General features: G+C 43.3%; 1 protein-coding gene across 1 annotated transcript; it reads left to right on the forward strand.

The window, feature by feature from the left end:
* Positions 1-10,606: 10,606 nt before the first annotated feature.
* FAM171A1 (family with sequence similarity 171 member A1) lies at positions 10,607-103,385 on the forward strand. Its single transcript, XM_077268246.1, has 8 exons — positions 10,607-10,880; positions 54,468-54,695; positions 57,829-57,921; positions 76,315-76,473; positions 79,414-79,590; positions 96,594-96,710; positions 98,232-98,346; positions 100,669-103,385. The coding sequence occupies exons 1-8, from the start codon at positions 10,781-10,783 to the stop codon at positions 102,233-102,235; spliced, it is 2,556 nt and encodes an 851-aa protein (XP_077124361.1). The 5' UTR covers positions 10,607-10,780; the 3' UTR covers positions 102,236-103,385.
* Positions 103,386-144,179: the final 40,794 nt, after the last annotated feature.

Here is a 144,179-nt window from a genome sequence, read left to right on the forward strand (position 1 = left end):
CTAGCGCATGCGCACTCGGCCTCCATCCGTGCCGCGGCGCCATCTTAGATGTGGCACACTATTATTTAGATGGTCTATAGGTGCAGCGATACCCATAATTATAATAAAGTTCACTGATATTTTATATCCCGCTGTGTTCTCTTCTGATAGACAACCCAGGAGGCCAGGCACCCACCGGTGAGCATTGTGCTGTTCCAATTCTACTTTCTATTTTTGTCTGGAAATGTTTGCACAATATGAACAATTACTTGAATAATTTTTGCATAATCTACAATATATTATTTTGCTTCACAAGCCATCTTTTGTGTTCCGTGGATAGTAGTACCATGGAACTAGGAGTCTTTAATTATACATCTGAGGAGGAGGAACGTATACTTGGGGGCATTAATGGAGAAGCTATTTTTTTGAAAACACCTTCCACATTGGAATTAAAACGCAAGTATGAAAGTGATGTTAAACGATTGACGAACCTGCAGCTACATACGATGACCTTGGGGCAGTATTATAAGGAAGGTAAAATCCCTAGGGCGCATCACCGCGAATCAAGGTAACTACAGGTCATTCCCCTGCAATCCATTCATTCCTGGGGGTTTTACAGCCACGAGCACTGCTTTAGCACAGCTCCTGGCTGTAAAATGATTTAACCCCTTCAGATGGATTTACTTCGTGGGACTTGACCTGAGCGTCGGAAGGTATGAGATATTGTTGAGTTTTTATTTTTCCTTTGTTACAGAACGAGGGTCTTCAGGTGGATTACCAGTATAATAAAATATTACAACACCCTGTGTCTTTATTTCATTAAAATACTTGTAAATAATGTGTGTATGTTTTATTAACCATTTCGTACTATTGGATTAATAATGGATAGGTGTCATAATTGACACCTCTCCATTATTAATCTGGCTTATGTCACCTTACAATAGCAAGGTGACATTAACCCTTCATTACCCCATATCCCACCGCTACACGGGAGTGGGAAGAGAGGGGCCAAGTGCCAGAATAGGCGCATCTTCCATATGTGCCTTTTCTGGGGTGGCTGGGGGCAGATGTTTGTAGCCAGGGGGGGCCAATAACCATGGACCCTCTCTAGGCTATTAATATCTGCCCTCAGTCACTGGCTTTACCGCTCTGGCGGAGAAAATTGCGCGGGAGCCCACGCCAATTTTTTCCGCGATTTAACCCTTTATTTTACAAGCTACAGCGCCCAAATTTTGCACATACACACTACTAATATTAGTAGTGTGGAATATGCAAAAAAAAGGGGATATGAGATGGTTTACTGTATGTAAACCATGTCTCATATCCTGTCGGGTTTGTGAAGGAGAAAGGAAAAGCCGGCAATTGAATTACCGGCTTTTCTACAGAACACCGCTGCGTATTACTCGCAAGTCACACTGCTGGTCCGTGTGTAATCCGTATTTTTCTCGCCCCCATAGACTTTCATTGGCGGATTATTTGTGCAATACGCTGACAAACGCAGCATGCTGCGATTTTGTACGGCCGTAGAAGACCGTATAATACGGATCCGTAAAACCCCCTGACGAAGGCTGACGCCGAAACGCGCGTCGGAGACTGGCACATCCAGGAGACGGCAGCAGTTCAGGTAACCTTCGCTCTGGGCACCTTTTATCACCCCTATTGTTTGGATTAGATTTATTACTCTCAACATATACAACCTATTAAGGGGTGTATGTGTGATTGGTGCCTGTTATTCTCTGAGCTGGGACCTGTTTATATGAAAGTATATGCTGGCTACACATATATATAAATTTCCTTTTGTATTATACGTGGAATTTTTTGCCAGATATATTCAACTATTTATTTATATACATATATACATGCCACTCACTGCATTTGCAGCAGTATATGTATTACAAGTCACAAAATATTTCAGTGCGCATGTGTATATGTATGTATGTACATTTTAGTTCTGTGGCAGATGACAAACAATCATTCAATGTTTAGTTACATCTTGTCACCATTCTAAATATCTCAGGACTGTATTTTTATCATACTGCTCTGTCTCCATGGTGTTGTGCCATTTTGTTGGTTTCTGTTTCCCCCCCCCCCCCTACCAATTGGTGTAATTTTTTCATTAATAAAATAATTGTACTATTATTTGGGCATTAGTTCGGTTTTTTTGTTCTTTGTATTTCTGTAATTATTCCGAGTTGTCCATGAAATTATGTCCATTTCAGAGTACATGTGATATTTGATATACATATGCTTTTCCATCTTTACACGTATGTATTCTTTGCCTAGAGTGTTATATTTAATTTGGATCCGTAAAATACGGCTGATAGGAGCTGGGCCATAGAGAATCATTGGGCCGTGTGTTATGCGTATTTTACGGGTGTATTTTCTGCGCTCATACGTCCGTAAAACTCGCCAGTGTGACGCCGGCCTTAGGCAATCCCTGCACATGTTGCGAGTGTCGAACAACCATGAGAAATGCAGCCGCAGGGACTCCTCATCCGAGCACATTCGCTCATCATTAGTGACAACTTGTTTTCTCCTGACAACTTCTTAATAACTTCTTATTTGATCTATCAGCACTCGATCAGGCAGGAAATCTGTCTGAAAGTCCATGTGATTGCAGTTTTACATATTTTCTAACCAATGGATCTGCCCGGAGATGGCAGGCACTGGCATTGGTTGGAAGACTTGTGGCATAGGACTGGTACAGTTGTGCTCAAAAGTTTACATACCCTGGCAGAATTTTTGCTTTCTTGAGTGGAGAAAAAGTTTTGGTGTTATCATTCATATCCTCTGAAAAAAGGAGAAAGAAAGCAAAAATTCTGCCGGGTATGTAAACTTTTGAGCACAACTGTAAGTTTTGCAATCACCTTAATGTTTAGAAAGTCAGATCCTACAGTTTCTATATGTAGCTAGCAGTGTCTGTGTATTCCGATGGTTCAAACTGGAGATTTTGCCATAATTTCTGCAAAACTGCAACAAAGATTACACAGGGAGAACAAGCCCTAATATCTACTTTTTGCCACTAACCCCTTTCCCAAGCTTGGTATTTTATTTTTTAGTTTGCTCCTAAGAGCAGATGTAAATTTAATGATTCAATTAAGGTAAATGATGGGCATCGCACGAGCGACTTTTATCCGGATTTACGAGAGACGCAGCAGAGGTGAATCTTTAATCTGTGCAAAACACAGCGGGGCTCCATTCATCGCAGACCTGTTATTCTCCTGCCTCCTTTTCTTTTCTTCTTTTACACTCAAAATAACTATATTCAAAGAGTCGACCTTGTCATTATCCCGGGGAACCCTGCAACATAAATTATAGGCATCAGTAACAATCTCCTAACAATTTGGGGACATTGTTTAAGAGAAGGTCGGAAATTACACTTTCCAAGCTGAGGATCATCATTTTATTCTTAGAGGTAGAGAAAAGAAAAGAAAGAAAGATATGAGATAGCTGAATTGTCAGAAATGCATGAAAACAGAAAAAAAAAAATAGAGCTTTAACAAAATTACATTAAAAAAAGTGTAAAATTTTCCCCATGAAAAATCCAAGTCAGGAGCTTCTGTAAGAACCTACTCGTAGGGCTTAGGAATACATCCACTATATGGTTCTAATTCACAGGACAGATTTCAAATAGCTTTCAAACAACGGGCTGCATTTAGAAAGAACACCAGAAGGTGGCGCTCCAGCATACCTCAGTGCCAATATAACTAAATTGCCAATGGAATGGTAAACCTTTCAGTTGTAATTTAAAGGGAACCCGTCACCAGGATTGTTCACAGTAACCTACAGACAGTGTCAGGTCGGCGCCGTTATACTGATTACAATGATACCTGGTGATGAAATCCATCTTGTGGTTGTTGTTTAGTCATTATTTTCAGTTTTGAGTTAATGATATGCCCGTGCCCCGCGGCGGCCTGTGGGGGGTCTCCATGTGGTGCTCTGATTAGGTATTCACCAGTATGGCTTCTAACAGGTCACTGATCCCTCACTGATCTGCCCCTTAGTTTACATAATGGATATTATATATACATACTAAAAAAACAAAACCCTTCTGTATGCAGGCGCCAGCTGTGCCACCTGTGCTGCAGCCTGATCGCATGTGTAATGTGCATGCAATCCTCACTGTCGGTCACTGACGCTGCACTCGCAGCACCTCATTCACCAGTGGTTCTCAGCCTGGAAGGTCACATCTTGGCATCGTCCAGGTTGAAAATGATTTATCCCCCAGACATGGATTACGGCGTAGGACAGAACGACGGAGAGGTGAGAGACATGATGGTTGTTTTTTATTTTTGTTTTGTTACAAGAGACGAGGGATTCAGTGGAATTAGGTGTTAGGTGAATATAACTGTGTTTGTTATTTTTAAATAAAAAAGGAAAAGTGTGTTTTGTTTTATTTCTAATAAAGGACTTTATTCTGGCCAGGGCCGAACTGGCCATCGGGCACTTCTGGCAAATGCCAGAAGGGCCGATGCCAGTAGTGGGCCGTTCAATCTCTGCACGCTGTGCCGCTGTCAGCAGCGCCAGTGCCGACTCACTCCCCCGGCTCCCCCCGGTGCTGCCGCATTCAACTATACCGGCGTCTATGACGCCAGTACAGTTCAACGCAATGATGGAGGAGAGAGCGCGTCCGCTGACGCTCCCTCTCCCATCATTCCCCGCTCTGCCTCTGACACTGCACGTGCGCGATGACGTCATCATCGCGAACCTGCTGTGTGCCGGGCAGACTGTCACTGCAGCTGCTGAGACCGGAGCCAGGAGCAGTGCAGGGCACAAGGAGAGGTGAGGATTGTGTGTGTGGTTTTTTTTAATATATCAATGAGTGATAACTGGATTGTGGGGCTATTGGGGGGGCGCTACATTATATTCTATGGGGGACTGTATTACATTCTATGGGGGACTGTATTAAATTCTATGGGGGCTGTATTACATTCTTTGGGGGGCTGTATTATATTCTATGGGAGGCTGTATTACATTCTATGGGGGGCTTTATTACATTCTATTTGGGCTGTATTACATTCTATGGGGGGGTTGTATTATATTCTATTGTGCTCTATGAGGGGGCTACCATATATTATATATGCAGGGGCTGCATTATGCTATATGAGGGGGCTGCATTATATTCTCTGGGGGGGTTACATTATACTCGGGGCTACAATATATTCTGTGGGGTGGCTGCATTATACTCTGGGGTGGCATCATTATACTATATGTGGGCTGCATTATACTGTATCCAGGACTATGGGGAATACATTATACTATATGAAGAACTATGGGGTGCATTATACTATGGGAAGTGAATTGCACTACATGGATGACTATGGCGGTGCATTATGCTATATGGAGCACTATGAGGAGTGTATTATACTATATGGAGGACTGAGCAGTGTATGATAATATATGGAGGACTATGGGGAGTGTATTATACTATATGGAGGACTGAGGAGTGTATTATACTATATGGAGGACTGAGGAGTGTATTATACTATATGGAGGACTGAGGAGTGTATTATACTATATGAAGGAGTGTATTATACTATATGCAGGACTGAGGAGTGTATTATACTATATGGAGGAGTGTATTATACTATATGGAGGACTGAGGAGTGTATTATACTATATGCAGGACTGAGGAGTGTATTATACTATATGGAGGAGTGTATTATACTATATGGAGGACTGAGGAGTGTATTATACTATATGGAGGACTGAGGAGTGTATTATACTATATGCAGGACTGAGGAGTGTATTATACTATATGGACGACTGAGGTGCACATTATAATATATGGAGGACTATGGGGTGTATTATACTAAACAAGCAAAATGCTGCCTATTCATGGAGTGATTGGATTGTTTATGTGGGAACAGAAATCCTTGTTCTCAGCAGCACATCGCCAGTGTAAACTGTAGATGTGCTGCTGATAACATGATACTGTATGGGGACAGATTGATCTAATTGTGATTGTTCTGCTCCCTTCATTCTTTCTCAGTTGGTGTAAAGAGGCCGGGAAACAAGCGAACGACTTCAGTATTGTCGATCACACTCGTTTAGTGGCCTGAGATCAGCGCATGTAAATACAGCAGAAATGCTTCGCAGGGAGACCAGGCAAGGATGAAGACCGTTGTAGATAGCACCCGGCGCCTGGGAATAGCGCTAACTCTACTGCTTTTCCCAGCCGCCAGAGCATTTAACTCTGGTATGTGTAATGATTTTTAGGGTTGATGTCAGCTGCGTAATGTCAGCTGCTATCAATCCCTGGTGTAAGTAATGGAGAGGTGTCTATCAGACACCCCCAGTACTAGCCCAGACCTGGCGAGACCCAGCGACTCTGAAGAGCGGTGACGGTAGTAACAATACTGCTCTTCACAGTCGCCGAGCTCAGCGCAAGACCCGGAATATCTGAAGAGTGGTGACGTTACTGAGATACTGATGTCACCGCTCTTCAGAATAATCAGGTCTCGTGCTGCACAGCAGAACCAAAAGTGGCTGTAGGCAAAGTTTATGGATCATCAGAATGAGGTTTCATAGCCTTTGGTCATCTCATCCCTTCATTATCTACGAGATCCAGTTATGTAGGTAAAGTAGCGGCTTTTCTTGGTACTGCGACTAAAAGCCATAACTAGGACTGAGCTGTAATGCTGGATACAGCTGTGATTATATGTTATATAGTCGTGTTACACTCCCCTCACTTCTTGTAACCTACAAGTGTACAAAGATATTATACAGTCACCATGTGACAAGTGGGCCTGTGTAACTGCAAATGCCAGGGATGAATTTTAGTCCCAGTCCAGCCCTGATTCTGTCTGTGTCTTTATTTACAATACAACTATAAGATTAGTGATGGATAGGTGTCTTATTGTGTGTCAGGCTCCCAGTCCTTTGGGGACAAAATTCATGGACACATTAGGCAGAGTCCAGAAAAGCGTTTGGGACCCTTTAACCCTTCACAGTCCCTTACTCCAGCAGGGGAATGCGCAAACATGCCAAATCAAAACTGTGCTGGGGACACAAACTCCCAGTCACTACTAGGTCTTCCGCCCACCAGATTAAGAAACAGTTCCTTTTGTGCAACAAGCACAGTGGAGCCTACAGGGTAGACCCTCCCACCCTGACCGCCATATCAAATTTGCAAGCTGTCTTCAGATCCTCGTTTCCTTATTGTCCTTCTTCCCCACGTATGGTCGAATAAGGACCCTAGGACACGTCAACTGCGGCTGGAGTCCCTGTTACTTCTGCTAAGCCCAAGGCTTTGTGTTCATAGTGGAGGATGCAGTTCTGGAGTCTGTCTCCCCACTACTCTTGCAAGTACGTTTGCCTGGGCCCAGAAGTATAAGGATCATGAGGGTGGGAGCCCTGGCCTGGCTGCGGGCACCTCTTGCTGTAGCTGGGCAGCCGCCTGAGGTTTTACCTCTTCTGGCAGCACCACCTGAGGATCCTCCTCTTCTGGCTGAAGCAAAGTTATCGCCACCACGTACCATTCCCATGGCCCCTCTATTTTAACAAAGCGAACGTGGCCCCATGTTTGCAGGGTGGGGCCGAGACGCAGGAACCCGGTGTTAACATGTGGTTGCCAGTTACTGCCTCCTGGATGAAACCGTACCTCTTTTGGGGATTAAAATACTGTATAAAATCGCATGTCATCTGGCCACCAACCTCTCCACCTCCAGGGGGCTCCAGCTGGGCATTCACTTCTCCTGCCTCTTTTTTCCCTCGAACACTTTTGCCACCCACTTGACCAAGCGGGCCTGGAGTCTCCTCCACATATGCTTGTGACCAGAGTATGGGGGCTGTCACTTGGACCAGCAGCTCTCTAGGGGGCTGGGGGACTCATCGTCCAGGCCGCCAATCGGACCTTTAGCTGTTTTGCCTGCTGCAGGGCCTTGGCCACACCGACACAGCCACCTCCATTTTGGGATCGGGTTCCGGACCTCCATCTTACTCAGTCCATCAGGCTGCATCTTCTGCTCCAGCTGCGCCATGCTCCACTTCCACTCGGACGGTCCGGATCCACTGCTGAGTGCGATGCCATAAAACTGACCATTTCTTTCTATTTGGAAACCGTAGTGCTCCATCTTTTATTTTTTGCTCTTCCTCTTTCTCACCAACAATGGCGCAGGTCTGCTCTCGCAAGGGTGTACTCCTCCGTTGTTCCACCTATTTCAGGGTGGAGCCACTAACAACTCATCCGCCTGTTTCTTGGGAGTTTACACCCATTCTTCCTTGGCTCGCTGCAGCGGTTGTGGTTTCTTTTTCTCCGCCACACCCATTGGCGGGCACAGCTCCCTACAGGATGACCTCCCCAGACAGGCCTCTTCCTAAGCCGGATGAATTTTTACACCTTTTTGATCCGCCAACACCCTCGCCATCTTTATTTTCACGTTAACTTTCCCCGCATCCATCAAGTCTTCTTAATGCGTGATCTGATCCTGTTGACTACGCCAAATGTAAGGTGCCGGACGGTGGAAGCTGTGGACAGGCTAATGTTCCATAACACCTTGGCACTGTACATGAAAATTGTGTCCCAATGTGCTGTCATGTGTGGAGGGTATCACACTCACTTGTAGGCCTTGGCTTTTGCTTTCTCCAGGTCTCCATCTTCAGAAGTGACAAAAAACTGACTGGCACATCCAGACTAGTGTGAATAGGCACATACCAGGAGGATCTACCTCCATGTACAATATGCCAAAAAATCTTCAGGAGGCGCCGCGCATTGCTCAGGGGATACAGTTCATTTCAACAAATTAAAGATTACAAGACAGTTCACGTCCATCAGATTGTAATATGCTGGATTATTGCTTGTTTCCTTGATACAGAATGTTTTCAGCATTACTATACGTTCCACCTGGACTATCCCTATTTTTACTGTCTCCTTCATTCGCAGGGATTTCCCATCCAGTTCCACAGTGCACCCGGGATCCGTTACCTTCCTTTCACGCAATTCCATGTGTATCGTCCCCTGTACAACAGTGGATAAGGCACTCTTCGTAGTACCTGTATCGAGCTTTCAGCTCTTGACATTGCAGGAATGTCCCCAAGGGATTATTTAGTAAAGACTCCAACTGCCCAAAACCATAGATTCTTGCTGACTCTGGCAGCCCAGTGCACTTGAACTTGACCTGGTTACTGTACTCTTCTATCTAATCATCTATCAGGAAGCAGTCCCATTTTACTGGGGTAGGGGAGTTCCCTCCCACTATGGGCTAGTCCCAAACTTTAACTATGTCTGTCCCTACAATATGTAGCTGGCAGATCACCCTACACTATGCATCATATTACTATAATACCTGCTGCACACTATGTATACTTTATTTACTTACTGTCAAACCACATTATACTTATAACGCTTACCACAGTCTGTCCTACTCTTATGTGTCTTTGGCGTGCTTGAAAACTATGTTAGACAGCCGCAACAAATGCAGGGATGTGTGAACGGAGCCCAATGGCCCCAACAGAGTCCTAACTCTGCAGCTCTGCGCTCCCATCTGTTATGTCAGACACAATGGAGCAGTGGATGTCACCATTGTCTCCACATAAAAGATGAAGAACACGGGAAACAAGGTCAAAGGGAGTCCAAAGTGGAAGACTGTGAGCTCAGTTTTCCATGGGCTTACACTGTTCCTCTGATTGTTCCTCTCCTGGTTTTGGGTTAGAAATACTGATGTAAAATGCTGAAGTTCGGAGACTTACTGCCATCGTTGGTATTTTTTTGCCCCGCTATACTCCATGTTTTCTTCTAGGTTTCCACATGACTGAGGTTTCTGAGTCTCCTGCACACGCTGCTTCTTTTTCCTTACAGATTTGAACCATCAAAATATTTTTTTTCCTTTTCCATATCTGCAGTATATCAATTCTTTCAGTGTTTTATTTTCATCCATTCAAGTGAATGGGAGAAAAAAAAAACCTGCACATAAAAGCACGTATCATTTATTATGTTTGTCTGCCAGCACTTTTTTTTTTTTTGCAGCTAAAACCTGCTATATTTACTCTATGATTTAGCTTCATTTTCATAGAGTTCTTTGCAATTTTTTTTCGCTGTTTTTTTTTTTTTTTTTTTTTCTTGGGTGCGGATTACCGTACAGGTGATTTGTCTACAGTACTCGTTTAAGAAAGCTTAGTTTTATTCACTAAAAACGCTGCAGAAAAAACTTTTGCATGTTTGCACTGTCTCATTTCTTTCTGTGCAAAAATGCTGAAAGGATTGCTAAGATGCAGATTACAAAAAAAAAATCTCAATCAGGAAGAAAAACAAAGTGTGCGCATGACCTTAAAAAACGCTGCATGTGAACATAGCCTCAGCCAGGGTATGGACACGTTAGTGGACACATACCCTTAGTGCTGATGGAGATAAAAAGTAGGAAAAAACCCCACAGCATTTGCGCTGTATGTGAACATAGTCTTATGGAGTATAAGTTACCCTCCCCCAAGCTTTGGTGCCTCTCTGTGCAGGAATAGGTTACAGGTTAGGTTTATTCTGCGCAGACATGACAGTGAGTGGTGGCTGCAGTTAGCGGCAGCGCCAGCAGGTGGCGCCGGAGCTCAGGCCACGGTCGGGCCGCGCCGCCGGGAGCGGAAGAGTTACAGCTCAGGCTGGGGGAACATTAGTGATTGTCGGGGAGGAGGATGCGAGCAGCGCACACAATACAGAGCGGCGCAGGCGGGGAGCAACATGGAGGCTCGTGCCTGATGCGGCATTGTGATCACCCCTCCCGGGTGCAGGCGGCGGTCGCTGCTGCATGCTCTTCTGCGCTCCTCTCCCCCCGGGATCCTTCCAGGAACATCTAGGGCCAGAGGAGAGGACATGACCGGCTCTGTGGCGGCGCTTCTCCTCGGGCTGCTGGGCTGCAACGTGTGGAGAGGGGCCACCAAGACCCTGCAGGAGCAGAATGCAGCAGCTCAAGGTCGGTGGACGACAACCCCCCCCCATCATCATCATCATCATCATCATCCTCCTGGTACAGGGGATGCTGCTCCGCACTCACACACCCCGCGGGCTGCAGGGAGAGGGGCTTAACCTCAGAGCTGCAGGGGTTAACTATAACCCCCACCAATGACACAGGAGCTCCCCTCTATGCTTTTAACCCCTGCCATGTCAGATTGTATGGCTTCATGCATTTCTTTATATATATATATATATATATATATATATATATATATATATATATATATATGTTTAACCCTTCCCATACCTGCTTTCAAAAACAAAAAGGTTCAAGGATCCTGCATTCCTACCACTTAGCAGTCAGAGTTCATTGTCAGCCTTGGGATTGACACTTGCAGTGCCAGGCTGCTGGGATCTACCGTTGACATGTTGTGTGTTTTTTTTTTTTTTTAACCTTTCTCTTGCCGGATTGCAAGAGAATTTGGGAGGTGGAGGGGGGGATTAATCTTGAGATGATGGGGAAACATTGTTGCTTGGGTTTGATACAATGTGATCCTTGCGGTTAACCCTTTGTGCGAGTTTTCTTGTTTAACCCCTTTTCATTAGCAGGTTCAAATTTTTTTTTTTAATTCTCATCTCTTATTTCTGTCTATGGGAATTCAAATTTCAGCTAAATTGATCCTGTCTGAATTTTTTAAAATTTTTTTTCTTTTTTTTCCAAGATTAATTTTGGAATGTGGTGTTGAGCAAAACAATATGTAATCGTATGCTTTCTTGGTCATCACCACATACCAAAATTGATCCTTTTTTTTTATTTATTTATTTTTTTTATTAATCTTTATATTTATATAGCGCTAACAATTAAAATGTTTTTAAACAAGATCCATTTTGCTGAAAGCTGAATTAAAGTGCTAAACTGTGTGTGTGTATATGTATATATATATATATATATATATATATATATATATATATATATATATATAATATTTTTTTCATGCCATTATAAAATTTTGGAGCTGCTAATGAAAGGGTTAAACAAGAAATAATACGTTATTTTCGACAGCACATAAGAACAGGATCAATTTTGCGGAGACCTGATGAGTGCTGAGCTGTAACCTTGCTTTTCACCCTTTCTCTGCCAGTTTATCATTCAGCAGAACATGGAGAAAGAAAAACAAAGTCCTCGCTACAATGTTAAACCTCCTTGTAAATATTGTGAAACACTATCCATCTGGGTTTATTATTTCTGTATTTGGAGGAAGAGGGGGCTTTCTCTCCTGGATGCGGTTTCCTTCTATTGTTCTAATGTCATTTTGCTCAGGAAACTTTGGCGCTTTTCATTTGTTTGTGCTGCTTCTTGGACAGATGGAAATTTTGAGCCTTTGCTGCTGCAGCCCCCTTTTATAAGTCGTAAAATGAAAACAGTTTTTCAAAATGCCCCCTGATCCCTCCACCCCCACATCCCCACTCCTCTCCACGTTTTCTCTATCAACAAAGGGGAGGGGGGAGAAACTTATTTTTTTTTTTTTCTTTTTGTGCCATTTTTTTCTTTTGTTTTCAGAAAGTGGGGATGTTTTTGGTATATGTTGTGTGCATGTCTTCTCAGTTCCATAGTGTTCAGCTTCTAGCCCAATGGTATTACAGTAAATATTGATTGGAATTGTAGATTAGAGTTACAATATTGTAAACAAAAATATATTCTGTTGTAAAATATTAGCAAAAAAATCATGATTTTTTTTTTTTTTTCCCTATTCAAAATTGTACTGGATGTAGCAAAAATATCACAGTATAGGCTGCAATTTATGACAACCTGTATTTAGATTATCAAGTGATTTTAAGGGTATGTCCATATAGAGTTTTTGGGATGATTTGGAGGGGGTGTTTGCTAGAAGAAATACCCCAAATCTCAGTTCTTGGCACATGTTGTTTTTTTTTTTTTTTTTTAAATAAACATAGATCTCAGCAGATTCTGCTTCAAAATCCACATCAAAAGCTCAATTATCCTCAATAAGCCGCCTATTTATTGCAATGGTAAGAGTCATTAAGTGCACAAGGTGCCGGGGTGTTGTTTTTGTTGGGGGGGGGGGGGGGGGAAGTAATATGTAAATTATGGCGTTATTGCTGCTTGAATTGATTCAGAAGTCAAATTGGGAAGATTTTTCTTTTCCAAGACAAAAAGTCACAAGTCACACTTAAAATTTGCCAAAAATGTAGGACCCAATTCACATGGGCACTCTTCTTGATGAATTTATCCCATCTTACGCCAGTGCTGCTTTCATTAAAGGGAGTCTGTCGCCTCCAAAATGCCAATTAAGCTGCCCAAACATTTATATAGGGCACCTAATAGGTGATTATGTATTTAATAAAAAAATAAAACAACTTTTATTTGATATGCAAAGGAGGGCGCTTCAGTGCACCTCCAGCATGGCCTATGACTTAATGCACCAGGCTTTGCCTGCAGAAAAATTGCCCCAAAAAGTGTGAACATAGCCTTAAGGAAGCTTAATTGCTATTTTGGGGGTAAGAGACTTACTTCAATAGTGGTGTGCAAAAAGCAAATCTTATTTGTGACCTTTGTTTTTAGAAGTGCAATATATATATATATATATATATATATATATATATATAATTTTTTTTTTTGTACCTGTAGTTTTCAGCCACTAAAATCCACGCCAAAATACTGTACATACCCATGCTGATCTTCCACCTGGGAGGGAGAAAAATGTGAATAAAAACACACTATGTGCTAACTAGGCTTCATCTGTCATTGCAATCAATAGGAAGCTTTTTCAAAGAGGCTTTTTTTTTCTTTTTTTCTGTGTGGATTCAGTAGCAAAATCAGCTCTGAAATCCATGGGGAAAAAAGTCCTTGAGAGCATTCCCTAAGTTTCCTGCAATATGCAGATTGTTTTCCCTTTCAAAAATGAGCAATTGTGCAAGTAAACTGTGAGTATGGGGAACCTTTTCTTTATTGTTCTACTTCTTGGGGTAAAAACAGAGGGGGGATAACTGAGAATTGTAGTGTTTGGCACCAGTTGTGATACATCTCCCACAATGGCGCTCCCCCCCCCCCCCCCCCCCCCCCCTCTAGAGTAGGTATCGTTATGCACCAAGGTGGCCATAAAGCTTTTTTTTTTTCCCTTTTTTTTTTTTTCTTTCTCTCCCATTTTATGTCCACTTGTTATCCTTTTCCTGTCACCCCTTTTGTCTTGATCCCTTTTTTTTATTTCCTCCTCAGCTCTCCATGAGCCTGGCCTTGCTCCAACCCTCTCGAGTATTCACGTAACTTTGTGATCTCATTTTGTAGAATGTTCTAGAACCTGAATGATTTTATTCGATATTATTTTAATGATTTCGAAGTCGGGTTGACTCGTTCGTCAGGTATCGAAATGCGTTGTGTGAATGGATGAGGATCCAGAGAACATGCACCCTTGCCTTCTCTCTGTGGCAGCGCCTGGGAATCGCTGCCCTTTTCCTGTTTGGTTTGAATACACTGAATACGTAGATGGCGGTTATCATAATATCCATTATGGTTTGATTAAAGCTGAGAGGTTCATGGGTTACGAGAGGTTAATGCCATCCCCTCAGACAGGAGAGGGGCTTTTAGGGTGATGGAGAGGGCGATTGTCCATATAGTGCAGATGGGATGAGCATTTTGCGGCAGAACCTTCCATTCCTGTTGGTAACGTTCACTTTCTCGCTGTATTTCCTTTTTCTAGTTGGATTTTTTTTTTTTCTTTCCCTCTCATCATTACATTGCTTATTGGATTAAAGGGATTTTCCAGTTTTGGAAACCCCTGTCCGCCAGCTCCAGTTCATAACAAAACCAAAAAAAAAAAATCTGATCTTTACTCACCAACCCCCCCTTGTTCAGCGCCGATCTTTTGCAGCTGCTCCCAGTGTTGTTTACTGGCCGCAGCGCTGCAGCTAGTCGGTGAGCTCGGCAAGTCTGATTGGCTCATGCCATCAACTCGGGCACAGGTTGTAATGGGTATGAGTTGCATCCATGAGAAAAAAAAATAAATAAATAACACCGACGTGCAATACGGAGGTCTGAATGAGGCCTACAGCACAGTTTACGTGTTTTTTTTTTTTTTTTTTTAATATACTTATTTTTATACTTATTAGGTACCAACTATCTTAATTGCTACAGACAGGTGAAATCTAAAAAATATAAAATAAATTCTGTACAGGATTAAAAAAGAAAAAAAGTTATTCCTTATTTTTCCCATGAGACGGTTCCACTTTTTGCTCCATTGAAAGTGTCTGGTGTTGCAGCAGCATGAAGGTGAAAGAGCTGCAATACCAGACATGTGGTGTGGGAAAGGGAGGCGCTGTGTCCTGATAAGAAGCCAAGCCTGTTCTCTAAATTCCAAAGAACCTCTTCAATGAGCGCAGATGTAAGTTGTCAGAACCAAACCTGCGTCCTGGTGGAGTCGGGTGAGACAGTGGAGGCAGTGGTTCTGCTGAAGGTGGTCTGATCTCCTCCTTGGATGGAGGGTTACCCTTGTACGTGACTCTTGATAAGTGACCACTCTCCGAGGCTGCATTCCTCTGTTCTGTATGGAGATGATGGGTGTGATTATGGATGGCCGCCGTCATTAGCCGCAGAGGGGAACAGATCTGTGTGTTGCGCGGAGATTCTTGGTGATTGGTTCTGTAAATCTAAGAGATCACTGAGTCGATGTGTGCGGTGATTATACATGGAGACAACGCTGATCAATTTATCAGGAGTTGACCGGTGTCCAGATCAGGTTTACCATTAATTCAGCATTTACTCGGACTCTTAATTAAGGTCCTTTTTACACGGACTGATAAATTGGTGGCAATGATTGCCGACCAGCGCTTGTTTACTTTCCTTCACACGTTGCAATGATGGTGAGAAGGTTCGTACTCACCCTTGACCATTTGTTCCCCACTCACTTTTGTTCTTGTCGGCAGCAGAATGATTCCACCTTATGTGCCCACCTAAAATATGCCGCCATCAATAGCTAAGGAATATTTTGTAGCTCGTTCACTGGGCAGGATTAGGGTGAGGCCACATACGGCTGTGGTAGTCGGTTGTATCACAGCGAGTGGGTGAAGTATTGGGCACATCGTCGGCCACAGCGCGTGGACGCAACCCTTCCATTGGGCAATGATTGGGAGTGTAAAGGGTCATGGCTACCAACTGATTTGTGTTTTGGATGGTGACACCATTGGTTCTGACGTTTTGCTCAGAATTATTTATTTTTACACCTACAGCACCTGAAAATGATGAAAACTAAAAAATCCACCATGATGGATCAAGTTTGTGATAGATATGTGCTGTCAGTTAGCATCTGTCATGCTTGTTCATCTCCCAAGAGGAGAACCAATGGTCCACGTTTCCAGTCGGAGACCCCATTAGAGACTTTAGTCTAATGCCTATGGGGCCTCCTGACTTTCCTCCAGCAGATGATGGTAGACGGAAGGATGGCTTTGTTGTATTTCCAAAGAGTGATCTTTTTGTTTGGTGGGGAGATAAGCTGATGGCAGAAGAGTGAGCAATGGCTGTATCCTAGAAAACACAGGAGCACTTGGGTGAGCAGAGGGTCCCCGCATATAGGGAAATGGGGGAAGATGGCGGTCGGCTGAAGGTTCGTTCTTCTAGCTCATTCTTTAAGATGGGATCAGAAAAGTTTTCAGGATGAGGACTGAAATAATGCCAAACTCCTGTAAACCTCAGGAGCCAGTTTTTTTGGTTTTTGTTTTTTCACAATGCCAACCTCCATCCACCCAAACATTGAGTGCCAGGTTCCTGACGTCTGCTTCTCCTCCAAGTTTACGATTACCGCTATACAATGCTCTTACATTCGCTGAGCAGCTGATCTGTTGCTTCGCTCCATGCTTTTTCAATGGTTCTTTTAGTAGCCTGTGTTCTACAGTTCCGGATGACTCCGGTGGATGTTGTGGTTACTATGGCGAGCGTGCTATAAAACATCCTTCAGAAAGGAACCTTTTCTGGAAAGTGCTCAAGTGTCCTCTTTTTACGCCGATGCTTCCGCATTCAAGGCGTTCTTTGCCAGTGATGACGAATTCTCCGAGAGATACGTGGCCATCGGGATACCTCTGATCATCATGATTATGTAGCTGTATGACCACACTTGCTGTATGTGACTGCACACAGTGGTGATGAGCGCCCATTCCCAGAGATACAGGGGCTTCTCACAAAATTAGTGTTGAGTGCATTTACTGAACATGCATTCAGTAGGCCAACATTTTTGGTTTTTTTAAATCATTTTTCAAGCTGGTGTTATAAAGTATTCTAATTTACTGAGATAATGACTTTTGGGTTTTCATTGGCTGTAAGCCATAATCATCAACATTAATAGAAATAAACACGTGAAATAGATCACTCTGTAATGACTCTATATAATGCATGAGTTTCACTTTTTGTATTGAAGAACTGAAATAAATTACCTTTTTGATGATCTTCTAATTTTGTGCCCTTGTATGAGGCTTGGTTAGTCCTGTCCTGGAGAAGGTCCATCCGTGTGTACGTAATATAATGACTCAATCTGATGTTGTGCCGGTAGCTATTAATGTGGTGGCAGAACCTCCTGTAAAATACTGTGAATCATCGCTCGTTCCTGTTGCTGCATTGGTGTGGAAAATTGTGCAGGTCAGCATGGATTTCAAGGAAATATGGCCTAGATTCCAGTATGAGACTGTAATGAAGTTCCATATTACCGTTTCATTACCGTCGATTAGTCAACTTTTAGAGCTGATAAAGTTGTGATTTCCTGTATCTCTTAATCTGATTGCATAGTGCTAAAACAGGGAAACCAGCACAAAAATCTGTAATTTGCATGCTCTAGTTACATCAGTTGATGATCCTCACCCATTGGACAAAATCTTAATTTATGGCTTCTATAAGGATCTTTTTATTTATTTATTTTTTGTTAGAAGAGTCCTGGGAACATTAGACCCCCAGGGTGTCGATCTACTACAATCCTTACCAATTCATTGAAAGTGTCCAGCTTTCCTGCAGTGCCTCCGCAGGAGAGATGAGGCATTACACCGTTTCATCATTAGGGAGGCTACTATTTTAAATGATTAAGGTCCTGAACGGTTAACCCGGAGGGATTTATATTTCTGTAGTTTACTGCTCATTGGTTAGGTTACCGGCCACTTCTGCAGTCTACCAGAAGTGGCCGGTTTCCTAGGCAAGCAGTGCAGCACTTACAGGCTTTTTGCTTATGTTAGACCCTGCTCTCCTCCGATTCTGTAGCTGCAAAGCTGCAGCATTAAGGAGCGCCAGTTCACACAGCAGTTCGCAGCCCCGGTTGCAACTGGTCAGTCAGGAGCTACTGCCCCTGTGCAAGCAGGAGGCAGGGGAGTGCTGCGCTGTGGAAGAGAGCAGTAAATAACTGTATATAAAATGTTGGGGGTTTTGTTTTACTGCCTAGTGGAGAAAAACTTTTTAATGTGTCTTATCCCCTCCCAAAAAATATTTTTAAAAGGGTATCAATACTCTCCCTCAACGACACTTACCGGTAATTGGTCCCATCTTGACACCTGTAAATGACCGAGAATACCAGCACAGACAATCTCTGCCTTAAGTGCTGACCCATGTCATTAGCAGGATAGATGTTTGAGGGTGGGTCAAAATAAAATCAGGACGCAACATCCTGGTAAGCAGTAGATTGGGAGCTGGGGAAGAGTAAAGGCGGGCGAGTATACATTTTTTGAATTTTTTTGTATTCCTATTTTATATCCATTTGAAACTGCTTTATTGGCTGGACAACCCCTTCTAACCTTGAGTTAGGTCATCTAAAAAAAAAAAATACTGTTGAGGGTCTAATATTAAGAAGTTTCAGTTTTCGGTGACGTGGCTCTTTCTACACCAAGGTCTGCTTGTTTGGTGGTAATCCATTCTCTCAGCCAGAAGCTTGACCTTGATGTTGGTGTTTGTCAGCAAAATTTAGTAAATGTGCATTTCCCATTTAGCTTCTTCCCCCTAGAATCTGTGTCTCGCCCGTAGATCTTAACAGTTCATTTACATACTAGGAAAATAGGAAAAATATGGAATTTTTGGGAATAAGGCATCGGATCACCGATATCAAGATATTTTATTCAGCTTCCCATGACCTGTATGTATGCACAGTTATATGAAAAAGTTTGGGCACCCCTATTAATCTTAAGCTTAATGTTTTATAAAAATTGGTTTTTTTGCAACAACTATTTCAGTTTCATATATCTAATAACTGTTGGACACAGTAATGTTTCTGCCTTGAAATGAGGTTTATTGTACTAACAGAAAATGTGCAATCTGACCTTTCCGGCGCCTGCGCACTGCAGTACTTTGCTCTTTGCGCCTAAGCCGCGGCGTAAAGACCCGAAGAGGACGTCATGGAACGAAGATGGGAGGCGCCGGAGCGGACCGGAGACACCCATCCGACCGGACCGCAGCGGGACCGCCCCTGGGTGAGTATAATCTAACGTCTTTTTCTCCTCTTTCAGGTAACATCGGCGGCTTATCTACAGCATTAGAATGCTGTAGATAAGCCCCTGATGCCGGTGAGCTTACCTCACCAGCGATTTTGGGGGTGACAGGTTCCCTTTAAAAAAACAAACTATAAAAAAAAACAAGCAAACTTTAAAATGGCATAAAACGTGTAGAGAATAAAGTGTAAATAATGACACTAAAAGCAAAATTCTTCAAGACTGTAATGAAAAATCTATGGCCGTTTACTGGTGCTTTCCTGAGAACTACAGTATTTAGCCCTTTTTTTTTCTGATTTTGCGTGATCTAACATTTCCAAATTTGATGCTAGTACTCATGCACCAGTCTCTAAACAGCAAAAGCACAAAAAGAGGATTTGGAGATCCTCCATAAATTAGAAAAAAAACGCAACAAAAGGCAGAGATTCTTACCTGCCTAGGCCTCCAAACAAATGCACTAACAGGATGCAGTGGACCCATGTGGTTAAAATGGAAACAACACAGGTGCAGCATAACCGATAAGGCAGCCACTCACCAGCTACCAAACTAATGGAGGGGGTGGCTGCTTGGCACATTGCTGCACATAAAAACTTGTATTATGTAGTACTCATGCACCAGCTAAGGCCAGTCTCACACACGTCCAGATAATTCCAGTACCGGAAAAATCGGTACTGGAGTTATCCGTGTGTCCATGTGCTCACGTGACACATCAGTGTGGCACACGTGCGGCAGCTGTGTGCGTACTGGGTACCACACGGACCGTGCAGGATACAGCGCTACAGTAAGCGCTGTCCCCTGCTTTGGGTGCTGAAGCCGCCATTCATCCCTTCTCTCCAGCAGCGTTCGCTGGAGAGAAGGAATGAAAAATCATTATTTTTTTTTATTTTTTTTGTGGTTGAAATAAAGTTCCCGGTAACCAACATGGACCCTATGGGAGGTGGAGCCGCATATTCATCACTGTAATGAGCGGTACCACGTGACCGCTCATAAAGGACAAGCTGCGGCGCTGAGAGGAAGCATCGAGGGAGCTGGGTGAGTATTTTATTTCCAGCGGGCGGGCGCACAGGGGGTGGGAGGGGGTTGGTTACCAGGAACTTTATTTCAACCGCAAAAAAAAAATAAACAATGATTTTTCATTCCTTCTCTCCAGCGAACGCTGCTGGAGAGAAGGGATGAATGGCGGCTTCAGCACCACAAGCTGGGGGGACAGCGCTTACTGTAGCGCTGTCTCCTGCACGGCACACGGACTGCACACGGACAGCATCCGTGTGCGGTACGTTTTACACGGACCCATTGACTTTAATGGGTCCGTGCGGTACGTCTTACACGGACCCATTGACTTTAATGGGTCCGTGTGATACTTGGCTCCCACGAACACTGACATGTCTCCGTGTTTTTCAAACGGACACACGGTCCGTGAAAATACGCTGACATGTGCAGAGACACATTGATTTTAATGTGTCTACGTGAGTCAGTGTCTCCGGTACGTGAGACCACATGACCACATGTACCGGAGCCACTGACGTGTGAAACAGGCCTAAGAGGAAGATGTCAAATATATAAAGGTGCAAAATTCATCTACAGGGCCCTAATACAAAACCTATAATGGGGCCCCATTTCCATGGCTCCTATACTACAGACGCTGATACATATAGAGACGTATCGGTGTGTGTGCACAGTATGGAGATACAATCCGGCTCTTGTCAAGACCTTTAGTAGAATAGATGGGTCCTCTGGCTTCTGCTGATTCTGTCCCAGTCTACACAGCAAAGCTGACAAATGAACTGTGCAAAACATAAAATGGCAGGTGTTTTTTTTTTTTTTTTTTTTGTGTGCGCAATGTGAAATCTAAAATTATTTGATTTGCTCATGGTTTTTTTTTTTTTTTTTTTATCTGGCCAGCACTGGACATAGAAACCTACTGGTCCCTGCAGCAATCTGCAGAACTGGGAATTTGTATCCCCATTACAAAATGCAGCTCGTCCGATGCCTGACCGCTAGCTCCATTCATTTTCAGTGGGCCTGCCCTAAAGTGCAGCGCCGGCCTGCCACATCGAGAATGAATAGAGCGGCGGTCGCACATACGTACTACCACTGCATTCTAATGGGGAAGGGGGGGGGAAAGTTCAGCCAATCTGTGCAGGTGCCAGCACCCGGGCCCCCACTAATCAAGAACTTATCACCATTTTTGTGGATGGGTAATAATTCACTGTACAAAATCTTTGATAAAATCTCCCAGTAAAGTCAGGTGGGAGGAGCTTAGTACTATAATTATATTTCCACCTCTGTGAATAAACCTGTGTAAAACATACTAAGAACCTTTGCACCTTTTTCTTCCAGTCGGGCAATATTGTTGTTTTTGCCCACTTTTGGGAACAAAAACCTAAAATGTCATGGGATATTTGTGTCTAGCTAATTCTATTCTAAGCCTTATGTTCCAGTTATCAGCTGTCTGACTGATTAGTCTGCATGCCGCGGAGTATGTGATAACCTTGGATGAAGTTCTATTTTTGACATTTTTTTTTCCACTTATTTTCTTTTCCAGTTGTGGGAAAAATGTTTGTAATTGTATGACCAAGGTGCAGAAGTACAGACTCGTCCTGTGACACCTGGCCAAAATTAGTCTCCGGCTTTTCTAGTGACGAGTCACCGCGCTCCAATGTCATATTCCTTTCATTTTCCAAACTCTTCTTTACTTACAGGTGGGGGGGGAAAATGTCCATTTTTTTTGTTGTTTTTTTTGTTTTAATTTCTTTTGTGTCCCTCCTTAACCTTTCATTTTGTAGCAATATACCCCAGATGAGTGCTACAAAATGCACAACTTTTTAAATCCTGATTCCATGATACTCTGTCTGGAGACGTTTCTGCTCTCTCGTTATATGGCCACCTAGTGGTTGTGATGTGAATTGCAGCCTGTCCAAGTTTCTCTAACATGTACTGAATTTGTACAGTGAAATATTGGCGCCCCCCCCAATTTAAGAAAAGGTTAAGATGAATGCAAGTCAATATGAGGTGCCTTTGTATCACCGCTAATAAAAGACGACTTACCTCACCTGTTGGCAAATTCCTTTTTGGCGTTTTTCTGTCCAGAGACAATGTGGACTGGTTGACTTTTTCCTTGGGCTCATGGCAGTTGTTCAGGACATTGCTTGGGTGATGGGAGCGCCGCCATGGCACCTACTGGCACCTTCGTTTTGACTTTTTCTGACCTAACCTTAGATCAGGCAAATAACCATTGTTGGATCTTATGCTTATAGCCTAAGATCCAGTAGTTTGGGAACGGGGAGGTAACTTTTTGGACCGATTTATTTTATGGGTTTTGGTAATCCTTTTTTTGCCAAGGGTCGGTGATTGGATTTTTTTTTTTTTTTTTGTCCCATTTGCCATTCTTTGCTTTGTAATGGCATTAAGGCCTCGGTAGCATTGGGATGAAGCTAATTAAGATAATGAGCCAAAGCATTATTTGTCAATGATTTACTCCGCCGTCGGCATATTTTACATTGTCCAGATGCCATCGCACTCACCTTCTCTATTGATCTTGACTCGAAGACGCTGAACCATCTGGCTAATGAAACTGTCTGGACAATCCTCGCACTCCCAAAGCCATTTATGCCGGATTACATCTAATTATATTACATCTATTTATCAAAGTTGCTGGTAGAATGCCTGTCATGTCCTCTAAGCGCCTCTTTATACACATGTGAAGGCGAACGATTAGATCGTCATTAGCCTTCAAGAGTCATCAGACAATAGCCTATTTTTTGTTACATGTATCTTTTTATTTATTTTTTTACAAAATTTATAATTTTGCTATTACCACTGGGGCAATTTTAGGCTTACTGTATGTTTTCTGTATTTTCAGGATGAGTTTTCAGCAGGCTCTGTATCATCACAGGCAGGATTACAATGAGTAACCACTTTATACACCGCTGATAACACAGGTGATGTCACAGCTCACCTCCTCCTCCTGTACAATGACTGATAACACCTCTATATACAGGAGATAACACTGGATCCACCATTCACAATAGGTGATGTCACAGCTCACCTCCACCTCCTCCTGTACAATGACTGATAACAACACCTCTATATACAGGAGATAACACAGGATCCACCATTCGCAATAGGTGATGCCACAGCTCACCTCCTCCTCCTGTACAATGACTGATAACACCTCTATATACAGTAGATAACACAGGATCCACCATTCACAATAGGTAATGTCACAGCTCACCACCTCCTCCTGTACAATGACTGATAACACCTCTATATACAGTAGATAACACAGGATCCACCATTCACCTCCTCCTCTTGTATAATTACATTTGCACATGCTCATTAGATGCTTCAATATAAAAGATAGGGTTGGAGTCCGTTCGTTGCGGCTAATGTGCATGTGAATCTGCTGAAACAGGAAGTTAGTCTGAAAAAGCCCCAATGACCAGTGTGAAAAGTTTGGAAGATTTCTCATTTTTTATTTTTAATAAAAGTATTGATGTAGAAGAAAAATTGCCTAAAATGTTAAATACACTTAAAACAAATCCGATTTAAACATTTGTGGTGATAAATTCACTTTCAGGGCGTGCTGATTTTGTGGTCTGGTTTTTTTTTGTTTGTTTTGTTTTCTATTTTTGGCATATTGGTCAAAAACACTGCAGTTTTGCAGAAGAATGGCAAAATGTGTATGGTAATGCATGGTTACTGCAGTGCGTTTTTCTTTTTTTCTGTTGGATTTACACATATGACTTTATAAAATTGGGAGCATGAAGGGGGTACTCTAGGCCAAACTAGAAGCATGTAGACGTAGGTCCTAGAAGTAGGTTGTTTGGAGCCATAATATAGTCCACATTGGGACTCTTGATGATCCAGAATGTTTGATAAATTGGCATATATTCAGAATTGGTTTTTTTTTTTTTCTTTTTTTTCCTTTGTCTGTTTATTCCGATCCTTATGAAGCATACGCCGGAGTGTAAGAAACGTCCAATGCATTGCGGAATGGGCGTCTTAATGAATTTGTCGTGTGTTTCAGCTCTTTTGTCACTGCAAGTAGTAAACTGGAGTATACATTTCTGTTGCGATTTACGCCCCTTTTTTTGTTATAAATTATGATGAATTTGTCGGCCATAACCTTCCATGGCCGCTGTCATCTATGCTCTCACCCACTCTGCATAAACTCATGTATAGACGCCAGTTTGCTAAATTTTTGAGTTGCGTAAAAGTTTGTTTAAAAATGTCAACGTTTCAAGCAAAACTGCTTGTTTCTCTGGGGGACGGTTTGATACCAATTTTAGGCAGTGTATTCTTGGGGAGCTAAAAGGTCCGGGATATTCTGAGGGAGGAGGCTTTGCAGTCTCGGGTCACTTTTGACTAATGGTTTATTATTTGGAGAGTGGACAGGAACGATCTGTCATCTTTTCAGTGGCTGGAAGTTAATTTATTTTCGTTTCTAATTGAGAACAAAGCCTCTTTTCTTTGTGTGCGACACCAACGTAGCGGCGGTGGACAATGAACGTTTGCCCTCCACCACCCCACGGCAAGCCTCGGCCTTTATCTCCTCTCTAATTAAATCTGTTTCCCTGCTTTTTTGGATATTGGCCAAATGGCTGTCGCACTTCATAGTGACGCGCCTGAGAATAAAAGGCCGCTCTGATCTCCGTGAGGTTTCCCTATAACTTGGCCGCATGCGGTGTAGAATAGATCCCTGTAAACGGAAAAATGTATCCTTAGATTACAAACAAGACAAAGTGCACATGATAGAACCTGTCTTCTTGACATTGGCTCGAGCTATCGATGTTGCTAGACTTTTTTGCAAGCTGGATTAAGGAGTAATTGTCGTTTTATTTGTTTCCATCAATCAATGTGAAAATAAGAAACTTTGTAAAATATCTTAATACAGACTTTCCTATTGCTGAGAGAGATGACAATTGGTGCTCATAAAGTTCTATGGAGAAGTGTAACTGTCTTTTCAGGAGAACTTGCAGCAGAATGTCTGTCCCCCTCCATTGAACTTTAGAAGCACCAACTGTCTAGTGGGAGAATCTGTCTTCACTGAACAGAGTTTACAGATTTCATCAGTGAGCTGAGAGTGAAGGATCAATGCAGGATGAAGAACAATCCGACTTCTCTGATCAGATATGACAGAGTTGCTTATTGTAGTATGTACTATTGATTTATACAATACAATTTAAAATGATGGTTACTCTATGAATGCATTTTTTAATTTTTATTTTTTCAGGTGTCGTTTTTTTTTTCCCCCTGAATAAGCTGCTGGTGTGTGTACGTAATGAGGAATAACACTATCTCTGACCATGATATGTATCCATCATTTTTCACTAATTTCCATCTATTGGAGTGGCTTGATCTTTGATTTTTAGTTTTCTCTGAGCTAGTGGGTGGAAACTCGCTACTATGGTGTTCCCATAAACTATATACACACAGATATGAGGGATTACCTCTATGTAACACATATTCAGAAACCGCAACAGCATGTAGGAGATATAGCAGTACTGAGCAGTGTGTCTGTGAATCCAACTCTAAGGTGAGAGAAAACCCTTGAAATGATCTGTACCTTCCCTCTCACTAGACTTCATTAGACATCTGTAATCTGACATCTCAGATGGATATTAGTTTTAGAAGTACATGATAAGTTCATGTGCTGGAGAGGGGAGTTAGTGGCTCATAAATGGAGATATACCGTAAGTTTATATCTTTTTATATGCTAGTTAGAATGGAGTGGTAGTGGCACATATGTGACAGCCACTCCATTTATTCCCTATAGGGCGGCCAGGTACTGCGTTCAGCTTTTTCCGACAGTCCCGCAGAGAATGAATGGAGCGGTGGTCGAACACGCCCTTCTTCTGCTCCATTCTTACTGGGATAAACGTGCCCAATTCTGCTGATCGGAGCAGATCCCAGCAGTCAAACACCAACCGATCTATAGGTTATCGTCACTGGATAACCGGTTTTTTTTTGTTTGTTTTTTTTAGGTTTTTTTTTTTTTTTGCTGCTATAAGCTATGTGTATTATCCAAAAATGTCATATCATCTGGCTCTGAGTAATGGAAACCGTAGTCCGGATAGTTGGAGAGGAGCGGCTTGGACTTGGTGATTGCAGCTGACACGTACGTTCTACAGTTATCTGGATGGGATTGTTGTTTTCCGAATATCTATAGCAGCTGGATTCAGTCAGATACAGTAACTTTAACTACTTTGAAAACCAAACTTTTCTCCTCCTGTTGATGATCTCTACTTTTATGAGGTTTCATCTGACTGGTCTCATTCTCACAGGGCCCTGGGGTGGGGGTGGGGTCATGGCCAGATTGCCCTCATGTATAATGTTTTTTTCTGACCCCATCAGGGGCGCCTCCTCTCCGGCAGAGAGGGTTCCTGTTGCTCACCTCTCAGTAATAGTAGCGGCTGCCTTTCAGGCTCTCTTACTCCATACGGTACGATGACGTGCACGTCTATATTTAGCGGCGCAGTGTGGGAGATTTTATTATTTTATTTTTTTTCAGGGGATCAAATGTGTATATTACACTGGTGATCATTACATAGCGTACCCTCTTGTTATGTATAGCACCTTCCCTTATTAGATAGTATCCTGCATTGTTATGTATAGCCCCGTCCCTTATTACATAGTATCCTCTAGTGTTATTTTTAGTGCTGTACGTAACGGAAAACATTTGGCGTCTACAGATGTGCACCATAGCACCTGTGTTTATCACGTCACCTGTCACATGACCTCCCAAAAGATCATGTGACCTGTCACGTGATACATCGGGTGCTGAGGCGGGGCCCATGCCCCTAAACTGCCCGGGTCCCTGACTACTCTGTCTGCCCCGAGTCTGAGACCTCTAACCAGAGCGTAAAACTTCATTCCTTTTAAAGAATATGAAGGGCTCTTAGATTAAAGGTAGTCAGAATGGGAGGTAGTGCGATTTCCCATTCATTTATGGACTGTAAAGTAACGACTGACCTATGTGGGCTACCGTAGCTGCCATAATGACACCATGACTATTTTTCTTCTAGGTTTCCAAATTTTATTAATGTAAAATTAAAAATATAATGTAAGTAAAGATAAAGGGAAAAATTCCCCCCCCCCCCTTCTAGTTTTCTTGCTTTCAGACTTCAGGAGATTGCATGTTTTCGGGAGGAAGTCTACCTTCCTCCCGAAAACATGCAATCTCCTGAATTCTACGCACCCTATTGACCTGCTTACCGATGTGTTCATAAGCTATAGGAAGGCACGGAGCGGCGGCATATAATGAATCCCCAGTGGCATCATTCATTCATGGCTCTTGTCTGATTCCTCCTAGTGAGGCCGACATAACGCGCCTCCCGGCTTTGCCCTTTTTAGCAGACCTAGATGGGATCTTGACATCTGAAATCCTATTATACAAATAAAAATCCCATTTCTTTGTAAGGGTAAGTTCACACTGGGCGTTTTTGCTGCTTTTTTTATGCTAATTTTCAGCTGCTTTTTACAGTACCAGCAAAGCCTATGAGATTTAAAAAATCTCATGCACACACATTGGTTTTTTGTGTGATCAGTATTTTGTGCTTTGCTGCGTTTTTTGGACATAGGGCACGTCCCTTCTTGCAGCATTTTTGCTGCGTTTTTCACCCATTGACTTAAGTGAGTGTTGAAAACAACGCAGGTATCATTTCTTTCCCGCCAAGATGATCAGGTTTTGCTGCAGGAAAAAAAGCAGCAAAAACGCCCTGTGTGAACTTACCCTAAGACTGGTTGTGTGTTTTGTTTTTGTTTTTGTTTTTTTTCCCAAGGGTCATTCTACGTTGTTTGTTTTTCTACATTTATATTTGGAACAAATTTGAGAAATCTGCTAGGGCCCAAGTGGCTTGGCTGCTGGCTGCCCCTGTGCCAAGGTGGAGGAAGAGGGCCCTTTAGCGGGCTGTCTCTGAAATGGAAGGGGGACCCTCTAGCTAGCTGACCCTGTACCATGGTGGAAGGGAGGTGGCCCTCTAGCCGGCTGCCAATGTCATGGAAAATGAAGAGGGGCCCTTTAACGGGCTGCCTCTGTGCCATGGCGGAGGGAGGTGGCCCCTCTAGTTGGTTGCCCCAGTGCTGAGATGGAAGGAGGTGGTCCCTCTTGCCGGCTTCCCCTGTGCTTCCGTGTCAACCAGTCTGTCTTTTTTTTTTGTTTGTTTGTTTTTTTCTTTATGCATTTATAGTAAAACAATATTATATAATTTTCTGTTTGGCGAGGTTGCTGAATCTTTCATTGAAGAATTCTGTCCAGCTCTGTTAAAGGACACCCGACCCGTGCCACACTATTGTCCCTTTGCTTGCACATACTCGTAGGCTATAGCACTGACTTTAGTGTATGACCTGACAAAGTCTCACACAATTGTACAACAATCTTGTGTGCGTTTATTTTCTGCCCTGTGTTTGGCGCAGAGGTAATTCGAAGCCCCAGCTCCGCTCCGCCGCTGCCTCCTCACTGCATTCACCAAGATATGCTTGGAACTGGCCAGTCAAAACGCAGCTTTCTTATCTACATGTTGTACGTAATGGTTTTTTTGTTTCTTTGTTTGTTTTTTTATTTAATCCCAGAGAGATGTTGTTCAGGTGTCTTCTTTTTTTTTTTTCTATGCAAATCTGAAGATAAAACAAATGAAAATGATCCTTGTAACTACTTTGCGTATTGGTTGCCAGATACAATTCTCCTTTGTTAGGGCTAATGTTCCGTTTTTCTTTTTTTTTTTCATCCCCCTTGTAAATCTCATTGGCAAATGGCAGTCTGGGACCATAAAGCTCGCAATACAAATTGTGTAAGAAGTTATGTTTTGTGATAAGTTTTAGGCTATGTGCACACGTCAGGAATCTTAGCAGAAATTTCCTGACCCAAACCGGACTTTTTCCGCAGGAAATCCGCATGCATTTTATTGCAGATTTTTCGAGGTTTTTTTTTTCCGGAACTTCCCCAATGCAATATATTGCAGCAAAAACACGAAAAATCCACAAAATTAATGAACATGCTGCGTTTTTTACTGCGATACGTTTTTTTTCGCCGGGAAAAAAAAGCAACATGTGCACAAAAATTGCAGATTGCATTCAATTAATAGGATGCTTAATGGATGCTTTTTTTTTTTTGCGGTTTTATTGCGTTTTTATAGCAAAAAAAATGGGAAAATTCCGGAACGTGTGCACACAGCCTCAGTGATTTTCTGTTAAAGAAAAAAAAAAAAAAATAATAATAAAAAAAAGTATAACCAGTAAGGGCGTATCTGTTTTGTGCGTGATTTTTATTTATTTATTTTTTTGGTAAAAGCCATATATAGCTGTGTACCCACAGGTCTCCAAGAACGCAATTGAGGTTTGCAATACTGCTGCCCGTGTGGCTTCTTGTGCCCAAGCATTGTCTGTGCAAAGCATTGCTGAAACTGTGCACATGTTGAGGTTTTTTTTTCCACTTTTTTCGCTATAAAAACACATAAACGCATACATTATGCATCCCATCATTTAGAATGCATTCCGCAATTTTTGTGCACATGATGCGAAACGCATCGTGGTAAAAAAAACGCAGCATGTTCATTAATTTTGCGGATTTTTCACGTTATTTAATGCATTGGGAAGCTCCAGGAAAAAACGTGTCAAACGCGCAAAAAAGCATCAAAAATGTGAAAAAAACGCATGCGGATTTCTTGCAGAAAATGTCCGGTTTTGCTCAGGAAATTGCACTTACTGACAGTGGGTCCTATGAAGACACTTCAGGCTTCTACTGTTTGTTTTTTTTTCTCCCCAAAAATGTTGTCTGATGAGAAACTTTCATGGACAGTCATACATGTGTCCCATAGTCTTTGATCTGATGGTCAAATCTTCCCATCTGTATCAATATAGAAACTCTTTTCCACCTCTCCTAATGTAGCAGCCCACACTTTACCCCATTCTTCTTTCATTTTAGAGAATAAACCAGGTTTTTTTTTTCAACATCACTGGTAACTTTTTTAATTCTAGGTTCAAGGCAGCAGACTGTGCCCGATGCAGCAGCACGGAAGTCACCGGCATTGTGCAAACCTAAGCTCACTGCATGGAGGGGCAGAAATGGGCTCAATTCACACACATGGGGAGCATTCCCCAAAATAGAAGCTCAAACATATTTATCAGTTTATTTGATGGGTAACCGCCTGGTGGAATATCAGTGATGACGGCCTTTATCTTTATAGGTTCAGCATTCCTATAGGACAAATTTTAAATTAAATAAGAAATGTAGTTGCCTTCAGTGTCTTGTTTTCAGATCCTGCATAAAATTCTGCCGGCTAAAGACGCGCTTAGACAAGCCGATTTCTGCCCATGAATGAGTGCCAGTCAACTATATTACAAGTTTATAGGAGCTGACTGTCTGCAGGCTGACTGTCTGCAGCTCATTCCCTGTTGATATGGTGCAATTTGCTGCTGAAAACAATGACTTGTATGCCTGTGTCGAATATGGAATCCGCCAACGAGTAAGCATTTCTCGACAGATCTGTGATAATGAATACACTTCCCGATTAACCTGAAATGATCGTATGATTTTATCAGAGTTTATTGAGCAGTGGAAAGGGATTTTTAGATTTTGTTTTTTTTGCAGGAAGCGCAAAGGTTGACCCATTCCATCTTTGGTGAGGGGCAGCCCTCTAAGGCAAGAGGGTGGTCGGCTTTAAAATATTGTCTCCTGCTGCAGACAAGACAGTGGGGACAATCTTCTGCTGCAGCCAGTTGTCTTACCGCCAGACTCAGGACAGAGTCAGAGGAGGCAGAACATGACTGATCTCCTGAGTCTGGCTGTAAGACGACTGGCTGCAGCAGAAGCTTTTCCCAACTGTTTTGTCTGCAGTAGGAGAAAAGATGATAAAGGGAGAAGTTCCTGCAATATAGTTTTGTTCTTTTTAATGAAGGTACTAATTGCACGCTGGTTTACATTACTGGAGTTTGCACAGTATTTGGACTGGAGAATGTCTTGCGCCGGAATGATTGTAATCCCACAGTATAGAATAAACGGATTCATTTTTTTTCTACATAAACTCAGATTTCCCTTAACCAATAACCAGTTGTTTCCGAGGAATAGTACATCAAAAGCCGCAAGTCTGAAGAATATTCAGCCTGTCACTTAGAGGAAGTGTGATCGGATATAGATAACCACATTTTGTGCATTATGTTGGTTTTACCCTCCCGGAGGAATCTCCTTGGTAAAAAAAAAAATCTTGGCACGCCTCGCTATGTGTTCAAAGGGAGCTGGGATATTATTAGCAGAGCGCTTACCTCCGGTGTTTATTTTAGGTAAGTTAATGCTCTCCTTTTTAGAAGGAAAAAAAATCCCAAACTTTTGTTTCCGAAGTATTGTGGTTTACATATCGAGGATTACTCACCCCCAGGCTTAATGGAACAATGCGTTATGAGCGGCACATGTTATTTATGGCTCTGCATCATTCCGGTCTCCCCTGGGGCTTCTTTACCGTGACTGTAAAATTTGTAATGGGACATAATGACGTTGGCGCACGGGGTTCAGTGATGAGGTGTCGGGATGAAGGCTCAACTGCGGGAGACCTCTTCCATCGTATCGCCATCTTCTTTGTGGCTATGGAGTTAGAAATCGAGTCGTGGATGTATCCGGAGCACAAACACTATTTGGATGGCTTCAATGCAAAGCCGTGGGCGCTATCTTGGTTTTTTTGTTTTGGAAGTTTTTAATAAACCATATATATTTTATTTTTTATTTTTATTGCATAGTTATTTCTCCCAATAACCGTCTGAAAGGGGCTATTTCAGCAGGGCTTCCCCAGCATGGTATGTGGATGTCAGGGGAGCGGTTTCCCTTGCCTAAACCCACTCTCTAGAAGACCAGCCACAAATTTTGGTACAGCTGCCCTTCTAAGGGCCATGTCCTACTGTAACCTGTGTAGCCAGCCCAAATTTTCACCAGCAAAATGATTTTCCTACCTTCCCGAACGCATTGCAGAAAAAGCACATTAAAGCTATGCTATCGGATGCTGTACTACGGAGGTATCCTTAAGTCATACGATTCCTAGAGGAGACCACCTTTTGTAATTGATTCTGTTGCTTTCCAATTGTTCTCTTTTTTTTGTTTTCTGCACCTTTTGGTATCCTGCGTTGACATTCTGACTCACTGAATCCTTTATTTTTATCTTTTTTTTTCTTTTTTTTTTTTCACGCAGTCAAAATGCAACTTGTGAGCTTGGTACTTGGCTGAAGTGCAGTCACTCATGGTGAAATGTCACTTGGCCTCTTGAATGGAGGACACCACTCACAGCGGAGAGCAGGTGTCTGTCATAATCCACAAAGAATGGAGGCCAGCGGCTTCCTGTCGCGGGGAAAGCTCTGCTGGGGCTTCCACTCAGTGAGAAAGTGCTCTCTCCTGTCCCTGGAGATGTCTGATAAACAGCTGTGTCCTGCACAATGTCACACAATGGACGGGCTGTGGACCAAATAAAAAGCTTTATTTGTACAGCAGCAAATTGTGTAGTGGTCATTTTCAGTATGGAAGTCAAAACTTTTTTTTTTTGTTTTTTTTATTTATTTATTTTTTATAAATGCCTTTTTTGTTGTTGTTTTTGAGCGTAATCTTGTTTTGTGAGCTCTGACCAGATGTGACTATTGTCTCGGGTGAACAATGGAGAGCCTGTAGATTTGTTATTTATGATATATATATATATATTAGTTTTTTGGTGTTTTTTTTTTTTTTTCTTAAAGGGATTCTGACAGCTAATGCATGCTGCCCAATCCATGTTTCAAAGGGAAAAATACGGTACTTTAAAAGCTGCCATGGTCTGAGCTACACTGTAGATTAGTTGGACAGGTGGCTTTCCTTCACTGATCTCTCTCTGCCTACTTAGCATATAGGTAGAGACTGGTGAGAAGCCGCCTAGGACCTGACTGTCCAACTAGACTACAGCGCAGCTCTGCCCTGTCTGTCGAACATACCTGGCTGAGGTCATACCGCCACTGTATGATGCATACTGCTCGTGGTTATGACCACCTCACCATCCACAATACAGGTACCGTAAGGCCCCCGAACACATAAGACTTGTCTGCCGACAGTAGTGTGTATGGGGGCACCTCTCCCCTGACAGATGCGGTACTGCAATGGATCCCAATATAGGGGCTCATGCACACAGCCGTATTCTGGAGCGCTCACAGGTGGGCTGAGAATTGTCTAGGCCCCTCACAACACTTACAACCCACAGTTTAGGTTCCTTGAGCTCTGTTCACATCTGCGTTGTGGCTTCTTTGTGTAATAGAAAGGACAATACTGTACCGGATTCAAGGTATAGTGTATTCGACTGGCGCGTAACATCGATTGCGTTATAATGGGATCTGTTGGAGGTCCTAAAGAGTATCACCACTTTAATAGCAAACTTAGCGTTACTCGATCTGTCATTTGACTAATAGCACCTATCCCTAGTTCACTGTTTAGTGGTGACATCTGCATTTGGCTTAGTGCCCCACTGATCCAGCCACGGGCCCATCCATCTGGTCCATCAAAAGTCACCCTGAACTCATCACTCCATGTCTCTGAGCACTTAACACCTTGTACTTCTGTGTCTTTCTTAGTGGTGGTCGTGCTCAGCCTCCTCACCTCGGCCTGGTCTCTGAGCACCTTGTACTTCTGTGTCTTGTTTGGTGGTGGTCGTGCTCAGCCTCCTCACCTCGGCCTGGTCTCTGAGCACCTTGTACTTCTGTGTCTTGCTTAGTGGTGGTCGTGCTCAGCCTCGTCACCTCAGTTGGCTCTCTGAGCACCTTGTACTTCTGTGTCTTGCTTAGTGGTGGTCGTGCTCAGCCTCCTCACCTCGGCCTGGTCTCTGAGCACCTTGTACTTCTGTGTCTTGTTCGGTGGTGGTCGTGCTCAGCCTCCTCACCTCGGCCTGGTCTCTGAACACCTTGTACTTCTGTGTCTTGCTTAGTGGTGGTCGTGCTCAGCCTCGTCACCTCAGTTGGCCCTCTGAGCACCTTGTACTTCTGTGTCTTGCTTAGTGGTGGTCGTGCTCAGCCTCCTCACCTCGGCCTGGTCTCTGAGCACCTTGTACTTCTGTGTCTTGTTTGGTGGTGGTCGTGCTCAGCCTCCTCACCTCGGCCGGGTCTGTGAGCACCTTGTACTTCTGGGTCTTGCTTAGTGGTGGTCGTGCTCAGCCTCGTCACCTCGGATGGATCTCTGAGCACTTTGTACTTCTGTGTCTTGCTCAGTGGTGGTCGTGCTCAGCCTCCTCACCTCAGCCCGGGTCTGTAAGCACTGAACATCTTGAACTTCTGGGCCTTCCTGGTCTCTTCACATTTTGGTTCTTCTTCATCTTTGGCAGTTCATGTGTCTTTTTTTTTTTTTTTCCCTCATCTTATTTCATCCTAAGTTTCCTAGTGTTCTGTGTTTTCTAGTAAGATGCACCACGTTTGGCACAGCTTGTGCCTCTACGTTTGACAAATTTTCTGCTGCACTTATCTAGTGGTCTTCTCTAGTTTCATATTGACCCAACGTAGGTCCTGCCAACACATCTTACTCTTCTCTCTAAAGCAATCAGATCCTTTTATATCGCAACATCCTGCACTGTTTTTTTTTTTTTATTTACTATTAGTCCTATCTGCTGGTTTTCACCAGCGGAGCACAATGGTGGCCTTTACCACATGGATGGTCGTGCAGAATACCAGACAGCAGACCCCAGTATGGACGTCATCATCGGGGGATTGACCTCGTGGCAGTAGGGCGCACCTGTTCTCTAGATGAGCTCTATTTGACTGCATTGAAGTTGGTGGCCTATTTTTTAATTTATAATCTCCCAACTTTTTTTTTTTTTTTAATAAAACAAAAAAACTTTTGAAACATTTTAAGTGGTAACACATGCGAAGCAGCTGGCTGCAGGGAGGCCGCGGATTGCAAATCTAAACCAGCTGACTGTGACATGGCGGCTGACTGCTATCCAGCCAGAACTGTCTGCGTTGGATTTATTGTGAGCCTTTCCACAAGAATGACACGCTGTGTACTGGAGTAATGGAGTTTCCTGTGCTGCTGTCTAATAACTGGGATATCGAGACTGCGGGAAGAAAATACCAGGTCTATGGCGTTATGTTATCGCAATCATGGGGGGGGGAGGGGGCTTGGTATTATAAATGTACAAGGATAACGCTTGTATAAGGTGGCGGTCACACAGCCATTACAGCCTATTGGTCATGTCCATATCTCATAGCGCTGGGCCGCCCGCCTGATGGAAATGCTCCCCACCAGGAGAGACATCCTAATTCCCCCTACCAACAATAAAGATGAAAAAGTCCTTGAAGTATTAGTTGATATTTTGGCAAAAATAAACACGCATCTCAACGTGCTTCAAGGGTCCTCATTTTCTTGCGAATTCCAACACTAAAAGATCTTTTTGATCTATTACTGGAGATACCAGGTATTCAGAGGGAAGGAGAGGCTGCTCACACTGCTGTCCACCCTGTCTATCTGATCTAATAACGAAGATACAAGAGGTGCTGAGAGAAGAGGCTGCACACATTGCTGTCCACCCTGTATATCTGATCTACTACTGAAGATACAAGGGGTGCTGAGAGAAGAGGCTGCTCACACTGTTGTCCACACTGTTGTCCACCCTGTCTCTCTGATCTACTACTGAAGATACCAGGTGCTGAGGGAAGAAGAGGCTGCACACACTGCTGTCCACCCTGTCTATCTGATCTAATACTGAAGATACCAGGCGCTGAGGGAAGAAGAGGCTGCTCACATTGCTGTCCACCCTGTCTATCTGATCTACTACTGAAGATACAAGGGGTGCTGAGAGAAGAGGCTGCACACACTGCTGTCCACCCTGTCTATCTGATCTAATACTGAAGATACCAGGCGCTGAGGGAAGAAGAGGCTGCTCACATTGCTGTCCACATTGTCTATCTGATCTAATACTGGAGATACCATGGGTGCTGAGGTAAGAGGCTGCTCACACTGCTGTCCACCCTGTCTGATCTAATATTGAAGATGTCCGGGGTGTTGAGTGAAGGGGCTGCATGAGCTCCGTCTCTCTCCAGGTTACAGCAGCAGAACTTTCGACTGCATATTCTCACAGGCACCTGTCCTATTCACGCTGTTGGGCTGGTGTCTGTCAGTGTAACAAGATGTCATTGATTTTAATGTACTATATAGGTTATCCATTAGACAAAATGTGTGTGCAATTTGCTAATTAGTTATTTTGGAATTTATTAGCAATGATTTACCATATCTATTTTTTCCTCATTCATGGGAAAACCCCTTAGGGTGCGTGTCCACGCTCAGGATGGCCGGCGGTATCGCTGCAGCGGAGAAGCCGCTCGGCGCTAAGCCCCGCCCCCTTTCTGGGACGCGATCATGCCGGATGTGTACTGTACACATCCGGGATCATCGCACCCCTCGCCATAGGGCCCTGTGATATTACCTGCGGCGACGCAGCGTCGCCGCAGGTAGCACGGACATGCTGCGATCTGAAAAGACGCGCAGCATGTCCGGAGTCGCAGGGCCGCCGCGTGCGGGTTTCCACGCACAGTGGACACGGGATTTCAAAAAATCCCCTCCACTATGCAGGAACATCTGGACGCAGCGTCAATCACGCAGCGTTTACTTACCGTGGACACTCACCCTTAGTGACCACCAATACATCTTTTTACTGACCTCACGAATCAGACAATGGCTTCCACTGACTGGTGAAATTGCAGCAGTTGCCTACTGTACAGTATAGCTGACACCTTCCTATATCAGCCTTGATTGGTATTGGTACCAACCCTGGCTTTTTAACCCCCTTAGATGCTGCTTTTAAAAAAAAAATGATTAGGGGGGGCTACATTTCCACTGTCAGTAATTGGCAGCGTGTATTTGCATGTGTTCATTGAACTGTGCGGAATCACCGTGCCCAATACATTGGATGGGTGATATTCAGGGCCGGACTGGCCATAGGGCACTTCTGGCAAATGCCAGAAGGGCCGGTGCCAGTGGTGGGCCGCTCAATCCGCCGCCCCCGCCGTCGCATTCAACTATACCGGCGTATAGATGCCGGTACAGTTGAATGCAATGATGGAGGAGAGAGCGTCTACAGACGCTCCTCTCCCATCATTCCCCGCTCTGCCTCTGACACTGCGGGTGCGCGATGACGTCATATCATCGCGCACCTGCTGTGTCCCGGGCAGACTGCAGCTGCTGAGACAGGAGCAGGAACCAGGAAGCAACGCTGGGCACGAGGAGAGGTGAGGAGAGTTTTTTTTTTTTTCTGGACTGTGGGGCCATTCTCGGAGGAGGTGAGGGGAGGAAGAGAAGAGATGTGGGCTGTATATAGTTCTCTGTGGGCTGTGCTCTGTGCTGTATACTGCTGTGGGCTGTATATAGTTCTCTGTGGGCTGTGCTCTGTGCTGTATACTGCTGTGGGCTGTATATAGTTCTCTGTGGGCTGTGCTCTGTGCTGTATACTACTGTGGGCTGTATATAGTTCTCTGTGGGCTGTGCTCTGTGCTGTATACTGCTGTGGGCTGTATATAGTTCTCTGTGGGCTGTGCTCTGTGCTGTATACTGCTGTGGGCTGTATATAGTTCTCTGTGGGCTGTGCTCTGTGCTGTATACTGCTGTGGGCTGTATATAGTTCTCTGTGGGCTGTGCTCTGTGCTGTATACTGCTGTGGGCTGTATATAGTTCTCTGTGGGCTGTGCTCTGTGCTGTATACTACTGTGGGCTGTATATAGTTCTCTGTGGGCTGTGCTCTGTGCTGTATACTGCTGTGGGCTGTATATAGCTCTCTGTGGGCTGTACTCTGTGCTGTATACTACTGTGTGCTCTGTGCTATATATAGTTCTCTGTGGGCTGTGCTCTGTGCTGTATACTGCTGTGGGCTGTATATAGTTCTCTGTGGGCTGTGCTCTGTGCTGTATACTGCTGTGGGCTGTATATAGTTCTCTGTGGGCTGTGCTCTGTGCTGTATACTACTGTGGGCTGTATATAGTTCTCTGTGGGCTGTGCTCTGTGCTGTATACTGCTGTGGGCTGTATATAGCTCTCTGTGGGCTGTACTCTGTGCTGTATACTACTGTGTGCTCTGTGCTATATATAGTTCTCTGTGGGCTGTGCTCTGTGCTGTATACTGCTGTGGGCTGTATATAGTTCTCTGTGGGCTGTGCTCTGTGCTGTATACTGCTGTGGGCTGTATATAGTTCTCTGTGGGCTGTGCTCTGTGCTGTATACTACTGTGGGCTGTATATAGCTCTCTGTGGGCTGTGCTCTGTGCTGTATGCTACTGTGGGCTGTATATAGTTCTCTGTGGGCTGTGCTCTGTGCTGTATATAGTTCTCTGTGGGCTGTGCTCTGTGCTGTATACTACTGTGGGCTGTATATAGTTATCTGTGGGCTGTGCTCTGTGCTGTATGCTACTGTGGGCTGTATATAGTTATCTGTGGGCTGTGCTCTGTGCTGTATGCTACTGTGGGCTGTATATAGTTCTCTGTGGGCTGTGCTCTGTGCTGTATATAGTTCTGTGGGCTGTGCTCTGTGCTGTATGCTACTGTGGGCTGTATATAGTTCTCTGTGGGCTGTGCTCTGTGCTGTATATAGTTCTCTGTGGGCTGTGCTCTGTGCTGTATACTACTGTGTGCTGTATATAGTTCTCTGTGGGCTGTGCTGTATATAGTACTCTGTGGGCTGTGCTGTATATAGTACTCTGTGGGCTGTGCTGTATATAGTACTCTGTGGGCTGTGCTGTATATAGTACTCTGTGGGCTGTGCTGTGTATAGTACTCTGTGGGCTGTGCTGTGTATAGTACTCTGTGGGCTGTGCTGTATATAGTACTCTGTGGGCTGTGCTGTATATAGTACTCTGTGGGCTGTGCTGTATATAGTACTCTCTGGGCTGTGCTGTATATAGTACTCTCTGGGCTGTGCTGTATATAGTACTCTGGGCTGTGCTGTATATAGTACTCTGGGCTGTGCTTTATATAGTTCTCTGTGGGCTGTGCTGTATATAGTTCTCTGTGGGCTGTGCTGTATATAGTTCTCTGTGGGCTGTGCTGTATATATTACTTTGTGGGCTGTGCTGTATATATTACTTTGTGGGCTGTGCTGTATATATTACTCTGTGGGCTGTGCTGTATACTACTGTGTGGACTGTGCTGTATACTTCTACGTGGTCTGTGCTGTATACTACTGTGTGGTCTGTGCTGTATACTACTGTGTGGTCTGTGCTGAATACTGCTGTGTGGGCTGTGTTATCTACTACGCGAGCTGTGCTATAGTATGCAGGCTGTGCTGTATACTATGCGGTTTGTGCTATATAATATGCGGGCTTTGCTATATACTATGGGGAGTATATTATATTCTATGGGGGAGGCCATGTTATGTACTATGTGGCTGTGTTATATACTATTGTGGGGGTATATTATATTCTATGGGGGAGGCTGCGTTATATACTATGGGGGGCTGCATTATATTCTATGGGGGGCTACATTATATATTATGGGGAGGTGGGCTGTATTATATTCTATGGGGGTTACATACTCTGGGGTGGCTGCATTATACTCTGTGGGGTGGCTGCATTATACTCTGGGGTGGCTGCATTATACTCTGGGGTGGCTGCATTATACTCTGGGGTGGCTGCATTATACTCTGGGGTGGCTGCATTATACTCTGGGGTGGCTGCATTATACTATATGTGGGCTGCATTATACTGTATCGAGGACTATGGGGAATACGTTATACTATATGAAGAACTATGGGGTGCATTATACTATGGGAAGTGAATTGTACTACATGGATGACTGTGGCGGTGCATTATACTATATGGAGCACTGAGGATTGTATTATGCTATATGGAGGACTATGAGGATTGTATTATGCTATATGGAGGACTATGAGGAGTGTATTATACTATGTGGAGGACTGAGCAGTGTATTTTAATATATGGAGGACTATAGGGAGTGTATTATACTATATGGAGGACTATGGAGCACATTATAATATATGGAGGACTATGGGGTGTATTTTACTAAACAAGTAAAATGCTGCATATTCGGATTGTTTTTGCTGGAACAAAAAGCCTTGTTGTCAGCAGCACATTGCCAGTGTAAACTGTAGATGTGCTGCTGAAAACATGATACTGTATGGTGATCTATTAGTGATCGTTCTGTCTCATCATTATTCCTCAGCTGGTGGAAAGAGGCCGGGAAACAAGCGTTGAACAACTTCAGTATTGTCGATCAAACTCGTTTAGCGGCCTGAACTCAGCGCACGTAAATACAACAGAAAGGCTTCTGTGTGATGTGCAATATGTTAGCATTTGGGGACCCATTTTAAACTTTGCCTAGGGCCCCACTTTGCCTAAAACCGGCCCTGCCTACAAGTGTACAAAGATATTATACAGTCACCATGTGACAAGTGGGCCTGTGTAACTTCAAATGCCAGGGCTGAATTTTAGTCCCAGTCCGGCCCTGGTGATATTTATCTTGTGGAGACTACTCCTCTCCGCAAGATAAACATGCTGCGGTCTGGAAAGACGCACCGCATGTCTGTCTCCGCGGGTGAGCCACGGGCATCTGTGCACACATAGTGGACATGGGATTTCTTGAAATCCCATCCACCATGCGGTAACATCTGTACACAGCGTCCAACCCGCAGTGTTTACAGACCTTCACAGCTCAGCCAAAGTCGCTTCAAAACTGAATATGTCCCTAAAAAAGTAAGTTTTGTAAATTTCCTTGAAAAATTGCTGCTACAATATTGAACCTTTTAACATCCTAACAAAATAACAGGATATTTTAAAAATGGTGCTGATGTAAAGCCGACATGAGGAAAATGTTTAATTACTATTTTATGTAGTATAATTGTTCAAAGTTTGAATATTTGACATTTAAAAAAAAAAAAAAAAAAAAAAAATTCACAAATTTCTGATATTTTTATAGATAAACGGAGAAAATATTGGCAAAGTTACCATGAACATAAAGCACAATGTGTCATGAAAAAAGTTTCAAAATCAGATCTGTTGAAGCATTCTAGAGTTATTACCACTTAAAGTGACACTGGTCAGATTTGAAAAAGTTGGCCCGGTCACTAAGGGGTTAAAACAATTCCGGAGACTATCACCCGAATGTCACTTTTACATTACATGGCGCTCACCTATATAGTGAAATATCATTGTCACAATCCCTTTTTGGATTCGTGGCAGCTCTGGTTCCACTTTCCTTTCAGAACCAGCGGGGGGGTAATGCCAGTTTTTCCCATGCTGGCAATCTTCTGCAGGTGCAGAGTTGCTGGGTCAGCTGATGTGGGTGGTGACAACTCCCACCATCCTTTAAATGGTCAACTGATGCATCAGCTGACTGTTGGTGATAGTTTCTCTGCGTAGACCAGCCTTGCAGTTGCAGCTCTCTGGTGTCAGCTACTTCTGGAGTTTGGAGTCCTGCTTCTGTGTTATCTCTGGTGTGGAGCTTAGCAGCGGAGTCTGGAAGCTAAGTGTAGTGTTTATTCCTTGTCCATCTTGTTTTTGTCACTGTCCCCTGTGTGGTACCATTTGCGTTGAGGCTAGCGCCCTTGCCAGCCAGGGCAGTGCTAGGTGGCAGTGAGGGACAAGGTTCCTGATGGCGGTTGGGGGGGGGGGGGAAGGACCCACTTAGGGCGTTAGTTGAGTGCAGGGACAGGCTCAGGTTTGAGCAGGAGATGACCATCCCTCATTCCTTATTGGTAGGGCCTTCCTCTCCCTATACCTTCCCGGTGTGTGTGTGTGTGTGTGTGTGTCCCGTCTGCTGACCGACCCCTTGGTGGGTTCGTGACATACATGGTAAGGTAAATGGTGGCTCTACTAGGGGAGCTGTAATTTGTCATCCACTCTTTTTGGAATTGTGTAAAAGGGCACAACTCTACGTACAAATATCCGGCAATGATCCCCGATGGCAGTTTGCACATTGGAACCCTGTTAAGGAATGGTCCATAGTAAAACACACTGGCAGCAATCAGTGGAGAGGATGAAGAAAACCAAGCCCAGGCACTACCACCTAAGATAGCAAAGATCCAAAAAAAATGCTTAAAAAAACTTCTAATCTGTCATTGTTAGAATATGAAACCTACAGAAGGTTAAAACGCAACGCGTTTCAGCTCTCCAGCCTTCATCAGGTATTCTCTAAAAATTCCATGTTAGAAGGTTTTTTTATTAAGTTTTTTTGGATGTTTGCTTTCTTGGTTGGTAACACCTGGGCTTGGCTTTCTCTATCCTCTCTATAGACTGTAGAGGTAATGCTATGAGGTCTCTGTCGGCACCACATATTTTACTAGTCGGTGACCAGGGGGCCAGATGACGTCACTCTCATCTAACAGTTGGAGGGGGAAATTCTTGAGCCTGATAACATTGTACAATTAGTAAATGAGAATAGGACGGGGATTGTTTTCTGCTGCAAAACCTGCTCCAGATTGTGACAGCTGCAAGATTCATATTCATTTCATGATGATGTAACCTCCCTTCATCAAGTTCTCGGTGAACTTGGCGCAAAGGTTAATATTCTGTGGTTTAATGGGTTGTGCACAGTAGCGTAGCTTCCTTGGGGTGGCAGAATGAGCTCCTATGTACCGGATAGTCAGGTGAGATATCTGCCGGCGAAACACTAATTCGGCCGACCGCTAGCCATAGTGCATGGGAGAGTATATTTCTATAAGCAATGCCATATTTATCAGAATATCCATTCAGATTGCGAAAATACCATTACTGCTTACATGGGCATTTTTTTTTTTTTATTTTTTTTTATTCCAGCGTTTCATGAACTAGTATGGGTTACCAACACGCAGAGCTAGAACCTATTTGTTCCCTATGGTTTTTCAGGAAACGAACAGTATTGAAACGTGATAGTGGCGAAGTCCGTGATTAAATATTCCGCACAATCGTGCTAATGAAATCCAGCATCTGGCATCACAAGAGGTGGCGTTGATACATAACGTGATCCTATAAGGCGTCCTTCATTGTGAACATTAAGCCTCGTCACTACCGGTCTACAACTGCCAGTTCATGTTCCTAATCGCATTGCAAAGAAATGGATGACATTCTGCAAACACTTTTTTTCTGTCTATTGATTATTTCACGTGTTGTGGACTCAAACAATAAAATATGGCAAGCGGTGAGGTCACTGTAGGGAAACCAGTGTCCGGATTGTGTTACGAGTGTTTTGAGGCTGAGATATAAGCTTGTTTCCCTTCACCACTTGGCTCCGTCTAGGAGTACAGAAATTATCATTATTAGACTAAATCCCCGCGGGATCCGTTAATGACTTTCTTCTTTCAAAAGAAATGAAAGATCTTAGTTTATGTTGCACTTTGCCCATTTGGCAGGTTAACCTTCTTTTCCCACGAGAACATCGTGGAGGGATTTACATTTAGTCTATCTTGTAAGCAGAACTTCCAGTGACCTCTTCTTGCTCATCGTTTTTGTTTTGTATCATGGTTTTGAAAAGTTGGGATAAGATTTTCCAAAGTTCTTACACTTCATCTAAAAGTAAAAAGTTTGTTACTCCCCCAACTCCTTAAAGGGTTGGTGTGCTAGAAACGTTTGTGCCAGAAATCGTAATTGGGATAGGTTTAAATTTTTATTTTTTTTTGCTTTTTAATTCCACAGCGCTTTACAGACATGATTGTGAGCCCCAATGGGGACAGTGATAATCTAAATTCCCTAATAATGTCTTTGGAGTGTGGGAGGAACCGGAGAAAACCCACGCAAACATGGGGAGAACATACAAACTCCTTGCAGATGTTTTCCTTCGCGGAATATTAAGAACACTGCTAACCACTGAGCTGCTACAGAGTGACTTTTTCTCTTTCTTCTCTATCTTCTGTCTTCCTTCAGTGTTTTTTTTTTTTTTTCTTCCTTCAGTCTTTCTTTCGCTCGCCGTCTTTCTTTTGCTCGCCGTCTTTCTTTCGCTCGCTGTCTTTCTCCCACACCAATCAGGGAGCTTGTGGGTGAGTATGTATAGCAAGGAGGATGGACATATAGACTTGACACCAATGCCATTCTGCTGCATGTAAAGAATCATTAGTGCTTTACAACATGCTGGTGAAATGTGTGCACTAAGGCCTCTTTCACACTTGCGTCGTTTGGCATCCGTCGCAATCCGTCGTTTTTGGAAAAAAACGGATCCTGCAAATGTGCTCGCAGGATGCATTTTTTTCCCATAGACTTGTATTAGCGACGGATGGCCACACGTTGCGTACGTCGTGCAACGGATCCGTCGTGTTTTGGCGGACCGTCGGCACGAAAAAACGTTCAAGTGAACGTTTTTTGTCCGTCGCGTCCGCCATTTTCTACCGCGCATGCGTGGCCGAAACTCCTCCCCGGACTTCAGAATGGGCAGCGGATGCGTTGAAAAACTGCATCCGCTGCCCACGTCGTGCACAAATTTCACAACGTACGTCGGCCCGACGCATAGCGACGGACTCGTACCGACGCAAGTGTGAAAGTAGCCTTACTGTGATTATAAATTATTCCTTATGATTTCTTGAATGCTATGTTATAAAGGTTTCCAGCCCCCCTTCCCCCCCCAAAAAAAAATAAATAAAAATAAACCAAAAAAACATTAATGAGCTTTAAAAAGTGTCACATAGCTGAACTATATTCATAACTTATCCAGGTGCTCCCATCAATGTAGTTGCTTCATCCTGGGTCCCAGCAGCTTGCCTTCGACTCCAGTCCTCGACATGACTGGATAGGCGCATGTTACCTGCCGATCGTGCACGCGTCCCACCTGGCATCTGAAGGTGCTGAAGTGAGAGCCCCTGAGAACCCCTTTCCTCAGTGCCTGCACAGGGCATGCAAACAAGACCCTTCCACAGTGTGAGAGGAAGGGGTTAACTGAGAATTCTGTAACTTAGTTTTACAAAATGTGCTTCATTTTTTGGACTTGAACTTGCCCAAATGTGGAGCCTCCTTCAAGCTGTGGCTATGGAGTCCGTACTTCTAATTTGCTCATGTTAAACTTATCTTTTCTCCTTTTTCTTCTCTTCTCACTGTAAACATTTGTGACATCAATGGAAAGTTCATGACCTGAAGACTAAAATAGAAGCTTCCCCCACTCCTGAGAGATTTAGATGTCAAAAACTCCCAGAAGGCAAAAATTGGAAGAAGAATCTATTAAGCATGAAAGAATTAACAGACACGGTCACTAAGTTTGTTTGTTTGTTTTTTAATCTACAGAAGATGGCGAGTGTTGAGCTGGAGTATGAGACGGTTCGGAGATTTAGTACTGCCTGGGTCTCTATTGCAAAAAGAGAACTTGGGAGGTTTCTGTATCGGCAAGCTGCCTCCTAGTTGGGGTCCATCAGCCCAAACCCCATCTGGTCAAAACTAATATGATCTTTGGATCACTTGGTTGTGTAAAGGGGGACCTGGGTGTGGCTGCTGTGACCCCTATAGCTATGGCTCCACTATACAGTGGACACTTTGATCAACTTATCGGACCCTCCTACAGATCTTCCGTTTGATGCTACAATACAGTACATAGTCGCGGCGGCTATTTTCGATGTTGGTTCTGACTTTCTTTTATGTGCAGACCCCATCAATGTGTAAAAATTCAGCGGGTAGGCATAACAGGTGACCTCTCCAACATCTTCTGACCATTGTGAAGCTGATGGGTGAAGGGAAATTGAGGAGAGGTGAATATTTTACTGTAGGGTTACTGCCATCGAAAAAAAAACACTACCACCTGGTCCAAAACCTTTTGTGTGGTTGTGCAGCTCAGATCTATTGAAGTGATTGGTGAGAACCATATGGACATGTTTTTTTTTGGGGAAATAATCAACCAATATTTTCTTATCATTGCCAGCTGCTTCAAAATATCCCATAGGTGCCCAAAAAGATTGTTTGGATAGTTTCTTTAAGATGACAGTCTACCCTGGGACTGAAAAGTGACTGTACATTTCTCATGAATAGTCTTGATATCGGTTGGCCTCCCACTACCTCCTATGCTTAGATCCACGTTTCATTCCCCCTGATGTCACCTGTGCCATGGGAAGCATGGTGGTATGTCTAAACCAAGCCTCAAGCCTTCCCTGTCGGTTTTTTGGTATTCTGAAATAGGAAAGGCCAAGGGATGTGTAATTTAGACTTGCCACTCTGCTCCCAATGCAACTGAGATGGCCATCTGGAAGCCGGTGGGAGACAAATGGAGGGCACCAGGTTGGGTGTATAGTGCAGTGGAAGAAACTGGATTATCTTCAACGGCGTTCCTCCAGTGTGGAAAAACGTTCTATACCAGGGTGCAAAAGCAACCACTTTATTAAGCAACGTGTTTCAGCTCTGTAAAAGGAGCTTTCATTTGGTACCGAAATGTGTTGTATGTTCCATAAAATGGTTGCTTTAGCACCCTGGTATATCTGCTTTTTCTACATCGCAGTTTTTTTCACTTTGCTCTGAAATGGTCCTTCTCGACCACCGATCGGACTTGATGTCTCAGCGCTCACTAAGGAGGTGTTCCCATCTATTGCACAATGACTTATTGGTTTATTATCCATTCGTGTTGACTCCCGTAGAAATGCTCAGTTCTAAAAATTGTTTTTGTGTGTCATGGCTAAGTTGCCAATTTTCCATCCTATAATGAGCAATGATCTTCTCTCCGTATGCCTACATTTCTGAGATGACCACAATGCTTGGAAGTAAATGGTAGAATCTTTAAGGAGTGGAAAGTATGTAGAAACTTCAGCTATTACTCCAGGGAGTTCAGTCGGATACACCCTTACGGCCGATGGTGAATTCATCTCTGAGCTATTCCGTCACAATCGTGGTCGCTGCAGCCCAACCCGATCCCCAGCAAGGAACGTATCTTTCAGCAACCTTCATTAAGCCTGCTGAGATAAAGACGCTGTGGTGGATATTGCTTTTTTGTTAATGGCTGTAATGGATGCTTTCATTGCTCCGCAGCATTGTGATTTTCCGTTGGTGCATCAATCATTTTATTTCATATCTTCACATCTAATTATATTATACCGGGGGTGAAAATTGCTTGACAACTGCACTAAAGTGTAGGCTTGCTTGCCACCTGTCTTGCAAAAAAATGTAGTAATTTCTTTAAGAGAATGGGTTATCTGAAGGTAACTAAATCAGATTTTTATACTAAATGAGATCATTAAATTTAAAAAAAAAAAAAAAATCAGAAATCTTGAAAATTTATAATGAGCTCATACTTTGTTTTCTGTTCAGAAGACTTTTCAGCTGACTCATTATCCTCACTGACAGGAATTACATAACTTAACAATGGATGGAGCGCACATGGATCAACCAGTCCTCCATTCACACAGGCCTCGGAGCCCCAGTTTTCAAGATCAGTGGGGGCCTCCGTGGTCAGACCTTCAGCGATTGGGACATTATCCCCCTTTCCATTGGATAGAGGATAACTTTCCAATGACAGTACCCTAAAGACTTAAAATGGAAAGCATGTGAACCCGGATCATATATGCATAATATATAAATGTAATATACACACACTGGTTTATTTAATTTTTCTGGGGGGGATAATCCGTTTTCTTGGAAGACTCATAAAGGGCCCTAGATTAATTATACACATGGGGAAACATTTGTTAAAAAAAAAAATTACACAAGAAATAAGAACAATATTTCAAAAACTAACAGTGGAAATTTCGATCTGTTCTGTTGAAGTTTTTGGACTCGGCCAGTGCGGCTCTTTCCTGCTTTGTGCACAGACCAAGACATCTGTACTAAATTGAAGACATCTGTTTGCCGAGTGTTTGGCAGGATGACTCTTCCTCCTTTCCCATCTCTGGTGCAAGTGTTTTTTTTTTGTTTTTTTTTTGACATTTAGAAGTTCGGCCATCGTTTCTGGAAAACTGATAATCTGTATTTATGATCACATGGTCTTTAATTTTTAGTGCAAGAGCGGTGCAATTCCAATCTAAAATGGTGCAGCTGCAGGGAGTGGGAGCTTGCCAATAAACATTGGTGCATCATCTATTCATGCACAAATGGGCATTGGGTTTTCACCAAATCACATTCATTTTCACTTCAACTGTTAAATGCGGCATATTTTTTGCACAAAACAGTGGGGGATTAAAAAAAAAAAAAAAAAAAAAAAAAAAAAAAAGTTTATTCCCTAAAGAATTTTGTCTCTAGGCTGCAATTAAACTTTTTATTTATTTAACTCTGGAGTCAAAAGGAATACACTAAATTGTGTGCAATCTTGTGGCTGCAGTCGGTAAGCCTGTAGAAAGTCTTGGTGTAGCATTAGCCTAAGGCGGCATTTAGAATGATGTAGGTATATGTTGTATGAGGCAGTTATTTCGGGTTGGTAGACCCGCGATCAGTCCGGGTGGTGCAGTCCGTACATGAATCATCAACTAAGGCTGTCTGGTCCATAGCTTCAATCGCTCAGGAACACTAGGTAGGAGTTGGACCTGCCATAGAATTATCTATAGGAGTCTGACACCCGGTACCCCCATTGATCAGCTGATAATTGCGTCCATTAATCAATGTACAGAGCTGCGGAGATCCACTCTGTACAATGCTTACACTCAGATATCAGCTAATTGGTGCGGGTGCCGAGTGTCGAAATCTCAATGATCTCTTATTGGTGAGTATTATGGGTGCAGCCATGGCACAGTGACAGCTGAAGCTATGACAGGCAGCCTGACCCCAAAGTACTGCTCCATTGATGGGTGAGGTACATAATACAAGGGGTTTGGGAATACCCTATAGGACTGCTCCATTGATAGGTGAGGTGCGTAATATATGGAGTTCGGCCATACCCTAAAGGACCGTTCCATTGATGGGTAGGGTGCATGATACAAGGGGTTCGGCCATACCCTAAAGGACCGTTCCATTGATGGGTAGGGTGCATGATACAAGGGGTTCGGCCATACCCTAAAGGACCGTTCCATTGATGGGTAGGGTGCATGATACAAGGGGTTCGGCCATACCCTAAAGGATCACTCCATTGATTGGTAGGGTGCATGATACAAGGGATTCAGCCACTGGTGATCTTTAAATCCCGGTGTTTATAGGCTGTTTCTTAAGGTCATGCACTTGGCTCAACAAGCCAGTATATAACGTTAGTTTCGCGCAACTGTAGTATAGTCCTGTTTTAGCTTCGGCATTGGTGCTACAAAGCCTTATAAATTGCGAAACCTTCCCATGAAACTCTACCAGCTCCTTGTGTGAAGTCGTTTCCGCTCTTGTTAGTCGCTTTTACTACATACTGGCATCACTCTATTCCTCGGGGAGAGTTCAGGCCCTTCAGTGAGCACTTGGCAATATGTGCTGCTGGTTCATGGATTTCTGATGCTCATACCATCCTTACTCCTCTTTGTGGAAAATTCAATGCATGCTTGGCTTTAATAGACTGTACGGATCGGGATATCGCTTACAGATGCTAAGCTGCTGTGGGGGCTTAAGTTCAATCCTAGCAAGACGCGCCCCCCCCCCATCATCACTGGAGGCAAAAATTTGAATTCTGCTCTAGTTCTGTATCAACATACCTTAGAGTAGGGTGGATTGTCGGTGCTCCTCTTGGTAGCCATCACTTGGAGCACATACACTGATGGATCCCCCCACTGCTATGTGTGTTGTCTTGCATTTTAAAGAGGTTAGCTTGGCTCTATAAATGGTTAAAACAAACATTGCAGTTTACTTGTTAAAATTTTTCTGTTTTCAAGAACAGAGGGATTTTTAATTCAATAGTTTATACAGTTGGGTGCCTACTTTACCGGCCACCTCTGCAACCTATGACATGAGTGGCTGATCTTCAAGACAAGGAATGCAGTTCTTACAAGCTTTGTTTATCATAGATCTTGCCAAAGTGATACTGGATGGATCAGGCCAGCTTCATTGTCGCTGTGCTTCTCGGATGTTGCAGAAGTAAAGCTACATCTGTTAATGGCAATGGAGAGTGGGCAGTTTAGGTCGGCGGCATGGATAAGACTCTGGCCTGAGCTGTCAATCTTCAGGAGCATACCGCCCCCCCAGAAAACAGGAACATGAGACAAAGCAACAGGCGCACTGGAAAAATGAGCTTGTGAAAACTGGGTACGGTACTTTAGGTCTATGGATCTCTTCGCATTGATTTGGAGATGTCCTACCTAACTGAAGATCAGTGATATCATTCCCGCACCACTGACATCTCTCTTCCAACTGTACCACTAATCTTTTTAAAGGCTAAATTATGTGGACCCCCGGCCATCCAGACATTTCTTATGGTGCTCGTACACATTAGATAAATCGGCCAAAATGGTTGTTTCACTTTTTTTAATGAACGATTATTCGTTATTACCAACGAAGGTTCGTTATCGTTCAAAACGCCGGTTGTAAGTGTCGAATTTTTTCTTTGTGCCCTTTATCAAGCCTAGCCGTATCATTGGCTTAAAAAGTCCAATATTGCAGTCTTAGATGTATTTTGGGCCATAGATGAATGACCATTCGTCCAAATGATGAATGATCGTCGGTCCATTTTCATTCAGTGTGTTTGGTGGTCTTAAACCAAAACAATGAGTGTGTAGAAAAAACCCCTTGAACTGAATAGTCTCATCTGATCCCCCACTGCAAAATTTTTCTGAAATGTTAATACTGGGTTGTCATAATGTACCCAAATTTCTGATGCCAGGAACTGTTCCATAATAGATAGTTGATCCAGTAGCAACCAAACCACCATCACTATACCCTAACCCTTCTTGTATAGAAGACGGCACAAAACCATGTATATAAAATGTTTAAAACTGAACATATTAGGAGGAACTTTAAATATTAATTCTCGTGGGTGCTTAACGATAAAAATTGGGAGTACCCAGAGAGGGCTTGACTGCGATCATTCTGTAAGTGATACAATGATGTGGGGTATTGTGATTGCGCTCTGCTATTTAAGCAGTTGACTCAACACAGGATTTCCCTCGTTGCTGCCTGTCACTCAACATCAATGACAATCGCACCGTGCCATCTGTGAGCCCCTCCTTTTAGGAGTAATTTCAGGCTTTAGTGCCCCAGCTGACATTCCTGTGCCAAGCCCTTCCACATAACATTGTGCTGGAGGTTCTCTGGCTCGGACGTCTGCTTTTTGGTGAGTGCAAGTTTTTAAAAAACTTTTTAAACTTGTTTTGCAAACTTTTCACATGGCTTCAACAATGGCCGTCTTCATGTTTTTCTTTTTGTCTGCTGATACTTTTGTGTAGTGATATTACTATAGGGGGGCTCAGTCTGACTCCAGCATTATTGTAAAGGGAGACCCTGATTTTGCAGGAGAGTTGTGTACCAGCGATGATTCTCCAATATGGTTTCTCCTTCCAATATATAACGTTGTATTGGCATTCTGCTTCGAAGGAGCATTCATGAAGGCAAACCTGGTTGGGATTTTGATTTCTGGAGTGGCCATTTATGTGATGTGTATGGTGAGTGTTGGGGACATCGCATAGGCTCCAATGTATGTGCATGAAAAAGAATTCCTCCTTCCCAGTGTTGTGTGACTACCGCGCTCACAGGCTGAATCGTCTTCTTTATAGCTGTTGATTTGACGTATTCTCACATTAGCATTTGGCATTTAGATCTGAATACATTACGACGTTAATTTGCAATTCTAAACCTGCAGTTTTCATATTTTCTATTAGCAACTTGAAATTTTATGCATTTCAATGGGATCAGTATTTTGGTGCATTTGCCCCTTTTTATACATAAATTAGCAATAGTTCAGCATCAATTTATGCTTTTTTTTGCAAAATATATTGCTAGGCTTTATGAAATGTATTACATTTTACTACCAGCTTTATACCCCTTTTGTATAGTCTAAAACTACAGAGAGGGAGAGGACAGTAGTGGGTTGAGATTCGTTGCTTCAGCTTGTCTATTTGTTCTTTATTGACTCTATATAATATATATATATATATATATATATATATATATATATATATATATATATATATATATATATATATCTATCTATATATATCTCTATATCTCAGTGATGTGTAAGTTCTGCTGGGTCATTATAACCACCTTTTTGGGATAGTATAATGGTCCCCGTTCACATTAGGAGCTGAACCTGCCGATTTTTAGTGGGACTGGCTAAGAATCTGTGTATGAGGGTCTCGGGTCTCTCCTGGCTGTCCCCGAGACAGTCCTAAGTGTTAGTTTTCTCCAAACTAACCCCGGCCGAACATGCTGATATCGACAGGTTTGATTGACAGTCTGTTTATGGAGCCCCGACAATTGTAGGAGGAGGTAAGGTTTCGGCAGGTTGGATTTCGTTCTGACTATCCTTAGTTTTCAGAGAGAGAAGCCGCCAAAGACAAGTCTGGCAGTGGCTCTCTTGAGCACACAAAAGCACTAAGCCGTGTGAGCTCCACTGTAAGGGAGCGATGGCCAAGATGGAGGATCGACACACTATCAAGCAAGTAGTCTCTGAGACAAGAGTTACTTTCATTGTAACGGATAAATCAGTGTCTTGCAGACTTGAAAAATGTGATCATTCACGGACTGGTCCTATACAATCGTTGTCGGCAGCATAATCCTCATGTAAACATTGGATGTGCTTCCAAAAATATGAAAAATAAAAAATATGGAGCGTCGACAATCAATTTAATGATCGCTCGTCCCAGTACTGTTTGTGCTGGCTTGCATGAAAGGGCGTTCAAACAACCACCGATCAACTGATCGTCAATCAACACTCGCTGTTTGTGGAAATGTAGCCAAGGCTTATGGACCCGGAGCTGTTGTGGTGATTTCTCTGCTGTTGTGTGATGGACAGGAAGTGGCCATGTTCTAGTAATTACCTGTTTAAAGGGTCCATCGCTGAATGCTGTCAGATAGTGGGTGACTGATTTCCATAGTGAAGTGTGAAACAGCTGCTGATGAAGGCTTTCTTTCTAGAATTGTTTCCATGGTAGTCAATTCCTCCAGGTTTAGTTTAGCTTGTGTGTGTCCATGTCGGGTAATGATGCCGATCGGTCAAGATTCCACCACTAAATTCTTGATTTGCAACCACAAATGTCCTCTCCTTACAGCGATAAATAACAAGATGACCCCCTTTTTGAAATACTGTTTATTTTTTAAGTACCCTGTAAAGGCTTTTGGTGTCGGCCCTAAATTTGGCAAGACAAAGGTTCAACCAACGGTTCAGTCTTTGCCGACTCCACCATACACGTGATGGCTTGGCTTGCGGCCGCACATTCGTGTGGTTTCATTGATGAGAGAGAAGAAAGCCATCACCGGACACCTTCAGCGGTGTCTTATCTTCCCTGAAAAATGTTGACTGCCTTATCCTTGTCTCCCTCGGCATCGTCTTTCGGGGTAGCTCCTACAAAAATCTGATGGTCCGCCAGTCTCGCTGAAATTGGCAGATTCAGCCAACTTTGAACTGATCTGTATGGGGGCCTTAAAAGGTTATTCAGGATTATAAAAGTCTGTTTTTCAGAAATGGCACCACCCCTGATTACGGTTTGTGCATGGTATTGCAGTTCAGCCCCGTTCACTACATTGGAGTCAAGTTGCAAAATCAAATGCAGGCCATGGTCAAGGGCTTCTTTCTCTGGTAGGCTCGACATGTCCATGCATTACACAGACAGCCTGTTCATTTGTGGACACTGTGCAGTACTGTCTTTGCCCTGTGGTGGCGCTGCGAAAGAATAAAGCACTTTATTAGCAGCTCCTCGCAAAGATTAGCGTTGAGCTGACCTCAGGGGCAGCAGGATAATTCTAGAGGTCATCATCAGGGAACCCTTCTTGCCAAAAGTAAGCACTCCATTAAAGAAAAGACTTTGTATGGGGATAGAAACTGGTGATATATATATATATATATATATATATATATATATATATATATATATATATATATATATATATATATATATATATATATATATATATATATATATATATATATATATATATATATATATATATATAATTTTTTTTTCCGTCTTTATTTTGGCCCCTGAAACAGCACCACTCTGGGCCATGGTCTGTGTCCGGTATTGCAGCTCAAACCAATACAATAACCATTCATGTCATTCCATTGAATCACCTTTGGTTAGATGGAAAATAAAATGCGTTGACCTCTAGAGCTTTGGTTTCTTTGTGGGAATTGGCAAAAAACGAATAAAAACTAATTTATTAACTGATTATGAGGCCGGTAATTTTAGGCACCAGCTCAATTGTTCAACTTTTTTTTTTTTTTCTTTACAGAGGTGACGTTAAAAGTCCAGGTGAGTGACGTGAGTACCCACCAGCCGCTCAGTAACGCCGTGGTAGAGATATTTGCCAACCAAGTCTCTGCAGCCACTGGGACCACCGGATCAGATGGGACAGCTCTTGTCAAACTCCAGTACAAACTGGGAAGTCAACTGATAGTCACAGCCACCAAACACGCCTACGTGCCAAACTCCGCGCCCTGGAGACCAGTCCGGTTACCAGGTGGGATATGACATTTTTTTAACTGAAAATGTATAATCAAAAGCTATCCCTATTCCTAGATCTCTAGCCTGTGGCAATGACCACGATGGAAAAATCTCTGATCCCGAACATAAGTGAGGGGTAAATTAAAAAAAAAAAAAAAGGCTTGTAGTTCTGGCTCCCTTGTAGCTGCGTCCATTCTGAATTTGTTGGTAATATTGAACGTTTTCAAATATATTAAATTTTGGGCAACCGTAGAGCGAGAGGAGTGGGTGTTCCCCAGCTGCTCAGGCATTCCTATGCTACCAACCATAATGTTCGTAAGAAAGCTTTTGGAATGTGGAAATGGAAAATGACAAGTTCTTGAGGTAAAAATTAGTTCTTGAACAGGATTTAATTCCCTAAAACATTTATATACGCATGTAGCTCTTTGAAAGACAAGTCTAGCAATACCTTTACATTGCCAGCCCGTTCCTCCATTACTGAGAAATCGGCATTTGAATGGTGGCTTAAGAGTTAGGATTAGTGATGAGCGAGTGTACTCCTTGCTCGGGTTTTCCCGAGTACGCTCGGGTGATCTCTGAGTATTTGACTGCTCGGAGATTTAGTTTTCATCGCGGCAGCTGAATGATTTACAGCTACTAGCCAGCCTGAGTACATGTGGGGGTTGCCTGGTTGCTAGGGAATTCCCACATGTAGTCAAGCTGGCTATCGGCCGTAAATCATTAAAGTTCGGCAATGAAAACTAAATCTCCGAGCAGTTATAAATACTCGGAGGGCACCCGAGTGTGCTCAGGAAAACCCGAGCAGCGAGTACACTCGCTCATCACTAGTTAGGATAGATCTGAAGCCTCTGTCACTCCATCTCTATTCCTGCCTCCTGCTTGACTGACGGCTCCTTTGCTTGAAGTCACACAGCATAGAGGCTGTCAGTCAAGCAGGAGACAGGAATAGAGATGGAGTGACAGAGGCTTCAGATTTATCATAGCTCTTCAGCCTCAATTCACATACTGATCCCTCAGTAACATAGGAACGGACTGGCCATGTAAGGCCTCTTTCACACTTCCGTTTTTTTGCAATCCGTCGTTTTGGTAAAAAAACGGATACTGCAAATGTGCCCGCAGGATGTGTTTTTTTTTTGCCATGGACTTTTATTGATGACTGATTGCGACGGATGGGCACACGTCGCATCCGTCGTGCAATGGATGTGTCGTGTTTTTGAAGACCGTTGTGACGAAAAAAAAAACGTTCAAGGGAACGTTTTTTTTTTTCGTCCGTTGGTTCCGTCATTTCCGACTTGGCATGCGCGGCCGGAACTCCGCCCCCTCCTTCCCGGACTTCAGAATGGGTAGCGGATGCGTCGTAAGACTCCATCCGCTGCCCACGTTGTGCACAATTTTGCACAACGTCTGTCGGGCCAACGGTTTGCGACAGCCCCGTAACAACGGAAATGTGAAAGAGGCCTAAAGGTATTGCTGGACTGGTCTTTGAAAGAGCTTCATACGCATAGAAATAGTTTGGGGGTGAAATTCTAGTAACAGATTCCCTTTTAAAGGGGTTGTCCACTACTTTTTAACATTAACAACCTATTTGTTGGGTATGTTCTCAATAGCTGATCTATGGGGTCCGACAGCCTACACCGCCACAATTGGTCAGTTGTTATGAGCTCTAAAAATTTCACATAGCAGGATAGGTTTCTAGTGTGTACAAGGTGGTTGAAATATTAAGTAAAGGGGGGGGGGGGGGCACTCATGGAATCTGTGATCTGTGCTCCAGAACCACCATTTTGATGAAGCACATATAAAACATACGCGCGTGCCGTGTTCTGTGTGTTGCCGGCGTTAATTGTTTTTCAAGGTGTTTGTACTCTAATGTTCTCACACTGTGTAGAGGTTATTTTATTATATTATTATTATTAATTTTTATAGCGCCATTTATTCCATGGCGCATCGCCCTCATTATTGATAGATTGAGTCTCCTTCTGTAATTTTGCATAAGTCAGATTTTCTTGCTATGTCTTTCAACGCTTTTCTTTTAATTCTGGAGAATTAGAAGCAAAATAGACCCAGCTGATTAGAGTCAATAATATGACTGTTTTTTATTTATTTTTTATTTATTTTTTTTAAGTTAAATACATATATTTTGCACTATAAATTAAAGTCTTTGTCCAATACTTGCACAACCCCCTTCTTAAATACTATATTCCCCCTTGTAAAGTATAAACCCTAAGTGCTTTCCTTCCATCCTGACGCCATTCTAGTGATGTCTGGCGCCATTCCAGCGATGTCTGTGTAGGGTCTCGGGTGACATTGTGTTCAGCAGCCAATCAGAGTCCGCTTTTCACCTTCTATCCTCGCGTGTCCTTGGCCGTCAGGGGAGGCTGTGACCGAGCTGCTCACTAGCTGCCGCTGATTATGCCATGTGAACTCTGAAGCCAATGTCATGGGAGACCATCACTGGATTGTCACCCGTATGGGAGGGAGAGTCTATAATGTTTTCATTTTACAAGGGGTAATGTATAGTATTTAAGCAGGGGTTGTTTTCTGAATTTTGCTTCTCCGGGCTTTTTTTTTTTTTGTTTCATGTTGAATGAGTTAAGCGAGTATCCTTCCGTGAGCCCGATCTGATCAAATCAATATCTTTTAATATCCTGGAATTGTACAGAATAGAGGTACAACTTGATGTTCCAGCTCCTTCGGGTAAAAATCTTAAAATTTATTGTAACCTACAGTATTTAAAACATGAAATGCTCCTAGACCGCACTATAGTGCACACTGGGACAAAGAGCGACGCGTTTCGATCGCACAAACGATCTTTGATAAACGCAAGGAGCTGGAACATCAATTTGTTTCCTCTCCTTTTGTACGTCTCATCAGGACGGAGCGCCGTGCACCATTGAGGTATCGGTGAGCTGGCTTTTTTTCTTTCTCCTTTTCGTATAATTGTACAGAACGCTTATTGACATTATTTGGCTGTCCATGTCATGCTCAGACCTCCATCACATAGTAGCTTTTAATCCCCAGCTGTAAGATCAGGGTCCTGAATTGGGGATAATGGGCAGATATTGTACTTAAATGTTTAATTCTTCAAAAAAGAAAAAAGAAAAAATGTTTTAATATATATATATTTTTTTTTCTTTTTTGTTCATTCTCAGTGTTTTCCTCTTTGAGCCTCGGCTTGCTGCCTGAGCGGTCGGCTACCCTCATGGTCTATGATGATTACGTGCAGATAGTCTCAGGATTTCAAGGTGAGTACAGCGAATGGAATTGTGCCAGTACAAAAAGACACAAGTGTGATCGTTTGATCTCGATTCATTATTATCTTCTCCTACAATTCAAAAGCGCCGCGCTGTGATCAGACATGAGACACCCCCTTTTCGACATCTTTGTGCATATACACAGAAGCAGGGGCGGACACAGACAGCTTAGGGCCCCTGTGCAAGAAATGTATCTGGGCCCCCCCTCCTTTCATCGCGACCAAGCTACAGATATACATATATTTTTTTTTACAGTCTCCTCTCATATATATTGCAACCCTTATTACACAGTGCTCTCTCTTTATGTATAACACCGTCCCGTATCATATAGTTCCCTCTTGTTATGTACAGCACCGTCCCTTACATATCAGATTCTCATTATTTTTGTTATTTATACCTCCCTGTTCTTTATTACATATCATCCACTCCTGTTAGATATAAACTGAAATCATGGCTGATGGAGCATGGGAAAGCTTCTTTTGTGATGGATGCGGCTGATGGACTGGTCTTCTGGTCAGATGCTGCTCCCTCAGCAGTCATTTTACATTTTACAGGAGAGGACACCATGCAATAAAGAGAAGACGCTGTGAATAACAAAAATAATGAGAATACTCCATGTAAGGGACGGTGCTGTAGATGGCAAGAGATGATACTGGGTAATAATGGACGGCGCTCCACATAACAGGATGCTGTTAGTGATGAGCGAATCTACTCGTTACTTGAGATTTTTCGAGCATGCTTGGGGGGTCCTCCGAGTATTTTTTAGGGCTCGGAGATTTACTTTTTCTTGCCGCAGCTGAATGATTTACATCTGTTAGCCAGCATAAGTACATGTGGGGATTCCCTAGCAACCAGGCAACCCCCACATGTACTTAGCCTGGCTAACAGATGTAAAATATTCAGCTGCGGCGAAGAAAACTAAATCTCCGAGCACTAAAAAAATACTCGGAGGACCCCCGAGCATGCTCGAGAAATCTCGAGTAACGAGTATATTCGCTCATCACTAGACGCTATATAATAAAGGACGGCGCCATACATAAATAGGATGTTACGTAATAAGGGACGGGAGGGTACCGATACCGCAGATGCGATTTCAGGATACGGTCACCGCCGAAGCAGTCACAGGAAGCGAGCACTAATAACAGTACACAGGGTATGGGATACTATATCAGACTAGGGATGGGGGACCTGGCAACATACAGTTGCATACACACCTAACATACTGTAACTATAAGGATTGCAGGATTGCTCAGGCACCTCCCTACTGAGGAGGGTGCTTTTTTGCAAGATGTCTCCACGCTTTTGGCTGGGAGACACGTTGCAAGTGAACACACATTTAACTAAATGCCTCCCAGCTGAGCATTTACCATGTGTACGTGCTGCCCCTTTTAGAACAGGGGAGTGCGCACAGATGCACCCTAGGCACCCCATCGGGACACAGTGCAGCATGCATAGTGGAGGTAGAAGGCAGGAGCATGCTGGAGACAGTGCCATGGGCCGGTGAGTAAGCTGGTGTCCCTGCATAGAGGGAGGAGGGGACACCATGTCAGGCATAGCGCTACATGCCCCTTTCTGAATTTGTCTTGTTCTTCTGCAACACATGGAAAAAAACTCGATTCTACTCACCTTTCTCCGCTCCCACGCCACACGGCGTCCTCATCTGCAATCGGCGCAAGAGCCGCCAGCTGACTTGTCACTGCCATATGTCCCCAGTCATGGACACACCGAGGTCAGATGCTGGATGCAAATTGGTCAGCGGCGTGTACTGCAGCGGAACTGGCGGATCACCGATGCTGCAATATATTTCAGCTGAATGTGCGTCCAAGGATGCAGATCGAGCTGAAATATTCACTGGTGTCAGTGGCCGCACTCCACTTCTGGGCCCAATGCAGCTGCGACTTGTCTGGCCCCGGGAATGCCCCGCTAAAGGGAACCTGTCACCAGGTTTGGCAGATATAAGATACAGCCACCACCTTTCAGGACTCATCTACAGCATTCTATAATGCTGTATATAAGCCTCCGATCCGACCTGTAAGAGAAGAAAAATAAGTTTTATTATACTCACCCGGGAACGGTCCGGTCTGATGAGTGTCACAGCTCCGGGTCCGGCGCCTCCCATCTTCTTATGATCGCCGCCATCCTGCTTGCATCATGGCTCCCCGGCATTGCGCTCCTGCGCAGTCGTACTTATCTGTGCATAGTACTGCAGTGCGCAGATGCCAGGAAAGGTCAGAGAGGCACAGCACCTGTGCACTGCATGACTTTGCTCTGCCCTCAACAGGACAGATAAGTACGCCTGTGCAGGAACACGATGCCGGGGAGCCATGAAGCAACAGGAGGACGGCATCGCAAGAAGATGGGAGGCCCCGGACCCTGAGCTGCGACACCCATCGGACCGGACCGCCCCCCAGGGGAGTATAATAAAACTTATTTTTCTTATCTTTCAGGTTGGATCGGGGGCTTATCTACATAATTACAGAATTCTGTAGATAAGCCCTGAAAGGTGATGGCCGTATCTTATAGCGGCCAAAACTGCTGACATGTTCCCTTTTAAGTGATATTTACCTTTACACTTACTACCCACTGTGTCTCAGAATATATATATATATATATATATATATATATATATATATATATATATATATATATATATATATATATATATATATATATATATATATATATATATATATATATATATTTTGTACTGTGATTATCTTTGTGTCCCACAGATACATATGAGCACTGTGCATAGGTACATATACATACACTAGATGATGGCCCGATTCTAACGCATCGGGTATTCTAGAATATGCATGTAGTGCGACGTAGTATATTGCCCAGCCCACGTAGTATATTGCCCAGCCCACGTAGTATATTGCCCAGCCACGTATGTCACAGGTTAAAAAATAAACACTCACCTTCGGATCCGAGGGCCCCTTGTAGTTCTAACATACTCACCATTCTCGTCGCTGCTCCTCAGCGTCCCGTCTCTCCGCCTCCTGGGATCCAACGGCGCTGTGCCGATGGGCGAGAAATCTTCCGTTCCTAGCGAGACCGCTAGGTCTTCTGGGTAATTTCGCAAAGCATCGCTGGGAAAGGAAGATGGTGGCAGGCGTGAGCGGACAACGGAGGGTGAGTATAGCAGGTTTTTTTTTTTTTTAACATTACTTTTTTTACTATTGATGCCGCATAGGCAGCATCAATAGTAAAAGGTTGGGGACACACAGGGTTAATAGCGGTGGTAACGGAGTGCGTTACCCGCGGCATAACGCGGTCCGTTACCGCCGGCATTAACCCTGTGTTAGCAGTGACCGGAGGGGAGTATGAAGCGGGCGCCGGGGACAGTGACTGCGGGAAGCATGGAGCGGAGCGCCGGGGACAGTGACTGCGGGAAGCATGGAGCGGAGCGCCGGGGACACTGCGGGGAGTATGGACCGGAGCGCCGGGGACACTGCGGGGAGTATGGACCGGAGCGCCGGGGACACTGCGGGGAGTATGGACCGGAGCGCCGGGGACACTGACTGCGGGGAGCGGAGATAATGGAGCGGATCGCCGGGGACACTGACTGCGGGGAGCGGAGATAATGGAGCGGATCGCCGGGGACACTGCGGGGAGTATGGAGCGGCCATTTTCTTCCAGACTGCCTGTAGCTGATTGGTCGCGGCAGCCATGACAGGCAGCTGGCGAGACCAATCAGTGAATGAATAACCGTGTCAGAAGGACAGACAGACGGAAGTGACCCTTAGACAATTATATATACATATATATAGATACTTATATAGAGACTTTTACAAACAGGTGCACAGAAGTATGGTAATACACATAGGTGATAGTAAGTCTGTACACATTTTGTTACTTACACGTGCCGTCCCTCTGGCAGGTGCATTCTTCCATCTCCAGCAGCTCCATCCTGGAGGTCTTCAGTCCTCCATCAGCACTTACTGGCCAGATCTCCAGCTCTCGCCAGTCCTCCTGCCTCTTCACTACCTCTGATAGCTGCAGAGTGTTCTCCCCGTAGTCAGTGGATCTGACACTTCTTCCTCCTGAGAAGTTCTGTCAGGTGCCTGACCCATGTGAACATCGGCCATCACATCACCCTCCCCTCCCCCGTAGCCACTTACCAACCCTGTACTGAGGGGTCTTTACTGAGGAATGGCTGCACTGGCCACTCTTCAGCATTCACACTGCAGCTCCTGCATCTGAATGGGCCAGTGCCGCAGTTTTCCAATAAAGCCCCCTTGGTACAGGAGGTGGAGGTAGCTACAGGGGGATTGATGTGATTGCTCATGTGAACATTGATCAGGCAGTTCAGTTGTCAGAACTGCTCAGGAGGCAGCAGAGGTGACAGATGTACTGACTGCTCAGAGGCTGCTCCCAGCAGCAGTCAGAAGCAGTGAGGAGGAGGCAGGAGACAGGACTGGCTGAGATCAGCCATACTTACCAGGCCTGTTCCTGCCTGCCCTGCACGAACCAGGAAGAGAAGCTGGGGGCGTGTCCAAGGATTATGGGGGGGCGTGTCCAGTGATCCCGGGTTCCTTCATCATATCAAAGAGCCAGCGGCAGCATCAACTCAGAGGAGAAGAAGAGGCCCCTCTCTGACAGCAAAAGACTCGGTACGGCCCTTCCTCTCCTCTTGGTGTAGATGCAGCCGCTGGGTCTATGAGAGAGTAAGATATTTGAGCAGCTGATCGGGCCCCCTGTCCGCCTGGGCCCCTGTGCAGCTGCACAGGCTGAACATGCGGTGTGTCCGCCCATGCACAGAAGAACCCTATGCCAAAGACGTGCCGCCGGTTATGTCACACCCACCTCAGATAAACCCCTCCTCTTTCCGTGAGATCACGTTCCTAGTCAGACATGGTAGAATAAGTGTCTAAAATAGACAAAATATATACAGCTAGTGTGTGTGTGTGTGTGTGTGTGTGTGTGTGTGTGTGTGTACATATATATATTATATATACAGAGGGTGAAATTAGAAGTATTGAACACATCACTAGTTTTCTACGGTAATTGAATATATTTCTAATGTTGCTATTGACATGCAATTCTCCCCAGATGTGGGTAACAACCCATCCAATCCACACAGGCAGAGAAATCAAACCATAAATGTCCATAAATTAAGTTCTGTGTAATAATGAGAAATGACAGAGAAAAAGTATTGAACACACTTACTGAAATATAATTAATACTCCGTACAAAAGACTTTGTTGGTGATGAAGCTTCAAGATGCCTCCTGTATGGAAAAACTAGTCGCGGGCATTGCTCAGGTGTGATTTTTGGCCCATTCTTCCACACCAACGCTCTTTACATCCTGAACATCCTGTGAGCTCCGTCTATGATCTGAGCTTTAGTAACTTCCATAAATTCTCTATTGGATTCAGACCGGTGATCGGCTCAGCCATTCTAGCAGCTTTATTTTTTTTTTTCTCTGAAACCAATTGGTGGTTTTCTTGGCTGCGTGTTTGGGAACATTTTTCTTCCGGAAATGTCCACACTTGTTTCATCTTCGTCATCCTGGTAGATGACAGTAGATTTTTATCCAGAATGTCGCAGTACATTTGTCCATACATCATTCCTTCAATAATGAGGTTTTCCAGTGCCGTATACTGAAAACAGCCGTACAGCATGACGTTTCCACCTCCAAACTTCTCTATTGGGGCAAGATGTGTTTGGGGTGATATATAGTGCCTTTTGGCCTCCAAACATGATGTGTAATATGGCATCAAGAGTTCTATTTTTGTCTCATCTGACCAGACTACAGTTAGGTCTATATATATTTGGACAGAGACAACATTTTTCTAATTTTGGTTATAGACATTACCACAATGAATTTTAAGTAAAACAATTCAGATGCAGTTGAAGTTCAGACTTTCAGCTTTCATTTGAGGGTATCCACATTAAAATTGGATGAAGGGTTTAGGAGTTTCAGCTCCTTAACATGTGCCACCCTGTTTTTAAAGGGACCAAAAGTAATTGGACAATTGACTCCAAGGCTATTTCATGGACAGGTGTGGGCAATCCCTTCGTTATGTCATTCTTAATTAAGCAGATAAAAGGCCTGGAGTTGATGTGTGGTGCGGTGCTTGCATTTGGAAGGTTTTGCTGTGAAGTAATCATGTGGTCAAAGGAGCTCTCCATGCAGGTGAAACAAGCCATCCTTAAGCTGTGAAAACAGAAAAAACCCATCCGAGAAATTGCTACAATATTAGGAGTGGCAAAATCTACAGTTTGGTACATCCTGAGAAAGAAAGAAAGCACTGGTGAACTCATCAAAGCAAAAAGACCTGGGCGCCCACAGAAGACAACAGTGGTGGATGATCGCAGAATAATCTCCATGGTGAAGAGAAACCCCTTCACAACAGCCAACCAAGTGACCAACACTCTCCAGGAGGTCGGCGTATCAATATCCAAATCTTCCATAAAGAGAAGACTGCATGAAAGTAAATACAGAGGGTTCACTGCACGGTGCAAGCCACTCATAAGCATCAAGAATAAAAAGCCTAGACTGGACTTTGCTAAAAAACATCTAAAAAAGCCAGCACATTCTGGAAGAACATTCTTTGGACAGATGAAACCAAGATCAACCTCTACAAGGATGATGGAAAGAGAAAAGTATGGCGAAGGCGTGGTACAGCTCATGATCCAAAGCATCCCACATCATCTGTAAAACACGGCGGAGGCAGTGTGATGGCTTGGGCATGCATGGCTGCCAGTGGCACTGGGTCACTAGTGTTGATTGATGATGTGACACAGGAATGAATTCTGAGGTCTTCAGAGCCGCCATACTGTGTGCTCAGATCGAGCCAAATGCAGACTGATTGGTCGTCTTTTCATACTACAGATGGTCAATGACCCAAAACATAAAACCAAAGCAACCCAGGAGTTTATTAAAGCAAAGAAGTAGAATTTTCTTGAATGGCCAAGTCAGTCACCTGATCTCAACACAATTGAGCAGCATTTCACTTGTTAAAAGACTAAACTTCAGACAGAAAGGCCCACAAAGGCTGTGTGGCGTCTGCAGCAGGGGGGAAAGGCCTGCCTCCAGGACTGAAGACAAGGTATTTAGGACAAATTACAAAACTGATTTTCTGCAGTTACAGCACCCAGTACTAAAAGAGCCACCATGCCAGAATGCAGCATTACTGCTGCACAAGGTGGCTCTTTTAGTTTAAAATGCCTGGGAGGGGTGACAGGTTCCCTTTAAGGAGCTGAAACTCCTAAACCCTTCATCTAATTTTAATGTGGATACCCTCAAATGAAAGCTGAAAGTCTGAACTTCAACTGCATCTGAATTGTTTTGTATTAAATTCATTGTGGTAATGTCTATAACCAAAATTAGAAAAATGTTGTCTCTGTCCAAATATATATGGACCTAACTGTATATTCTCTTGGTATTTCACAGGCTTGTCCAAATGTTGTTGAGCAAACTTAAAACACGTTTGAACATGCTTTTTGTTCAGCGATGGAGTCTTCATGGTGTGCGTGCATACAGGCCATGGAGGTTGTGTGGTGAGCATGCATACAGGCCATAGAGTTTGAGTGCATTACTTATGGTTTTCTTTGAAACAATTGTTCCTGCTGATTCTAGGTCTTTCTGTAGCTCTCCACAGTTGATTCTTGGCTCTTGGACATCTCTGCTGATAATTCTTTTCACTCCTCTGTCTGAAATCTTGAGGGGAGAACCTGATCACGACCTGTTTATGGTGAAATTGTGTTCTTTCCACTTATGGGTTATGGCCCCAACAGCGCTCACTGGAACCTTCAGTAGTTTAGAAATTCTTCTGTAACCAATGCCATCAATATGTTTTTCAACAGTAAGGTTGTGAAGGTCTTGAGACAGCTCACCAGTTTTAACCATTATGAAATTTCTCATGTGGCACCTCAGTAATGCGACACCTTTTGATAGTTCATCAGTTGAACCAGTTGATATTATTTTTCATTAAGTGGCACGATTGCTTTCAAATTACTGATAAGTTAAGCTGGTGTCAGGACTGTCCATGGCTTTTTGCACTTTTGTCTTCATATATTCAATATTTTTTTTCCTGTGTCATTTTTCGTTATTACACATAGCTTAAGGACATCTATGGATGTTTTCTTTGCCTGTGTGGATTGGATGGGTTGTTACCGACATCTAGTGAGAATTTCAAGTCAAGGCGAAAATTGGTGACATATTCAATAATAATTTCACCCACTATACGTATACAGATGCATGTACATACCTTAGCTATATATTTTACTTATATAGCGCCATCATATACCACAGTGCTTCTAATGCACTACATACAATCTAAAGTGATTTACTCCTCTCCATTTATTTTCCACATTAATAGGGAGTGTGATATTATGACCCCACACATCTGCCGAGACTTGTACATGATCAGCAGGCATTGTATACGTGTTTTATTCTAATGAACAGGGCATGTGAACTATTCCTGTCGATCGTGCACTCATCTTAGCAGGAGTGTGATGTCATAACGTTATCCGCACCGCTTGCCCCGTATGTAGCGCGGAATAATCCCTATAAAGTGCTTCAAGGGTGAGAGGTGCTACTTGGTAGTGATCACTCAATTTTAGTGCCAAAATGACCATGTGGCTGAGATTTTATTTCTTCCAAATGATGACTCCACACAAGTGGATGCCGCAGATTTAAGAACCCTTCTGGTGCATTTTATGGATGCCCTGTTATTACAGACTGTGTCACATATGAGGAGAGTAGAGTTGTCAGTCACACCTAGGCCTTTAGGCCTTGTCACACTTAGGCCCCGTCACACCTAGGCCCCGTCACACCTAGGCCCATTTTTGCCGGCCCAGATTTTGCACTAGTGCCCAGGAGCTACAAATTGATGTCTCTGATCCTCAATATGAATCTGTATGTTCTCTGCTTTGTACACAGCCATAAAAAGGCCCCCACAGAGTTGTAATATATCCCCATATATGAGACCTTCATTAGTCCATCATTTGCATAAGTGTTAATTAATGATTTCTGGCACACTGCGAATCGGTTACCTCTAAACAGCTTGAAGGCGATGAGGAGCCGTCCTAATGAGGAGCCGCAGCATTGCTGATGTGATGCCTCGCACCCCAGGAGCTCTCCTCTCATGTCGGACCTTTTTGGGTACAATTTCAATCGAGCTAAAACTTTATATTTCATAAATCTGCAGGAGGGGTTTGAAATGTTAATAGGAGAAACCAAATTCTGTTTCCACATATAAATAAATTACTGGAGATGGGTTGTAAAAACACTAATCATTATTGACATCAAAGTCCAATCTAACGATGTCATCAGAAAATGACCCGTTGTTTAACTGGTGTTTGGCAAGTGTGTGCTTTTATTTTTTTATTTATTTATTTTTTCCAGTTTTTAAGGGTTTTCAATACTTCCATTTCACTACATAACCCCTCCCCACACACACACACGCAAACCTTGCCATTTTAACTCTGGCCACTAGGTTTTATATTGGATTCGTATTTCTCTTCTGTACAGAAGATTTCCAGCAGTCTCATCATTATAACAGACAGGATTGCAAAGACTGATAACACCTCTATAATACAGTAGATAACACAGGATCCTCCATTCACAATAGGTGATGTCACAGCTCACCTCCTCCTCCTGTACAATGACTGATAACACCTCTATATACAGTAGATAACACAGGATCCTCCATTCACAATAGGTGATGTCACAGCTCACCTCCTCCTCCTGTACAGTGACTGATAACACCTCTATATACAGTAGATAACACAGGATCCACCATTCACAATAGGTGATGTCACAGCTCACCTCCTCCTCCTGTACAATGACTGATAACACCTCTATATACAGTAGATAACACAGGATCCACCATTCACAACAGGTCATATCACAGCTCACCTCCCCCTCCTGTACAATGGCTAATAAACCCTCTAGGTGATGTCACAGCTCACATCCGCACCCTCCATTCAATGACCCCTGCCCTGCTTAGAGCATGCTCAGTTTATACTTCTATACAAATAGTCTACGAGTCACTGTTATTGCAGTTATCCATGTAAAGATCAGGCCTCACATTAGACCTAGTGACCAGTTTGAAAATTGCAAGATTTTTTTTTTTTTTTTTTTTTTAAATATACCTTCCTCAACATTGAACTTGCAACACCAAGATGGAAAAGATAGACCTGTAAGAGATTAAAAAGCGCCGTTTTCTAATCCAGAAGTTCGAGTTTTTCTTTTCCTCTGTTTTCAGAGGGTTGTATTTTTGTCAAATTTATACCAATGGCCTCACTTGTTGGTTTATGATTGGAATTCGTTAAGCCTTATTTTGGAGAGGAAAAGCCGTACGTTTATGTACATAGATTTGCTACTAATTGGAGTAACTCGATGCGCTGTACCAAATTTTTTAGATGTGGAATATCATAAATAGTTTGAAAAAATGTGCGCTTTCCCTTTAAATCATTGACCTGATAGATTTGTCCATGTGAAAAGCTTGTGATTAGGGAGAAGCGTCGTGTGCTGCGTGGACATTGTGCTCGTTGATGAGAATCCCATATGTCCATGTCTGAAGCGTCGGGCCTGGAACCAGCTCTGAGCCTTTTGGCCGCGGCACATCTGGACGCTGCTCCCAACATGTTATTTTGAGGTCAGTTCAAAAATAAAATTCTGCTTTTTACTATGCGCAGCCTTCTGCCAGCCTTCTGGTATTAAGAGGCAGAAATAAGGAACTTGTCCGACTCTCCCCCAGGAAATGTCACGGCTCTGATGGAAAGACCGCTTCTCTTTGACCCGTGCATGGCGGATTGTGAAGTGCCTGCTCGATGGGACACGCGGGCTCACTTACAGGATCATCATGTGAATGTCGTTGTGTTGGGATTTTTCTTCTTTTTTTTTTTTTTTTCTTTTTTTAAGCAGAATCCACTCAAAACAGGATACTACAAAAGCTGTAAAAAAAAAATGGGGTGAAAATAACCCTTCAAAAATCACAAGATCTGAAAACCTTTAAAAAAAAAAAAAAAAAAAAAAAAACCACTGTGGATTTCTCTTTAGACTAAGTTCACACTAGGCATTTTTGCTGCATTTTTTTTTTTTTTTTATCTTAAGTTTCAGCTGCATTTTTCAGTACCAGCAATGCCTATGAGATTTTTTTTTTTTTTTGTCATCAGTATTTTGTGCTTTGCATGTTTTTTTGCACAATGGAGCATGTCCCTTTTTTGGGCGTTTTTCTTTTTTCAACGTTTTTGACCCATTGACTTAAATGGGTGGTGAAAAAACGCACCAAAAAACGCAGGCGTCATGCTTTGTTTTTGTGTGCCAAAACCTGATTCTTTTTTTTTTTTTTTTTTTTTTCTTCCAACATTAAACTTTATCATCTTGCACAAGAGACAAATCTAGCATGCCAAAACTGCCGCAAAAAACATGCTTCTTTCCTGCCAAGAGATCAGGTTTTGCTTCAGAAAAAAACACTGAAAAAAAAATCTTAGTGAGAACTTGCCCTAAAAAAACTTTTTGGGGTGGGTTTCACTGGTTTAAACATCTGCACGAAAAAAAAATTTCCTGGAACTTTTTTTGTGTTTCTGACAATTTTTCTGTGTACGAGGCGTTTTCTGCTCACCATTATTCAGTGGTAATATTTGGAACTGTTTTTGAGCAGGAAAAAAAACACAAAAAACCGCACCATAGGCAAGTTTTTTTTATATTGAAAATAATAAGCGAATTTGAAGCCTTTGTGACGTGGATTTTAAAGCTGAATCCTCTCCAAAATCCATGTAAAGTAAAAAAAAAAAAAAAAAAATTGTGAATATACCCATAGTGAGTGGAAATGTTAATGCTTCATCTTAAAAAAAATAAAATAAAATAAAATTGCACCATGTTTAGTATAAGAATATTTACTTGGGAAAATTTTACCACAGTATTTTATTTAAAGGGTATTTTTAAAGTGTTTGATGCAAATTTTACCTATGGAAGTAGGGGGGATGGGAGTCCCGGATTTAATGGCATATCATAGAGCCTCAATATTAATGGGTTTAAAAGAATGGTGGCAGATGAATGGAAACCACAGATGGATGCAGATAGAAAAATTTTATTCTAGACGGGGTTCCACGCATCTGGCGCTAGAGACAGAGTTAATTCAAATGGGACCTACCTCCCCCTTATTGCCAACAATGCAGGTGGCAATCCGGTTATGGAGATTGTTAATACCCTCGCTGCTAGGGATACCATGTGAAACATTGTCAATATATGCCATTGAGCCCCATATTCCTTATTTAAACCTCCAACAATGGCGAGGGGCGGGTATACAAACTTTAGCAGACATAATGGAAATCACTGGAGTTATCCCTTTTGATCAATTAGCCAAGAAATATACCGGAATCCGAAAATATTTTTATCAGTATTTACAAATTAGGAATTTTTTAAATAAAATTGTAATAGCGAGACATTCTGGCACTATGGGAGAGGGAAAGATGGGAAAACTCATAGTAACATCAGGTCCAACTATAAAAGGAATATCAGTGTTTTATAGAGCTTTAATTAACCCAGTTGAAGAGATTAAACTGCCTTATATGGAAAAATGGGAGTTAGAGTTAGGGGAGGTATTAGAATTAAAACTATGGGGAAATAGTATAAAGGAGGTTAAGGGCTGTCCCACACATCCAGATAATTCCGGTACCGGAATAAATCGGTACCGGAGTTATCCGTGTCCGTGTGCCTGGGAACTCACGGAGGCCATACGTGCGGCACACGCGTGCCGCCCGTATGGCGAGTGGGTACCACACGGAGCGTGTGGTACCCACTCTGCATGGTGCTGAAGCTGCGATTCATATCTTCCCTGCAGCAGTGTTTGCTGCAGAGAAAATATGAAGAATAGTGTTTAAAATAAAGATCCATGTGTCCGCCGCCCCCCCACCCCCTGTGCGCCCCCCCCGCTGTTCAGAAAATACTTACCCGCTCCCTCGCTGCTTCCTGGTCTGGCCGCGGCTTCTCCTGCATGCAGTCACGTGGGGCCGATCATTTACAGTCATGAATATGTGGCTCCACCTCCCATAGGGGCGGAGCCGACTATTCATGATTGTAAATGATCGGCCCCACGTGACCGCATACAGTAGGAGGCGCGGCCAGACCAGGAAGGAGCGAGGGAGCGGGTAAGTATTTTCTGACCAGCGGGGGGGCGCACAGGGGGTGGGGGGGCGCACAGGGGGTGGGGGGCCGGCGGACACCTAAATCTTTATTTTTAACACTATTCTTCATATTTTCTCTACAGCAAACGCTGCTGCAGGGAAGATATGAATACCGGCTTCAGCACCATGTGGGGGGGACAGCGCTTACTGTAGCGCTGTCTCCTGCACGCACACGGACCCCAGACGGAGAATGTCCGTGTTTTACGCGGACCCATTGACTCTATTGGGTCCGTGTAAAACGTGCGCTCCCACGAACACTGACATGTCTCCGTGTTTGGCACACGGAGACACGGTCCGCAAAAAATCAATGACATCTGAACAGATGCATTGATTTTTATGGGTCTACGTGTGTCAGTGTCTCCGGTACGTGAGGAAACTGTCACCTCACGTACCGGAATCACTGACGTGTGAAACCGGCCTAAGAGAGTGTCATCCTGTATAAATCACGTGGAACAATTAAAGAAGACTCAAATGAGATGGTATCTATGCCCAGAGAGAATTGCAAAATTTAATCCGCAATCCTCCCATTTATGTTGGCGAGGATGTGGACAAGTAGGCAACCAGAGACATATCTGGTACTCGTGCCCGAGGCTTCTATCCTTTTGGGGCAGTGTGTTGAAGCTGATTATGGAGATTTCAGGGGTAACGGCACAAATTACACCCTCAATGGTGATTTTACACATTGGTTTGGAAATATTTCCTAAACAAATTAGAGGGTTGATATCACATATACTGATAGCAGCTCGAATATTGTTGGCTAGAAAATGGAAGGAGACCTTTCCTCCAACCCTAAAAGAGCTGACCGAAAAGCTGAATGTGAATTGTAAATATGAATTAATGTTGTCTCAGTCTCGCACTAGGAGAAAAAAGGTAGCAAAGATTTGGCAAACCTGGACAGCGAGTAAATACCATTTGTCCTAAAACAGTTTATATATATATATATATATATATTAATATAATTTTTTTTTTGTGTTGTAATTATAATTTGTATTGGAATATTTTATGTATGTGTTATCTTTGAAAATAAAATAAACATTTAAAGGGAAAAAAAAAAAAATGCGGTAAGTGATCAAACATAAGGATAGAAGTTTTTTTTTTTTCCCCCTAAATGTGGGAGTTTTTTTGCCAATTTTGAATAACAGAAGAATTTTTTGTACCAATATCTGTTCACTATTGTATGGTGTGAGCTCAGATTCCAATTGTTTAGCCATAGACATTAGTAAGATGTCTTAGAGATTCTTGCTTGTACCTGAAATCTACGTCGGTTCATTATTGGCGTGGATTTAATTTTTTGGCACACGGACAACACCATTTATCAGGAGCCATGTTGCTTTTAATAAATTTGGCGCGCCTTCTGCAGTTAATTATTTTCCAAAATAAGTGTTAAAAATTAGATTTTTGAAGCAAGATTTATGAAATCTAAGGTCATGACTTATGAGAAATCCATTGATTGAATGCTGATGTTATTGCCCATGAGAAGTGCTACATCGGCAAGGTTTTTTATTTTTCGAAATGGCAGATTTTTAATTAAAGCGTGTGCCAATAGTCAGCTAATCAAGACCTGCGCCAATTTCCTGGGACGTTTTGTAGCTGCTTGACCTGGAAGGCATCGTATAGTGTTTTGTACTAATGAGAACCACATGTAGAATCCGCGGTACATGTAAATGTCTGGTGCCCGGCGGTAATAAAAGCCCGGCTGTACCATGGAGGGGGTGTTATATAAGGCATTCACTCTGACGAGACGACTAGAAGACATCTGGGAATCCTGCCTGCTACTTAATGTTGATGTGTTTTACAGGCTAAAAGTCTGTCCCAGAGCCGCATTATTTTTTTGTGCACTTTTTATTGTCCGGGAATATCGTTGCAGTTTCTTATATGGCTGCTACTACACTGAGTATTTATTGTAATTTTTTTTTTTTTTTTTTTTTTTTTTTTTAAACCTTCTAGAAATCTACCGGTATTTCTAGAGGTCAATTACAATCGCCCATAAAATTTCATTTGGAAGCTAAAGACCAGCATGACGGGCATGAGAATTTATTTGCCTTTTTTTTTTTTTTTTTTTTTTTCTCCTTTTGCTTCGCTTTTGGTTTATGGCCATAAATAAGTGGTTTGTGGTTTTGATTCCCCAGATGTAAGTTGTGGAGATTTGTATAGTTGGACCACAGGCCGTGCTAGTGCTGCTATTTCCACACATCCACTGCAAAGTATAGCTGATTATTGTATGCAAAAGTGTACAAAGCTGGTCTAGATAAAGTGTAATAATTATTTTATAACTGCCTTAACGACTTCTGGATGGCCCATAGACTGCACATTCTGGCAGACACAGCCAGACTCCCCACAGAGAAGGCAGACTTGGTTTATTACCATGTTTACCTTCTCGATCTCTATATACACCATGCTGAACGAGTGATAAATACAGACTAGAAAGTATTGTAATTGCTTCCTCCTCTGGACCCTGCGTTCATGTGATCGTAGGGTGTAGGCAGGGAACATGAGCTGCCGGGTCCTAGAAGACACTGTCCGCTCTGCTATTCAGGCAGGAAACTGAAAATCCCCTGTAACTGGGGGCTAATATAGTAGCCCTTGTTACAGGGGAAATCTGCAATTATAAAAATATATTACTGTACGTTAAAATGCTTCCCAAATGTCCTTTAAGACCTTATAGAGAGTCAGTGTGTTAAATAAATGAACAAAAATGAAATTAAAAAAAGCATAAATAAAACCATTGAAAAAAAAAAAAATTGTCTAAAAAAAGTCTAAATCACTATTTATAAAACAAGTACAACTAAATCGGGCTAAGTGACAGATGGGATGAGGACCCTGCCCACGAGGAGTTACAATCTGCAGAGAAGCGGGACATATCTGCAAAACAAGGGAAAGGGAGACGCCAACAGTGACCAATCAGGTCGTGACTGTGAATATGATTGGATGTTTTGGATTGACTCCTCTGCTTCACGATTTATTTTCTATTATTCGTGGGCTAGGATACTTTTTTTTTTTTTCTACAGAAATCCACTTAAGGAAATGCTGCTTTCTTTTATATTTTTTAAAGCAGTCTTGATGTTTTTAAAGCTGTGGGTTTTTTTTCCTGCCCTGTGCACTGGAGCCTTATGACATAACAGTGCCAAGTTTGGAGCATAATCCACAAGGAATCCCCCTCAAAGAAACAACATATTCCTTTTTTTCCCCACAACGTTTTTCTAAACGTTGTTGGAAAAAAAAAAGTGAGTGTTTTTTGAAGCATTTTTTGAGGATGATTTTTGGCGCAGATCTGCTTTAAAAGTAAATATTTAGAAAAGAAAAAGTAAAAACGGAGACAAGACTTTGGTTATGTGCACGATCTCTTTCAGGCGGATTCTGCCATGAACCTGCCTAGGAATAAAAAGAATAAACCTTTTCATTGACAAGTCAAAACCACTTGCTGTGCCTATGTTACATCTTTTTTCTCAGTTTGTGGCTAAAAACTATGGAGGCTAAAAGTGACCTGACATCCTTCTGGCAGTTTATACTTGGAAACCACCACTATCTTGTATATAAAATGAAAATGAAAAAAACTGCCACAAAAACTTTAAAAAAAAAAAAAAAAAAAAAAAAACTTCAAATCCCTCCAGAGGTTTCTTGAAGCATCATCTGCTTAAGAAACAATGCAGGTACACCGGCATCTAAGCCGCATATTGCGGAAAACCCAAGTAAGGTTGGGGCAAACTCCAGGACAAAAAAGGTGTTTTTGTTTTGTTTTTGTTTTTTTTTGTGTGCGCGCCCCTATGCAGATACATATAGGAGAGGTGACTGCATGAGCCATTAGCGGGTGAAGGAAGCCCTGGAACACACAAATACAACTTGGTGTAGTATTTATTATTATTATTATTACTACTATTATTACTATTATTGCGCCATTTATTCCATGGCATTTTACATGTGAGGAGGGGTATACATAATAAAAACAAGTACAATAATCTATTTACGGTATTTTTACGGTAAGTTTGCTATAAGAAAAAGGAAAGTATTGAATGGACATAAAGGGTATAAAGGGTATTTTAAAGAAGATATTTTTACTACTTGACCTTTCCCATTGAACCAGCATGTGCATGGTCACAATTATCCGGATAATGTGCATATCATCCTTTTAAAGAACGGATTCCTGTGCAGCTTTCTTCCCTCTTTACCAATTGTTTTTGTTTGTTTGTTTTTTTGCAGTGTTTTTTTTATACATTTTTTTTTTTAATCTAATGAGCAAATTTGAAACCTCATACAGAAAAAAAGCACACTGACAATTGAGTATTACCGTTCTCCTTCTCATTAGGGTGTGTACCTACACATTGACATGATCGGCAACGATAGGACAGCGCAGGGAAATTCCACATTGACCAACATAATTGCAACACCCAACAGATTACACTGAGCTGTCTAACAAGTCTTTTACCTCACCCGAAAGCTGTATTCACATCTATACTGCTCATTACTGCTGTATAATGTCCTCCATGCTACTTCTGTCTGTGATCAAACGGTGGGATAAACACCAGGAATCCGACATGTCTGTGCATGAGATTTTAGCAGCTAGTCTATACCCTCTAGCTTAAAGCTTATTGCCAATTAAATAATGGAGCTTTCCAAGGGGGGAAAACTGGTAAAATGTAGGTAGAAGGGACATAGTGGCCAAAGGTAGTTTTATTCCTCATGTACACATACAGGACAACTTCATCTGAAAAGTTACTTGAAAGTACACTTACCCTAAAAAATAAGATGCCGGAGAGCGGACAGATCCTCTAAGTAATGTACCTTCATTATTCATTGTATCTCTTCCAAATGGATTAGTACATTCTGGGCAGTAACTGTAATGGAGAAACTTCTTTCCATCCAGCAATTGACATAAATTGATGATTACAGGAAGTATCGTGGCCGTTATTCATCAGATCATCAGTTGTTTTATATATACGAGGCCAGAATTGGATAATGGATGCTTTATGCTGGAAAGGATTCACTACCTAAATGTACTTTTTTAGAAAAATCTGATTACTAAAGCAGGCTGAGATGAGGAATGTCACCTCTGAGATGAGGAATGTCACCGCTTGACAGCTGCATCCTCTTCTTTTATACAAATCTAACTTGGTGCTGATTAACAAAGCCATTTTGTGACTTTTTGATAATGATGGTCTTGGGTTTTTTTTTTTTGTTTGTTTTTTACTGTAGCAATCAGATTTATTTGACCTGACTATTTCATGTTTGTGGTCCATACAGGGTCTCGCCTGCAGCCTCGAGTGCACTTTGACAGAAGCGCCCTGGAACTCCCTGGAAATGCTACCTATAAAGATCTGAATGCATTTTTGACTGTTGCCAGCACTTCCTTAGAAGTGGAAAGTTTTCCTTATTTACAAGGGACCGATGGAAACTCATCAGGTAGGACATCTGCCAAACTCCTAATTAAATGTTGGAATGGTGGACTGTCTTACCATTGATCCTACACTTGCAGACAACAGACGCACTGTGTGAATACCGTCGTGCGGTTTTATTTGTAAAGGTAACATGTGTCTAATGTGATGTACAGTATATAAGGTGTTAATGCATAATGTGAGTATAGCATAAGATATAGGATAATAGTTTTAGCCTATAATATGGGAACTGGTTAAGGATAGAACTAGCCCAGTGGGTGGGCACTAGTGCTGGTGAAAGGGGCGCACTTCCTGGTTAGGGGGGAGTTCAGTGACAGTGTAGGCCAAGTTCAGGTGTAGTGGGCTGCTAGGGGCAGCATGGGCCAACCGTTTGAGGCAGTGGGAGGCGAAATTGAGTTCCCTGCTGGACTTTCCAGGACCGTCTGGTGCCTAGGCCTAGGGTGAGGTACCAAGAAGCAGGCCTGGTCTTCTGACATCAGGAAGTCGGTGGACGTGGAATTAAATGGGGGGAAGGGCAGAAGGCCGGTCCTGGGTTCACTGCCAGAGTGGACAACAAATCCCTTCGGCTGATGGAGTCTTTGGGCTTTTGGGCTTGGGGTGTAGTCCAGGACGAATGGGGGACAGGACTAAAGATGAGGTGTACTAAAAAGGAAGAAAGTGTGTATTGCTGAGCCCTAGCCCACCTGTAGCCACCTGATGAACTTGAAATGCTTAGTAAAAGTTTGACTGTTACAATGCTTTGGACACCAAGTTCCTTGTATGCGGTGAGTCCTAAGGACAGAAGCCTGGAGGCCTAAAGTCAGTATGGTGCACCCTACAGCACACTGGGACACCATTTTACTGTAACGTGCCAGAGCAAATCCGGACAGCAGCTCGTTTGCGACTACCGCTCTGCCCCACTTAACATAACCATATCTAAAATATGATGTGACCGCAGACTTGTGCAGTTCAGCAAAAGCTTAGAGGACATGTCACTTGCCATAAGTGTTTGTTTTTTTACGTGGTGTAAATGCTGGTATTCTCCTGAATCTGGCAGTGTCTTTTCGTTTCTTTGTTCACTATCCATTCCTGGGAAATGGCCCCATCTTCCTTCATAAAATTTTAGACTTTGATAGCCAAGGGGGCCTGATCCTCAAGAAAATGTCCACCTGGCAAAGGTGAGTGCCACACCCACTTAACTGAAAATACTAGTTTTATAACCAAGGAAGGAGGAGCCATATCTCTGGAATGAAGAGGCCCAGGGACATACAAAAAAAACATTCCAGGTTCTAGAACGGCAGCATTTATGTCAAATGAAAAAAAATAAAACACATATCTATGTTTGAGGCAGTATGGGGAGATAACTGCAGCTGCAAATGTGTTTTGTAAAGATACAAAGTTCAGTTCTGCTGTACTGTGTTAGTTATAATCACACACAGCTTTGCAGTAAGGTCAGGAGAGCAGCCATTACATATTGCACTGGAACACTCCCTTTCAAGTAAAATAACCCATGGAGGTAGATTCTCAGGGAGATCTATGTCCGGCCCATAGATCTTAATAGCTCATTTACATATTGGGGAAAAATGTGGTTTTCTCTGGAATAAGACATTGGATCACACATTTCAAGGTATTTCTTTATTCAACTACCCTTTTTAAGGATTACAAATTGTTTAATCACTAGCTAAAGGTATAGGTCTAATTCAGTGGCGTACCACCATAGCTGCAAGCCCACCCAGCCGCTATGGGGCCTGTGAGTTGGGGTGACCCATAGCATCACAATTTCAGTGCTATCCGCATCCTCAGGATGCAGATACAGTTAAGTACAATGGTGGAGCAGGGAGCCTAGGGCTCCATGCTCCACCATTGATCCTGTGTGTGTGTGTGAGTCTGAGACTTAATGGACTCCAGGCATGATGACCTCACTACATCGCGCCTGCTGTGCTGAAGGCTCAGTACGCACATTGCACAGACTGGAGCAGAGCGCTGGAGGGACAGGGTGAGGTGAGCAGTGTGTTGGGGGGTTTTGTGAATGTCCTTAATTGTGGGGGCCAATCATACAGAATGTGGGGTTTGTGGTGGGACCAATAGTATTGAATGGGAGGCTCTTGAGGGGCCAGTCATACAGAGTGGGCCATTATACTGAGCGAGGAGCCTCAGGGGACTATTACACTGAGTAGGGGACTGGTGGAGGCCATCATACTGAATAGAGGCAGTTGGGAGCCAGTCATACTGAATGGCGGGCTGGTGGGGCAGTTAGAAATGTTGCATTGGGGCCCTGTGATTTCTATGTATGCCGCTAGTCCAGTTTTTAGAGTTTTCAGCATGGTAACACTACTTTTCTGTATTCTGTTTTTGATCAACCTCGTCCTAAGTGTGAATTTGTTCTCTCCATCTAAATCTACGCCTTTGTAGAGAGTAGAGCTTAGTACAAGAAGTGTTGACATGGGACACCTACTTTTTCAGATAAAATTGATTATTTTTTTGACACGTAACTTAACAAAAATTGTTGAAATTCCTTGTTTATTTTCAAGAAAGTAACTGTTCTGTCCAAATAAAATTAGAAAGTGTTATTCCGCTTCGGTTGCATATTTTACGAGCACAGGGACGGATATGTGGAAATTACTACTTGGAAGAGCTGCACGTAGTACGGAGTTGCCAGTAGGTCCAAGCCAAGCTCAAAATAATGAGGGCATGTTTAGTAGTTTAAGAAAGTAAATGAGTGATGAAGCTGACATACTGTGCGGCTGGACGAGACTTGGCAAGACGAGTAAGCGAAGTGTCATGTATGGTTCAGGGTAACGCGCGCCCGGTGCGCCAAGTGTGTCACCATTTTCCTGCTTAATCTGCAGTTTCTGCCTAGGACGGACCGTGGCCAAACATTTCACGCTGGCTCTAATACTTCAATACTGTGCAAAAACGTGTGGTCATGCTTATTATTATTGATCTGCTATTTGTATGTTTTTCATAGGGAACAGAAGCCGCTTTGACCTCACCCCAGTCACTGCAGTCAGCATCCATTTATTCGGCAGTGATAAGACGGACATATTGGTTCAGGGCCCAATCTATGTGACTGTTCCTTTGCCGTCCCATAGTAACCTTAAACACAATGCACATGTGCCCGCGTGGAGATTTGACCAATACCATGGTAAGATGCCTTACTGTATACTTTTGTGCATGTGGGGGGCTTTTTTGTGTTTATTTTTGCAGGTTTCCTATGCACAAGACTTAATGGGGAAGTTAACCTGAAAAGAAAATCAACATGTACATAACTTAGTTACATGTAATAGTTTGGGCAAGTTGAAAACTAAATATTCTATAAAATGCCTAAAGTTTTCATCTTTTTCATTTTAAAAATTACAAAAATGAAAATGGGCCCAAGGCAAAAGTTTAAGCAGTCTTTCAATTCTTATTTGAGAGATTCTCATCCATTCTTCCTTAGAAAATTCTTCCAATTCTGTGATTCCTGGGTTGTCTTGCATCGTCTGTTATTTTGAGGTCTAGCCACATATTTTCAATTTTTGTTCAGATTGGGAGACTGTGAGGGCCGTTGGAAAACCTTCAGTTTGCTCCTTTTGAGGTCGTCTGTTGTGCATTTTGGCTTATGTTTAGGATCATTATCCATTTGTAGAAACCATCCTCTTTTCAACTCCAGCTTTTTTTACAGAAGTTATGTTTGCACCAAGAATTTGATTGAATTTCATTGAATCCATTCTTCCCTCAACATGTGAAATATTCCCCGTGCCATTGGCTGCAACACAACCCCAAAGAATGATTGATCCACCTCTATGCTTAACGGTTGGCGAGATGCTCTTTTCCTGAAATTCTGTGCCCTTTTTTCTTCACTGATAACTTTTGATCATTGTGGCTTAAGAGTTTTATTTTAACCTCCTCCATCAACAGAACTTGTTTCCAAAATGCATCAAGTTTGTTTAGATGTTCTTTTGCATACTTCTTACTCTGAATTTTAAGGTAAGGATACAGGAGAGGTTTTCTTCTGATGACTCTTTCATGAAGGCCATCTTTGTGCAGATGACTCTGAACGGTAGAACAATATACCACAACTCCAGAGTCTGCTAAATCTTTATGAAGGTCTTTTGCAGTCAAGCGGGGAGTTCTGATTTGCCCCTCTAGCAATGCTGCGAACAGCTCTCACTGGAATTTTGTTTGGTCTTCCAGACCTTATCTTAACCTCCACTGTTACTGGTAACTGCCATTTCTTAATTACATTTTGAACTGAGGAAAGGGCAGCCTGAAAACTCTTTTGCTATCTTCATTCGTGTAGCCTCCACCTCCTGCTTTGTGGGCTTCCACCATTTTCATTTTCAGAGTGCTAAGCAGCTGCTTAAAAGAGCCCATGGCTGCTGTTTTTTGGCACAAGGTTAGAGGAGGCTGGGTTATTATAAAGCTGGGAAATTTGCATCACCTGGCCTTTTCCTATCAATGATGGTGAACAAGCCATAGCCCTAACAGGCTAAATTAGGTCTGAAAGCTTGGTCAGAGTTATCTTGGCACACAAAACTCCAAGGGTGCCCAAACGTTTGCATTGGCCCATTTTCCTTTTTTGTAATTTTGAAAATGTAAAATAAGGGAAAAAATGTATGTGTATGTAACTTGCTTAACTGTTCACAATAACAGTAATTTTGATAGGGGATACTCAAACTTTTAAATGCCATTGTATTTGGTACTGACCCTGAGTTACAGCCTATAACTATACTCCAGAGCTGTATTCATAGAGCTGCACCATTCACGGCTCATCTACAATGAGCACATTCTCTGTGATTCTAAGAATAATATAAAAAAACAATGAATAAGAAAAATGGCTTTCTGTTGTTTGCTTGGGTCCTTGATATGAGCAACCGGGAAATGACTGATCAGCCAGTTTTAATCCTGTATTTGGCCTTTTTTTTTTTTTTTTTTTGTTTATCCTGGGAGTGGAGAAGCCATGACATTGACCAAGACGTGGCCGGATACATATCTGATTAAGGCGTTTTGTTAATACAAGTTCTGTGTGTTCATTTTATCAGTCAGATTGTTGCACAAAGGACTCTCCTTTTTGTAGTAAGAAAATATGTTGACTAAGCAAACCAGACAAAGCTCTTGGTGGAGAACTAGTTCCTGACTACTTCCTTCCCCCAAAATCAAACAAGTGGAATTGTTTTAAGACTTTTTATACTGTTATACATCTTCATTCCCGATTATAACATCTTTGAACCATGGCAGCGTTTAACAGGAGACATTTGAGAACTACACAGCAAGCGTCTACGCTCCATCCCGCGGTGCATATTGATGTCCCATTAGGACTCCTCCATGCTGACCATGTGTGACTCCTAATGCTGGCATAGACAATACAGCAGAGGGCAGAAAAGACACCAACACTCTGCTGACTTCTTGACTTCTTAACTGCAGAATCCAGAACTCCTCTGGTATTAACATCAGCACAAATACTGTGCCCCCTCCGGGAGCTTCATGGCCAATCAGCTGCATGCAGCCGTACATCACCAAGCTCAATGCCGAGCGTCTGTTGGAGTGATGTAAAGCTGCTGCCACTCGACTCTGGAGGAAGTGTGTTGTGTGCAGATCACACTTCTTCATCTGGCGTCTGATGTACAAGTCTGGGTTTGGTGATTCCAAGAGGATGTTAACCACGCGACAACATTGTGCCCGATGTACAGTTTGATAGAGGAGGATGTTTTTCAGGGATCAGTTTTGGCACCTTAGTTTTAGTGAAGGGAAATCATAATGCTTCAGCACAAGACATTTAGGACAATTGTATCTTCCAATTTTGTGGGAATGTTTTAGGGAAGGCCCTTTTCTGTTTCCCATGACTGTCCCAGTGCACAAAATCTATAAAGACATTGTTGGGGGGAGTCTTGAGGTGGCACTGAGCTGGGACCTCACCCCCATCCAACACTTTTGGGGTGAATTAGAAGGAAATTGTCAGCCCGGGTCTTGTACAAATCTTTTGGAAGCTGTTTTGGTTGAAAAGGGGAATCCAACTCCATATTAATGCCCATGGCTTTAGAATTGAAAGTCCTAAAAGCTTCTCCTCCATACTTTTGCCCATACAGTGTACAGGTCCTTCTCAAAAAATTAGCATATAGTGTTAAATTTCATTATTTACCATAATGTAATGATTACAATTAAACTTTCATATATTATAGATTCATTATCCACCAACTGAAATTTGTCAGGTCTTTTATTGTTTTAATACTGATGATTTTGGCCTACAACTCCTGATAACCCAAAAAACCTGTCTCAATAAATTAGCATATCAAGAAAAGGTTCTCTAAACGACCTATTACCCTAATCTTCTGAATCAACTAATTAACTCTAAACACATGCAAAAGATACCTGAGGCTTTTAAAAACTCCCTGCCTGGTTCATTACTCAAAACCCCCATCATGGGTAAGACTAGCGACCTGACAGATGTCAAGAAGGCCATCATTGACACCCTCAAGCAAGAGGGTAAGACCCAGAAAGAAATTTCTCAACAAATAGGCTGTTCCCAGAGTGCTGTATCAAGGCACCTCAATGGTAAGTCTGTTAGAAGGAAACAATGTGGCAGAAAACGCTGTACAACGAGAAGAGGTGACCGGACCCTGAGGAAGATTGTGGAGAAGGACCGATTCCAGACCTTGGGGAACCTGAGGAAGCAGTGGACTGAGTCTGGTGTGGAAACATCCAGAGCCACCGTGCACAGGCGTGTGCAGGAAATGGGCTACAGGTGCCGCATTCCCCAGGTAAAGCCACTTTTGAACCAGAAACAGCGGCAGAAGCGCCTGACCTGGGCTCCAGAGAAGCAGCACTGGACTGTTGCTAAGTGGTCCCAAGTACATTTTTCTGATGAAAGCAAATTTTGCATGTCATTCGGAAATCAAGGTGCCAGAGTCTGGAGGAAGACTGGGGAGAAGGAAATGCCAAAATGCCTGAAGTCCAGTGTCAAGTACCCACAGTCAGTGATGGTGTGGGGTGCCATGTGAGCTGCTGGTGTTGGTCCACTGTGTTTCATCAAGGGCAGGGTCAATGCAGCTAGCTATCAGGAGATTTTGGAGCACTTCATGCTTCCATCGGCTGAAATGCTTTATGGAGATAAAGATTTCATTTTTCAGCACGACCTGCCACCTGCTCACAGTGCCAAAACCACTGGTAAATGGTTTACTGACCATGGTATTACTGTGCTCAATTGGCCTGCCAACTCTCCTGACCTGAACCCCATAGAGAATCTGTGGGATATTGTGAAGAGAAAGTTGAGAGACGCAAGACCCAACACTCTGGATGAGCTTAAGGCCGCTATTGAAGCATCCTGGGCCTCCATAACATCTCAGCAGTGTCACAGGCTGATTGCCTCCATGCCACGCCGCATTGAAGCAGTCATTTCTGCCAAAGGATTCCCGACCAAGTATTGAGTGCATAACTGAACATTATTATTTGATGGTTTTTTTGTTTGTTATTAAAAAACACTTTTATTTGATTGGACGGTTGAAATATGCTAATTTATTGAGACAGGTTTTTTGGGTTATCAGGAGTTGTAGGCCAAAATCATCAGTATTAAAACAATAAAAGACCTGACAAATTTCAGTTGGTGGATAATGAATCTATAATATATGAAAGTTTAATTGTAATCATTACATTATGGTAAATAATGAAATTTAACACTATATGCTAATTTTTTGAGAAGGACCTGTATGTATTCTCTAAGACCTCTTCCACAACTGCCCCAATTTTTGAGCCTGATAAATGTCAGCCACTGGTGAAACACTTTATCTCGATGATTGTTAGGACACCAATAGGTTGCCGTCCAACTCATCTGATTCCTATTTGTAACGTACGACAAATGCACACTAGGTGGTGAATCCCATCAAAATAGGTTGGATATATTGACGATTAACTGAATTGTCTACGTCATTAACGGCTTATACATAATGGTCCTGGGATGAAAATGTTCATCAGTTATGACCGACTGTACAAAACATTACTTAATGCACGGGTTGAGAAATGTAAAGTTTGGGCAACCGAAAACCAACACGTAGGTTAATGACTGCCAGTGTTGCCTTATTTTCCTGTCCTTCAGAGGTGACCCTTGGGAGGGCTAGTACGGCTACTGGATTTAGGTCACTGCCGACTGTTAAGAAGCTCCGATTAGCTGTCCCCATGTAGAAGGAAATGAATAGGCCTCTTCATGCTGCCTCCGCAGTAATGAGATCGGGAAATGTTTTTTGCTGACTACACAAGGAGACAATGACCTGGTCACTGCGCTTCCATGTGAGAAATCCTGTCTTTCTGCCAATTTAGAAAGTCCTTCTGTTATACAGTATCTAACATGCAATATTTATTTCGGACATTCTTCGGGTCACGGTGGGGCAATTTGATCAAAATTGGACATGTCTTGGCTTTATTTATTTTATTTTTTTTAGCATCGATGGTCTGGAAAAAAATATGGGCATGGTAAAAGGCTCATGGACAATAATGGGTACGTGTTTTAGCTAGACAGAAGAAAAGAATAAAACACATAATGTATGTAAAATTCAGATGTGTGAATGGGGCCTACAGCTGCATTTACACCCGGAGAGGTCCTTGGTTTAAACAGGCTACCGATCACTTTACAAACTAGCAAATGATCTTTTGGTTTGCACAAAAGATCATTGTACTCAGCGCATTGTGCTGGGGTAAGCAGGACCTGTGCTGGGGTAAGCAGGACCTGTGCTGGGGTAAGCAGGACCTGTGCTGGGGTAAGCAGGACCTGTGCTGGGGTAAGCAGGACCTGTGCTGTCGAGTTTAGTGACACTGAATGATCTATTACCGACCGTTCAGTGCGCATATAAAGTGCAGTCTGCTTGTGTAAACTGGCTATTAAACGATCTTTATCATATTATCCTGTCGACTGTTGTTTAACACTGCCATGTGGTGATAGATTAGTAGCGGCTCGACTGCTAGGACCTCACCGATTCAAGGATGACAGGTTTCCGTTGATTCTCTTTTTACAAATGAAATGTCAAAGTAACCAATGTCTTTTTTTGGTGTTTGGCATCTAGGGGACTCTGAGGTCGAACCTCCCCCCACCTGTCATACCATTATTGCATATCCCGGCTGAAGAATCTTTTGGCTGCCATTTATGTAATGCATATGGCCCGCTTTAGTGCAGACCGCTGGGGACGCTCCTAACACCAGTAAACTCTGAGCAGACTCATTTACAAAAAAGTGTTTTCACTGCGGGTTAGCGAGCCGCTTACAGGAAAATAATCTGTAACCTTTACGGGCACTTTGGGAGCCATTGCCTTTTCTTTTTCCTTAGGAACTTCTTGCATTTTTAGTTGTAGACAAACTCAGGCTTTGTTTTACATCTACCTTTTTTTTTTTTTTCCTTTTTACAAGTTTCTGTAGCGATGCTTATTATATTTGGTCACACTATATCATTCATTAATGGTAATGTAAAGTTTTCCAAAACCCCCCAGCCATCATGTGATTGATTAAACTTTGAATAACTCCTCTTCATCAGCTGCAATATCGGCAACAGCCTGTAGGTGAGTGTAGCACTGTTTCTTATCAGAAAGCTGGCATGGTTTTCTTATTTATTTTTTTCCAAACCTTAATTTCCAGCCTCCTAATTGGATTCACTTTAAAAACCCCTTTAGCTCGGTAAAGCTTGGATTTTATAAGATGATTAAGGGACATTAACTCAGATCCAGCAAACACCTTGGAATAATCTGATAATTAAGGTATAGGATAAAATAATGAGACCAGCTGGAAAATGGTAACCTGAATTTAAAGAGCTAGTACACAATAAACCAAAGCAGTCATGTTTTCATAAAATACAGCACCACCCCTGGCCGTGAGCGGTCCTGCAGCTCAGCCGTATTGACTCCTTCCTCTGTAAAAAACTAATTTCTGCAACCATAAAGATATGTTTTGTACCTTGTTAGCCACTAGATAGAAATATATTTAGACTTGAGAGGCCTCAATGGTTGATACCTTTTTTAATGGCTAACTGAAAAGATGGTAACAAATTGCAAGCTTTCGAGACTACTTAGGGCTCTTCATCTGGCATAGAATAACATATTTATACACAACAGGACACAGGAATAATGCAATAGATAAGACAAATGAAGTGAAGCAGAACTATCATTATGGGAGAGGGATAAACCGTAAATATTGGAACAGATAATAGAATTCATAGGGAATATGAAAGTTTTATTGTCGTGTGATTGAGGTCTGGTCCAGGGTTGTGATGCCCCACGGGGTCTGAGGAGCACATTCCTTTGTTGATGTTGCATGGATTTATGTAGTTCTACACATTCATTCCTGCACTGAGTGTGTCAAAGGTTGTCGTGAGTTTATACTCCCAGATCTGTCTGTCTCTGAGACTTGAAGTTGCCTTTTAATACCAGTAATTTCATGTCCATGCTGTGATCAGGGATACATAAATGTTTGGCCACAGGTAGATCCATTCCTTTTTTTCTCTTACTGTGACAATGAGAATTACGGTAATCCTTGTCCTCAGTTTTTGCCCTGTCTCCCCTACATACAGACCCCCAGTTGGACATTTGGTACAAATAATTAGGTACACCACGTTAGATGTGATGCAGATGAAAGTACCTGGGATCTTTTAGTCCTGATGTGAATTGGGGATCTTTATCTTGTCCGTGGTCATTATAAATGGACAGGTTTTACATTTTTTCTGATTACAGGGAAAGGTTCCTGCAGCTGTTGGAGAGGACAGGGAGCTTCTGACAATGATGCTTCTTCGGTTTTGCGGCTGCCTAAAACACTGTAGTGGGGGGTCTGGAAAAATGGATTGTAAGTGGGCATCTTTTTGTAGTAAAGGCTGTAACTTCTGTGCAGCTCCCCTTAGCGCCTCCAGATTTGGATTGTAGGTGACTACTAGAGGTACTCGGTTATTTTCTTCAGCTTTGTAATGTAGGAGGTGATTCCTTGATACTCTGGTCTTTCCACATCAACTAACGAATGTGCTCCTCAGACCTTGTGGGGGCATCACAATTATTGACCAGACCTCAGTCACAGGACAATAAAACTTTCACATTCCTTATCTATGAACTGTTCCAATATTTATGGACACAACTGTTTATCCCTCTCGCATAATGATAGTTCTGCATCACGTCACTTGTCTTATCTATTGCATTATTCCTGTACCCTGTTGTGTATAAATAGGTGACTCTTCAGATTTTGTAGTATTCTAGACCGGATGAAGAGACCTGAGTAGTCTCGAAAGCTTGCAATTTGTTACCATCTTTTCAGTTAAGGTACCGTCACACTCAGTGACGCTGCAGCGATATAGACAACGAGCCGGTCGCTGTAGAGACGTCAAACACAGCAGCTCCAGAACGATGCAGGAGCGATCCTGTGACGTAACGGTGACTCACTTATCGTTCTCACAGGTCGTTAGCTCCATGTTTAACATTGCTGGCATCTTTGCTTTTGCTGTCAAACACGACGATACACGCCGACCTGACGACCAAATAAAGTTCTGGACTTCTAGCTCCGACCAGCGGGATCCAGATCGCTGCTGCGTGTCAAACACAACGAGATCGCTAACCAGGACGCTGCAACGTCACGGATCGTTGTCGTTCTCGTTGTAAAGTTGCTGAGTGTGAAGGTACCTTTAGCCATTAAAAGGTATCAACCACTGAGGACTCTCAAATCTAAATATTTTGCAACCATAAACCCCCCCCATAAAGTTTTATGGAATTATGTTCTTATGGAGTAGAGCAGTGAAGAAGGAAAAAAAATGGCTCTGGATTGGGGAAAGTTTTTTTTTTTTATTATTATTTTTTTTAAAGACCTATCTCTCCAAAACAAACACTAAAAAGTGTATTCAGAGTCGCTCTTTTAGAGATGGTAGCAGAGGCAGTTATATGGCTAGAAATAGGAAGACTGTGTTCCTGTTTCTTGGCAACTTGAAAATAACAATTTAAAAGTGAAAGACTTCCAAGAGTTTGATGTATATCGTGTAATCTGTTTATCTTCAATGCACTTTTTATCAAAATTTTAACAAAGAAACCTGAAAATGTATTCCAACCTTACACAAGTATTTGCAACCACCAGTATGTTCACACAAGTGAAGTTTAGTGGGGTTGGCTTTTAGAACAAGCCATAAGTGGCTGAATTAAATAGAATAGTTTTTTTGCTATATAATCTTGAGAGCAGTGTGAAGTAGGAACAGAGAGCGTGATTTCTGGGATGTCACGTATTGGGCAGTTTACTGTAGTTTCAGTACAATCAGTGTTTTATCAGCAGGATATAATCACTGCCGGACTTAGGGTACTGTCACACAGTGGCACTTAGGTCACTACGACGGCACGATCCGTGACGTTCCAGCGATATACTTACGATCTCGCTGTGTCTGACACGCTACTGCGATCAGGGACCCCGCTGAGAATCGTACGTCGTAGCAGATCGTTTGAAACTTTATTTCGTCGTCAAGTGTCCCGCTGTGGCGGCATGATCGCAGCGTGTAACAAAGGTGTGCACGATATTCCCAATGTCGCGTATGACTTCTACATCGCAACTACATCATGAAATTATCGCTCCAGCGCCGTGCATTGCAAAGTGTGACCGCAGTCTACGACGCTGGAGCGATAATCAAGCGACGCTGCAACGTCACGGATCGTGCCGTTGTAGCGACCAAAGTGCCACTGTGTGACAGTACCCTAAGTCTCACCTGCAAGCAAGTCAGGCTAATCTGTGGAACCCCACCCCCACCACTGATTGGCAGCTTGTTGACAAATCACAGTGTACAGAGCTAGCTGCTAGTCTGGTGTGGGCGGAGTTATACACAGCTCCGCATTCTGAGCACTGCTAAATCTCCAGCAGAGAAAACTGGATTCTATCAATACTGCACCAAGCAGTCTAGTAAGTGACGCATCGCTGGAATCAGGCTTTCTTGCCCTACATCGTGCTGCTCTCAGATTACATGGCAAAAACCTGCTGATAATTGCCTTTCAAAACCCAAGTTGAGGTTCTCATCGGCTTCTAATATCATCCAAAGATAACGGTAGTGAAGCCAGCCAGATGAAGTTCAGCGTTCTTCCGGTCGAGTAAACTTCTTGGGTGAAAAATATTGGTAGTTGGAAATACTTGGGGAAAGTTTTAAATAAGTTTTAGGTTTCTTTACTAAGACTTTAATAAAAATTGCATTGATTAAGAATTGAAGGTGTTGCAGTGTATTCTGTTTTATTGATATCACAATTCTAGAGAATGTGTTGCAGATATAATTTGAGGGTCATGTTTTATTGGTCCCAGAAGCTCGGCCATGTCCCCTTTTTCCTTCACCTTATTGTCCCATGTGTGGCTCTAAAACAACTAGCTGCAGCAGGAGCCTCCCCCCTCTGCCTTGATCACAGTAGGACAAAAATATTATTCTGCTCCTATTTGGTTAAATGATACTCCATCAGTCATTCCCTGGCAGAGCTCTGAAACTCTTTGGACTTGTTCACGGGCAGCTAATATCTTTATTCCGAAATGGCAAGTAGTTGGAGTAGTTGCTTATCTTTTTTTGATCTAACGTATCGTATCTCTTTATGGACATTAAGCCTAGAAATCTAAACTATATATGCTGTAGGGATTCCCACTCTTTTGCAGCCGGTAGAGTACACACAGGGATCCAGTTCGTGTCCAAACAGTGAGCAGCTTATTTAAAGTCAATAAACGATCACTGCTGAGAAATAAAAGCAGCCTTTGCTGGGCACAAAGGTGTGACAGAATAAACAAAACAGTTCACATAGCAGATATGGGCTCACCTGTTTAGAATAAAGTCCACTCTCTCTCCCATTGGTAGAGATTGACTAGCACAGAAAGATCCTTTTCTCCTCCTACACATAGACTGCTCAGTCTGCTCAGCTACCTTTTTATAAAGCACCTGCAAAGCCTGGACTGGAGATTTGGGAGCGACCATTCCCACCCAATCTCTTCTGATCGCTCCTAAAACCGGTACCTAAAATCCGATTAAGTTAAAAGCTTCTCGGCAACCTACTGTTGCTGGAACCTCATTTCTGGTACTTGCACCACTGAGGCTAGCCACCTCGGTGACTCATACCTCCCATCCAGGTGTGGGAGGTATGAGGTACGTGTGTGTGTGTGTGTGTGTATGTATGTATGTATGTATGTATGTATGTATGTATGTATATATGTATATATATATATATATATATATATATATATATATATATATATATATATATATATATATATATATATATATATATATATATATATATATATATATATATATATATTGTATATGTATAGATAGTTGTTTGTTTTTTTTTTTCCAGAATTTGTTGTGCAGTTGTGATTTTTTTTTTTCTCCCACTGCCTCCTTAAGGGTGTTTTTAAAAGGGGTTTTTGTCCAAATCTGCATCGGCATCCACCCTTAATGTAGTCGGAGTGCTGTTTTTCTTACACTTTATATTTATCACACATCATTAGGACCCTTCAGTATTTTTGCAGATTTTGTTCTTCGGCTGTCAGTGCTCATTTTGCCAATATGTTAATCCTCTGCATTACCTCAATTCCCACCCACTCAGCTCATTAAAACAGAGAACAGATGTCACATTTGCTGCTATATAAGTTGGGGCTGCAGGTTTGGTCAGGGCATTCCCAGTCTGTCAAAGGCCTTTTATGTATGAGTTGATTAAAATGATGATTTGTTAATTCTGTCAATCATATCAACCTGCCATTGATACAAAATCATTAGATTACAATGAGTGGCAGGGTGCTTGACATTCACATATCACTTGATGGAGTGTGAATGTGTCTAGCGGTGATGTGCAGTGACTGACTAATCCTGCGGGGGCACTCTGACTTTTTTCTCTAGATGAGCAGCTATCACTGTATAGGTCACTGGTCATCATAGCATTCTGACTTATGGGGGACTTGACTGTGGGTACTGTTTTTACGTATAAACCTTTGTCAGCTGTGGTACACATACTCATTGAGTATAGGGTGGAAAGAGTGCCACTTCTCCGCCAGCGGTGTGTGTGAATGAGGTATTTAACATTTTACATCTCATTCAGTTGCCTATAATTCTGACCAAAAAAGCTTCTGATTATCTTCTTTAAATTACAGTGGGACAAAGCCGAAATATAGATACCCTGACCAACACGCAGCAAAAACTTGAATTTACCTATGACAAATCCATTGTGTGGACATGGCCAAAGGATTGTTTTAAAGGGGTTCTCCAATGCACAGTGGTGGTGCTGAAAGCCATGAGTTGTGCACCTCGCCTATTTATTTAGAATACAGTAGAAAGGGTGCACAATACCTGCCGATTTATTCCTCCCAGCAAGCTCCTGCCGATGCAACGTCATCAGCACTTCTTAATAACGGTATGTAGGTAGAGGGTGTTGGAGAACCCTTTAATGGCCTATATCGTTGAACATTTTTTTTCTTGGCCTTCTTTGCTCTGCATTGGTCATTTTCAGCTGAAGATATGCTCTTTGTAGATGACATCAGGTTCCCTCCTCATCAGGATCTTTTCAACCCATGTCTTCTGCTTCTTACATCCATTTAGCCCTTTTACAAGACGTGACTGCTTGTCAACCTTCTGGATAATTACTTGACATGGGGTTACGGTATAAACTGAGACTTGGGTAGTGTGTACCCAGGGTGCAAGTGAATGCAAAATGACAAGTACTGTAATTAACCATGCGGGTACATTAGCCTTTGCCCTATTGTCTGTCACCATGTGAAATACACGGTGGAGGGGTGCACAAAAACAAGAGGGATGGTAAAGTTGTCGGTTTCGAATCGCTGTTTTATTTGCCGATGGAAAGAATAAAGGTTGTCTTGTTACTATGAGTAAATACACAACGGGAAATATCCAGATACATAACGTCATCGTAATAAATGTGTTACTATTTCCGAATGCTGGCTTCCCGAAAGATGGCCCTTTAATAGACATAAAGTCCCTAAGGAACTCCATCCTGGTCTATGTAGGGGGTTCCTGAAGAGAGGACACCTCTTCTCTCTCATCTATATCTTTTTAGACCGTACTTGGACAATGCTATACAGACATCTAAATGTAGGACTGTGATAGAGGGTCTCCTGACCGAACTCAACAGCCTCATGAAAGTATGTCTGGCTGACCAAAGACCAATGGTCTGTCTGGAAATCACAGTCCATCCTAGAACCATGATATAGAGACGTCTGAATTTGGCCTTACGTGGCATATAGACGAGTTCTGATATACGACATATATGCAAGTTGACACGTAAAAGGCTATGTTCACATTTGAAACAAAATCCATCATAAAGAGCGGCCCAGCGACCTCGTTGACTTCTCATTTGCTTAAACTTGCGCTTTGCCGTCAAATGTGACAGAGCCGCCGATATTCGCCTGAACAGACTACCCATTTGGCTGATCTGTGAACAGTTCACGGTGTCACAAGGAAACCTTACCCTTATGTTAATTAAAATATTAATTAAGCAGATATAATCTATTCTTTTTTTATTATTTATTAAGTTGAGTTGTATGTCACCATTATTTATAATAATTTCATGATATGGTTGTAATAAAATGTTCAGTCATTTTAAGTGAGATCATGAATTTTTGTAATCTGATTACTGTGACTCTGGTGGGTGTGGACCCACTGGCCGGGCGTACCCTGGAGGGGCGTGAATAAGGGACTACCCATTTTTCTCTAGAGCCTCTGATGGTGAGGGTAGATTTGGGCCGTAGGTGATCACTAGGTGACACTCCAGGGCAGTCCCCGGATCTGGAGCAGCAGACCAGTGGGTCAAGGCAAGAATGCGGAGGGCAAAGACTGAAGCATAGTCAAGTGGTCCGAAGTCTGGGCAGGCAGCACAGATTCAAGATATGTAGCCGGGGTCAGGAGTGGAGAGATCTGACAGAACGGGAAGACCAGCCAAGTTGGTAACAGGATAAAAGGAGCAAAACACCTTGCCAGAGTACAAGTTACAACCTGCAACAGAAGCTAAACTCAGGTAAAGTGTGGAGGGAAGACCTGCTTAATATACCACCTGCTGGCAAGGGGATAGGTCAGGGAAGCTAATCGCTGCAGGAATCGGCAGCTCAAACACTGGGAGGAGCAAAGCAGTACAAATGGTGAGTAGGGTGGCACTTACTATCTGTGCAAGACATCGGCGTAACTATTACTTTCTTCTCTCCCAAACACTGTACGCTGCTTTTGTACTCCTTTTAGAAGCTACATTTAACTTCTGCTCAGAAAGATCAATATATTATGTTCAAACTGTATAGTGGGCTTTCCCTGCCTGAGTATCTCTACTTCCTCCCTTATACTCAGACAAGGTACTTCCCATTCTCTGATTGTTTTAATATATTGTATAGATCTTTGCCTTACAGCAGTTGAGAGCAGCTTCTAAAGGAGCTTGAAGTGTGCATTCCGACATCACTGCAGCATAGTGTTTGAGAGAAAAGGAAGCAAAATAAGTCAAGGAAGTACATAACAAAAATTCAGAATGTTACAATGCTTAGAGGATAATTTAAATTAAAAAGACAAAATTGTTACTCCTTTATCTTAATGGGTGGGTTTTTTTTTTTTGTTTTTTTTTTCATTTTGCCTTAAAAAAAAAAAAAAAAGTATCCTAAAGGTGCTTATACCATTCTGCAAAAATTGATATATAAAAAAAATCTAAAATGTTATATAAATTTTACATGAAATTTCAACCACTCCGATGTGAAAATAAAATGGAATTTTGCCCAAAATGTAGCTTTTGATATTAAAAGGTTAATATTTCATTTGAACCTCGTTGTGTCTGTATTTTGCTGATTCAGTGGTAAAACTGGAGTAATGGGCAGATTTTTGTTGTTAAGCATTTTGTAGGGAATAAAATATCAATTCCAATTAAATATTCATCAGCCCTCATCACACAAATGTCTTGGTGGTGGAAAGCCGGATTTTAGCTGATTCCTTCTCCCATTTGCACTACAAAGTCTTTTACGGTTCTGAGATCTCAAAGAAAAGAGAGGAAAAAAAACAAGATTTTTTTTTTTTTTTAAATGAAAAATGAACATCTGGCGTACGGCTAACAATGTACAAAATGCAAATATTTCACATCCGTTTTTTTTTTTTTTTTCTTTCTTTTCCTGCTAGGATTTGCAGGTTATTTGCAAATTCTTGTCTCATCTGACACATGAATGAATATTAACATGACAATGCCGGGATGTCAGATGGTACCCGGGGATGGTTAAAAGGAGCAGTTGTCATGTCTTGTAAGCGAGCATTTAACACATTAAGGATGATTAAATATTCCCAATTACTGGGGGCTTCTTATACCCTCATCTATTGCTCATTGAGGAAGTTGGCACTGCACTATGTCAAAGATGACAATGATGGACTGAAACAGGGTTTTATAAAGTGGGACAAATTAAAATGTCTCCTACAGACATTGTGTGTTGTTGTGTGTGTGGTTTTTTTTTTTTTCTGTTTTTTTTTGTTGTCTCTGTTCCCGTAGGCAGCTGTTTCTGTTTGGTTTGATCTGACATCACTTGGACCCAAGTGGTGCTGAGTTATCACATATTTTGGGTCATTGGACCATCATTTGCTCAATTTTTCAGTTCCTTTTTTAGCAATTTGCTTTCCCGTTATGTTATCCAGTAGATCTGATGGAGGAGGTGCCGAAAACGAGAGGCAGACAGAGAAAAGCCCTGTGATGCCTTGCTTCACTGGCTGCCATATTCCCTGTTGTTTATCCGGCCCTGTCATCTACGTAGCCATTAAATCATGTATACAACGTTCCCTGCCAAGCACAAGTAGGTTAAGTGGCTCTGACCAGCACAAAGATGCCCTCATTAATGGAGCGGATTAAGCATCTGTTAAAAAGCCAGTCAGGAAAAGACAGGCCCGAGGCCTTCTGTGGGGCAGAGACATAGGTGAGCTATGGTATATGAAGGGGCCCTATTTAGCATTGGGGCCCAGGAGCTTATCGGTCCAATTTTGGTAATAAGGATTGCACCATATTCGTTAGAATAATGCTCAACAGAACCGTGCAACATTAGTCAATAGCAAACACAAATGAAGGCCTAAAACTGTCTTGGTTGCCTATAGCAACCAATCAGAGTTCAGCTTTTATTTTTTCAGAGCCGTTTAAAATATGAAAGCTGATCTCTGATTGGTTGCTATGGACAACCCTGATTCTCTTACTGTTAGTGTCCATATATGCCGCCTACATCTTTTGTGTGATGCTACCATATTTATAGACTTAACACCTAATGAATGCTAACCATTTTGTTTTGTACTTTTGTTTTTTTTCCTTCCTTTCTTCCAAGAGTCATAACCATAACATAACCGTACGAGGACTTGTTTTTTTGCGGGAGTTTTTCAATGAAAAATGAAAGAAATAAAGAGGCTTAGGAAAAATCTGAACTTTTTGTTAAAAAAAAAAAAATCAATAAAAGCGATGTCCGTTTTTTGCGTGTTGTACTCTTTATTGGTTCCAGTTTGCATTTTGATAACTTACTATTGAATTACTAATGAGGGTGGTGCAGCCCTCAAATAATGTAAATTCTGGTGTTGATTTTTTTTTCTTTTTTACCTTTTTATAGGTTAAGCAATGTTATATTTTTATATATCGGACTTTTATGGATACAGCAACACATAATATTTTTATTTTTCGATGGCCAAAAGAGGGGTCATTCACACTTGAGCTTTGTCCGTAAATCAAACTTGACTTGAGCATGCAGTGAGTTTTTTTTTCTTTTGCCTACATGGGTGTAAATGAAACATGCTATTGCCATACATTGGTTCGTGTGCTGTTCATCATACACACAGACCGAAAATACGCTAGTCCGAGCTCCGCCTTATAGGATCTTGTTAAAAATGCGAAGTCCAGACTAGAAAACGTCTCCTATATTGCAAACTCCTAGATATACTGATTTGGGAGATCATATATTTTTGGGAGCATGGTTGTCTTGCTGTCCATTGTTTTGTCCTGTGGTAGGACCCTTTGCTTTGTATTATAGGGTATGTTCCAAGTTTTTGACCCAACAGCTCCACCTAGTGGTCATCTTGGGTATTTGATTTTTGTTGCGGTAGGGGACTGCAATATTCTTATTGTGGTTATTTCGTAGCACAAAATTGTTACCCATGCATAAAATGTGACCAATCCTTCATTTTGCTAGAATTATTAGTACTTCCATATTTGTCATTGACAGGAACGTGGGTAAAAAGTAGTATCGGGATCATCCAACAGGAAGGACACCAGCTGACCTGGACCTACATTGCTCCGCAGATGGGATACTGGGTTGCAGCCATGTCTCCTTCAAACCCAGGTAAGAAGTCTAGTAATATAGAAGTACACCTATCATTCTTATTAAAAGAGATCTTGTTCTTTCAAATAAATGGCCTAGCCTTACAATAGACAATCGTGCTGCACCCATGCGGGTCTCGCTCTGTGCCTGTTCAGCCAATTAACCCTTTAATCTACTGCAACGTATGCATGCGTGTCATTGTTGTATGGAGGGGGCTGTGTAACACAGCCAGCACCGGCCTCTAACTGCAGCGATCAGAGCCCCCTTCTCTGCCGTTTACCCCGTATATGCTGCTATCCGAGATTGTGGTAGAATCCTGGCGGAGAAGTCCTGTCAGCTATGTCAGCTGTGGCTTTAATATGCAAGAGTGATTTAAAAAAAATAAATAAAATAAAATAAAAAAAAATTTAACTGTATACTGCAAAACTAAAGCATTGCAGTATATAATAATTATAATAATAATAATAATAATGTATATGTGATCAAACAATGTAAAAAGTAGTCACATTTTAAAAATAAACTGGACTTTTTTTAAAGGGTTATTCCCACAATCACACTATTTTTCACAAAGTACAGTAAATGTATACTTCTTGTTAATGTACAGACTTTCTCGTACCTTCAAACTATATTTCCAAGCAGCACTTGCTTATCTTCAGTGCTGCAGACCCCTCGTGTGTGCGTGCGTGCGTGCGTGGTCCTGACTAGACCCACCTCTAAGTTGGCATCCTAGAATTTACCATAGGTTTCTGTGCACTTTCTGCTCTTGTACCTGTACATGCCTGGCCAAGTCAATGTTATCTATTGCCATCTACATCAGTACAGCTGCAGTGCGGTTTTACATTAATAATAATAATAATAATAATAATAATAATAATAATAATAATAATAATAATATTATTATTATTATCAGGTTTCTAGCGGAGCTCAACTGTTCTGCAACCCTCTAAAATGTAACTTGTAAATACTACTCGGAGCTGAGCTTTGTTTGTTGCCTGCTGCTGACAAATCAGTGAAGTGAAATGGCAAATGCTGCTCTGCTGATGCATATGATAAAGGATTATCTTCTGCCATATGCATCTGATAAAGGATTATCTTCTGCCATATGCATCAATAGAGCAGCATTTGCAGCCAGCTATGCTGCCAGGATGCCAACTGAGAAGACCATGCATTGTGCATGATTGATCAGGGACCTTGAAACTACTATAGGACGGTTTCAATGGCAATTGTGTGGGAAAATAGAGCCTGTAAGGAGGCATCTTTTTAGGGACTGATATGCGCAAAACAGGGCAAATTTAAAAATGACTTCTATTGGCAGAAAGGAATAAATGTGTCCACTATTAAGAGTAATTTGTGACATTGGGAATAAACTTTTAAATTACGGCTTAATATAATCCATAGTGGCTAGTCAGTGAACAGGAAAAGGGAGTCTGAGACCTCCATTCTGTTCATGGGGGGGCTCCAGCTATAATAAATGTATTATGCTGACTGTTTTGTAGGAAAATCCTTTGAAAAATGTCATCTGTGTTCCCTTTTGGTTTTCAGATCCTGTGGTTACACAAGATATCTCGAGCTACCACACATTGTTCCTCCTGGCAATATTAGGAGGGATTGTGTTCATTCTCCTGGTTCTCTTCTGCCTCCTGCTTTACTATTGTAGGTAAGTGAGCAGCTCTGTGATACAAGTGCCGCCATTATATGCTCCTACGCTTGTGTATGAAGTTTAGACTGTAAAATTGCAAAAACTGAACTCAGCCATGTTGCTTACATGCAGTGCATTTTCCGCTGCAGAATGACTTACTGAAAATCCTCTGCGTTTTACACTACCTCTACGCGACTTACATTGCATGTGCCATATTTAGGATGAATTCTAGACACTTCTTCTACCTTCAACAGTTTTAACAATGACCCACCACAGCCAATTTTCATTTTGGCGCATATATACATCATTTCCTCCCCTATTTTTTTTCCATCATGGGCTTGTTTTTTGTGGACTTTAAATGACTCCAATCATTTTAGCATATAATATACTGGAAACAGTGAAAAATAATTTTCCGCCATTGTTTTTACAGTGTTTGTTGTTCAGCAAAAAATGAATACAGTTATGGCAATACCAAACAAAAAAACCTGCTATTCTCACCTTCCGTCGAGGCGTGCACGGCTGCCGCCAGCTTCCGTTCCCAGAGATGCATTGCAAAATTACCCAGAAGACTTAGCGGCCTCGCGAGACCAGTAAGTCATCTGGGTAATTTTGCAATGCATCCTGGGAACAGAAGATGGCGGCAGCTGCGCGCGCATCTCCAGAGCGTCACTGGATCCCTGCGGGTGAGTATATAACTAATTTTTATTTTAATTATTATTATTATTTATTTTTTTTAACAGGGATATGGTGCCCACACTGCTGTATACTACGTGGGCTGTGTTATATACCGCGTGGCCACTGTTCTATATTGCGTGGCCTGTATTAACGCATCGGGTACTCTGCTATATACATATATACATACATATTGTAGTCACATAATATATAGCACAGGCCACATCGTATTTGTCTGCTATATACTACATGGCTCCTATATACTACGTGGCCTGTGCTATATACTATGTGGCTGCTATATACATACATATTCTAGAATACCCGATGCGTTAGAATCGGGCCACCATCTAGTGTGTCTGTGTATGTATGTGTGTGTGTATGTATATATATATATATATATATATATATATATATATATATATATATATAATTTTTTTTACTCTTATAGTCTTTTAGTCCGCTTGTACCGTGCACATGCTACAGCAATGCAGAAAATAATAAAGTTACTGGTCTCCTAGGAAGCATATAGATCAGCAAAATGAGTAGAGGTGCAAAACCTACCCAACAAATCTCACAGATAATCAGGTAAAACAGCAAAAATAGTGCGGTGTAAAATGTTACTTTTTAACGTTTAAGATAAAGAAAAAAATTGTTGCTGCACAAAGCCAATTAAACAAGTAATCAGTGTATCAAAATGGGCGTTCAGGTTATAAGTGTAACTACAGGTATATACATACTGTGTCTATCGGACACTATAGTGACATATAATCCTTATTATCACAGCGTCAACAAGACATTGTGAAAGCTGAATTGGATTTTCTATACACTAACACTGGATAAATCAATAATCCACTATAGCCAAAAAAAATTATCGAGAAAAGAGACATAATTGTGTAAGGAGAGAAAATGGCAGAGATGCAAGGAAAACTCCCATGTACCTAAAATCCAAGGCTATAGTGGATTGGACAGCAGATGGGTACAGACGGCGCTATATAGAAGCATTTTCAGAGATGAAGACAGTGGTCCGAAACACTTTTATAAACCTAAACCTATAAAACCCTACACAGGGCTAACATGACCTATGACCCCAACTCTCGCCCTGACCAGGAAGGTCCACATCTAGCCCTGATTATTAAGTTACGTTTTATACCTTACTATTTTTACTGTTTTAGACGTCTCCCAAGAAGCCCATCAGCAGCGGGGGGGAGGCCTTCAATAGCTGCCATGACGATGCCATCGACCCTTCGCAGTCCCCCATTAACCGCTGTGACAGAATGATGCAAAATGTTTGCGCCACACAATCGCTCAATTTAAATGGCAAAACTGCAGGGATTGGTACTCGCTGCAGTGTCTGCTGTTTTTGACAGGTGCTGGTTGTATAGCACATTGGCACCTGCCTGGTGTGGAGCTGGCTCATCTCCTGAGCTCACTCCATACCTCTGCAGCCAACATAGGACATCCTATGTGTAGGGGACAGGTTCAAGCCAGACAACAGGTAGGAGAAACGTGTCTAACATGATCACCACTCCTTACCATAACCTGTGGCTTTTTTATTTTTACGTTTGAAGTCTTGGATATGGCACGACTTGCACACCTGTATATGTTCTTTACATGTATGTTTCTTTCATCATTTCTTGGCCTTTATGTAATCTTTTTTTATGTTCTTAGGAGGAAATGTTTGAAGCCGCGTCATCACCGGAAGTTGCCGCTCACATCTGCTTTGGATTCTTCCAAGAAAGATCAAGCCACATCAATGTCTCACATCAACCTAATCAGCCCCATCCACATGGAGATGATGTCCTCCAGCGGAGAGGTCGATATGCACACTCCGATGTTAAAGCCTTCGTATAATACCTCACGGGACTTCAGCTCAAGAGAAGAGCTGCTTTCTCATCAAGATGAGAAGAGCCGACTATCGTTGGATAACTTGACTCCAAGCGGGACATTGAGACATGTGTATAATAAGTCATTGGATCAGTTCATATTGAAATCAAGAAAGTCAGCGGACATCTCGGATGGCTTTGTGTCTCCCATGAAAGACGAGTATCGTCGGAGTTACAGCTCTGTGATCTGTCAGCCTTTATTTGAAAACAAAGATCAATCTGTAAACCATGTTATGGCAGGAAGTAAGCCAAACCTTCAGGAACAAAGTCACCCCGTGCCTTCTGCTCCTGAACTAGAGCAGGCCATAGACCGACGGTCGAATGAATGTATGATGTCAAGGTCTGTGGACCACCTTGAAAGACCAACCTCTTTCCCACGTCCAGGTCAACTTATATGTTACAATTCTGTCGATCAGGTGAATGATGGTGTTTATAGAAATGTTTTGCCCACTCTGGTTATTCCCGCGCACTACATGAAGCTACCAGGAGAACATCTCATCGTGTCTGCCGAACAACCGTATGAACTCGAACGTCTTCAAGCCGAGCTTTCCAAATCTCACGCTCCACATCCGCAGCAGGTACAAGCCTCCCAATTAAATTCTCAAGCGATGTCGCAGCAACATCTACAAGATGGAGAAAGCATGGAATGGAGCGGGCAAAACACTGTGATGTCTGAATCTGTGTCGATTCCGGCTTCTTTGAACGATGCAACGATCGCTCAGATTAACGGCGAAGTGCAGCTGCTAACCGAGAAAGCGTTGATGGAGCTGGGTGGAGGAAGACCCATGCCCCATCCCCGTGCCTGGTTTGTTTCTTTAGATGGCCGGTCGAATGCACATGTTAGACATTCATACGTTGATCTCCAAAGAGCAGGGAAGAACGGGAGCAATGATGCAAGTTTAGATTCTGGCGTTGACATGAACGAACCAAAACCTGGTCGAAAAGGAAGAGGTGAAAAATTTTCATTGCGGCAACATCATCTTTCTTCGCAGCACCCAACATTACAGGAGCACCAGCAACAGGAGCAGAAGATGTCTGACGGCACGGCTTACACGCAGCTTGTTTATCTAGATGATATGGACCAAAGTGGTAGCGAATGTGGAACAGCTGTGTGTAGCCCTGAGGATAATAGACCTTTCATTGAGGCACCAGCAAAAAAGAGCTGTGGCCAACTACCCAGCCTTCAGGAAGAAACTTTAAAACGAACTGCAGACTCCTCACCAGTGCCATTAAACAGCCCTGACCACGAGTACTCCCTTCATGACGATGGATCTGACGACCAAGGAGAGAATAAAAAAAGCCCTTGGCAGAAACGAGAAGAGCGTCCTCTTCTGGCCTTCAATATGAAATAAGTTACTGGGTTACAAAAATGGAGTAGATAATTGCCAAATAATTTTTTCTTTCTTTCGGGAATGCTTACTTTGTAGGGGAGTGGGTGGGTAAGGGTCTCTCAGCGAAATTGGACCTGATGTTCTATGATGAAGGCTATGCTCAGAAGAGACACAGGATGGCTTTTATGGAATCTTTTACACTTAGTTAAGAAGTGAATAGTGAAGTGTAGCAGTACCCCAGCCTTTCTTTTTTTTTGTACCGAACTTTAGGAACTTAACCGTTTCTTCCTAGGTTCTGACCACTAATCTCTCCGTGACGGGAACACGTGATTACGACAAGTTGTAGTTTTGAAACCAATAGTATCACAATGTTTACTGTATATCTGCATTTTACAGAGGCGATGTAGACATTATCGGAAAAGGCTATGCATTGCTGCTTTTACACCAATTGACATTTTTACCTAGGCGCCGCTTTATATTTTTATTTTCCTTTCTTTTACACTCCCTTTTTTTTTTTTTTTTTGTACACAGCTGTAAAAAATATATATACACTCCTTTTATTTTTCATTTTAACCTGCTTTTACCTTCTTTTGTAATATATTTGTACACAAAAGCTGTGAGCTTGGTCTTTTTTTCGTATTAAGTTTTTGAAGGTTTTTTTTTTTTTTTCTAAAACAAAAAGTGCATTGTACGCTTTGTGTCCATAGAATTCGATCCCTATTCTCCAAGTGCCTTTTTTTAAGAAACTTCCCAAATGTTTAGTTGACCCTTTTTAATTAACGATTTTATTTTTGTTCATTTTTTGGTTATTTTTTATTTCGTTTTAGTTTTTATTTTTATTTTTTTATTTTTTTTTGCATGCATCAGATTTCACGTCTGCTCACCCTCTTCCATATCAGTATGATGTATGCTCTGAATTCCGTTGTGGACTGTAGAGATCGACAAAGCTGAGAAGTAGAAGACATCTAGACTCCACTTAGCGTCACATGCATATTTATGTAAATATGTTTTTTTTGTTAATTTCGACAATTGATTCGACTGCTCCCTGTTGACTTGGTGGGCAGAGAATGTATGACTTACTCTAACATTGCTGGAATGACTTTTCTGTGCATTCTCTTAAATGAACTGCTTGGTTATACAAGAATTATTAAAATAAAACCTTTGAAAAATGCCTTGCTGGTTACTCATTTTAAACTATATCTTAAAGTGACGCGATCTTCGAAAAACGTCCTATTGTGGTTTGTGTTTTGTTTGTTTTTTGTTTATTTTGGATTTTTTTTTCTCTTATCACAAGCTGTATTAAAAAAAAAAAAATACAAATCTTCCAATTTTCACACTTACAATTAAAGCATTTTTAGACTACAGGAAGTCAGTTTCAGGAAACACTTGAACATTAGCCACAATGAACAGACTTGTATGTTTTGTATTAAAACAAGTTATGCGCTAAGGGCAAAGAGCATTGTGAAGGGAGGAGGTGAGCTGTGATATCGCCTATAGTGATTGCTGGAAACTGTAGGATCAGATGTGTATAGAAGTGTTACCTGTCACTGTGATCCTGCTTTTGACAGTATGGAGACTGCTGACAATCCTTTCTGAAAGGACAGGAGGTAAGTGTTTAAAAAAAAAAAAAAAAAAAAAAAGCCAGTGGCAAAATTGCTCTTTTTTTTTTTTTTTTTAAGACCAGAATATTACAAAAATTTTCCCCGTTCCCCCAAAGTAAATGTAACACACAAAAACCTGCTTTAAACAATGTCGTCACTTTCTCAGGCCACATTTCTAGAGATGGTCAAACCCGAACAGAGATGTTCGGCGTTCATAGCGGACAGTCAGTGTTCGGGTCTGAACACCCAACACGGACTTTTTGCAGGAGGAAGAGAGATCCGTTATTTTCAGTAGCATTTGGGTACTGTTCTGCTACCTGAACCAAGCCTAAACATTTGGGTCAAGTACCAGAACCTGAACTTCCACCGGTCCACCCTTCCCTAGACATTTCCTGTTTGAATCAGTCATTTTGTTGCTTAGTTGTAGAGATGAGGATGGTTTGTGATATACATTTTTGTGAGTATCGCCCAGTCGTTACCCGGACCCCTCTAATCTTCATTCCAGGTCAATAACAGCTCGGCGTTACATTGATTTGGTGATTGAACCAGTGGTGCGACCATTTCTCCAAGTGTCCCAGGAGCCGTGTTGAACACTGCAATGCCTGCCCGCATGTTGCTATTGGTACTCATTGGCCTGAACGTGCTACCTGCAGCATTTCCAGACATGTGGGACGTTATTAGTCAGTAATTGCACAAGAGCTGCCAGCAGTGGATCTAGTAGCCGTGGTTGGAAGTGTGGGGATTTTTGCATGTGGAGCTCATACTAGATGCTCAATAAATTTTTAGAAGGGGTTTTTTTTTTCGAAAAATTGTTCCCATTTTCCCATTTGCATCCTGTCATTTCTTTCATTTCACAACTTTTCTTTCTTGGTGTTGCCATTTCAATGTTGAGGAGTGTGGTTTCGTGTACACATACATACATAAGGCTACTTTCACACATCCATCTTTCACCGTCAGGCTCAATCTGGCAAATTTTGAAAGAACTGGATCCGGCTAAAGATGCTGCCGCATCCGTTTTTTTCCCATAGACTTGTATTAACGCCGGATAACCTTACGTTTTGTCCGCTTTTTGCCGGATCTGGCAAAAATGTTTCCGGTATCTGGAAAAAACGTACACAGTAACATTTTTTTGTCTCCGGCAAAAAAGCTGGAAGCGCTGGATCCGGTGCTTCCGGCTTTTTGCTAGAATGGGAGCCGGAAGGTGCCGGATCCGGAAAGTGACGGATTCCAGCGCCGGATTCCGTTTTTTGGTTTTTTTTTTAAACGGAGCATGCTCCAATTTTTTTTTTAATCCAATTTTCTGGATATGCTAGTCGGATCCGTCGCATCAGTTTTTTACAATTTGCAACGGATCGTTAAAAAAAAAAAAAAAAAATTGCCGTATGCTGCATGACGGCAAAAAACGGATGTGTGAAAGTAGCATAAATTTTATATATATATATAATTTTTTTTTTTTTTAAATTGGAAACTAGCTTTCTTTTCCTTCCATTTTGGTGTTTATATTGATTTTTGATCTTTTTATTCCACTTTTTGAAATGCAGTGACAACTTTCCAATATTTATTTCCATTTCCACGTCCAACGTTTGAAAGTTAAAAAAAAAAGTAAAATTTTCATTATGTTGGACAATTAAACCAACGGCGTTATCACATGTTTTGATTTATTAATTTCAATAATTTTAAAAAAAGTGATTTTGAAATTGTTTTTAGGGTATTATTAAAAAATTTTAATCTGTTTTTAATTTATTTTTTATGTATTTTTAATTAATCCTCTTACAGAACTTGACCCTTCGATAACTTGATCAGCAATGCAAATGACTGGTCTCCGATGATGCCTAGCTACATGAAGGGCTTCATAGGAGTAATACCATGGCTGAAACAGGAGACCTTCTGTAGGCCTCCTGCGATTGTGTTGCATCAAGGGGGAAGGGGGTGATCAATGGACTTTAAACTGTTGTGATCTGACCTAGCGCTCATCACAATTACTCTTGGATGCTGGCTATGTAGCACATCCGGAACCTGCACTGTTTGGAGCTTTTGAGCTCTTGTCATGCACCGATGTACGACTGCAGTCACCAAGGGGCTAAACTTCATCTGCACATTTTCTCACTGTCGAAGACGTGATGGGCTAAGATTGGTTGTCATTTGGACATAAAGGGTCCTTCCACTCAAAAAGCTTAGAGTGAAGTGAGCATGAAGAGAAAAGGGTGAAGAACTAGGGTTAAAACAATGGTTCTCAATAGTGATGAGTGAACGTTCTCGGATAAGGAGTTATCGGCGCATGCTCTGGTGCAAACAGTGTCTTTGGCATACTTGAATAATATTTTCGAGTCATCATGCCTGCATGTCTTGCGGATGTTCGACAGCCACAACACATGCAGGGATTGCCTAACAGGAAACATTTTTCGAGCACGCCTAAGACTCTCGGTTAGCACTTGAGCATGCCTCAATAACTCCTTATCCCAGCACGCTCGCTCATCACTACAGGTGAGCTACCAAAGGTCTAAAGCAAAACTTCAATAAAGGGATTGGTCATTTCAGACAAAATTAATCATGGCATCTTACTAGGGGTATCGGAGATATTTTTCAGAGGTCCTCCATCGATATAGAAGACGTGCACGTCTGCTTCTAGTTACTCATTTTACTCATATAGCACCAATAATTCCACAGCGCTTTACAGACATTATCATCACTGTCCCCATTGGGGCTCACAATTTAGATTCTCTGACTATCTTTTTGGAGTGTGGGAGAAAACCAGAGCACCCAGCGGAAACCCACGCGCATAGAACATACATACATCCTTGTAGATGTTACCCTTGGGATTTGAATAGTGATGAGTGAGTATACTCGTTGCTTAGGTTTTCCAGATCATGCTCAGGTGGTCTCCCGAGTATTTGTGACTGCTCAGAGATTTAGTTTTTGTTGACGCAGCTGCATGATTTACGGCTGCTGCTAGCCAGCTTGATTACATGTGGGGATTCCCTAGCAAACAGGCAACCCCCACATGTTCTCAGGCTGGCTAGTAGACATAAATCATGCAGCTGAGTCAACAAAAACTAAATCTCCGAGCAGTCACCAATACTGGGAGACCACCCGAGCAACGAGTATACTCGCTTTTCACTAGATTTGAACCCAGGACCCCCGGCATTGCATGCCTGCAGTGCTAACCACTGAGCCACCGTGCTGCCAGTCATTATATCTGTTATCCTTGTAGCGTCAATAAGATCTAATAGGTTATTTGTGATCAACCCACAAGAAATAGACCTCAGAGGCACTAAAGTCGCATCCTTCGTGGGGGGCAGTGTCCTCTCTCTCCTCCTGTACTAGTCAGTTACTTGTATTGTTCAAGATTACTGTACTCATTCCTATTATCTATACCTTTTTCACATTTAAAGTGCCATGGAATAATAATGCAGGTAGCATTATCTTCTGTTGGCCCCATTGGTGCAGAAGGAGGGTCGGGGCTAGTTCATTTTGCCATACGTTTCCTGTGTAATATTTCCCCTCTTAGGGAGGTCCATATATCCTTACAGCACTTATGGATAGGAGTCGTCTTCATGAGACCGGTATGGCATGACCCTAGTAACTGGATTTTACCAAATATAAACTATTTATCCTATGTTTTACTGTTAATATAGTAGAAACGCAGAGTCATGCTGTCGTCATTCTTCAAAAATTTGGTGAGCATATCGGTATGTGTCCAGGAACTGTCATGAGTCATGACTCATTCTTTGTAACTAGCCATTAACTTTTTTTCTCCATCATAAGCATTCTGACAGCACTACAGGTGCAGGGACTCTTATTACCCTCCCACACACTCCTGTCATCGTCCAAGGGCTTGCCTGCTTTGAACTGAAAGCCCTCGCCCACTTGCTGTAATCTGTCATGGAGTCTCTGCTGCTAGAGATGGATTACACTTAACTGGCAGTGGGCAGCAAGTTATACAGGGGAGGAATTGTACAGAGGCCAAAGCTTTGGAGAGATTTTTCACTGTCTATCATATTCACCTTGCCGCCATGGAACTAATACCCAGTACTTTTGATGGTACCATTCTGATCACTGGTTCCTAGTTTTATATCTACGTTATAAAGAATTGTGAAACTACAGTATATTCTTCAGTATATTCATGGCCTCATAGAACCCATTCATACAATAAAAACACAAAACGCTTTAATTGTGGATAAAAATGGCCGTGTAGTTTATTTAGGGTTACATAAATTAATTAATCACCAATAAATAAACTCCATAAATTATAAAACCAAAGTACCAAACTTTTCCAATAAACCAATCCACCCAGACATGGGTGATTTTCCCACAATTAAACTACACGACAGTAAAATTACAAGAATTCAGGGGAGGGAGGGTGGGGTCTTCTTTATCTTCTTCCGCTGACAGAATGACCAGATACCACAAAACAGGTGTTTATATATTCAAAAAAAGAGCGGCAAAGCTGCTAACAGCCAATAGAAAACCGTTACAATAGCTGCCAAACATACCAGAAAAAACTGGATAAAACCAGTGTCACACTTTCAGAGATGACTGACCTGACCTTTATTTGACCTTTCTTCTGACAGAAAGTCATATTAAATGACAGGGTCCATGAGGCCATGAGACCCCCGCTATATTTCTTTCAGGTTTACGCGGGGGGCTAACATGGCCTCATAGAACCCATTCATACAATAAAAACACAAAACGCTTTAATTGTGGATAAAAATGGCCGTGTAGTTTATTTAGGGTTACATAAATTAATTAATCACCAATAAATAAACTCCATAAATTATAAAACCAAAGTACCAAACTTTTCCAATAAACCAATCCACCCAGACATGGGTGATTTTCCCACAAGGCCATGACTCAGCGAGACATGGCCCCCCCAAACCACACAGCCATTTTTCAATGATAGTTTGTAGGTCCAAATTAAAAATATCAAGGCCAATATCCGATAAATGAACCAAATCAGGCCTATAAAGGCCCGGTAAAAAACCCTCCAAATCCAAATGCCGGAATGAAAACCCTGAAATTAAAAGAAAAATTTTTTCCATGGATTTATTGACCCTTCTCCGGATTTTATCTAAAAAAGAAAATTGATTGTCGTGCCACAAAAGTCTGGGAATAATCTTGAAAAAACGAAGTTTGAATCAGGCAGAATTTGCTTAAGATAAATAATATCGGATCGAATGGCCGATAATAAGTCAAGAGTTCTGATTTTTCCGAGATCATTCCCAGCTACATGAAATATAATTAAATCAGGGGAAGGAAATTTAATTAGCCATTTCTTCACTTCAGCAACCAGGCAATGCCATTTCAAGCCGCGAACTCCATGCCACCAAACCTGAATATCAGAAGGATTAAAGGATAAATTTTCAGCATAAGATCGTTGGCTGGCCCTCTTCCTGGCCCAGAAGATAAAAGAATGTCCGACTATCCAAATGACTAGCGGACCTGAAAGAAAACCAATAATTAATAGTCATACAGATCATGTCGTACATATAATTTGAACCTTTTGGAGTTCCATCTTCCCAATTCCTTTATCCCTGAATCGGAAAGCCCGGCCCTAGAGGCCTCCGGAGCTGCTCCGATTCTAAACGAATGAGATGTGATTTTAAGGTGTTTTTTACCCAAAAAGCGTAAACATTTCTTTAGGACAAAATTAAATTGAAAGACAGTAACAGGAGAAAAATCTCTATGAATGAATAATGGGCCCTGTCCCATAGGTCTGACCTTAATCCAATTTGCCGTGTTATCAACAGGGCAAATGATAGAGACATGGATTGCGTTAATTTTCAACCTAGATCCCCTGCCTAATTAATCTGTCTTTAATTTTCTTATAAATAAAATTAAAAAAAAAAAAAAAACTACTCATGAATCTGGACATCCGAAATCATGAGTCCCGAAGGCTCCGATTTCTTAACAGAAACCACCTCACCAACGCGAAGTGCTCCAAAAAAGGACAGAGAAAAAATAGAGCTAAATAATAAGGCTTCCTTAAAATTTACACAAACGTGGATGAGACAGGAGCACAATTCTTTCAATAAAGACAGGGAAATAGGTCGTCTCGAGTCAGGTATAAAATTGGTTTTCCTAAAGCCTTTTAAAAACTGCTTTACTGGAAAAAGATTAGTTAAAGCAATACTGCCAGAAAGTTTAAGGAAAAATGAAACTCCTGCTATGCATTTCGCTATTGCATAGTAAGACAAACCGTTTTGTGCTATAGATTCAGCAAACTTTAGTGCTGCTACCGGATTAGAAACTGTTGGGTCAAAATAATGTAGGTTGCAAAAATTGTTCCAATTCAGCCATGCAGCCAAATAGTCAGCCCATGATCTGTTAGATAACGATTTTTTTTTTTTTTTTTATAAAATACTGTATCAGAGTGCAATCATGTCCCAAATTGAAAGGGGTAAGAGGGTCCTTCCGAATCCACGTTGGGAACCTGCAGGAAAAAATTCGACCACTGACGATTTTGTAAAGAGTCAGTTATGAAAAGAAATTTGCTCTTTCCCAACTTTGCTTTCAGGCATTGTAAAACCAATTGTCTCAAAATTCTGGCAGCAAAAGTATTGTTAGAAGATAACGTGTTGATAGAAAAAAATAAATAAATAAATAAATAAATAAAAACAACTACTGCCTGGTTAGTGGAAAGGAGTAAAATCCTGGAATTCTGCATTAGTGATCTCCAAATTAATATTCCTGCAAAAATAGAAAAAAGTTCCAACACCATTACGTTTGAAGTTACTTTCTTAGACACCCAACTTATTGGCCACAGGATGCACATCCAATGGGAGTCAAATAAAATACTGAAGCCACGCTGGCTTTCCGCTGTGAAAAGAAAGGGAAAAGAATCGCCAGAGACAAAAAATGACTGCCACAAAGATCTGCCGTTATGCTCTGGCAAAAAGGAGAGCCAAATTCTAGCGTCTTCCTTTAGGTCAGAACGGATACTAACATGCGAATGAGGTGAAGATACACCTTAAGTGGCATCCTATAAACTTCTGCAAAAAGCCCGACCTATAGGAATGACGCAAACCGCAAAATGCAATAGACCTAACAATGAATTAATTTCCTTAAGAGTGACCTTGTTCTTGGCTAAAAAATTTGATAACGCAATGCGCAGTTTAAAAATTTTCTCATCAGGAAGTCAGATTCCATTTTTTGATAATCAAGAGTGATTCCCAGAAATTCGATAGATCTAGATGGACCAACTGTTTTTCTGTGAGCAATAGGAACACCGAAGTGCTCACACATTTGGATAAAAAAAAGCAGTCATCAAAATAAAAACCTAAAGAATTAAAACCGCACGGGTGAACAGGAAGGAGTCTAAAAGCAGACTTAATATCTGACTTGGACATTAAAGCATTAAAACCAAATTTCTTGAGGATTTCTAATGCAGAATCAAAAGATGAATAGGACACGGAGCATAAAGCCTTGTCCACTTCATCGTTCATGGATGAACCCAGCGGATATGATAAGTGGTGAATTAGCCGGAAAGAGCCCTCATCTTTTTTTTTTTTTTTTTGGTACAATACCCAATGGTGATATATGGAAATTAACAAACTGCGGGGTTAAAAAAGGGCCTGAAACTCTGCCTAGCTGAATTTCATTAATAATTTTATCCCTAGCTGCCTCAGGGTGAGCCTTTAAAGAGGGTAAATTAGGAACAACAGAACAGCCCGCCCCTTTAAATTGTGGGATAAAAAATCATTCTGAAAAACCATTAAAAAGCAGCTCACTGGTCCCCTGGTCGGGATATTTGCTTAGGCATACTGACATGTTTGCCAGAATCACTGGCGTCTGTGCTTTTTGAATTAGGCTCCTTACCTGAGGACTGTTGACCTGCTTGTTACTTAAAACATTTAGACATAGGGTGTGAGTTACCACAGAACGAGCATTCATGGCGGAATCTACAGTTGTTGTTCCACTTACAAAAGGAATCGTTGAAAGCGAAACAAACACCGCGTTTACTTGAACTAGAAGGGGGCTGAAATAACTTGTTGCAGAGATGGGGAGATTTTTCACCCAAAACTGCAGCAAAAATAGAAAAAGCTTGCACCCAGTTGTTGAAAGATTTAAAGTTGGTGCGGTTAAATTCATCTGAATCAGCTTTCTCATCATTCTTTTCGGATTTTGAAAGCTGGTCCTTTCTAGGCAGTAAAGAAAAAATATCGACTAAATGATTATTCCAAATAAGCTCTTTAACAAAAGGGCTTAAATGGAATCCTAAGGGAGACAGCTCGCATGTCAGAGCTTCTTTAAAAGAGTTAACAGGGGCGGTGTTAGCTGATGAAATGTCAGAAATTGCAGCACTGTGTACAGCTGATGTGACAGCAAGGGGGGGGGAATAGCTTCTCTTAAAGTTTCAGCTAACACTTTTCTTTATGATGTCTTTTAAATGTGAGTGTGGAACAGACAAAGGAACATTGAAAGTCTCACCCCTCGATGAATGCTGGTCGTTTCTCTGCTCCATACAGCAGCTGGAGCTCGAGCCCTCCATGTTGGGCAAGCTCATATGGGAAGCTGCTGTAAGCGGCGTTTCTTCATCCTCTTCTGAGTGTGACGACAGGGGGTCCTCCCGAACCGGTGGTCTGGACCGCAGCTGCAGAAGCCACCGCTGTTGTAGAATCCAATGACACTGCAGCGCTTTTACGGCTGCGGTGTGTTGAAGACATCCCGGCCACTTCAGATGAGGCGGTCGGCGCTCTGTCATGACGCTGGCGGTGGAAGTCTCGCGCTGGGCTGCGAGACTTCTGAGGAGGGCGGTGCCGTGACTTCCTTCTTCCTTCTTGGACACTGCGACTGGAAGCAGGCGGCGACAGTGACTTCGGAGAGTATGGGGTCCTTTGCCTCCTGCGCCTCCCTGAAGCGGTGGGTGTCGGCAGGACCGGAGAGGCTTGACACGGCGACCGAAGGGTATCTTCTGGAGGATGAGGGACAGCATCGGCAGGCGCTAAGATAGGTTTCATAGCCAGGCACTGCCTCAGCCAGTCCGCTCCATCCTCGCCGTCGGCTCTAGTCAGGAGCTGTTGCAGGAGATTCTCCATCCTGGGGTATGTGTCTTCTTTATCTTCTTCCGCTGACAGAATGACCAGATACCACAAAACAGGTGTTTATATATTCAAAAAAAGAGCGGCAAAGCTGCTAACAGCCAATAGAAAACCGTTACAATAGCTGCCAAACATACCAGAAAAAACTGGATAAAACCAGTGTCACACTTTCAGAGATGACTGACCTGACCTTTATTTGACCTTTCTTCTGACAGAAAGTCATATTAAATGACAGGGTCCATGAGGCCATGAGACCCCCGCTATATTTCTTTCAGGTTTACGCGGGGGGCTAACATTAGATTGCAGTTAAGTCAAGTATCTGCAGGATGAGTCAGACTTTGCTGCAACGTATATTTATACAGAAACAATGTCTGACCATGAAGAACGATAAATGTACCCGTCCAACTTGGCATCAGATAGCAACAGCACTGAGGCAAGATGTCACCTGCATGTAAGGATGAAACGTTCCTCAGAGGTCGCGTATGATGAGAGAACGTACAAAGAATCCAAGAATCATGAGACCACACCAACTCCATGCAGATGATACCTTCTGTAAGTTAACCCCCGTCCATCAAGTTGGGTGGTTTGGAGCATTTGGCTACGGTGTTAGGATTATAGTTCTGAATCTAGGGCCTACAAGACAGATGGTAGCCTGCAAGACAAAGTAAATGTGCACTTCTGGCTGGGTGCCCCACATTTCCGGTCAAGTGCCAATACCGTAGGATTTAGTGGTAGAGCAGGAAACCGAAGATCTCCTGCCCCAACACTCCAAATGGCATACCTAAGGGGTCAGGTGGGGCAATTGCCGTGGGTGCAGCAAATGATGGCATCGTCTGGCTACTTAATGTGGTCTGAGGTGTCTTCCCAGGGATGGCATTTTGCTGTCCCCCTGGAAGTGGCGTTTGGCCGTTCTCCAAGCTGGTTGTCAAACTGGCCGCTTGCCGCCTGCATTCAATTGGACTTGCGTCTTTTATTTGCAAATACAATTGAAGAAATAACCGCCAGTAAGGCCGGCGTCACACTAGCGAGTTTTACAGACGTATGAGCGCAGAAAATACATCTGAAAAATACGCATTACACACGGCCCAATGATTCTCTATGGCCCAGCTCCTATCAGCCGTATTTTACTGATCCGTATTATACGGTCTTCAACGGCCGTAGAAAATCGCACCATGCTGCGTTTGTCACCGTATTGCGCAATACAATCGCCAATGAAAGTCTATGGGGGCGAGAAAAATACGGATTACACACGGACCAGCAGTGTGACTTGCGAGAAATATGCAGCGGTGTTCTCTTGAAAAGCCGGTAATTCAATTGCCGGCTTTTCATTTCTCCTTCCCAAACCCGACAGGATATGAGACATGGTTTACATACAGTAAACCATCTCATATCCCTTTTTTTTGCATATTCCACACTACTAATGTTAGTAGTGTGTATGTGCAAAATGTGGGCACTCTACTTGTAAAATAAAGGGTTAAATCGCGGAAATAAAATTGGCGTGGGCTCCCGTGCAATTTTCTCCGCCAGAGTGGTAAAGCCAGTGACTGAGGGCAGATATTAATAGCCTAGAGAGGGTCCATGGTTATTGGCCCCCCTGGCTACAAACATCTACCCCCAGCCACCCCAGAAAGGGCACATCTGGAAGATGCGCCTATTCAGGCACTTGGCCTCTCTCTTCCCACTCCCGTGTAGCGGTGGGATATGGGGTAATGAAGGGTTAATGTCACCTTGCTATTGTAAGGTGACATTAAGCCAGATAAATAAAGGAGAGGTGTCAATTCTGACACCTATCCATTATTAATCCAATTGTATGAAAGGGTTAATAAAACACACACATTATTTAAAAGTATTTTAATGAAATAAAGACACAGGGTGTTTTAATATTTTATTATACTGGTAATCCACCTGAAGACCCTTGTCACCTGAAATAAAGTAAAAAAAAAAACAAACAACAATATTCCATACCTTCCGTCATTCCGTCAGTCCCACGATGTAAATCCATCTGAAGGGGTTAAATCATTTTACAGCCAGGAGCTGTGCTAATGCACCCGCTCCTGTCTGTAAAATGTTGTGAATGAATGGAAAGCAGGGGAATGTCCTGTAGTTACCTTGAGTCGTGGTGATGAGCCCTCTGCTGGATGTCCTCATGTGAACTCGAGCGTGGGAATTTTTCCCAGGCTCGAGTTCATATGAGGACATCCAGCAGGGGGCGCATCACTGCGAATCAAGGTAACTACAGGACATTCCCCTGCACTCCATTCATTCACAACATTTTACAGACAGGAGCGGTGCATTAGCACAGCTCCTGGCTGTAAAATGATTTAACCCCTTCAGATGGATTTACATCGTGGGACTGTCAGAAGGTATGGAATATTGTTGTTTGTTTTTTTCCATTATTAATCTGGCTTAATGTCACCTTACAATAGCAAGGTGACATTAACCCTTCATTACCCCATATCCCACTGCTACACGGGAGTGGGAAGAGAGTGGCCAAGTGCCAGAATAGGCGCATCTTCCAGATGTGCCTTTACTGGGGTGGCTGGGGGCAGATGTTTTTAGCCAGGGAGGCCAATAACCATGGACCCTCTCTAGGCTATTAATATCTGCCCTCAGTCACTGGCTTTACCACTCTGGCGGAGAAAATTGCGCGGGAGCCCACGCCAAATTTTTTCTGCGATTTAACCCTTTATTTTACAAGCTACAGCGCCCAAATTTTGCACATACACACTACTATCATTAGTAGTGTGGAATATGCAAAAAAAGGGATATGAGATGGTTTACTGCATGTAAACCATGTCTCATATCCTGTCGGGTTTGTTGAATTGAATTACCGGCTTTTAGGATATCATGCACTGTATTTATATTTAATTCAGCGCTAATGTGTACATGTGTGCATGTGTGCGCTGAAAAATCCATTAGATGTCGGTTTTGCAAGCCTGCGAGAAAATATCGCAGTACGGATGGCATATGGATTACATACGGAGGATGCCATGCGCAAAATACGCTGCCACACCCTGCCTACGGATGACATACGGATCACTATTTTTGGAACATTTCTGCGTATTACGGCCGTAAAATGCGGACCGTATTTTCATACGCTGAGTGTGACGCCGGCCTAAGTCTGGGGTAAGGGCACCACCACCAGCATGATTAGGTGACATGATCACCAGACCATGCTGCTGAAGTCACTCCTACACCTAGAGGAGAACGGTCGGCAATAAGGTTTGTGCTGAAGATAGGAGTTTTATTGTGGATGGGAAAGTGTGAGGGGACAGTAATGGGTCGGAGAGAAAATTGTGAAGTGACTGTATGGAAGAAATCTGTGGGGGGAATATGAGGACAATATTGGGGTGTGGTTAGAAAATTGTGAGGACAGTATGGTGGGGGAAGTGTGAGGAGGCACAGAATGAAGACTGGGTAGTAAAGAGAGGGGCAGCAAGTGTGGGAAAGTATGGAGGAGGAGTATATGAAGGGGGCACAAAATAGACATTTCAGTATAGGGGACAGTATGGAAAGGGGGCAGTGTGGTGGTTATAGCTAATGATGGAGGACAGTGTGGCAGTTATAGTTCCTAAAGGCAGACAGTGTGGAGGCAACATTTTATAGAAAAGGACATTGGAGGGCACGTATCATAAGAGAGAGAGTGAGCGAGTGCAGAGAACACAGTGGGGGCAATTATTCGGGGGGCACGGTATGGGCAGATATTTGTATTCAGGAGCAGTACAGTATAATCACACTTAGGCCATGTTCACACTTTGCGGGTGACCTCTGCGGGTTCTCCCGCAGCGGATTTGATAAATCTGCAGGGCAAAACCGCTGCGGTTATCCCTGCAGATTTATCGCGGTTTGTTCCGCGGTTTCCGCTGCGGGTTTCCGCCTATACTATTGATGCTGCATATGCAGCAATATGCAGCATCAATACTAATGTTAAAATTAAAAAAAAAGTTAATATACTCACCCTCTGACGTCTCGATCTCCTCGGCGCTGCACCCGGCGCTCCGGTTCCAAAGATGATGTGCGAAAAGGACCCTTCGTGACGTCACGGTCATGTGACCCGGGCGTCATCACGGTCATGTGACCGCGACGTCACCGCAGGTCCTGTTCGCACAGCAACTCTGACCGGCCGGCCGCGTGCAGCGCTGAGAGGTGAGTATAACATGATTTTTTATTTTAATTCTTTTTTTTTACCCCAAATATGGTTCCCAGGGCCTGGAGGAGAGTCTCCTCTCCTCCACCCCGGGTACCACCCGCACATTATCCGCTTACTTTCCGCAATGTGGGCACAGCCCCATGCGGGAAGTAAGCGGTTCAATGCATTCCTATGGGTGCAGAATCGCAGCGATTCTGCACAAAGAAGTGACATGCTGCGGGTTGTAATCCGCTGCGTTTCTGCGTGGTTTTTCCCGCAGCATGTGCACTGCGGTTTGCGGTTTCCATAGGGTTTACATGTTAATGTAAACGCTATGGAAACTGCTGCGGACCCACAGCATCAAAATCGCCGCGGATCCGCGGTAAAAACCGCAAAGTGTAACATGGCCTTAGTTTTAAGGTTAGTTTTAGGGCTTGTTCACACTGTGCTTTTTTTGCTGCGGATTTTTCAGCTGCGGATTTGTAAAACCTGCAGTGCAAAACGGCGGTGGTTTTCCCTGCGGTTTTTTGTGCGGTTTCTACTGCGGATTCCACTGCGGGTTTCCAACTGCACTTTCCTATTGGTGCAGGTGGAAAACCGCTGCGGAATCCGCAGAAAGAATTGACATGCTACTTCTTTTTTTCCGCAGAAAATCAGCGCGGATTTTCAAGCGGAAAAACGCAAAGTGGGCACAGCGGTTTTTGTTTTCCATAGGGTAACATTGTACTGTACCCTGCATGGAAAACTGCTGCGGATCCGCAGCTGCAAATCCGCTGCGGATCCGCAGCAAAAACCGCAAAGTGTGAACATAGCCTTTAGGGCACCATGTCAAGGTGTTCTGCAGAAGACCGGAAAAGTTGGAAATCTACATAGATGATCTGTGGATGTGACAAGTCATCATGGACCAGGTAGGGAAGAAAAGAAATGGAACAAATCCAATCAGGGAAGAGGTCACGTACAAATTACCTAGGGGTAAATGTTTATTTGTGATACTGACTACGCCTCCTCAGCACTGTGTATCCAATATGGTGATGGTCCACAGTCTGATAATGATAATGGTGATACAACTGGATATGGGGCCCGGCTGACCCAAAATTACAATTGATTGCTGTACTAAGCTTTTTATTTATGTGCTAAGGGTGGGTTTAGTGATGTTTTACTGTACTGATGGTGGTTCGGTGATGTATACATGTACTGATGGTGGTTCTCTACTCATGTACTGATGGTAGTTGTGATGTCGTATTTATATACTGTTGGGTCTGGTGGTGTATTCCTGTACAGATATTGGCTTTCATCACACATATAGCAATCCATAACTTGTCAGATAACGTGATACATGATGTTACTAAAATATTGTGCTGTCTGACAAGCTTAGGATTATTGCATCTCTATTAGTGATGAGCGAATATACTCGTTACTCAAGATTTCTCGAGCACGCTCAGGGGTCCTCCAAGTATTTTTTAGTGCTCGGAAATTTAGTTTTTCTTGCCGCAGCTGAATGATTTGCATCTGTTAGCCAGCATAAGTACATGTGGGGGTTGCCTGGTTGCTAGGGAATCCCCCCATGTAATCAAGGTGGCTAATAGCTGTATATCATTCAGCTGTGGCAAGAAAAACGAAATCTCCGAGCAATAAAAAATACTCGAAGGACCTCCGATCATGCTCGAGAAATCTCGAGTAACGAGTATATTCACTCATCACTAATCTCTGTTAGAAGCCTTAATTATAACATGAAGCACTGTAGCATTCCACCTATATTCTCACTGTCAGGATTTGGCTCTGCTCGCCGTTTCTAGCAGTCATCACATGACCAACTCATATGTGATTTTTTTTTTATACTTATGGTCATGGGCCGACTAGCTTCTTTTCCTGCTTCTCTCAGTGAACCAGGAGCTGTAGTATTTCACTGAACATTGAGAAAGTTAGGAAGAGCGGCTCATCTGCATGTGACTGTATTTGTGTAAATCGCATGAGCTGACACATGACGACTGCTTACACTGTGTATAGGAGGGAAGCACCTAGGTTAATTTTTGCCTTGTGTGTTCGATCTGACCACTACTTCTTCGTCATGTAGGTTTACGGTTTGCAAAATGTTGGCATCCATGAGCCTGTGCCGGTCTGCTTTATGTGCAGGCGAGAAGAGGACTTTTGGAAAATAGGTGGTGTAAACATTTTTTTTATTTTTGGGGAAGTGGCACAAAAATGGAATCATCAATTTTTTAAAGAAGTATTCAGGAGCATGATTCCAGGGTTAATCGCTGCTCCCACTTGGTGCCAGAGCACGGACCCAAATACAGCACCATCAACATAACATATAGGCTATAGAAATAAGTGTTAAACGGCAGATGATGGAACTATATAATCTATTATAATATGGTATTTCATTGCTAGAAAAATAGCTAACATTTTTAAAAGAAATCACGTTTGGAAATTATATTTTTGGAAAGTAGAAACTAATATTTTTTAATTAAAAGTATAATTTTTTAAATTGGCAAGAAAGGGAACTGTTATGGTTGTGGAAAAAAAAACAAAGCAAAAACTGTCAATTAAAAAAAAAAAAAAAAAAAAGTAAATAAAAAATGAGCAGCTCACACAAGCTAAAAAGGGTCCATTCAGAAAAGGAGTATTGTTGTTCTTCAGGACCTAAATAAATGCGGTACATGGCTTGGAATGGAAACTATTTCAGAATTGCATTGTTTTTTTTGCAAAGTGATTTAACTTCCTTGGGTTTGTGCGCCAAAAACGCAGCAAAACCTGATATCTGTGTGTTTTGCTGCTTTTTTTTTTTTCCCACTTTCCCATTGTTTCCTGTGGGTGAAAATAAAAAAAGCTGAAGTGTGACATGCTGCAGTTTGCAAACAACCAAATCAGTCAGGAGAAAAAAACAAAAACAATGTGTGCATGAGATTACTGAAATCTCATAGACTTTGCTGGTACTGTAAAACGCAGCTTTAAATTTAAAGATGCAAAAACGCAAAGTGTGAACATAGCCTTACATGGAAGATATGGATGCCTTCAGCCGATCGATCGCACCCGGTGGGACCACTGGCCATCAGTAGCAATGTAGAAGGGTGTTAAATGTCGCTGTCGCGGTTTCCTGCACTCTAAGGCCACTTTTCCTCTTTCCTGCTGTGGGCCCCACATAAGTTACCGTACTGTTGTGAACTCCGTTTTCGGGCTCCCTCTTGTGGTCACAGATGGTATTGTGTGACTTTGGTTTTTTGGCTCCCCCTGGTGGTTTGGTTTATTATCCTGCGGGTCTGGCTGGATCAGCTGCCTCGTTATTCACCAGGGAGGTTCCTATTTAGCTCTGCTTCACTTCCACTTGTTGCCGGCTGTCAATGTATTCAGTGCTATTCTGATTACTCCTGATTATCTCGTTTTCTGCCTCTTCAGGATAAGCTAAGTTCTGTTTGAATATTTTTTGCTCATCTGCCTGCAATATTATTTCTGTGTAAGATGAGTCTAGTCCAGTTTGCTAATATGTGATTTCTTGTTGCTGGTAAGCTCTGGGGTACGGAGTTGCTTCCCCCGCACCGTTAGTTGGTGCGGGGGCTCGAGCAATCTCTGCGTGGATATTTTGAATAGGGTTTTTTATTGACCGCACAGTTTCCTTCCTATTTTCTGCTATCTAGTATTAGCGGGCCTCATTTGCTAAATCTAATTTCATCTCTGTGTTTGTGCTTTCCCCTTAACTCACCGTTAATATTTGTGGGGGGCTATTCTATATCTTTGGGGTCATTCCACTGAGGCAAGTGAGGACTTACTTTCCCTTCAGGAATAGTCAGTTTCTCAGGCCGTGAAGAGACGTCTAGGATTTTCAGGTAACGTTCCACGGCTACTTATGGTTGTTTGCGGATAGGATCAGGTTGCGGTCAATCTAGTTACCACCTCCCCAGAGCTAGTCGTCTGTTCAGTTACTTAGCTAGTCCGTCCTGCGATCCTTGCCACTAGGATCATAACAGTACAGCCGGCCAGTAAAGTGTTAATTGCATGGCAGAAGCAGGAGAAAAGAAGCTTGGAGAAATTTTTTTTTTTTTTTTTGCTGCCGTGTGTCTAGCTGCTGTGTGTCTGGCTTCTCTCCTCCTCTTAATCTTGGTGTGGCTCTGAGTTCAGCTGCTGATATGGATATCCAGAGTTTAGCCTCCAGTGTAGATCATCTTGCTGCAAGGGTACAAAGTATTCAGGATTTTGTTGTGCACAGTCCTATGTCAGAGCCTAGAATACCTATTCCGGAGTTGTTTTCTGGAGATAGATCTAGGTTCCTGAATTTTAAGAACAATTGCAAATTGTTTCTTTCTTTGAAACCTCGTTCCTCTGGAGATTCTGTTCAGCAAGTTAAGATTATTATTTCTTTCTTGTGTGGCAATCCTCAAGATTGGGCTTTCGCATTGGCTCCAGGGGATCCTGCATTGCTCAGTGTGGATGCTTTTTTTCTGGCCCTTGGATTGCTCTATGAGGAACCTAATCTTGAGAACCAGGCTGAAAAAGCGTTGTTGGCCCTCTCTCAGGGGCAAGATGATGCAGAGGTGTACTGCCAGAAATTTCGGAAATGGTCGGTGCTTACTCAATGGAATGAGTATGCCCTGGCTGCAAATTTCAGAAAAGGTCTTTCTGAGGCCATTAAGAATGTCATGGTGGGGTTCCCTACGCCTGCAGGTCTGAATGAGTCAATGACTCTGGCCATTCAGATTGATCGGCGTTTGCGGGAGCGCAAACCTGCGCATCATTTGGCGGTGTCTGCTGAACAGACACCTGAGTCTATGCAATGTGATAGAATTCTGACCAGAAGTGAACGGCAAAATTATAGACGGCAAAATGGGTTGTGCTTTTACTGTGGTGACTCAGCTCATGTTATCTCAGCATGCTCTAAGCGCACAAAAAAGATTGATAAATCTGTCACCATCGGTACTTTACAGCCTAAGTTTATTTTGTCTGTTACCCTGATTTGTTCCCTGTCATCTTACCCGGTTATGGCTTTTGTGGATTCAGGTGCTGTCCTGAGTCTGATGGATTTGTCATTTGCCAGGCGCTGTGGTTTTGTTTTGGAGCCTTTAAAATTCCCTATTCCACTAAGGGGAATTGATGCTACACCATTGGCTACGAATAAACCTCAGTACTGGACACAAGTGACCATGTGCATGACTCCTGTTCATCAGGAGGTGATTCGCTTTCTTGTATTGCATAATTTGCATGATGTTGTCGTGTTGGGCCTGCCATGGTTGCAGACTCATAATCCAGTCCTGGATTGGAAAGCAATGTCTGTGTCAAGTTGGGGTTGTCAGGGAATTCATGGCGACGCTCCTGTGGTGTCAATTGCTTCATCCACTCCTTCTGAAGTCCCTGCGTTTTTGTCGGATTACCAGGATGTATTTGATGAGCCCAAACTCAGTTCTCTACCTCCTCATAGGGATTGTGATTGTTTTTTTGATTCCTGGTAGTAAGTTTCCTAAGGGACGACTTTTCAATTTGTCAGTGCCGGAGCATGCTGCTATGCGGAGTTATATAAAGGAGTCTTTGGAGAAAGGACTTATTCGCCCCTCCTCCTCCCCTCTTGGTGCGGGGTTCTTTTTTGTGGCTAAGAAGGATGGTTCCCTGAGACCTTGTATTGATTATCGCCTTCTGAACAAAATCACGGTCACATTTCAGTATCCTTTGCCATTGTTATCTGATCTGTTTGCTCGCATTAGAGGGTCTAGTTGGTTCACCAAGATAGATCTTCGTGGTGCGTATAACCTTGTGCGTATTAAGCAGGGTGATGAATGGAAAACTGCATTTAATACGCCCGAAGGCCATTTTGAGTACTTGGTGATGCCTTTTGGACTTTCTAACGCTCCTTCTGTCTTTCAGTCCTTTATGCACGACATCTTCCGTGAATATCTGGATAAATTTATGATTGTGTATCTGGATGATATTCTGTTTTTTTCGGATGATTGGGAGTCCCATGTTAAGCAGGTCAGGATGGTGTTTCAGGTCCTGCGTGCCAATGCTTTATTTGTGAAGGGCTCAAAATGTCTTTTTGGAGTCCAGAAGGTTTCTTTTTTGGGTTTCATTTTTTCTCCTTCTGCTATTGAGATGGACCCAGTCAAGGTTCAGGCTATTCATGACTGGACTCAGCCTACATCTGTTAAGAGTCTTCAGAAGTTCTTGGGTTTTGCTAATTTTTACCGTCGCTTCATCGCTAATTTTTCTGGTGGTGTTAAGCCATTGACGGATTTGACCAAGAAGGGTTCTGATGTTACTAATTGGTCTCCTGCGGCTGTGGAGGCCTTTCGGGAGCTGAAGCGCCGGTTTTCTTCGGCTCCGGTCTTATGTCAGCCAGACGTCTCCCTTCCTTTCCAGGTCGAGGTTGATGCTTCTGAGATTGGAGCGGGGGCTGTTTTGTCGCAGAGAAGCTCTGATGGCTCTGTGATGAAGCCATGCGCTTTCTTTTCAAGAAAGTTTTCGCCTGCCGAGCGGAATTATGATGTTGGTAATCGGGAGTTGTTGGCTATGAAGTGGGCATTTGAGGAGTGGCGACGTTGGCTCGAGGGAGCTAAGCATCGGGTGGTGGTCTTGACTGATCACAAGAATTTGATTTATCTCGAGTCGGCCAAGCGGCTGAATCCTAGACAGGCTCGTTGGTCGTTGTTTTTCTCTCGTTTTGATTTCGTGGTCTCATACCTGACTGGTTCGAAGAATGTGAAGGCTGATGCTCTTTCTAGGAGTTTTGTGCCTGACTCTCCTGGTGATTCAGAGCCAGCTGGTATCCTCAGAGAAGGGGTGATTTTGTCTGCCATCTCCCCAGATTTGCGACGAGTGCTGCAGGAGTTTCAGGCGGATAGACCTGACCGTTGTCCACCGGAGAGACTGTTTGTCCCGGATAGATGGACCAGCAGAGTTATTTCCGAGGTTCAATCTTCAGTGTTGGCAGGCCATCCTGGGATTTTTGGTACCAGAGATTTGGTGGCTAGGTCCTTCTGGTGGCCTTCCTTGTCGCGGATGTGCGTTCCTTTGTGCAGTCTTGTGGAATTTGTGCTCGGGCTAAGCCTTGCTGTTCTCGTGCCAGTGGCTTGTTGTTACCTTTGCCTGTCCCGAAGAGGCCTTGGACGCACATTTCCATGGATTTTATTTCAGATCTCCCTGTCTCTCAGAGAATGTCTGTCATCTGGGTGGTGTGTGATCGTCTTTCTAAGATGGTCCTCCTCCGAGTTGGTTCCTCTGTTTTTTCAAAATGTGGTTCGTTTGCACGGGATCCCTGAAAATATTGTTTCCGACAGAGGATCCCAGTTTGTGTCTAGGTTTTGGCGGACCTTTTGTGCTAAGATGGGCATTATTTTGTCTTTTTCGTCGGCCTTCCATCCTCAGACGAATGGCCAAACCGAGCGCACTAATCAGACTTTGGAAACCTATTTAAGATGTTTTGTTTCTGCTGATCAGGACGACTGGGTGACTTTTTTGCCATTGGCCGAGTTTGCCCTTAATAATCGGGCTAGTTCTTCTACTTTGGTTTCGCCTTTTTTTTGTAATTCAGGGTTTCATCCTCGTTTTTCCTCGGGTCAGGTGGAGCCTTCTGACTGTCCTGGAGTGGATGTTGTGGTGGATAGGTTGCATCAGATTTGGAATCATGTGGTGGACAATTTGAAGCTGTCGCAGGTGAAGGCTCAGCGCTTTGCCAACCGCCGTCGCTGTGTGGGTCCCCGACTTCGCGTTGGGGACTTGGTGTGGTTGTCTTCTCGCTTTGTTCCTATGAAGGTCTCCTCTCCTAAGTTTAAGCCTCGGTTTATCGGTCCTTATAAGATTTTGGAAGTCCTTAACCCTGTGTCATTTCGTTTGGACCTCCCGGCATCGTTTGCTATTCATAATGTGTTCCATCGGTCGTTGTTGCGGAGGTATGTGGTGCCTGTGGTTCCTTCGGTTGAGCCTCCTGCCCCTGTGCTGGTTGAGGGAGAATTGGAATACGTGGTGGAGAAGATCTTGGATTCTCGTATTTCTAGACGGAGGCTTCAGTATTTGGTTAAGTGGAAAGGCTATGGTCAGGAGGATAATTCCTGGGTTGTCGCCTCTGATGTTCATGCGGCCGATTTGGTTCGTGCCTTCCATGTGGCTCACCCTGATCGCCCTGGGGGTTTTGATGAGGGTTCGGTGACCCCTCCTCAAGGGGGGGGTACTGTTGTGAACTCCGTTTTCAGGCTCCCTCTTGTGGTCACAGATGGTATTGTGTGACTTTGGTTTTTTGGCTCCCCCTGGTGGTTTGGTTTATTATCCTGCGGGTCTGGCTGGATCAGCTGCCTCGTTATTCACCAGGGAGGTTCCTATTTAGCTCTGCTTCACTTCCACTTGTTGCCGGCTGTCAATGTATTCAGTGCTATTCTGATTACTCCTGATTATCTCGTTTTCTGCCTCTTCAGGATAAGCTAAGTTCTGTTTGAATATTTTTTGCTCATCTGCCTGCAATATTATTTCTGTGTAAGATGAGTCTAGTCCAGCTTGCTAATATGTGATTTCTTGTTGCTGGTAAGCTCTGGGGTACGGAGTTGCTTCCCCCGCACCGTTAGTTGGTGCGGGGGCTCGAGCAATCTCTGCGTGGATATTTTGAATAGGGTTTTTTATTGACCGCACAGTTTCCTTCCTATTTTCTGCTATCTAGTATTAGCGGGCCTCATTTGCTAAATCTAATTTAATCTCTGTGTTTGTGCTTTCCCCTTAACTCACCGTTAATATTTGTGGGGGGCTATTCTATATCTTTGGGGTCATTCCACTGAGGCAAGAGAGTACTTTTTTTCCCTCCAGGAATAGTCAGTTTCTCAGGCCGTGAAGAGACGTCTAGGATTTTCAGGTAACGTTCCACGGCTACTTATAGTTGTTTGCGGATAGGATCAGGTTGCGGTCAATCTAGTTACCACCTCCCCAGAGCTAGTCGTCTGTTCAGTTACTTAGCTAGTCCGTCCTGCGATCCTTGCCACTAGGATCATAACACCGTACACCCTCCTTAATGCCATAGTTGAACCACAAAATACATAAATAATCAGTGTCCTTTACACTTCTCCTTCGTACTTGCTGAGCTAAGCTTACACCCTTAAAAATGGTTAATAAGTCTTGATGAAACAGCACAGACCACCAGCTCACTGAGGAATCAGATTGCAATGCCTATTGAACTGCAAAAAGGGTGGTGGGGCAAAGTGAGAGTATGGGTAGAGAGGCACAGTGCTTTCTAGTAAGTGTTTATCTCACCACACAGCTGGATTTACACACGTGGTCAAAATTGTTGGTTCCCCCTCGTTTAATGACAGAAAAACTCACAATGGTCACAGAAATAACTTGAATCTGACAAAAGTAATAATAAAGATCTATGAAAATGAACAAATGAAAGTCAGACGCTGCTTTTCAACCATGTTTCCATAGAATTAAAAAAAAAAACTCATGAAGTAGGCCTGGACAGAAATTATGGTACCCTTAACTTAATACTTTGTTGCACAACCTTTTGAGGCAATCACTGCAATCAAACGATTCCTGTAACTGTCAATGCACCTCTCGACAGGTATTTTGGCCGCTCCTCAAGAGCAAACTGCTCCAGGTGTCTTGTGTTTGAAGGTTGCCTTTTCCAGACGTTTCTGCTCTTTCCAAAGATGCTCAATAGGATTCAGGTCAGGGCCCATAGAAGGCCACTTCATAATAGTTCAATGTTTTCCTCTTAGCTGTTCTTGGGTGTTTTTAGCTGCGTGTTTTGGGTCATTATCCTGTTGCAAGACCCATGACCTGCGACTAAGACCAAGCTTTCTGACACTGGGCAGCACATTTCTCTCTAGAATCCCTTAATAGTCTTGAGATTTCATTGTACTCTGCACAGATTCTAGACACCCTGTGCCAGATGCAGCAGAGCAGCCCCAGAATATAACAGAGCCTCCTCCATGTTTCACAGTAGGGACAGTGTTCTTTTCTTGATATGCTTCATTTTTCCGTATGTGAACATAGAGCTGATGTGCCTTGACAAAAAGTTCCATTTTTATCTTATCTGTCCATAGGACATTCTCCCAGAAGCTTTGTGGCTTGTCAACATGTAGTTTGGCAAATTAGTCTGGCTTTTTTATATTTTTTTATTCAACAATGGTGTCCTCCTTGGTCGTCTCCTTGAAGTCCACTTTGGCTCATACAATGATGGATGGTGTGATCTGACACTGATGTTCCTTGAGCTTGAAATTCACCTTTAACCTGTTTAGAAGTTTTTCTGGGCTCTTTTGTTACCATTCGTATTATCCGTCGCTTTGATTTGTCATCAGTTTTCCTCCTGCGGCCACATCCAGGGAGGTTGGCTACGGTCCCATGGCTCTTACATTTCTGAATATCATGTGCAACTGTAGTCACAGGAACATCAAGCTGCTTGGAGATGGTCTTATAACTTTTACCTTTAACATGTTTGTCTATAATTTTCTTTCTAATCCCCTGAAACAATTCTTTCCTTCATGGACCAGAGGAAGCGTTGAGTGTGATATGTAACACCCCCGGTAACCGGTTGTTACAGTGATGTTGCCTTCCCTTCGGGGAGAGTGATGTCATGCCTGGAGGCAAAGAGGATTCCCTTTAACAGGTAATGCACCTACATGCAACACATCTAAATCCAGGCCAGAAGGGGGAGCTCTGAAGCTGGATTCAGGGGAGCTTCCCCAGATATATATATTTGGTCTGGAGAAGGAGTTAAGCAGTTGTTGAGAGAAGAGAGGAGTGAGAGCAGAGAGTGGAGCCGTGCAGCCACGAGTGGTGCTGCGGCTCTAGGAGCGGAAGAGAACCTGAAGGGTTGCAGTGATAGCACGTGTTGGAGGGGAGAAGCAAGGAGCTCGGAGGGCAACTCTGATTGGGCACCCGCTGAGCTGAAACGCAGGAGCCGGGAGCCCGATGCTGTGTCGTACTTCAAGTCCCACAGCAGAACCGGAAGGACAGAAGATTGTAAGTCGTCTGTCCGCACCCACACCCGATGGTGCAGCAGTACACACAGAGCCCGGGTCGTGATGGAGACCCTGCAAAAAGGCTCACATTGCCCACCATACGGGTTACTGTCCCAGGACAGGAGAGAGAGGACTTTGTAAGGGAGCCACAGGCAGCAAGGACCTTGCAAAAGAGCGCGAGTAGGAAGGCTAACAAACCTCACCTGGGAGAGGGATCCACCATTGCCTCCAGGCCAGCCGGACCACATCACCATCTGTTACAGGTACCCTGGATTGTGGCCTGCTACAACCAGTAAACCAGGTAAAGAGACTGTAATCTTGTGTCCTCTGTTTATTCTCGCACCACACCACCCTTGCCAAACACACTGGGAGCCCTGGGGACCCAGCTTCACCTAGGGGAAGCTATACCATCCCAGCTGCAGTACCATCATCCCCAGAGGACCTCCTTAAGCAGCGTCAGTCACCCTTGACCGAGTACCACAGATGGAGTAACAAACTTTTACTATTTTCACAACCCCTATAAAGACTATCCCTTTTACTTGGGCACCCAGGGCAACGGACCGGGTTGCCGCCACCATGACCTCTGTTATGATCCGGTGACCGTGGAGCCGCATGAGAAACTTTCTCAGGAGTAGGTGGTACCTGTACTGACCGCAAACCCTAAACTGACACCGCAACTAGAAGTAGCCGTGGGGTGTACCTAACACGTCCTAGACACCTCGACACAGCCGGAGGACTAAATACCCCTATAGATGGAAATGGGAATTCTATCTTGCCTCAGAGCAGAACCCCAAAGGATAGGCAGCCCCCCACAAATATTGACTGTGAGTATAAGAGGAAAGACACACGCAGGCAGAAAAACAGAATTTAGCAAAAGAGGCACTTCTAGCTAAATAGAAAAGGATAGGACAGAATTCTAAGTGGTCAGTATTAAAATCCTAAAAATATACACAGCAGAAAATACAAATATTCTACATTTAACTAAAGACATAGAAAGTATATCTGCATCTCCTGAGAATCCAGCATGACTGAAAAATCCAAACAAAGTCTAAGCTGGACAAAAACACAATGAATTGCACTGAATTGCAAAGCACACTGCATGTGTGCACAGAGACAAAAAAACAGACACTTATCTTAGCTGAATTGGCAGCAGGGCATGAGGAACCAGAGAGAGATGCAATCCCTCCAAGAACAATGGACAACTGGCCAGGAGTAATGGATCCTGCACACCTAAATACCTAGTAGAGCTGCAATCAGCAGAAACACCTGCCCTGGATTACAACCCCAAGACACCTGCACTACCACTAACAACCACCGGAGGGAGCCCAAGAGCAGAATTCACAACAGACCTCCCTTTTAATAATGACCGGAACTGGCACCTAGTACCCTGGCAGGTGTTCCATGATACACAACATGTCACCAAACAGCACAGTGAGTATCTGTAGCCCTATATACAGGCCCACTCACTGATTCCAGGATTGTGTAGACACCTGTGATGCTAGTTAGTGGACACACCGTGATTTAATATGTCCCTTTTGTCACATTATTTTCAGGGGTACCATCATTTCTGTCCAGGCCTATTTCATGAGGTTTTTTTTTCTTTTTTTTTTTTATTCTGTGGAAGCATGGTTGAAAAGCAATGTCTGACTTTCATTTGTTAATTTTCATGGATGTTTTATTTATTATTATTATTATTTATTATTATAGCTCCATTTATTCCATGGCGCTTTACATGTAAGGAGCTGTATACATAATAAAGACAAGTACAATAATGATAAGCAATAGAAGTCCCGCCTGGTACAGGAGCAGAGAGGACCCTGCCCGCGAGGGCTCACAATCTACAAGGGATGGGTGAGGATACAGTAGGTGAGGATAGAGCTGGTCATGCAGCGGTTTGGTTGATCGGTGGTTACTGCAGGTTGTAGGCTTGTCGGAAAAAGTAGGTCTTCAGGTTGTTTTTGAAGGTTTCGATGGTAGGCGAGAGTCTGATGTGTTGTGGTAGAGGGTTCCAGAGTAGGGGTGATATTTATAATTACTTTTGTCAGATTCATGTTGTTTCTGTGACCATTGTGGGGTTTTCTGTCATTAAACGACGGGTACCAACAATTTTGACCACGTGAGTAGAACTGTATAATGTCCTCCATGCTGCTGCTACACAGAGACCGGAGAGCAGGGGTCCCTCACGTCTGTGTGTGCTGCGTATGGGAGACCTCATAGCTGCTAGTCTCTACCCACTAGCTCAGCGACAATTGAAAATTAGAGCTGGAGCCTGCAGAGGGGAAAAATGGTTAACATATGCAGGAAAGCAGTCATATAATGGCTAGAAATAGTGTCACTCGTCGTGTACACACACGATAGTCTATTTTCTTGAACTGGAATGAGTTTCCCATGCAGAAAAATAGTGTGTTTGTAGTGTAAATTATAATGAATTGGTTTACTTATCATGCCCCTTGCTAAACTCCCCCTACTTACCAAAAAGTTGGGGTAAAAAAATCAAAACCTGCAAAATTTGTGTTCAGTTACGAGAACACGCAAACATTTTACATAATTTCAAACAATTTGACATCCGACTTCTGTTCTGGCGCCAACTGTTCGATGAATCGGGCACTGTGCCTTTAAATATCCCCTCTGTGTTGGAGGACTTTTTTTTTTATTTAAAAGGTAAATTAATTTTCTCTACAGCTAATTACTGAGAAACGAGGACATGTTTTTGGAAGCAGAAGACATTTGTATAAGCCGTATGTTCTATAGTGGAAAGGGAACGTGAGACTTGGGATTTTCTAGGTCATATCATTTAGGTCAACCAGATTCAAGGTCTGGACCGGGACTGAATTTCAGTCCCGGCATTTGAAATCTCGTAGGCCCATGCTGCCCCCCTTTCCCTAGATGGTGGTCTCTATAGCTAATATTACCCGCCTGCAGGAAACCAAGATTTCCTAGAAGACCTAGATTTCCAATCATACCGCCATATAAGATTAGATAATACCGTCACACCATGACTACATAACATCTCATAGTGACAGAATAATGCCATAATATTCATCACTAGGGATTCTACACCCCTGAGTAAATGTTCGGCACATAGTAGTGCAGCCTGCCGAATCCTACCGGTATACAATAGGCAGCCCAGGATCGGTTCTGCCCACCGGTTCCAGCCATCGTTGCATGCCAACGAGTCTCGGCTGATTCACTCAATGTTTTATTCTAGTCGGGACCTGACGGCCGACAATTTTAACCAGAATGCTTTAGAATATTGATACGGTCATTTAATTAAAGAAAACAGACTGCCAAAAATGTTGCATGTACTATTTATTGATCATAACATAGAGAGTAATTCATGGTTACAATGCCATAACTCAGTATTTTATAGCAGAACCTCTTGCTTTAATTCAAGCACTGACGGACATTGAAGCCACTCGGGTATAAGACATCCTGAGGGATCTGCAGAGAATTCACCTTTATTGATATGGGTGCGGGCCCCAACTCGTCGTCCGAACTCATCCCAAAGGTTCTCTATAGGGTGTAAATCAGGGGACTGGCTTGGCCATTGCAACAGGTGAACATTTTTCTATGAGTAAGTGAAAAATCAGCTCACCCCTGAGGCGTAAATCCAGTCCAGGATAGTACAGGAATCCTGCTGCTGCACAGCACTCGGCAACCTGAACAGTTTGAATGGTACAACATCAATTAGGAAGTCTCGGACAACATTATTGTTCGAAATGCGTATGGTTCTTCTTATACATCACCCCCCTATTTTATATTTGCAATGTTGTCTGGGACGTCCTAATTGATGTTGTACCATTTTAAAAATAATTCTTCCAAATAAAGCCGAATGAAAGATTTTTATCAACGCCCTGGTGTGAGAGCTGGATCCATTTTCACACTGTTCAACATTTTCCTATGCCAACCAATTTTTTTACTAAATTGGATGTGTGCTTAGGATGCTTAGGATCGCTGAATCCGAATTTACCATATTTGTACTCATATTTGTATTCATCCCGAACTTATGTTTGAGGATCGTTTCCAAACATTCACTCATCTGCATTCCCATTGACTCCAATGGCATTCGGCGAATATTGCAAATATGGCGATCGTAATCCGAAACCAATAATTTAAATATTCGCTTATCACTACTTTGCATCATTGTCTTGCTGGAATAACCAGCCCCTGCCTACTTTGGTTTATTATGTGGCATTACATTCTCCACTATATCCTTGTACATAATTCAATCAATGCAGAAAAGCAGCCCCAAACCATGACATTGCCACCACCATGTTTCACTGTAGATGTGTTGTACCTTACATCATTATGTTTTCCAATTGGGCGGTATATATGGTGCTTGCCATCACTACCAAAGAGATTAAACTTGGATTCATCTGGCCACAACACCTTAGACCAATCTGTCACTTTCCATTTGCTGTGTTCTTTGACAAACTCAAGTCGGACCTTCCTGTTCTTTGTAGAGATGAAAGGTTTCTGGACTGGAACTCGCGCCGTCAACCCTACTGCTCTGAGCCATCGCTTCACAGTTTGGAGACTCACCTTGACCCCATATTGTTTGTTCATTTAGTGTTAAATATGTACTACACTTCTATGGGCATCAGATCCTGACTTTTTCTTAATAATGTGATCAACTTTGGAGGACGTTTTCGGTGGTCGTCCACTTTTAGGTTTGTCGGCTGCTCCATAACTTTTTTTTATTATATGTGACACTTGACTCTGCGAACAGTTGATTTCCATAGCTATTATTTGTGGCTTTTACCTGATTTCACCCTCAGAATAATAAACTTCCTGACATCTGGTGACAAATCTGTCTCTGTGTGATTTTCGTTAAAACATGCCAAACAGAAAAAGAAAATAGGCAAAATTCGACTACCCATAGTTAGAATAGACTCGCACTGAAAAACCCGGTACGGGAACAACATTTTTTTTAGGTCTGGGGGGAAAAAAGAATGTATTAATCTTAGAACGTTGCTGTAAAGAGATATAGATGTGTTATACAAAGGTTCACTTGATGCATGTACTAGATATATAATCCACACTTATCAATGCTTACACTGTACCTATTGGCTCAGGGAAGACAACAATGGTTTGTGGCAAATAGAAAAAATCCCCAAATGTCAGAATTATTGCTCTATGCCCATGAGAAGCTGTGGAGAGAGGCTGTAAAAAATGTTGGTTAGTAAGATGGGTAAAAAAGGTTAATTGAACTCCTCCTAGATGATGCCACACTAGGCGATGGGGGATAAAAGTTAATGAGCCCAGATAAACAATTGGTATAAAAAATAGTCCAAATATGTCCTTAGTAAAACGTCCTTTGCACCGAAATGCCTTCAGGATAAGATAAATGTTGTTGTCTATAATCCTATTCAGGCCCAGATTTAGGGAGGGGCCCGGGCCCTGGACCACCCACCAAGCGGGGGCCTCCCACCAATATAGGGATAAATATCTCAAAACATGTAAAATACACGTCTCTTTGCTGTGGACCGTTTCTAATGATAAATAACATTTAACAAAAGAGAAACTATTGAAAGTGTAGGGACCTGGCTGCGGTCCTTCATCTCAGTGGCTGGCGCAGAGCGGCAGAATCATGGCACCTGACCTGCGTCAGCATCCACTGACCTGGCTAGCCTAGCCAGACTTCCTTAGTACCCTCCCTGTACCTAATGCTTAGCTTTTTGCATGCGGCAGCCTTCTCCGATCCCAACAGCAGCTTCTAGGCGCTCCCTATTCAGCTATATCATCGCTCCCTCGGATTAGATCAGATGAGAGTTTGTTCAGTGTTAAATATGCCTAATCTGCACATTCATTTAAATCAGGACTTAACCAGGTGCGTTATTCTTAAAAGAAAAATGTTGTCATATTCACATGAAAAGTATAGTGGTTTATTGATTGTCCATAGAAAAATCACTTTGCAGCAAAAACATAAAACAGATGAAAATAGTTACGAACGGATTGTCCATGTGTAGAGATCAGCATTAGTTACCCCTCTTTCCCAAGTCCTGAATGGAAACCATCGGTCTGTGTGTCTGAAGTTTGAAGGTCATCATGGCTGCAGCTACCAGCTGTTGCTTCCTCGTCAGACATCCATGGAGAGAATGAGGTGAAGATGGGAGGTGACAGTCCCACGTGACAAAAAGCCCCCACACCCTCCTAAGAGACGCTTATATATCTTCTCTACAGATCACGTGTTGCCTGTATATGGAGTGGACTTATGCTCTGAGCTCCTATATACATAAATAGCTCTTTGTACTGTCAGCATGAAGCAATGTGTTCTATACTGCATCAAGACCAAGAATAAGTCAATTAATTAATATTTAACATTCAGCAACCTTCGAGGAAGGAGGCGGAGCCACGATGTCGGCACGAGAAGAGGATTCTCCACCGCGGAGAGCGGTAGGACTTCACTCTGGATCTTCAGTCACTGAAGATCCAGAGGTGACATGGTCAGTGGCATATCTAAGGGGGCGCAGCCGGCAGGGGGGCGCAGTCGGGCCGCCTAATTCGGCGGTCCGCAGTGTCTCCCCCGGGCGGCTGCATTCTGCCGCCCCCGGTCTGGGAGTCAGCTGTTCTCTGTGCCTACTGTCAAGCTGACAGCCGGCACAGAGAAGCTGCAGAGCGCCGGCTCCCAACGTGTGCAGAGGTGGAGGGGGGGGGCCCCTGCAGAGTGGCTCCAGCAGGCAGGGAGGAATCCCTGCAGCTCCGCTGCCCAGCGATCTGTCTTCCTGCTTCCTCTTGCTTCCTCTCACACAGACGCGCCGCTGGATGACGTCATCATTCAGCGGACGGCTGTGTCAGAGGAAGGCGATGAGCTGCTGCGGCAGAGCGCGAGGAGAGGTGAGAGGTGTGTGTGAATGTGTGTATGTGTGTGTGTGTGAATGTGTGTGAATATGTGTGTATGTGAATGTGTGTGTGTGTGTGTATAGGGGGGAGGAAAATCCAACCAATAACCTATGGTCTTTCAGTAAAAATAGCTTTATTGTGGAAGGCACGGAGACGGTGGCAACAGTGATTAGCCACCAGACAAGATACACAAAACAAAAAACAAGAAAAGGGCACTGGGAACCATACATGCCATGTTATTAATATAAACAGTATATATACACATAACTAAAGGGCCAAAGATGTATCCATGAACAAGCGAAAATTTGTAGGCATCTACATAGATATATACAGGGCTAGGTCACACACAAGTCAATGCTGTCCCAGCTCTAAAAAGAGCCCCACACGATCCACTAACAAGTATATAACAACCACATTATATTCAGATCAAAAAACGGTAACAGGAATACATTGTGTGTGTGTGTGTGTGTGTGTGTATCGTGCTGCAGGGGAATGTGCAGAGAAGTGAATGGTGTGTGCGTGTGTGGGGGGGGGAGGAGAGGGCAATGATGGGGCTGACGGGGAGAGCGCAATGATGGGGATGGTGGGGGAGGAGAGGGCAATGATGGGGCTGATGGGGGGCATATGTCCTTGGGGGGAGGGGGGGCGCCAAAATGAATTCTTGCCCCGGGTGCCAGAAACCCTAGATACACCTCTGGACGTGGTTCAATCTTCACAGTGTCGCGGTGGGTGAGTATGATCTCTGTGTGTGTGTGTCTGTCTGTCTGTCTTTCTTGCAGCTCCTGTCCTACACAGTACCATACTGTATATACAGGTCCATACTATATCCTGCATTACAGTGTCTGTGTATACTGTATGTATATAGTGTGGACCTGTTTACAGTATAGTGCTGTGTATATACTTTATACAGCCCCTCAGCCTCTATTCTATATACAGCCAGCACTGCAACAGCCTCTGATATATACAGCCCGTCTAAAAAATACAGAGCAGAAACTTTCTTGCCTATCATTGATCAGTTTATCGCTTCTCTTGACCAACGTCTTCAAGCATATAAAGATATATCAAGCAAATTTAGCTTTTTTAGCCATTTGAAAGAACGGTCTTCAGATGAGCTTAAAGGGACTCTGTCACCTGAATTTGGAGGGAACAATTTTCAGCCATAGGGGCGGGGTTTTCGGGTGTTTGATTCACCCTTTCCTTACCCACTGGCTGCATGCTGGCTGCAATATTGGATTGAAGTTCATTCTCTGTCCTCCATAGTACACGCCTGCGTAAGGCAAGATTGCCTGGGGCGGGCATGTACTACGGAGGACAGAGAATGAACTTCAATCCAATATTGCAGCCAGCATGCGGCCAGCGGGTAAGGAAAGGGTGAATCAAACACCCCAAAACCCCGCCCCTATGGCTGAAGATTGTTCCCTCCCAATTCAGGTGACAGAGTCCCTTTAAGGCCACAGCAGAGGAACTCGTCAGGTCTTATTCAGATGACTTGGACATTACATTTATCGATGAACTGTGTCAGTTTGTAACATTTGCTAATTTATTCACAGACGAGGAGCCAAAAGATATCAGCACTGAGCTTTTCATGTGCAAGCTCATCATGGAAAAGGGTGTGCAGGACACTTTCCCAAATATTGAGATAGCTCTAAGGATATATCTAATTTTGATGGTAACAAACTGCAGTGGTGAGCGTTCCTTCTCAGAACGACTTGTAAATTTGGCTATCATGAGCATCGAGTCAGATCTACTGCGTGAATTGGATTTTAGTGACATCATTAGTGATTTTGCAGCACGAAAATCAAGGAAAGTGCCCAGATTGTAAAAAATGAATGATTTTACCTGAATTACTCTGTGTAAATGATCTCTGTAAATAAACTTGCGTTCGTTTCATTTTGTATTTTTGCGTTAAATATTGCAGCACCTTGAAAAATGGGCCTCCCTCCGAAATGGGCCCTGGGCCACCCACCTCTTAAATCCGGCCCTGATCCTATGGAGTGCTACCCCGGCCGGAGGCAGCTACTCCAAATCACATTCGCACAGTGAGCAAGTATTGTGTGCCCAAAGCATGGTACGTTGAGCGGCAAGGTTAGCTATATCTGTGTGCAGTGCCTCCAGTGGTCTGCACGTAGTGCGGTCACCTTGATATCGGCTGCGTCCTGGCAGTACGTCGTCAGGGAAGGACCTGGTGGAGGCTTTGATGTGCCGCGAGATCAGCGCTCCAGCAGTCAGCGGAGATCCGGTCACTCTTGTCGGTAGCTGCGTCCCGGCGGTGTGTAGTGGGAGCAGGACCTGTGTGACGCTGTGGATCACGTGGTGCTAGGTGGAAGAATGGAGAGCAGAGAAGACCAACACCCAACGCATTTCGGAAAACCCGGTTTCCTTCTTCAGAGTGGGGACCCCTCTATTCTTGATAACCAGCCTTGCTGAAGCTGACACCTGAGGGTTGTGAGTTTTGTCTGGCTGGTTATCAAAAATAGGGGGGAACCCACACTTTTTTTTTTTATTATTATTCATTTATAGCGCAGGAATGGCAGATGAAAACTCCCATCCGCTGCTCTTGCTCTCACTGTAATTAGTGGCTGTAGGTGTCGGATGATGGGATCAGTAGTCCCATCAGCTGACACCAGTGATTGGAGGTGAAATTTACACCTCCAATCACAGCTGAGCGCTCCGCTGTCTTCTGACCGCGGCTCCGCTCTCTGACCGGAGGGGAGGATTTCCATTTCTCTTACCACTCAGCTTGAATTGTCTTTCTAGCAATTGTCTGTAACTTCTTTGTTTCGCTGGATGTTATTATTCTGATCAGCAATCTACCCGTATATTATAAACTAGATGTTTCCAGCCAGCTAATGCTCGGCACGCTCATTGCTATCTAATTAACGCTGCTGGTGATTAAAGTAAATAATGACAACATTCAATAGTGCTTACGCATACCTCCCAACTTTTGAAGATGGGAAAGAGGGACAAAGCAAATTTTAGGCCACGCCTCTGACCACACCCATTCATAATTAGTCACACCCATATCCACGTCCCAACCACACCCATTTAGCACTGCTGATCACACTGTTTCATATACAATAATTATAAACAAAAAAATATGGCCACACAGTGCCCTATACTGTATAATGACCCCACATGATGCCCCATACTGTATAATGGCCAGACATGACGCTCTATACTGTATAATGAACACACATGACGCTCCATACTGTATCATGAACACACATGATGCTCCATACTGTATAATGACTGCACATGATGCTGCATACTGTATAATGTCCGCACATGATGCTCCATACTGTATAATGTCCGCACATGATGCTCCATACTGTATAATGGCCACACAGTGCTCCATACTGTATAATGGCAAAACAGTGCTCCTTACTGTATAATGACCACACATGATGCTCCATACTGTATAATGGCCACACATGACGCTCCATACTGTATAATGAACACACATGATGCTCCATACTGTATAATGACCACACATGATGCTGCATACTGTATAATGACCCCACATGATGCTCAATACTGTATAATGACCGCACATGATGCTCCATACTGTATAATGACTGCACATGATGCTCCATGCTGTATAATGGCCACACAGTTCTCCATACTGTATAATGATCCCACATGATGCTTAATACAGTATAATGACCCCCCTCCTGTATGTATGGCTCATATTTCCCCCCCCTGTATGCATGGCTCATATTCCCCCCTCCTGTATGCATGGCTCATATTTCCCCCTCCTGTATGCATGGCTCATATTCCCCCCCCTATGCATGGCTCATATTCCCCCCCCCATGCATGGCTCATATTCCCCCCCCCTCCTGTATGTATGGCTCTTTCCCCCCCCCCCTCCTGTATGCATGGCTCTTATTTCCCCCTCCTGTATGCATGGCTCATCTCTCCACCCCCCCACGCTCCCATCTTGAATGGCGTGGCTTACCACCCTCCTTCATCCCCCCTACCCTGTCCCCCGTCCAGGGGCTGACTGGCAAATTTTGGCCTGGGGGGCAAGCACACAGCAGTGGCCCATGAGTAGCGGCTCATCCTTAAAGGGGTTGTCGGATCTTATGCTACATGTCTACAGTCACTATGTGTGAATCCTCATATCGTGCACACTGTGCGCTGTGAAGATTCTCTGGTGCCGACAACAGGTGGTCTTGTGACCACAAGCATGCAATATATATATTCCCAGCCACATTTCGACTAGACTGTTTTGGGCCTTGTTCAATACAGTTGCATTCGCCATGCAAGTCTAGTCGGCATGTGACTGCATGTATGCAAATCACAAACTTGCAGCCAGACACCCGCCAAATAACCACAGCTCTGCGAGCAATGTGAGATGCACAAGTCTGCAGTCCATAGAATGACACAGAGTGAATGCACCATGACACACACACACATGCACAGCCCCACTGTATAATGACAGACACACGCACAGCCCCACTGCATAATTACACACACGCACAGGCCCACTGTATAATGACAGGCACACACGCGCAGCCCCACTGTATAATGACAGGCACACACGCACAGCCCCACTGTATAATGACAGACACACACGCACAGCCCCACTGTATAATGACAGGCACAAACGCACAGCCCCACTGTATAATGACAGGCACACACGCACAGCTCCACTGTATAATGACACACACACGCACAGCCCCACTGTATAATGACAGGCACAAACACACAGCCCCACTGTATAATGACAGGCACACACACACAGCCCCAATGTATAATGACACACACACGCACAGCCCCACTGTATAATGACACACACACGCACAGCCCCACTGTATAATGACAGGCACACACGCACAGCCCCACTGTATAATGACAGGCACAAACGCACAGCCCCACTGTATAATGACAGGCACACACGCACAGCTCCACTGTATAATGACACACACACGCACAGCCCCACTGTATAATGACAGGCACACACACACAGCCTCAATGTATAATGACACACACACGCACAGCCCCACTGTATAATGACACACACACGCACAGCCCCACTGTATAATGACAGGCACACACGCACAGCCTCAATGTATAATGACACACACACGCACAGCCCCACTGTATAATGACACACACACGCACAGCCCCACTGTATAATGACAGGCACACACGCACAGCCCCTGTTACCGCTCCTGTCACTGCGTGCCTCAGGACCAGGAAGACGGACGTCAGACCAGAGAGGCTGGGGAGCCGAGACAGGTGAAGGCTGCAGGAAAAAAGAAATAAAGAAGAACTAAATAAGTACGGTGGGGTAACTGAAAAAAAGCAACAAACACAGGGGCGAAGCAGGCAGGTCAAGGACAATAGGCTCGGACTACGCAGTACACAAAAGACAGAGAGCACAGGTAGAGCGAACTGGACAGATGCACAAGCGGAGGCTATATGACAATCAGGCATCGCAAAGCAGGAAGGTCAGCCTCTCATAGGAGAAGTCTTACCCGGATTGGCTGTCACTGGAGAGCTCCGGGGGAGAAGGAATAGCAGAGGAATGCATGCGTCCTTTGATGATTCCAGAGCGCCTGCGCAAACACCGGATGCCCCTAACAGAGCGAGATACCGGAAGTGAAGAGACGATCTGAGGACGAGCGCACTGTGACCTGGAAGAGGAGCGGCGGGGACGCGCAGTGGCAGGAGGATGGGACATTGCACCGGAAGAGAAGCTGGTGCGCTGGAACCTGGAGGAGGAGCGGCGGCGGCACGCAGTGACAGGAGCGGTAACAGCCCCACTGTATAGTGACACACACGCACAGCCCCACTGTATAATGACACACACGCACAGCCCCACTGTATAATGACACACACGCACAGCCCCACTGTATAATGACACACACGAACAGCCCCACTGTATAATGACACACACGCACAGCCCCACTGTATAATGACACACACGCACAGCCCCACTGTATAATGACACACACGCACAGCCCCGCTGTATAATGACACACATGCAGCGCCCCAGAGTCCTGGTCGTTGCAGTACTGATGCTCCGCCGCTAAGGGGGGCTATGGTACGTCTGATGGCACTGAAGGAGTTCACCTGACCAGGCATCACAGTCACCAATACACTTCACAGTCTGGCCTCCAGGGGGAGCTAAGGGTTCTATGTATTAGGCCACTCCTCACAATCTGGTAAAACTGGGGGTTAGGCAGAAAGTTAGACAGAAGCTGACTGGGAATCGAACAGGCAACACCCTGTGGCAGAGGGTGTTGAGGGGAGAGACTCAGGGGGGTCCCTGTCAGGGGTGGGATCCTGACAGAGGCCTAGCGAACAGAGAGAACGTTACGGGACCGCGCCTGCACGAGATAGCGGCGGTGCCCTAAGAAAGGACAAGAAGCGAGGTTCATTGTGCTGAGTGAGAAACGAGATCAACGCAACAAGGAGAAATACCAGTAGGAGTCGTGCTGTAAGACGAGGCAACATCCTACTGAGGCGCGTAGCCGGTGGCCGGAACGCCGAGGAAGTACTAGGCTCCAAGCAATACTTCAAACCTATGGCAGGACAGTCAGCTATAGGCGGGCTGTCTCACACAAATCACCTACGAAGACACAGGGGGCAACAATAGGAGAGGGGCGACGCTAGAGTCCCGGAAGAGCTTCGAGCCTACCCGTCATACGGGTGCGTCCTATCCATAGCATCTGGGGGGACGAAGCAGAACATCATAATCGAGTTGTGAGGGAACTTCAGAAACAGACACAACAGTTGTGGGGACTATCCCGTAAGCACAGCAGGGGAGGACCACAACACACAAGCGCTAGAAGGTAGGCACAGATTTCCACCTGCAAAGGGAACTCTGGAGGTGCCATCGGACCGGACGGACTTGCGCAGCCAGGTTAACCGTATTCCGGATTGAGGATCCTGAGGCCTTCAGTAAAGAGGTAAAGAGACTGCAACCTGGTGTCCTCGTTATTTACTGCGACCGACCTGCACCGCACCACGACAACATCATCACCATCCCCTCCACCTTTATTGTACGCCCCTCAGCAGGGTCACGGACCGGGTCTAGCCACCGTGACAACCCCAGGACAGAGACTCAGAGGCCCGGTACCGGGTACCCCTCGGTCCTGCGACAGTGGGGGCGCTACACACACGCACAGCCTTGCTGCACAATGACACACACGCACAGCCCCGCTGCATAATGACACATACGCACAGCCCCGCTGTTATGGACTGGTAATTTAGGAGCGACATGTGACTAGCTCTGAGCAGGTGGTAACTATACTGACCGCAGTTCCTGATCTTAACACAACACTAGCAGTAGCCGTGGGATGTTCCTGTCACTCCCTGGACACCTCGTCACAGCCGGAGAACTAGCTACCCCTAAAGGTAGAAACAGGAAAGCTATCTTGCCTCAGAGAAAATCCCCAAAGGACAGATAGCCCCCCACAAATAATGACTGTGAGTGGAGAAGGAAATGACACACATAGAATGAAACAGGATTTAGCAAAGGAGGCCACTTCTAGCTAGATAGACAGTACAGGAAAGAACACTGTGCGGTCAGTAATAAAAACTAGAAAAAGTCCACCGCAGAGAAATGCAAAAATCTCCACACCTGACTAAAGGTGTGGAGGGCAAAATCTGCTGCCCAGAGCTTCCAGCTTAGCTGAATAGATCCATACTGATAAGCTGGACAAATGAGCAAAACATAGAATGTGCTGAACAATAAAGTCCACAACAAGAGGACTGCAAAAGGACAAGCAAGGACTTATCTTTGCTGAACAGGTCAGAGTGTCAGGGAAATCCAAAAGAGCCGTGACTCCAAGCAGGAAAAATTGACAACTAGCATTGATTGAGGGATAAGGCCAGACTAAAATAGCCGAGCCAGAAAGACGATCAGTGGAAGCAGCTGCTGATGCTAAATCCAAGAAGCAGCCATACCACTCAAAACCACCAGAGGGAGCCCAAGAGCAGAACTCACAAAAGTGCTACTTACAACCACCGGAGGGAGCCCAAGAGCGGAATTCACAACACCCCGCTGTATAATGACATTACACACTGTATAATACACACACAGCCACACTGTATAATGACAGGCACACGCTCAGCCCCACTGTATAATGACACATACGCACAGCCCTACTGTATGACACATACACATGCACAGCGCCACTGTAAAATGACACACACGTACAGCCCCACTGTATAATGACGTACAGGCACGCAGCTCACACACAGGCACGCAGCACGCACACAGCTCACACAAACGCAGCACACACACGCAGCACACACACGCAGCACACACACAGCTCACACACGCACGCATCACACACACACGCAGCATCACACACACGCACACACGCGCAGCATCACACATACACATGCAGCATCACAAACACAGCTCACAAACACATGCAGCTTTGACACAAATGCATCACACACGCAGCCATGCAGCCATCACACACACAGCATCACACACACACGCAGCTCTGACACAAATGCATCACACATGCAGCATCACAAACACAGCTCACAAACACATGCAGCTTTGACACAAATGCATCACACACACAGCCATGCAGCCATCACACACACAGCATCACACACACACGCAGCTCTGACACAAATGCATCACACATGCAGCATCACAAACACAGCTCACAAACACATGCAGCTTTGACACAAATGCATCACACACGCAGCCATCACACACACAGCATCACACACACACGCAGCTCTGACACAAATGCATCACACACGCAGCCATCACAGACACACACGCAGCCATCACACACAAACGCAGCCATCACACACACACACAGCCATCACACACGCAGCCATCACACACACGCAGCCATCACACACACACACGCAGCCATCACACACACACGCAGCCATCACACACACACCAGATACCTCATACACACATGCAGCATCACACACACGCAGCCATCACATACACACCAGATACCTCATACACACACACATGCAGCATCACACACATCACACACACACAATCTCCTCTGTGGTGCAGGGGCGGCTGATGTCCATGTGCAGCTCTTCAGTTTCTCCTGCTCACAGCTCTGCACTGTCCCGGCACCTCCCCCTTCTCTGCCAGGATAGCAGATAAGAGCAGGAGAAGCCGGAGCTCCGTGCACACACAGGCCGGTATGCTGAGTCGCTGACCTTTCATCTTGATTGCTGCTGGCTCTCTCCCTCAGTGTGGCAGCGCCACACAGGGGGCGGGGGGGTGGGGTCGGTCAGGAGGTGACCCGGCTTTTATTAAAAAAAACAGCCACAAACCTTACTCAGGTGCCGCCCCCTGCATTGTCCCCGCCCTAGGCCCGTAGTGCGGGACAACTAATGTCCCTCCCGGGATCGCGGGGCTGACTGTCAAAATCAGGACAGTCCCGCGGGATCTGGGACGGTTGGGAGCTATGGCTTACGCAGGTGGTA

Source organism: Ranitomeya variabilis, chromosome 6, assembly GCF_051348905.1.
Source record: "Ranitomeya variabilis isolate aRanVar5 chromosome 6, aRanVar5.hap1, whole genome shotgun sequence".
NCBI lineage: Eukaryota > Metazoa > Chordata > Amphibia > Anura > Dendrobatidae > Ranitomeya > Ranitomeya variabilis.

Bases quoted from the DNA above. Each gene is read 5' to 3' on its own strand.
- FAM171A1 (XM_077268246.1), top strand. From the start codon at position 10,781: ATGACCGGCTCTGTGGCGGCGCTTCTCCTCGGGCTGCTGGGCTGCAAC. The intron at 10,881-54,467 runs GTCGGTGGACGA...TTTTCTTTACAG, and splicing joins GCAGAATGCAGCAGCTCAAG to AGGTGACGTTAAAAGTCCAG. The intron at 57,922-76,314 runs GTGAGTACAGCG...TGGTCCATACAG, and splicing joins GATAGTCTCAGGATTTCAAG to GGTCTCGCCTGCAGCCTCGA.